The sequence below is a fragment of the Misgurnus anguillicaudatus genome, chromosome 22, assembly GCF_027580225.2.
Source record: "Misgurnus anguillicaudatus chromosome 22, ASM2758022v2, whole genome shotgun sequence".
In the NCBI taxonomy this organism is placed as follows: Eukaryota; Metazoa; Chordata; class Actinopteri; order Cypriniformes; family Cobitidae; genus Misgurnus; species Misgurnus anguillicaudatus.
In genome coordinates, this window is record NC_073358.2 from 3721826 (window position 1) to 3843721 (window position 121896).

The 121896-nt window shown below is 37.2% G+C and overlaps 4 protein-coding genes and 1 long non-coding RNA gene across 8 annotated transcripts; 4 read left to right on the forward strand and 1 right to left on the reverse strand.

The window, feature by feature from the left end:
- Window positions 1-47984: 47984 nt before the first annotated feature.
- btg4 (B-cell translocation gene 4) lies at window positions 47985-49391 on the reverse strand. The gene is made up of 4 exons (XM_055200419.2): window positions 49044-49391; window positions 48832-48969; window positions 48446-48710; window positions 47985-48361 (listed from the first exon to the last, which is right to left on the reverse strand). Exons 1-4 carry the CDS (start codon window positions 49214-49216, stop codon window positions 48158-48160), a joined length of 780 nt encoding a protein of 259 aa, XP_055056394.1. The 5' UTR covers window positions 49217-49391; the 3' UTR covers window positions 47985-48157.
- A 128-nt stretch (window positions 49392-49519) lies between these two features.
- Window positions 49520-51916, forward strand: LOC129440861 (uncharacterized). The gene is made up of 4 exons (XR_008643271.2): window positions 49520-49592; window positions 51360-51521; window positions 51609-51724; window positions 51840-51916. It is a non-coding gene; the product is annotated as an uncharacterized lncRNA (long non-coding RNA).
- A 603-nt stretch (window positions 51917-52519) lies between these two features.
- Window positions 52520-67303, forward strand: hoatz (HOATZ cilia and flagella associated protein). The gene is made up of 6 exons (XM_055200420.2): window positions 52520-52806; window positions 54925-54960; window positions 55051-55121; window positions 64695-64754; window positions 65386-65438; window positions 67027-67303. The coding sequence occupies exons 1-6, from the start codon at window positions 52605-52607 to the stop codon at window positions 67091-67093; spliced, it is 489 nt and encodes a 162-aa protein (XP_055056395.2). The 5' UTR covers window positions 52520-52604; the 3' UTR covers window positions 67094-67303.
- Window positions 67304-67353: 50 nt separating this feature from the next.
- layna (layilin a) lies at window positions 67354-76343 on the forward strand. Of its 3 annotated transcripts, none has more exons than XM_055200416.2 (8): window positions 67354-67576; window positions 67937-67954; window positions 71633-71930; window positions 72082-72239; window positions 72371-72415; window positions 72495-72581; window positions 75316-75418; window positions 75499-76343. In XM_055200416.2, the coding sequence occupies exons 1-8, from the start codon at window positions 67501-67503 to the stop codon at window positions 75854-75856; spliced, it is 1143 nt and encodes a 380-aa protein (XP_055056391.2). In that variant the 5' UTR covers window positions 67354-67500; the 3' UTR covers window positions 75857-76343. The 3 variants fall into 3 exon arrangements, with proteins under 3 accessions (XP_055056391.2, XP_055056392.2, XP_055056393.2); XM_055200417.2 differs by having other exon boundaries at window positions 75502-76343; XM_055200418.2 differs by lacking the exon at window positions 67937-67954.
- Window positions 76344-77059: 716 nt separating this feature from the next.
- On the forward strand, window positions 77060-119847 carry sik2a (salt-inducible kinase 2a). Of its 2 annotated transcripts, XM_055200421.2 has the most exons (15): window positions 77060-77462; window positions 78384-78500; window positions 80241-80304; window positions 89269-89430; window positions 99287-99411; window positions 99670-99793; window positions 102619-102845; window positions 105892-106044; window positions 106400-106558; window positions 113658-113874; window positions 114314-114577; window positions 115038-115198; window positions 115413-115532; window positions 116723-116817; window positions 116916-119847. In XM_055200421.2, the coding sequence occupies exons 1-15, from the start codon at window positions 77325-77327 to the stop codon at window positions 117304-117306; spliced, it is 2517 nt and encodes an 838-aa protein (XP_055056396.2). In that variant the 5' UTR covers window positions 77060-77324; the 3' UTR covers window positions 117307-119847. The 2 variants fall into 2 exon arrangements, with proteins under 2 accessions (XP_055056396.2, XP_055056397.2); XM_055200422.2 differs by lacking the exons at window positions 77060-77462; window positions 78384-78500 and having other exon boundaries at window positions 80254-80304; window positions 89228-89430.
- The last annotated feature ends 2049 nt before the right edge of the window (window positions 119848-121896 follow it).

Here is a 121896-nt window from a genome sequence, read left to right on the forward strand (position 1 = left end):
TTTAAATCTACGGTAAGTTACCGGCAACCCAGCTGCAATAACATTGTAATTTCTAAGGAATTTTTTTACAGTGTGGACTTATTTTCTTGGGTTGTTTTGCTCATCAAGAAAAAGCATCTTAATTTATGAATTTTTCAGATACTGAAAACTACTTTTACTGAAAACAAGACAAAAATACTAAGATTTTTTTTTTTCTTTAAAATCATTTTTTGCAGTGTAGACTCTAAGTCTTCTAAAATGCAAAGTGTCAGGGTTTATTCACAGATAATTATGGATGTACTGATTAAAAAAATAAAATAAAAACATGTATTTAAAAATCAGATATTGTTATTTCTCTTACAAACGTTTATGCATATACTGTACACCTCACAAAATTTGATTCGATTTCATTAAAATCTGTCATTAAGTTTCTTAGTATTTTGTTTCAAGGATGCACAAGCATGCACGCATTAAGAAAATGATTATTTGCTCTGTACCAGCTGTTAACGTCACTTCAAATTGGTGTACAGCAATTATGTCGATATAGGTTGATTGGAAAAGAGCAGTACAGTATTAACAAACGCTGGTCATTTGTGACCCTGTCACCCAGTTCCCTGGGGCGTTCCTGTATTGATTCATTATAAGATCATTAGGTCTTAGTGTAGGTGTTGTCTTCACTTGGTTTTTCACATTGGCTACTAAAAGGTTGTTTACACATGATATTATGATGTGTTTTGGTACAGTAAACGAAGTCTAAAATGATTTGGGCTCGTCCACTTTCGACCACATTCATTGGTAGTCGAAATGCATTCGACGGATTGCTTTTGTGGTGTAGACCCTCATGTGGTCGATTGTGTTCAAGCAGCGACACAAGACCACCCACTCTCCACTTATTAATCTAATGTGATGTACCGAGCACAATGTTTTTTACCTGACTTCTAGAACCCACAGTGTTCATGGTGATCTTCAGGCTTTCATTGATGAAACTGAAGCAGCTGCTTTTCGCCTCTTTCATTTTTGTTTCATTTTGCGAGCGTATACAAGTGGTGCATGCTTTTACAATAACAGGTACAAAATGTTGTGCAACATTTACTAACAACACAAGCAGCAGACTCTGACATAATATTAGTGCTTGTCAATTAAAACCCCTTATTTATCCCGCTTGCCTTTAAGACCACCACAGAGACGTATTAAAACACCAGGTATAAACAGCCCCATAAACAACCTGCAGCACCAAATGGCCATCTCGATGTGCCCTTGGAGTAGGTACAGTAATTCAAACAATTCATTCAAACCTGCAAGACATTTGTAATTGAAACAGGGTGGCACCCTTTATGTGTGTTTTTTTAATATTGGTTTGTGTAGAGCTTTACACAACATATTGTTTCAAAACAGCAGCTTATTATATAAATCATGATATTAATGCTAAGTCTCTGGTGACCGTGGCGATAAAAACGAATAAGTTACAAAAAATCCATCCCCATCACCGTTGTCATGAAGGGCGAAATAAGGTGTATTGACCAAAATCATTTTTTTTTGTATCAGGCTGTAAACATATTTATTTCTGCTATAAAGTTGAGCATTTTAACAGCGGGGTGGTACCCTAAGGGTTCAGTTTCGTACCTCTAGTCCTGCCAAAAATATAACCCCTAAAGTAAGACTGGAGTTACATATCACTACTATTTCCTACCCGCAAGTGGCAGGCAGACGGGTGTTAATGTCAAGTGCTGAGATAAAGGAGATAAAGTCAGGCATGTAGGGGATAAAGTGAAAGCAATAGTTTACATCCATAGAGGCCAAGAGTCAATTGTAATTCTTCTTTGCCTGGATAGACGTGTTTCATCACTTTATCTTAATTTAATGTACATGGCTGCAACTCAAGAAGCCAGAAACTTTTTGGAATGGCCTAAGGAGTATGAAAAACTAAAAAAAGTAAACTTACTAAACTTGCAAAGAGCGATTCTGGGTTTACGGGATGTACTGTATTTGCTGAAAGACATCCAGGTGTGGAACAGCTAGCTCTTTACCCAGAAGGATACCCAATAATTGTTTTATAGTAAAGTTAAATTTGGATAGGGTTCACGCTGGCCATAGACCATAAGGCAGTTTTGATCATTTCTGGGATTTTTATGTTAAAGGAAAACAATATTTTACTATGTTCTTACCTCAACTAAGATGAATTAATAATTACCTACCTTTTTTTAATGTGTGCACTTTTAATCTTTGTACAATGCTTTGTAAATGTGTTAGCATTTAGCCTAGCCCCATTCATTCCTATGGCTCCAAACAAAAGTTTTATTTTGTGACACCATACAGTACTTACTCGTGTAACTACTCATGTAACAGTCTTTAAATAGGAAAAACATGCAGTGTTTGGTGGCTTCTAAATTCATCCCTGTTTGGAGCCATAGAAATTAATGGGGCTAGGCTAAATGCTAACACATTCACGAGGCGCTGTACAAAGATTAAAAGTGCATGCATTGAAAAAAAGATAAGTATGTATTAATTCATCTAAGTTGAGGTAAAGAACATAGTAAAATATTGAAAAACGGTGGTGTTACACTCTGAAAATGCTGGGGTATTTTCAACCCAGCGTTGGGTCAAAAAGGAAGGGCCCCAACAGATGGGTTAAAATTAACCCAGAAAATTTTTAAATTTTGGATTAAAACAACCCAGCTGGATTCAATTACAACTCAGTAGGCTGGGCTCGTCCCTTTTTGACACAACAATGGGTTGAAAATAACCCAGCATTTTTAGAGTGTAATGAGGTCACTCCCATACGCACAACTGGTGCAACGTCACAGAATGTCTCTGAACAGGTTCACACCCACTTTTGGGGGAAATCAGACTAGACGTTCCATTGGCTTCCATTCAAAATTGCGGAACAAAGCAACCTTCGTACACAGCCGACAGGCGTAAATAACTTATGAAATCACTCAGATTAAACATGTTGAGTAATTATCTGTCCACCCTGCCTGCCATAGAGCGCGAAAGATACATTAACATATTTAATTTGGTCAATATAAAAACATGTCCCTTTCATTCTCCCAGCATCAAATTTGTGTAACAACGCTCCCTATTGGCCAGAGGTGTCTTACCCAGACATTTACTCGTACCTCATCAAGTCAACAGGGAAGCAAGTGAATGATTTTACTTCGTATTTGAAAGTTACTTCGTATTTATTTATTATGTCTTTATATTTAGAGTAATGAGTGAACTTTTCCGTCGAGTCATACAACTAACTGGCTTAGCGATATTTCCAGCAATTACTGGATGGCGTTGTTACACAAATTTGACGCTGTGAGAATGAAAGGGACATGTTTTTATATTGACCAAATTAAATGTCTTAATGTATCTTTCGGGCTCTATAGCAGACAGGGTGGACAGATAAATACTCGACATGTTTAATCTGAGTGATTTCATAATTTATTTACGCCTGCCGGCTGTGTAAAAACGTTGCTTTGTTCCGCTATTTTGAATGGAAGCCAATGGAAGGGCTGCTTTTTATTCCCCAAAAAGGGGCGGTGACGAAATTTACAGTCAAGTTCCCGCATGTGCCGGTAGTCTGTATACCGCAAAAATAAATTTCTCTGGCCAAAAATAAATTTTAAATATATGCTAAAAACATTTTGTAGAAAGTAATGCTCAATTAAATATATTTTTGAATTTGGAAATATATTTAGTTTTAACCTTCATATATCAACATACTTTTCAAAATGTACTTCAAGGTCAGACAAATACATTTCTAATTTTACATCCAATATGGCAAAATTTTTTTTATCTAAATATATTTTAAATATATCGTCGCTGTCCGATGAAAATGTAGGCTATTTAATAAACTGAGGGTATTCATCTGTCAATATGAAACCCGACTTGGCCATTCTAATTAATGATCGGAAGAACGCGTATCGACCACCGTTACTGTAAAATATGCACGTATGTCCATTTAAACTCAATTTTGGTCAAATGTGGATTATATCATTAAACTGGCAAGAATATGGTTACGTGTAAAGATGCCGTAGCGCATTGTTACTTTTTGACCCTGTCAGCAGGGATGAAAGTAACACACAGGTGGGTCAAAAGTAACACAACAGAACAAGGTCGATTGTTGTGTTACACTTGTTTTTAGTTAATATACATGACTATGACTTGTTAATATGTAACTGCCAACATGAACAAAATGAAATTACATTTTAAATTTAAAGGAAAACCCCACTGTTTTTCAAAATTTTACTTAAAGGAATTAATACATACCCATCTTTTCACAGAACTGATAATATTGTGCATATTAATTATACAGATAGAAAGCCAAGTAACCGATTAATGGACACTTCTTTCATTTGGAGGTTGCAAGCAAAATCCATTTGAGGGCTTTGAATGGGCATGACGCATCTGTTTGATTTGCTGCTGCTTTCTGGATCATTTGAAGGGGTTTGGTCGCATTGGCTGAAAGACCAGCTAAAAGAGCATTGCAGTAGTCCAGTCTTGGAAAAGGAGCTCCGTAATTGGCAGGAATTATCGGGAGCTCAGTCTTGGCTTGGTTGAGTTGAAGATACTGTTTCTTTATCAGGGAAGAGATGTCTAGAAGGCAAGCAGAGATATTACCAAAAATGGTGGGAACATCTATCTGGCTTGAATGATGGTGACGCTGCACAGTGTTGCCAGATTGGAAATGTCCAAGAATCGTACCAGCAGCTCAAAATGATGATATTTGGAAGACAATTATCATACACAAGCCAAATGTACAAAATAAAGCTATTTATCTAACAAATAACTGACAAGAAATGACTGACCTATGTGGAGCGGGAGAAAGTCATTCGCCACGATGATCGGCAGAGAAGATGTAATGTGAGAAGAGATAGAGTTGTGGCTAAAAAGCTCTGTTTTTATCCTAATCCTACCACCAAATCTAACCCTAAACCCAACATTTCATGGGAATTAGGCTGTGTTCCATCTAGCCAGGACTGCTGTTTTCATCCTAATCCTATCCCCCATATCTAAACATAAACCCAACATCTTGCGAGGTTTAGGCTGTAGCTGTATCTCTTCTAGCCAGAACCAAGAGATGGAAGTCATGCGTAACTCGCATTCAAGTACGGTCCACCCGCCTGATCTCACTAGAAATCGTACATATGAGTTGGCTAATTCGTATCAACTCATACAAAGTTAATCTTGCAAAATCTTACGATTCTCATGAAAAAAAAAACAACGAAACCGAACCCCTAACCCCGCCCCTTACCCCAACGTCACAGCGGTCAAGGTAGGGTGGCCATTTGTGCCAGTTCCGCCGGACACGTACCGAACATGTTTTTCGAGTGGTTTCTCCGGATGTAGCGTTGCTCGACCGCATATGCCATCGAGGTTCTCACTTTTCAGTTAAAATACATTCGAAAATTAAGATGTATTTCTATTAAGACATACAATCATTGTAGTTTCATTCTTACCTTGAACGGTAACGGTTGCTTTTCTGAAATTAAACCCGAAATATTAAACCTAGATGACGTATGCGGTCGACCATCGCGACTTCTGGAGAACGAACCCGAAAACATGTCTGGGACGTGTCCGGCGGAACTGGCACGAATGGCCATCTTAGGTCAAGGCAAATCGTACCAAAACTTACGAATGTTGTTGTATAAATTAATACAAATTAGCCAACTCGTATGTACGAATGCAACGACCATTCGAAGTGTCACAAAATTTAGAAATTATCGGATACATGTGGGATTTTTTCATGTCATCTGTGTAGCAATGGTATGAGAAGCCAAACTCCTCCATGATTTGCGATTGGTCAGTTAAAAGTGCCTTTTGTGTTGCTTTCTAGCAAAATGAGCCCACCAGACATTACATGGACCAGACATTATCAATGTTGGGCCACATCCAGGACAGTCCTGTTTTTTGAAGTCTTGTCCCCGTCTGGAGTTGTCCCCGTTGCACAGCATGTCCGAAACATAGCCTGCTGGTGTAGTGAATATTTTCACCAACAGGGGGCACTGCTGCCTTTGCAAGATGCATTTAGTCATTTAGGAGACGTTTTTGTCCAAAGCGACTTACAAATGAGATGCAGTGGTCGAGCACATCTACTTATGAGTAAAGAACTTCACCTGGACGACGACAGATCTCATTGTGCTCATCATCTATTATTAAAAGAGACATCAAGCTAACTTCTGGTGTTAAATCGACTGTGTACTACTGGTAGAAGACACTATGAATACGTACAGTGGTAATTGAGTATTGGCCCTTCACTTGTATTCCAAAACTTGCAAAAAAGTTTGCCCAAGTTATGCCAACCCAATTTGACATAAAATGCATTCAGTGAAAAATTATTGTGGTAAATATCCAAAGCACGTCCCCAATAATGGGTCATTTCACTGGAACAAGGAAATTAAAGGTGTTCCACTGAGGCAAGGCATTTTTACAAGGACGTCCGAAGCTGTTGTGATATATTACCTCTTGTCCAGAATGCTGCTGCACATGTAAAACAGCAGAATAATGTGCAAGAAAAATATTGCTATTCAATGCATAAAGAACCTGTTAAAAGACCTTATGCCTCAAGCTTGGTTTTATTTAGTGGAAAAGACACACAGTCCCAACCCCGCTCATCTTAACCCCGCGCCATCACTGCCTTAAGGCAAAACTGGCCTCATAACCGCTTTTCACCTTAAAGAACCCGGTGATTTAAATGTTAGTGATTTAAAGACCAGGATGCCTTTATAACAAAGACTTTTTCTTTTCAGTTTGCCACAGCAACATTACATTCAATGTCAAACTGACTCTCTCTTTCAATCAATCGTTGCATTTTAATGTATGCAAGTTCATTCATCTGTAGCAGAGCATTTATTAGATGTTTTAATGATTGAACAAAAGGAGAATCTGCAGAATTTTAAGTGTCAGGAATATTGAGCCGAATAAACTTTGGGTGAAACTATTGCTGTTATAAAACCCAAGGAGATAATTATGTAATTGCATTAATAATTATGTGATCTTTTAAAAGCAGAAGAAAAATAATGAGTTTCTGGTATTTCTGTTACAAGCTGCAATACAAATTCCTTTGCTTATCCTTTGGACTTTACTGTCACTTTCTTCAAATGTTACTGATATATCAGAGTATCAGGAAATCATCATGGCAAACATATCAACATTTACAAGACATACTGTTTAATCCACTGCAAAGACTTACTCTGGAAGAAATGGGATGATGAATGTTTCCACTAGAAATTTAATGTGAATCACTTATTCTTGTTTAAGGGTGAAAATGTATTTAAAGGGCTGCAGTGCCCTCTACTGGTACTGATTATTCTTAACCATTAATGCTTGTATATTTTTGCATATGCACAATAACCAGTTATATTTGATACATTTTCTCAAAGCAATTTATTTGCATTATTTTATTTTGTTAATGATAAGAAAAATATGTTCAATATGCATGAAAAGTTTGATATGGCACTTATATTAGATCTTTGTAATTTTCCAGTAACATTTGGAGAGGGGTTTCCCTACCCGGAACAAGGAGGGGGAAATGGAAAATCTGGGGTTGATCTAAAGACCAGTAATTACAAAACACTTGGATTGGAAACAGATTTCTCTGTGTTGCATTTTTCTTTGTGTAGAGGAGTGCAAGGCACAAGCTAACACATTTTGGTTTCAGCTCAATCATTCAAAAAATGCTCATAGATTGATCATATTTTACACAACTAGTTTGTTTCTGGAACCTACACTGTAAAAATCCCTTGTTGCACTTAAAGGGGACATATCATGAAAATCTGACTTTTACATTTGCACAATAAATCATCTTATATAGCTGCAGACATTGTAGGTCTCTGACTAAATACTGATAATAGCGATCAAAACAATAGAAAAAGTAATAGGTCTGTATTTTAAAGCTACACTGTGTAGGATCTACTCCCATCTTGCGGTGAAATTCTATATGACAACCAACTAAATATTAATTAAATACACACACACATTTGGAGCACGTTTTAACTCCTACCGTGGCCGTTTCATGCCAAGGTTAACATGGCTTCCAGAACAAAGCCAAGAAAAATAACTACAATTTACAGCAGGGGTCCGCAAGTAACTTTTTTTAGCCAGTAGATGGCGGGCCAGCTGCTGTTGCCACACTTATGTGTCTTTTTTGAATCAGCCTAGTATAGGCTATCTGATCTTTTGTCAAGCAACATTGTCTTTATTTCCTATTTAAAGGGATAGTTCGGCCAAAAACGATATTAAACCCATGATTTACTCACCCCCAAGCTGTCCGAGTTGCATATGTCCACACATTTTCGGATATTTTAGAAAATATTTTACATCTTTCAGTTGATTAAATGTAATATTACGGGGTCCAGCCATAGTCCACGACCTTCAAGTCCAAAAAAAGTGCGTCCATCCTTCACAAATTAAATCCAAACGGCTCCAGGATGATAAACAAAGGTCTTCCGAGGGCAATCCGCACTGTGTTGTTGTTGTAGAAATATCCATATTTAAACATTTTATTAACGTAATTAACTACCTTCCGGTAGCGCCGCCATCTTAGTCTCATCCGCATTCAGGATGAGCGCTTACGCACCGTACAGAGGTTTCTCTGCTGCTGCTCTGTCCCCCCGCCCTCCAAATTTGTCATACGTCACTAAAGTGCGTACACTACGCTAATACTCTATCCTGAGTCTAAGATGGCGGCGCTACCGGAAGGTAGTTATTACGTTAATAAAATTTTAAATATGGATATTTCTACAACAACACCGCAGGGATTACCCACAGAAGACCTTTGTTTATCATCATGGAGCCGTTTGGATTTAATTTGTGAAGGATGGACGCACTTTTTTTGGACTTGAAGGTCGTGGACTATTGCTGGACCCCGTAACATTACATTTAATCAACAGAAAGATCTAAAATATTTTCTAAAATATCCGAAAATGTGTTTGTCTGAAAAACGATGGACATATGCAACTTGGACAGCTTGGGGGTGAGTAAATCATGGGTTTAATATCGTTTTTGGCCGAACTATCCCTTTAAGGTCAAGGTCAAGTTTATTTATAGAGCACATTTTCAAGCAGTCATTATCCTGCCCCAAAGTGCTGTACAGACATTAGATAATAATAAACACTTAAAAGCAAAATAAGTAGCCAAAAGAAAAGGGTACAACCCAATAAAAACATAGTTTCCCAAAGACAAGATAAAAAATATAACAAATTTAAAACATGATTACAACAATGTCACTGCTGATCATTTGACCTAAGTGCTCTGACTGGGGTATATAAAATCAACATATCAGATAAATAAGAAGGTGCCAGTCGCTTTAAAGATTTAAAAACAAATAATAAAATCTTAAAATGGATTCTAAGAGCGACAGGTAACCAGTGGAGAGATGACAGTACTGGGGTAATGTGGTCAAAGCGCTTTTTCCATGTCAACAGACGTGCAGCCGCATTTTGAACTAATTGCAATCGGCGAATAGAAGACTGGTCGAGGCCATAGTATAAAGAGTTGCAGTAGTCCAGGCGATTGGTGATCAGGGCATGTACAACTTTTTCTAGTTGACCTTGGGGTAGGTATAATTTCACCTTCCCAAGAAGTCTAAGCTGAAAGAAGCTTGTTTTTACTACTGAGCTAATTTATTTGTCCAGTTTAAATGAACTGTCAATAATGACTCCAAGACTTTTTACATACGAGCTATAGTTGTTGAATAATGGGCCAAGCACACTATTTAAAACTGAAATGTCGGGTTCTCCAAAAGTTATAATTTCAGTTTTTTTTGTCATTTAAGTGTAAGAAATTTAGTGACATCCAATCTTTTATTTCACGTAGACATTTACTCAATACTTCACTAGAATTAAATTTGGTATTTAAAGGTAAATAGATCTGGACGTCATCCGCAAAACAGTGAAATTAAATATTATATTTTTTGAAAATCGATCCCAAGGGTAACATATAAAGTGAAAACAGGACTGGGCCCAGGATTGAGCCTTGGGGCACCCCGCCGTTAATCGGTGCTTTGCGAGAGTGAAAAGGCCCAATATTTACAGAAAAGGATCTATCTGTCAGATATGAACGAAACCACTCCAGAGCTGAGCCTTTAATTCCGGCACAGCACTCGAGTCTTGACAGTAAGATCTTATGGTCGACCGTATCGAACGCAGCAGTCAGATCTAAAAGCACTAACACAGCAGGGCTATCATTATCAGAGATTAAAAGGAGATTTAAAATAAATAAATAATTTTTAAAAACATGGTTGTTCTGGTGTTTCTTTGTCTGTTTGCGCCCGAAATATAGGTCTATAATCGTGGAATATGATGGGTCTGTATCATTTGTTCAATCGTGTTTTTTTTAATTAAAAACAAAAATGAAAAATGCAAAAATGACCTGTTTTTAATTATTTCCTGAACTAAAATAAAAAAGAATAACGACATTCTGATTTTCTGATTGTGTGTGCAGATTAAAAAAAAAGAATAATTACTGGATTAGACAAATTTAAATGTTTAATTTAACACCTTTCTAGGCATATATCAATGAAATCATTTTAAACAGATCAAGTACTATAGACGGTTTCAGCAGTAACAACATAAACACGCGGCTTTCGTGGTCATCACGTAACTTCCGGTAAACTCTGCAAAGAACAAATAACATCAAAGTCCTTTTAAAGTAGTTTATTTATATAACAAGCAAAATAAACAACACGTAGATTACATAGGAAACCAAAACATTTGATATTTTCGACGTTGTATTTGTTTAAGAGTTTCAGAAACTAGTAAACAAACAGAAACCGGAAGTATAGTTCGGACCAGACGTTTATCGCGTCACTGCACGTGCGCCCGATGAAACAGTCTATAGTGGTAACATATTACAGACATTTATGCTCTCATGAAAGTCTCTTACAGTCCGCTTTTGAACTTTATTCCATTTTTTTATTATTATTTATTCAGGATACACACACACTTAAAGCTCCCATTCTGTCTGTGATTTTGAAGCTTTGATTGTGTTTATAGTGGGCAATATAACATGTGTTCATGTTTCACGTGTAAAAAAACGCGGTATTTTTCACACAATTTACTTATCTGTATAGCGCTGTTTTCACTGTCCTCAAAACAGGCTGATGTCTTCCTTGTTATGTGAAGTCCCTCCTTCAGAAATACGTATCGAGTTCTGATTGGGTAGTTTGTTTAGTGTGCTGTGATTCGATAGCAGCTTAGCTTAGCAGAGCCGTTTGAGCCAAAGCTGGTGACTGACGTATTCCTATGGGCGGAGTTTAGTCAACAAACTGTTTTACTGACGTCATTAAAGCAGGAAATAGAGGGCTGTAGTCCAAACCGGCTGTTCGTTGTAGGCTTTTAAAGAGGAATTCTATTGAAGAAAATATATATTGAGCTTTATCATTTTTCAGGTATTATTTATGCTATTATAGCAACATTACACACTAACTAGGGTTTAAAAATGGTATCAGGAAGAACGTGACCTTTAAGGTTTAAGTAGGTAGTTTTTTTTGTCCAGCTCCCACAAGGTTCTATTCAGCAAACGCTTTAAATACACTCTGTGTTCACCCGCTTTATTTCCCGACCTGACGGGTCCACAAAACTTAAATCTTGTTTCCAGAATCTCACATTTAATGTCTCTAACGGGAAGAGAGAGATTAAGTAGCCTATAACAATTATAGTTTTAAATAAAAATTTGTCTAAACCCGTTTCATTAATTTTTTCTATTTTTAATCCGTGCACACAATCGGAAAATCAGAAAACGAGTTGTTAGGCCTATTTGTTTTTTCATTTTAGTTCAGGAAATAAAAAAATAGAAAAACAAGTCACTTTTCTTTATTTTATTTTTGCTTTTAATTTGAAAAAACGAATGAAGGAATGATACACCGGTAAAAAAGGTGCGTCAACAAAATCATTTCGTTATCGTCATCGTTGACGACAACAAAATTGCTAGCGGCGCCATTACACATAATGCACATGGTTCACATGACGCAACAAACACATATTTTGGAATGATGAGCAACATACATGACACATATTTTGAATTCGCATGGATTGAGCTGTGGCTGAAACCTGTTAGGTCCCTGATTGGCTGAATCGTTCTTTCTAGGGATGCACCGATAGGATTTTTTTGGGCCGATACCGATTTAAAAAGACAACTTCTGGCCGATACCGATGCTGATACCGATATTAAACACTTGTGTATATAATACTATACAGTTGGTCTATTAGCTAGTTTATTTCTGCATCAAATTATTTTTACTAAACATGGATTGGATCTAATTAACATTCAACTGACCAACATAATAAGAGAGGCACAAATTAAGCTAAAACAAATATAATAAGACAGCATGACAACCTTCAAAGGTGGTTTTTGCTATTCAGCATTTATTTTATTAACAACATTAAATCATTTTTTACATATAATGGATTTCTTTATGCAGTTAATTAATAAACAATCGGTATCGGCCTTTCTCGTGCTATTCCCGATATGCTGATGGTTTCAAATTCATCAAAAATTGGCCGATAAATATCGGCGGCCGATACATCGGTGCATGACTAGTTCTTTCATAATTCACAGTAGGAACGGGACCCAAGTGCAGGTAATGTTGAACTCAGACGAGGTTTATTGAAAACAATGTGTAGGGAAAATAACATAAACTGATGGGCACAAACTATCACAAAACTATACAGAACTAGCCTAACTTGACTTGACTATGAGTGCGTTTACATGCACAGTCTTACACCGATTATGCTTAATAAACTGATAACACGTGGGGTCATGTAAACGTATAAAGCGGTTTTCTTTATTCGGGGAAAGCCCATAAACAGCGTAAGCAAAAACCGATCAGCACAAGTAGTTTTCAGCTTTCTCATGATTTTGTCCATGTGTGCATGTCTCCGCATGTGAAAGATAAATATCAGACTTGGAAATAAGCACAAAGTAACGCATAAAAGTCTTCGCTGGACTAAAGCAGTTGGCAGAGAAACTGCGAAAATAAAAACTGATGTTATATTTACAGGTTCTGTAGACACGAAAAGAGATAAAGCAATATAGCTTAAAGGTATTGTGGAGGATTTTCTATTTCCAGGTGGATCATCAAGACTATTGGTCCTCCTAGTTGTCAATCAAGAGTGTTGTGCAATTGCATTTTTTAAAAAAGTGGAGAAGGCGGTTCTTTTCTAAAATTCGAGAAAATCATCCGCTATATCTTTAAGACAGATATGCTGTCGGCTTTTTTATCGACTATTATGTACTATAGGCGATGACGTCACTACCTGCGAGAAACCTGACAAATCTCCAAGTCCCACGTAAACCCAATTGTCTGCATAGCCGGTTTATTGATATGCATGTAAACGCATGAAAACTGTTTTTTATAATAAGCAGATTTTTTTATAGTAATCCGCTTATTCTGTGCATGTAAACAGACTCATTAGTCCCTTTCACACATACAGTCTTTACTGGTAATTTACTGGTAAATTGCAGTTAACAGATCATGTGTGAACAGAACCTTTCCGGTAAATGAGTGCTCCCAATTTACCAGTAAGACAGGTTGTAAGATTACCAGTAATTTACCGGTAAGCGCTGTGTGTGAACAAAAATTATAGGATTACCGGCATTTAGAACGGACGACGTCAGGCCGTGCTGACAGCTTCGGGCCAATCATAGCGTTTTAATACAGATTTTCCTGCAGTGTTTACTGACGTTTCCACACACACATGCTGCTTGAAAGTTGAGCACACCTGAAGTTTACGTCCACATTTCTTCACCAAAGTTGTTTAAAACAGCTTACCGCCGAATTGCCGATGTTCTTAGCACGCCCTCTGTGAAGCCTAAAGTGCAAACTGTTGTTAAAAACGCATTTTCGGTTTGACGTCGTCTCATTCAATGTTGTTTGGTCATGAGCAACTTCGCGACTGTTTACCACAGACGTGAAAACAACAAAATACAGACCGTGGTTATGAACGACGTGGATTGTTTACAAATACAACACTGAGCTTGCCGCGTGCTACAGGTACTTCCGCTTTCTCAACGAATTTACCGGTATTTTGATACTGATGTGTGAATGATGTCTTACTGGTAAAATAACGGAACGCCACTGCGTGTGTGAACAGCACATTTTTGTATTTACTGGTAAATTCATTCTGGTAAATTCATGGTAATTTACCAGAATTACTGTGTGAAAGAGGCTATTGACTACTATCAATACACTCAAACATAGCAAACAAGCCAAAATGATTCAGCACAGGACAGAACACACTGGGGCCTGTGCATAAGGAAAACTAAACAAGATAACGAGGGAAGGGAAGGTGACGGGAGTTAACCAATAATAATTAATTAATGAGGAAACAAGGACACACTATCCAAACAAAAAGCCATGTGCTACCACACAGAATATGGGTACCACCACGATCCTGCCACATGAACTATGAATTACTTTGACGGACTGCCAGGATCATGACACACAGTTCTGTCAGACCCATGGCACTATCAGCTCAACACTATCTTTTTGTTACGCAGTATCATTAAGGTGCAGAAAAGAATATTCACACAAGTGAAGTTGAAAGTTGAAAAATGTTGACATTAAACAACAATAGGCTATTACCATTAGATATTGTTTGCATTTATTTCATGATATTACTTTTCAATATTCACTGAGGTTTGCTAGTGCTACAGCTGTAACTGTTTGACACTATCCCTTTACTAATGCACCCTTGTTTAGGAGAGGAAGTCGCTGGAGGCATCAGTTTCAGAGAAAGCACATGAATGTTCACATGTGAGCAATGAAATGAATGTTACAGTTTGGGAAAGAGGTCTATAAAGAAATAGAGGCCATGTGTGTACAATATGTGTGTGTGTGTTTGTGTCATGGGTGGTGCTTATTTCCATCCCAGGTGCATGCGTGTGTCTGGTGTGTTTATATTAAAAATTCTAAATTTCATTAATCCCCCACACTTTTGAAAAGCTTGCTACGCCCCTGAACGATGGAAAATGTTGTTTTAACCAAAGACGTATGGAATGAGCATGTTCACATGTTATCTATTTACTTTTTTATGGTCTCACAAACATGCCTGGAATGCACCATGGGTATACAGCTGCATGCAATATATTACACTGTGCAAGTAGTTTTTATTTTATTACAAAAATCTTGCATATTGTGGCTAACTGGGACACTTTACAATAAGGTTGTATCTGTTAACATTAGTAAATGTATTAGCTAACATGAACTTACAATGAGCAATGCATTTTTCAATTAACTGTCACTCCCCTTTTTGAGTGGAGGGGGGTGGAAAGGTGATGTGCCCTTTAAAGGTGCAGTGTGTAATTTTTAGCGGCATCTAGTGGTGAGGTTGCGAATTGCAACCAACGGCTCAGTCCACTGCTCACCCCTCGTTTTTGAAGCGCATAGAAAAGCTACGGTAGACGCCACCGGAAAAATATGTAATTGTCGGAGACAACTTAGTAAAAAAGTTTGTCCATTAAGGGCTTCTGTACAAACATGGCGGCACAAAATGGCGACTACCACATAAGGGGACCCTCGGTGTATGTAGATAAAAACGTCTGATTCTAAGGTAATAAAAACATAATGGTTATGAAAGGTCTTTATACACCCCTGATAATATGTTTTGTATATTATTTTGCATTTCTGTCAAGAGAGCCTTCTAAAAATTACACACTGCACCTTTAAAATGGTCATTTTAAGGCACTCTTTGGTCTTGAAGCCTAATCTTGGTCTTTTCATAAAGTAGAAACTTTAAAGTTTTTTGTTGAAATGTCTTGAGTTGTTAATATTAAAATAGAGTCTAGCAGTTTATTTTAATAAATAAAATATTGCAATAAAATATATATAAAAATATTTAACACCCAAAATGCAAAAAATCTCAAAATCTAAAGTCTCAACTAGTTTTAATCCAAAATTCAAGTTAAAATCACCAAAAATTTGGTTTTAGGGGTTTTACCAAACGTGGCCACTAGGTGTCATCAGTCTGCTTTTGTCACAAATTAATAAATGACTGTCACTTCATTAATATTATTGCTAAAAGGTTTTATATATATATTGATTTATAGATTGTCAATATTTTTTAGGTTTAGAATAGGATATCAATGCTATACAAAGTTGTTACATATTTATATAAATATGTAAATATATCTAATAACAATAAATATAAAAACTACATTCTTAAAGCTTTCCAACTATATATAGTTAGTCAAGATTATTTTAAAGGGGTGGTTCAATGGTATTTCATGCATTCTGACTTATTAACACAGTTTAAAGGGACAGTAAGTGTGTTTTATTAATCAAATTCAATGTCTTTATTCATAAATATGTCCTCGTTGGTGTCAAATGACCTCTGCCAGTGATCTGACTTTTCTTTGTAAGCTTAGAATTTCTTCTTTTTATTGAACTGTAAGTCCAAGGAGGCTTCCATGTCGTTCCGCCATACCAATAAACTACAATAGCAGAGAGGGACAAAAAGCACTAGCCTACCAACGCGTTTCCACAACGCATTTTTTATTCAGAACACGTTACCAGCTGAAACGGACAAGAAGATCAGTGATTACATAACGCCTACCGTAGTTGCAACACGCATTTGGAAACGCAAGGCACTATGCATTCGTTTGAATGCAAAATACAATTTTACCACTAGATGGGGGTAAATCCTACTTATTGCCCCTTTAAGAGTTGTTTCGTTGTGCTAAATGTAGGCAAAGTGTCAAAAAAGCAGTTGGGCAAGTTACAGAGTATTTTTGTGCTGAATGCACTTCGCCAGGGTTCGTACAAGTTTCTAAAGCTAATCTTTCTTTTATAAATCTGATTAAACTAAAGACTCTTCGGAGATATAAAGGATGTAATACTACTCTATAGGTACTCCAGATTAACATCAGAAATGCAGAAACAGCACGTGTTATGTGAGCTTTAAGTTTAGAATAGGATATAAGTGTTATAAATATGTAATAACTTGGCCCCACCTGTGCCCTCGTGACATTTTACAGATTTACTCTCAGAAAACTTCACTCGTAGTGCTTTCCAACAGTATATAGCTATTTAAGGTTTGGAATAGGCTATAATCAATTTAATAGTTACGGCCCATGACCAAGTTCAATCTTTGCTAATGTAAGTTAATGTCAATACAATTGTTCATGATAGTTCATTGTGCATAATGTTTACAACTTCTGGTTTTATAAATGCCTCAGTAAATCCTATAATTCAGTGGTTCTCAAACTTTTTCCGCGTGTGGCCCCCCCTTGTGTACGGTGCATTTCTTCGCATTTCTTTGACCTGTACCAAGTGATACTAAAGAACACCTGGTCAAAATCCAGTTTGACCTGTGCCAAGTGATACTAAAGAGCACCTGGTCAAACTAGCCAGGAGTATCTTGGCAACTGGTCAAACTAGCCAGAAATATCAAGGCAAAACTTCACCTCTACAAGAAATGCATCTTCTATCCAAAGTTCTAAAACCTTAATCCATCTGATCTTAGACTTATAGAAATGAGACCTTTTTACTCATCGCACCATGACCTTTAAAATAATACTAAACATTAATATAAAATTACAATCTTAGAACCTCATAATATGTATACATTACATCATATATTTCAGCAGATACTCAGTGATATGAGCCTAAAGGTTAACAGTGCCAAAGCCTTTGTGATGAAGAGATTAGGAGAACAGAGAGTTGCATATCTGTAAACAGTTTCACCTAAGAGTCAAATTTGGGTTAGCAACACCACCTGAGGTTTAATTGTTTTATAGGGCCCTACTGTATCTTGCACCCAGCGCAATTGACTTTGTCAGTGACGCATGTATCATTTCGTATTTTGAACCGGCGCACAGCGGGTTTTTCCCTCCACAGACGCACGTAGGCAAACTAGGGAATGAACTTGCGCTCCCTGGGCGGTTCAGTGCAAAAAAGGAGGCGTGTTCCGGCGCAAACCATCCCTGATGCTATTTTGCAGTTTTGAAAAAACAATTGCGCCACTAACCAAAAAAAAACTAGTCTAAAGTCAGTGGCGCATTGCGTGTAGTTCATTATGCCTATGCTATTTTAAGGGCGCATGCTTGACCATAATCTATAGCGTGCACAATATTGCTTATCTAATCTACACAGATGCAACAGTTAATTTTGCAAATCATAAATTGTTACTATAAAAAATATTAACACATGAGATAAGGGAAACCATTGTGGGGAGCATTGTGGTGATAGTTGTTGTGTATTGTGTGGCTGCGTTAAAAAATTCTCATGCAAATAACTATTAAAATATTTTCATAAGTTTGTTGTGTGGCTGTATTACGTTTATTTTATGTAAATAATAATTAAAATGTTTTCATAAGAAACCTTAATGTATATGAACTTGATTTGTAAGTGTACTTTGGGGTTGGACTTTGCTTGCGTTTCTGATTTCAAAGCCCCCAAACCCTTTCAGCGGTGAGGGTGGACGCAGCGATGTCCTCTGCTGGAGTCAGGTCATGTATAGAGGCAGATTCACCTCCCGTTACACGGCGTGCCCGATTTATGCTGGCAAGCTTGGGATTCCCCCGTCTCCTGTAGCGCTTGGGGCAACGATGGCAATGCCAGCTAATGAGACAATTGTGGTTATTTCCTCTCACTCCTGTTTAACCGACGCTGATTCGGGCGGGTTTCTCCTATCCCCATACAAAACAACTTCTCTGTCTTTCACTGTTCTTACAAGAACGTGGGTCTCCTAGGCTGTGAACCGCTCCTGGCGTGCGCCTGGTAAATCCGTCATTATAATAGCAACCCGCCATGGAACTTGCGCCCTTGCGTTTAAAGGGAATGTTGGATAGCGTTCTGATTGGTTTATTTGACGTTACGCCCAAACCACACCTATGAATAATGAACCTACTTCAGACCAACCCCTTATTGATTTGCGCCTGGCGCAAGACTTATTTCTCCCGCCGGGAAAATAGCAACAGCGCCCAAGATCCGCCCACAAAGTCACTTGCGCTTTGCACTTCGCACTTGCGTTTCAGATCGTTAAAATAGGGCCCCTTGTGTCTCTTCATATATAAACTTTTTATTACATTCTTGTTTTAAATTATTATGTCATGAAATCCTAGAAGTGAAGTTGTGTTGTCCTTGTAACCCCAGGGCTTGATAATTCGCATGATGGCCTGGTATCAGCATGAACGATTCACATGAGCAGTAAACCTTTTTCAATAACTTTTTCTTCCTCAAAAAAAAAAAAAAAAACGTATTCAAAAAAGTGGACATGTACTGATAAGTAGCTGATTCAAAGCATCTCTATTGAAATTCATTTGTTTTTTTAGTTTTTTTGTCTCCTTGCCAGCATACTGTTGGTTTAAGGTTTGTTTTTCTAACCTTGGGGTTTTTCTCTAAAGGAGGGCTGCAAGGGAGAGGTCGAATTTCGAAGAGACGGGGCACTGCTGACATGAGGAGGGGCGGGTTATTCTCCTGGCTACATCCAAAATGGTTTCTGCTTGTGTTACATTTTAAAACCTGTGAAAGGTTCGATATTTGTGATAAAAATCACAGTATTTATTCTACTTAACGTAAGATAATTCTTTTTTTGCAATGCTGTGGGAGCATTCCTGCATGTTTTCTTTCAGTGTTTTTAATCAGTCACATCCTGATACAGACCTGTTTTAACATGTTTTTCCTGTAGCATTTAAACAGATTTGTTTTAAAGGAAAGGAAGGAATGGTCTCTTCCCGCTACAACTCCCGCCCAATGGAAAAGTGTTCATCTCCCCCACTCTCTCTTTTCCATAAATCCTTTTTTCAACAAATGCTCTCTTTCACATGATGTTAGATGTTGATGGAGTTGTAAGGCAAAGATCATAAAGAGGGCTGCTGTGACTATGAATCCAAATTCAATTGACTTACTGAAGACAGTGAGACCATTTACCAAAATAATGAATGGGTCACTGTCGAGCATATTAATGGCATTAATATTAAATGCAGTTTATTGGAAACAACATACATATGTGCATATATGTCTCTTATTGTATAAAAATGCAAACAGAATTTCTGTCAAGGTGAATTAATGATTAATGGAGGAACGTGGCACGAAAAGTATCTGAGTGTTTAACAATAAGCTTGCCCCTTACTCCGACCGAGCAAGCTTCAAACATGTCAGGGCATTGGTTTTCACACCCCTCTCGCTTTCGTGAGAAGTCTTTTCGATGCAATCGGCTACTTGTGAAATTCGAGGTGTGCATGTGCAATTCTGCTTTTTGTGAGTTTTGTGTAGATAGGTTTGAAACCTATTAATTCATCTGAAAGTGCATTAATATATCTCTATAACCACAAGCACGAACACAACTAGTATTCAACAATGCACTTCTGAATACAGGAAATTGCAGGAAAGCAACCAGGAAACATTCATCAGATTATTTACAACAACCGACGGAGAGCTGGAAAGAAACTGTGGTATAAATACACACAAGAGACACTGAGAAAACTATATCTAAAAACAGGTGGGGCTATCAGTAACTAAGGAAACAGACAAGGTCTTAATAACAAAATAATTAAATTAACATGGAACACAAAGAACAATAATACCAACTATGGGCCGATGCACCGTTATCAAATAAAAACGGAAACGTCTTGGACATTCGGTTACTGAAAATGCACGTTTTTGTAAATGATACAGCTCTCGTCTCTGCATAAACACCAAAAATGCAATTTTGTGAAAACGTTGTCCACTATGTGTTCAGATGTAATGTGACATCGCAGCTACTGGCATGGCATGCATAAAACAGCATTTTAGTCATTTGATTGTGTATTGGTTTGACAACTTTGTTGTCAGTACACAAACTTTTAAAAAATGTGTTTATGTTGTGTAAACGTACTATAAACTAAACCTAATCCTGGCAAGTGTAGTGTGTGAAGCAAATACAATCATAATATACAGTAAATGGTGCACAAAGCTTCAAATTTCACAACCAAGCCATCATTCCACCCCCATCCAACAGCCCCCTGCAAAATTAGATGGGGCCCCCCGGTACCGCTGGAGCTACGGGGGAGTCCTGTTTTCCTGTGTCTCCTAACCAACCATTCATTGGTTAGTAAGTACTCTAAATCTTATTTTTTTATCAAATAATAGGTGGCTTACTAGGTACCATAGTTCTTGGGACACTTTGCATATTTTTCTTTACATTATTTTACACAACTGTACTATTGCACCCCTCCTTTCTCTTGTGTGTGTGGTTTTTTTTGTCTGTAGACTATCCCGCCCCTCTATTTAAAGCTGTGCCTCTACCCAGCCCACACTAAAAGCTGAATTCAAACTTTGAGAGCTTGGAAGACATATCTGGAACTTGAAAAAATGGATGGGTCCCGCTCTCAAGAACGCACTTTTCTCGCCTGGTCCATCTTCAACACATTATGCTGCTGTCTTCCACTTGGAATTGCTGCAATTGTATATTCGTGCAGGGTAAGTCACCTACTCCACTGAATCTCTTATGTAATATACATTAATAATACACTTAAAAGTAAAAAAAAAATCTTTAATTTATATTATTGCTATTGTAGACAGACACTGCTAATTCACTTGGAGATGGTGCAAAAGCTCGGGAGTCTTCCAGGACAGCCAAGAACCTGAATATTGCTGCAGTGGTGATCGGGATAGTTTTTATCATTATTATGATCGTGTATTCCATGGTTAAAAAGTCACAATAGAGGCAGAGGCAACGTTACCATGTGATTGCAATGAAAAAAATGATTCGACGTTGTTATTCAGCTTTGAACATCTGTTGCTGAACTCGAGGTTAATGAAAACCAGCTGTGCTGCAAGACCAAGCACGCAATCAAGCCACACCATGTTGTTTAGATTTGGGATGTTTAAAGTGGGGGGAGGGAACAAATGTACCATGAAGTATTTTTAAAGAAATTCAACGTTTTTGATACATTTGTATAAACACAAACAACTTGTATTGTTTCTTATAGCCTTGGTTCATTCTTTTTAACTTTTTAACTAAAGTAAGTGCATTGTTCCTATTTCTAAATTTCTTTTTGTTAATGCCGAAATATTGTAATGAAATTCGAATTTGCTTGTTTTAAGATAAACATGTATGATGAAGTACAATGAATGCAAAATACTAATCATATTACCACCACGTTTATGTGTTGGAGGAAAGTTTGTAAAAATGTAGTTTTTTTTATCATATAGTTTTCCATGCCCCATCTATGTTTTGTTCTTTTACAGTTAAATAATTATCTTCATGCTAAAAGAACCAAGTGTGTAACAATATGATTGCTTCATTATATACCTTTGTACTGTATTTTGTTGCGATATACAAGCCTATATTTTTATAACTTTTTACCGATTACATTTCACATTAAAAAAGTCAAATTTTATCCTTTGCTGAAGAAGAGTCATTGGTATTTCTCAAATATGACATCAATCCGATTCTTAGTTTGAGTAAATATTAACTTAGTTAATTATTTTGTAATGAATACTATTGTGAGAGATTAAAAGGGAGTGGCACACAAGAAACTTTTCATGAACTACTTTTATTTATTTTTAAGATATTTTATGCAGTAATGCAGTTTAAGATATTTGTACCGTTTACAGTAATTTACAGTGAAGTTTACAGTAAAAAACTGTATGTTGTAGTTCTACTGAAAAAGCTAAAGACCTCTTGTGACTTTTTACAGATAAGATTTAAGATTTTTTTAAAGGATCCTCTATCACTGCTGTCTCGAAAGTATTTGGTTACATCTTAAAGGGAAAGGTAAGTAATTTCAAACTAGAACATAACTGTAAAAAAATCCTAAAAAACAATCAAATGACTGGCAGCAGCGGCTGACAAACAAAAGCTGTGTCTGAAACCGCTCCCTTGTTCACTCATTTACTGTTCCCTATATGTGTGCTATAAGTATACTTCTTTTAAACTTAAAATAAGAAAGTATACTTTCAGTTTACTTTTTTATCTACTTCTCTAAAATGTACTTTAGGTACTTCTCAGAAATATACTTAAATTGTACCTATACTGACCGAAATGTCTAAGTATATTTGGCCTACTTGTTTACTGACATATACTTAAAAGTATAAAGTAAAAATGCAACAACGAAAGCTACATCAGGAAAGCTGCAAAAGCATGATTAGCCCTGGTGAAAAATAAATATACTTTATTGTATTTAACTTTGCAATAGTACATTACAAATATATACTTAGAAAGAAATGTACCATCTTTGAATATATTGAAAGTTACCGGCAACCCAGCTGCAATAACATTGTAATTTCTACAGATTTTTTTACAGTGTACATAAAATGATATCCCTACCCGAACCCAACTCTAACCCTAACGCCAGGCGACATATAAAAAAATTAATCCGAAAAAATAGTATAAACCAATACATAAAGTGACATTCTAATGCAAGCACCAAATCTAACCCTAAATCGAAGCATCAATGGTTTGAAAATAGGACAAACCAGTTGAGTAACCAATACGTGATAATCACACCAAAACAGAAATTCATTATACGATCACGAAAAGTGAGGAAATTCTTGATAATATCACGAAAAAAGAATCAAAAAATTACGTGACTATAGCACGAAACCTTGTGAGACTGTGTAGCAGCAGCGACACGCGGTCTTTACGTCAGTGTCCTAACATGAAATCACATGAAATCAGGAATTCATTATACGATCACGAAAAAATGCAGAAATTCGTGATAATATCACGAAAAAAGAATAAAAAAATGTACGTGACTATATAACGAAATTTCATGAGACTGGCCGTCATAAACCCTTACACATGTGTGGTTTTATTGATTGTACTTTGAAATGGTAAAGTCTAATTTCTTACTGTTTTTCACATTTGTTATGTTTATTGTATTAGTTCAGTGGTTTTCAAACTGGGGGCCGCGAGATGGTGCCAGGGGGACCCCAGTTTTATGAAATACATTAATTTATCGTGACTTCTGTGTAATTAAACCTAAAAAAATAAGGTTACTAACCAAAAGCACTATTTTTTTATAATTAAATGTTTTTTTATTAAAATGTTGAGTTTTAGAACAGTTTTTTGTCACAAATTTTCTTTGGGGGGCCGAGAAGGAATGCACCGTACACAAGGGGGGCCACACGCTAAAAAAGTTTGGGAACCACTGTATTAGTTGATAAACAAAGAGAATAAAACAACTGCTTATCATATTTATTTATTGCTGTTTATTAATAGTTTAATAAAAATGTGTATTCGATTTTAAATAAAAGATATCACAATTATTTTTTTATTTTCAAAAAGTAGAAAATAACTGACAACAAGAACTAACAAAAGTGTATAAACGTACTATCAGTATCCTTTAGCTGATTACGCGTTACACGCATTTTGAAAATTTGCGGTAAATCCCGTCCAGCCAGAATCAGATTGACGCAGACACGCACACGCAACATAGTTTTTTGCACAAGAAGGCATTTAAGGGATAATGTATTGTATTCATTCACGGTAAACTTATTAGACAGATTTATTTTTTTACCACTTATATTTCAGGGACATGAAATATTTAAATTGTGATTTTCAAAAATAAAACTTTTAAAATGTTTTCAGTGTGTGTAGTTCAGTTCTTTTTTAACATTTCCATCTCATTTGAACAAAACCATGATAAAATTGATAATCGTGATAACTTTGGTCACTATAATCATGAAATTTTCATACCCTCTCATCCCTAGTAGGGAATGAAGTTGTTCACTGGTTTCGGACACCACTACAAAATGGCCGACACCCGATAGTGCACTATGTAGTGGATAGGGAGCAGTTTCAAACACAGCTAAAAAAAACATGAAATGAAAGTAAATTTTCTAATAATCTAATAATCTAATCTCTAATAAAGTCCAAAAACAATTATTTTACAGATTTTTTTCTTTAAAGTTTCTGCAGCCAAATGCTGTAATTTATGGATTTTCCCGCGATTTTTACGATCAAACACCTTCAATAAAGTGACCAATAAAAAGGTGAAAGACATGTCTGCATTTTACTCATCCACTGCCAGTTTAACCACAAACCACACACAGACCAAACACACAGGAAACTTTCATTTTACCACAGAAAAATTTCAGCCACTTCATGGAAATCGGACTCTTGGTAACCAACAAATCTGTAAAAAAAAATTCTGTATAAATTACAATGTTATTGCAGCAGGTTGCCGGTAATTTACCGTAGATTTAAATGTATGTTATTTACTGGCAATATTTTGTTCAAAGTTAAATGAACATTATACATTAACAAGTCTTTGTCTTTACAGAATAAAACTGTACAATAACAGCCTCATGCAAAGCATTCTGGGAACAAGAAATCATCATCAACTTTTTTCTTTTTTTTTTCTTTCAGATTTTGTTTCCCAAAATGCTTTGCTTGATGCTATTATTTTAGTTTTGATATACAAGCCTATATTTTTATAACTTTTTACCTATTACATTTCACATTAAAAATGTAAAATTTTATCCTTTGTATTTCTCAAATGTGACATCAATCCGATTCTTAGTTTGAGTAAATATTAAATTAGTTAAGTATTTTGTAACGAATACTATTGTGAGAGATTAAAAAGGGAGGGCCACACAAGAAGTTCTCTTTTTATAAACTACTTTTATTCATTTTTAAGATATTTTATGCAGTAATCCAAAATCTGTTTAGAGTTTATTTTAGTTTAATTTATAGCGTTTACAGTAATTTATAGTGAAGTTTACAGTAAAACAACTGTATGTTGCAGCTCTCTTTAAAAAGCAAAAGATTTTTATGGGAAACCTCTTGTGACTTTTTACAGATAAGATTTAAGATTTTTTAAAGGATCCTATATCACTGCTGTCTCGAAAGTATTTGGTTACGTCTTAAGGACAGGCAAATAATTTCAAACTAAAACATACACTTTAAAAAATCGCAAAAAAAACAGTCAAATGCGGCTGTGTCTAAAACCGCTCCCTCGTTCACTCACTCACTACTCCCTGTATGAAGAATGACAATTGAGTCCACTACTGTATATGGGGAAGAAGCAAATTAAAATGAGTTAGCAATTTCAGACACTGTGGTAAAAACCGTGTGTCGAGAGCTATCACAGAGGCTCGTCATAAACCCTTACACATGTGTGGCTTTATTGAACGTGTGAAATGGTAAAGTTTACTTTTTTACTGTTCGATTTTAAATAAAAGATGTCACAATTATTTGTTTATTTTCAAAAATTAGAAAATAGCTGACAACAAGAACTAACAAAAGTGTATAAACGTAAAGTTTTGGTGTTTACTGTCAGTATCCTTCAGCTGATTCCAGTTACGCGTTCGTCTTCCGTTGCATCAAGGGAAATATGAGTGAGCGAGTGTACATCGAATTTACCCTCAAAATCAAAGTGCATTGTGGGTAAAAACCACGATAAAATGTCCTGACGGTTAGTATTATCGTTTAAAATTGAATTATTATTACAACCGTGTTTGATTACCGTGATTGTGAAAACTCGCGGTAAACCCTGTCCAGCCAAAATCAGTTTGACACATACCGAGCCCCTAAGGTGACATTGGAGTAAAAAATCGAAAGTTTAGTTACATGTGCTCACGTGAAGCTTTCGTGTGCTAGCGTGAAATGTTCATGTGCTCACGCGAAACGTTCATGTACAGAATTTTTCTATCGCGTGCGCGCCGCAAAAGTTTAATGTGCGCATGCGAAACTAAACGCAATAATTTCACGTGCGCACGCAAAACTAAACTTTATTTAATTTTTCTCCATGTCTCCTTAGGTGCTCCGTAGACGCAGGCGCGCACATACAGCATTGTTTTTTGCGCAAGAAGGCACTTAAGGGATAATGCATTGTATTCATTCATAGTAAACTTATTAGACAGATTTATTTATTTTTTTACCACAGAAATAATTTCAGGAACATGAAATATTTAAATTGTGATTTTCAAAAATAAAACGTTTAAAATGTTTTCAGTGTGTGTATCAGTTCTTTTTGAACATTTCCATCTCATTTTAACAAAACCATGATAATCGTGATAACTTTGTTCACTATAATCATGATATGAAATTTTCATACCGTCCCATCCCTAGTTGGGAATGAAGTTGTTCATTGGTTTTGGACACCACTACAAAATGGCCGACACCCGATATAGTGCACTATGTAGTGGATAGGGAGCGGTTTCAAACACAGCTAAAAAACATAAATGAAAGTAAAATTTCTTAATTTCTAATAAAGTCCAAAAACAATTATTTTACAGATATTTTCTTTAAAGTTTCTGCAGCCAAATACTGTTAATTAACAGATTTTTCCCGCGATTTTTACGATCAAACACCTTCAATAAAGTGACTAATAAAAAGGTGAAAGACGTGATTGTCTGCATGCTACTCATCCACTGCAAGTTTTACCACACAAACACACACAGGAAACTATCTTTTACCACAGAAAACTTTAATCACTTCCTGCCATATGTGGGAATCGGACTCTTTATAACAAATAAGTCTGTTTCTCACTAGGCCATGATGCTTCAAGTCTGTTTGTGAGCTTTCTCAAACCTTCTTGATGCCATGTCTTGACATTTTATATGGTAGAGGTGAGCAGGGCACAAACTAACGCAGGGTTAATTGTAACATGACTACCTATTTATACAGGGCGGAGCAATCTGTGCTTTTGGTCTTTTTTTCTTAAACCCCATTCACACATGTGGCATTGTCAGGGGCGTCATGGAACATTTTTTTAAGGGGCCACAGTGTGCACAGTTCAAAGAAATTTGTGCATACACCGACATCAAACAAAATATTATAGCGCTTTCAGTCTTTTCCATGACACTTACATTACTAACAATCAGAAAACCCCTGCTTTCATGCAAAAACCTCCAAAATAAAGTGTTGACTAACTTTCATATCAAATACTATTCAATCGGAATAATGACATAGTGGCATCATATTTACATCTGAAATGGCATGTTTTGTTTAATTGTGTCATTAATGCATTTTGCACAACAACTGAATTATCCTATAAAATTAGGCTAATTTTATATCCAAAAAGTATATAAACAACGAGAATGACACAAGCTATAGCCACGTGATTGATTTTAATGTTCAATAATGATTTTTAAAAAATTGTTTAGATTAAATTATAATTGGAACGGATTTTTGCATTAAATATTACCTCGTATGTGAGCATGTGTGATTCCGCGCCCCCGTGAACTCTGGTGAACTTTGGCGTTGGACCAAGAAGATGAATCTAGAAATCTACTATTATAACGTTGAGACAGTCACATTTTACACCATACATTTTCTACACCAAGGAGGTGAACTGCACATTACCGTACCGAGGTTTGAAAATGTTGTGACCGTTTCTTACACATTTTAATTCCTCAGATAGCAAAATGCAGCAGCAACAGCAAAGCTCGTGAGCGAGCTCAGATGCTGATGACGTCTGCGACTGCGCTGTCTGCAACACCTGCCGCCAGGATAAAGAAATGTAACACGACCAAAATGGCAAAAATCTCTGAAAAGTGACAAGGATGCAGCACAGAATTGATAATATTTTGCATAATAAACAGATAATTAAAGACAAGTAACAGCTTAATGGACGCTTCTTGATTTTGAGGTTGCATGCAAAATCCATTTGGCTCAAAAAACCGAGGGGGCACGTGCACGTTTACACGAAACCAACCAATGAGCAACTTGGGCTTTATGCCACTTCACTACACACAGCACTCTGGTCCCAGAAAATTTCCATAAAACTGGCAGAGAGGCTTCTGTGTGAACACAAAGTGACGTAAATGTTTTGGGATTGCTATACCTGAAAGAGGACCTAGTAACAGCCGTAACATGCACGGAAAGCATTGTGTGTGAACAAGTGGCAGTGGTAAGGGGCGTGCCGTAGTGAAGAGGCGCGTGTCATAACCACATGAAGTTATGGTTCAGTTCTTTTTTAAAGTTTGTGTCATGTTATTCAGGAACTGACTTGCCACTTACTTGTTTTTCCGCCTAGAACGCAAGTTAATGCTTCTTTAAGCGCTTTTATATTTAAAGAAACACGCAAATTAATTTACTTCAATTACTGACATGGAGCATTCCGACGGGACTACAATCACTGAGAAGCTCTGATAAAAATGGTTTTACCCCACCTCCCTATGTAAAACTAGTCCCGTCCGAATAGTACTTAAATCTAACCGTATATTATTTTAATCACAGTCTTGTTACCTAAAACGTAACACCATTTTGAAACATGTCAGCAACTCTTAGTAAACGATAGCTGGAATTGAAAACATTTTTACACAGCTGGGTTAGTTGTTACACAGTGTTACAATGACGCCTCAGGTATACAATGATAATGAAAAAAATGATAACTGTTAATTATGGGGTGAATAAAAAAATCCAGCATGTTGCCAACAAACTCAATCTGTTTTGCAAAGGGAAAACTTGACTTGCAAACAAACAGAAAATACTGTGTGTTGCAGCAGAGATTCTCTCAGCTTGATTTTCATACAGATGTGACCACGATTTTCTTACAAATGACCATGCATTCCAAAACAGCAGATGGCGCTATCAGGCATAGTCACCCTGAAAAGCCCTGTGCCCGGTTGCATGAAAGTCCTTAAGCTAAGAAATCCCTTAAATATAAGGTTAAGGGTACGCTTAATAAAAAATGGGTTGCAAGAAAAACCCTTAAGTGAACCTTAAGGCTGTCAATAAGTATTTACCCTTAAATGCTAAAGTATTACCTTAAGTTCTGCTATGCGTTGCTACAAAGTCCATAAGTCCCATTTTCCCTTAAAAACTTAAGGGACTATAACAGGTCCCTTAACATCACACACGTTGGCTGATTTTATGGTTATTTAAGAAAATGAAATACAAACGCGCATTTCTAACGATCGAAATAGTCCCTAGAGAAAAGTGATGCGCATTTATTAGGAGAATAGCGGTTTAATCGTCCGTCAATTTAAAGTGCTTCAAGTTTGAATTACTTTGAGGTTTTATACATGCGGTACTTTACAGTCTGTTATTTGCGATGTTTCATTGTACACATATCTGCCATCTGTTGAGCTGATTGCGTTGATTTGTTTACGCTGTGAGATTTTGTAACTATAGCAACCGCTTCTCCACTTCCGTGTTTACCGTAAAATTCCATAAGGGAAACCCTCACTTAAGGAGTTTCATGCAACCGGGCACTGAATTTTATCTTACATACCACCCCTGCCAGTGGCAGCAACTGAAAAAATACATATGTCATTTGTCGGGCTTTATTCTGTTGGTTTCATTTACCCCACCTATAGGGAAAGTTGTAAAGTTTGGCACTCTTAATTGTACAATAACGGCAAGTCCCATAAACAAACTTTAAGTGTTCATTTGTTAAAGAGATGTGTGTGTAAAAATATTATTAATTTTAATATTGTGCACTCAAACCATGAACTCAACATTTTGAATTCACAGTGAGCTTGCATATTACACACAATGTGAGAATCTCACAGTATGAGAATGGTGTGATGTCACTGTGATAGTCGGATGATCTTACGTGTTTACTGGGTTTGGCACCTTTCTGTGATGATTAAGGTTGGTTAGGTGATAGTTAATATCATTATCCAAGAAAATATTTTAAAAGAATGACTATTTCAACAATCATTATAAAAGTTTTGGTCTAAAGTGACCTACAGTTTTTACATTGAATTAATGTATTAATGAACGTTTCATTGTGACTTTCACTTTTTTTGAACATATGCTCATTTTCCAGCTCCCCTAGAGTTCAACATTTGATTTCTTCTGCTTTGGAATCCATTCGGCTGATCTCCAGGCACTGCGTAATATCATTGCTTTTTTAGCGCGATGCTAATGGTCTAATCAGATTCAATGGATTATGCTAAGCTATGCTAAAAGTGGTACCGCCAGACCCGGAGATCAGCTGAATGGATTCCACAAAAAAATCTAATGTTTTACTCTAGAGGAGCTGAAAAATGAGAACATTTTCAAAAAAAAGTGGAGTGTCACTTTAACAGCACCAAGCTTTATGAACAATGATCAAAGTTTAAACTTATATAGTGCCTTTTCCAATCACACAGACTTTGAACAATACAGAAAAAGTACAGCTTTAAAGTAACAACCAAAATGGGCAACTGAAGTGTAAAGAATTTTTTTTTTGAACATATATTTAACAAATGAGGCGATTTTTCACCAAAGTCCTCTAAATTAATGGAAGATGAATTGGATTAACAGTGGCACACGAAATGACCATAGATCACATTTGGGTCCCTTGTGAGTATTTGTACCTGAATACATACAGAATGTTGCAATGACATGCACAGCGCCCCCTAATGTATGGTTCTGTTTTTTTTTTTTTTCATTTTTACATTCTGACTTTCATCATTTCTGGTTGCATCTTTAGTGATATTGCATGCCTTGTCCAAAAAAGTGGATATTTTAGTTTTTAGGATATTTTATATTTTAGAAAATTAAAAGTTTTCGGGCACTGCGTATCACTACGCCTGCCATTTTACAGCAGCAAAGTTCCTTGATTATTACACCGGAATGAGAGTATAGTTCTTAACCATGTCAGTCTAGAAAATCGCAACTTTTAATTTTCCGTCAGTGTTAGTACACGATGTAACTACAGAAGAGTCAAGTTTTAAATTGGAAAAATATTGAAACTCTTTGGTTATTTTTTAGCGCGATGCTAATGGTCTAATCAGATTCAATGAATTATGCTAAGCTATGCTAAAAGTGCTAGCGCCAGACCTGGAGATCAGCTGAATGGATTCCAAAACGGTAAGAATCAAATGTTTAACTCTAGGAGAGCTGGAAAATTAGCTATTTTCAAAAAAAAGTGGTGTGTTACTTTAAAGTTTACAAAAAATAGCTTTCTAAGTGAGCTAGTCCATTTCTGATTACATTTTATAAGTTAAAGTAAAGCAAAGCCTTCTACTGTATCTACTGTAGGGCATCTACTGTTATTTCAGTAATACAAAACCAAGCCCTTACTATTCAAAGGGGGAACAACGAAATCTCTAAAATTACATGCTAGGGTTACAATAACACACATATACACATATCACATACATATCACGTAAACCACATTTTTCCAGGTTGCTTCAGCTACTGTGCCTTTGCAAAGACTGGCAAGTACTTCAAAAGACTTTGTACACAAAGAGTCATTTGAAGATCAGTGCCCTGTTGCATAAAAGTCCTTAAGCTAAGAAATACCTTAGATATAAGGTCATGGGTATCTTTAATAAAAAATGGGCCGCAAGAAGTGTTCACTTGGGGAACCATAAGGCTGTCAATAAGTATTTAGCCTTAAATGCTAAAGTATTATCTTAAAGGATTAGTGCATTTTCTTTAAAAAAAATCCAGATAATTTACTCACCACCATGTCATCCAAAATGTTGATGTCTTTCTTTGTTCAGTCGATTATGTTTTTTGAGGAAAACATTCCAGGAATTTTCTCATTTTAATGGACTTTAATGGACCCCAACACGTAACAGTTTTAATAAATTGCAGTTTCAAAGGAACTGCATTGCTACAGTGTCATTGGATATCACCAGGTCTTCTGAACTTGGCACCACCGAAGGCAAGACCACTGAACATGAAGCACCACGACCTCTGGAGCTCAAAAGGAGAGTGGAAATCCATGCTAGACTAAAAACCCAAGTAGGCCAGTTTTCCTGTTTGTCCTGCCCTCCAAAGTTTAATTATCCCTGGACAATAAGCTGGCCAACATTTAGAGGACATGAAGTATCAAAGCAACCAAAGCAGCTAGCTGAAAAAGTGCTGACAAGTCAGTGTCCACCTGGCATTTTTAGATGTGTTTAAACACTTTGGTATACACGCCCCTAAGTCTAGGGACTGCTACCTTTAGGTTTTCACCGTCCACCATACAATTAGACTGTAGTGCTCCGTGCCGACAGAGACATACCCCGGGGGGGTCTAGACTCATGGGAATGAATTGTGTGTGTACGTTAACACTGATTGGTGCAAGAACTTTGCCCTAATCTCTAGTTCATGCTCATCGCTGGTAAAGTTTATGGTTGTTAGATGCAAACAATTTTATTTACCAAAAGTCATCGCTGTGTTTGTAATCAAAGTGTACATTCCTGCTAGTGCTAATGCTAATGAGGCATTCAGTAAACTGTGGCTATTAGCAAACTACAGATTTCATATACTATCGCATTGTTTAATGTGGTGGGAGAATGTGCTGGATATTGTTTAACAGAAACATTCCTGGTCAGAGTCAGCTACTCAGATCTCCATAAGATAGTTCTTTATGATTGATAGACCACACATTGGCTGTACTTAGGTCAATGTATTGAACAATATGGCCACCTTTAATGGGGACATATCATGAAAATCTGACATTTTTCATGTTTAAGTGCTATAACTTTTATCAACCTATAATGTGAAAAAGATCAACCCAGTAACTTAGTTTTGGTAAACCATTCAAGCATGTGAAAAAATAGGTAATTGAAATTTGTCTCCCCTTGTGATGTCAGAAGGGGATAATACCGCCCCTATATCTGCACTATCCAACCACGGCACTGCCATTTAGTGCAAGATTAGCTCATTTGCATTTAAAGGGATACACCCAAAAACGACACATTTTTGCTCACACCTACAAAGTGGCAATTTTATCTATATGATATTTTGAGCTAAAACTTCACATACGTATACTAGGGACACCAACTATTTATTTTACATAATAAAAGTCTTGTAAAAAACTACAGATGCCTAGTTTATAATTCCATGGGCAATCCAGTCATAAATCAGTTGTTTCGGCATCATAGATGGTGCTTAGGGTAGCTTACAGGCTGTTTTTAATAAAGGCAGGAATGTTTTTTATTATTTTGTCTTCTTATTAAGTCTGGTAAAGTCATTGTGCTCTGCAATCTGCTCAGCAGACACTATTTCATACAGATTCCAAGAAGACAGGATGAAGTGTTACTATCCTTTGTGCAAGCACTTCCAAGAGTTCATGATCAGTGAGCCTGATAACAAAAATAAATTGGGGGGAGCGCATCGTCAGTAGTGTCCCATTCCCAATTAGTCAAAGGAGTTGCCTTGTTGTTGATAGCAAACATCCCATGGGACTATGCATGGCAGGGGCGTCCTCTTCCCTGAGTCAAGCATTGTTGACCGCATAACTCCATACAAAGTAGAGTAAAAACAAATTGAATCTGTTACAGACATGACAGAATCGGATACGAGAGCCAATAGTGTTTTATATTTTTAATCCGTGACCGATTGCATTATGATGGCAGCTTAAAATGTAAATCACTATTGGCTCTTGTAACCGATTGTGTCATGCAGTTATGTTTCGGGTTAATGTTTGATGAGATCTGACCATCTTCTTGTGGTTTTCAGTTTCCAAGGTTTCCAAGGTGAGTTGTTTGTAATTTTTTTTACAGTTGTTTATTGGTCAATTTATGTTGTGTTTTATATAGTTGAGAAGTGGTTGGGTTTAGGCTAAGGGTTGGGGTTAAATGTTCCAAAATATCTTTAAAACCATAAATGCCAAATCTCACGCATTAGGCAAATAACATTCAAATGTAACCACAGGTTGTAATAAGCTGCTTAGCCGCTAGAGGGCGCCTATCCCTACAACGTAACTGTGCGTTGTAATAAGCTGCTTGCACAAACGATCTATGAGGTCGTTATTTTTGGAGGACAGTCTTTAAAACGATGAAAAGTTCAAGTTATGCAATAATAAGTTACCCTCGTTTTTTATATTTATAACATTAGTTACCATATTTGCGCAATATTACACGAGTGTTTTTCTCCCAATTGTTGAGTCATAAAGGCTAGTGGCACAGAAATTGAGCTAGAGGGTTCGAAACACTCGTTGGTGTTTTATGCCCTCAATGGAGCCTTCAAGGCAGCGCTGCCTGGAAGGCACTTGAAGGCCCCCGAGCGTTTCAGCCAATCACAGCACTGGCACTAGATATCGAGCCTTCGGCCAGTGTCTGGCAGTTCGAGCTCAACGTTGATCAGGTGAGTAGTGCAGATATGGTAAGATAGGAATGTGACTGTATTTGAATTCAGCTCGAAAGGTTTTGAGCCTTTGTTACGTGTTTCCCCGTTTTCCCGTGCCCGTGGCACGACTTTCTTTTTCGTGCCAGTTTCACGTATTTGTTACTCAATTGTTTTTACTATTTTCTTACCATTGTCGCTTGGGATTAGGGTTAGAGCCCCTAACCCAAACCCAACTCTAACCCTAACCCCAAGTGAAAACAAAAATCTGACGAATAAACATATAAACCGATGCTTAAAATGACATCCTAACCCAAACCACAAATCTTACCCCAATCCCAAGCGACAATGGTTTGAAAATAGGAAAAAAATTGAGTAACTAACATGTGAAAATGCGGAAACAAGTAACTTATACGCTCAAAAAAATTTCGAGCTGAATTCAAATACAGTCACATTCCTATCTTACCATATCTGCGCTACTCTCACCTAACCAACGGTGAGCTCAAACTGCCAGAAGCTAGCGGAAGGCTCGATATCTAGCGCCAGTGCTGTGATTGGCTGAAACCCTCTGGGCGGGGAGTGCCTTCCAGGCAGCACTGCCTTGAAGGCTCCGTTGAGGGCTTAAAACACCAACAACCGTTCGGCTCACAGGGAAATGGTTTTATGGTAACACTTTATTTTACAGTGTTTTGTTACATGTTACATAATAATAACATTAAATTATTCAACTAACCCTAAACCAAATCGTAACTTGACACTGTATTTGTAGAATACAGTTGCACTTAAATGTTTAAGTTTAAACAACTTGAATGATACCGAGCTCCTTATGTGACATTGGAGTAAAAAAAACTCTAAAGTTTAGTATTATGTGCACACGTGAAACTTTCGCGTGCGCACGTGAAAGTTTTGCGTAAGCACGCGTTAGGTTCACGTGCACACGTGAAGCTAACCTCGATAGTTTCACATCTGCACGCGATAGTTTCACGTGAGCTTGCGATAGTTTCACGTGTGCAAGTGAAACTAAACTTTATTTAATTTTTGCTCCATGACCCCTTAGGGGCTCCGTAGAATGAAGAGTAGTGGGCTTTTTTTGACTATGTGTTAACGTATGTTTCCCCCTTTTGTCTTATATATATATATATATATATATATATATATATATATATATATATATATATATATATATATATATATATATATATATATATAATGAATAAGTCATTTTAACTTTTTTGACTAGTTAGATTTTGCTATAAATTATGAAGTTGTAATTTAAAAAAAAAATTATTTTAATATACCAACTTCTTACTGGTCAAAACAAAATTGAAATTAATTTTTGCACTTAAATGTTTAAATTTAAGCAACTTTAATTAACAAGGATTTTTTTACAGTGTTTATTAAGTAGTTACTGTATGTGGTAAAACATTATTACTCAGTACTTAAATGCAAAATTACATTGTAACAAGGACACCGTAAAATAAAGTGCAACAGATTATAAAGATTAATATTGTTTTGAAAAAAAATATTTCTTAACATTATATGTACAGTAAGCCTATAAGTTAAGTAAACAGTAACCTTAAGTGAAGCTTAAAATAATAGTTGAAAAAGGACATCTCATGGCTACTTTATCTCACTAGGCAATGTGTTTAGTAAAAAATAACTAAATTTTCTCCATTTTTTTATTCTTAATTTTACCTAGTTCAATATATGTGTTTAGCTGGAAACTTTAGATGGTTTAGCTTATAATTATCTAAGCATAACATTTTTCTCTCCTTTTGGTCATTAGTTTTTCTGTTAATAACATCATGTCTGTTTGTTATTATGTAAAAGGTCATTTATTACTCATTGGTCGGACAGAACACCCTATAGCGTCTGTTAAACCAAACATCATGTCAGTGTCTTTAAGATTATGTAGGAAAAATATGCTGCTTACATCTGTGTATAAGATACCAAAGACTGTATTTATTAAACTGTAAACTAAAATCACTTATAGGTCCAGCGATGCATTCATTACTCATATGCTATGTAAAAAACAATTATTTTAAAACATTTACAGGATTAAGCCATCTGCTGTATAACTGTACATGCATTTTAACATCTTCATATTCCTCTTTATTTGCTTCTATTTTTTCCATCTGAAGAGAACCGGAAAGAGCAGAGTCAAAATGAATTGAACTTGTGAATAGGTTTTTTATTTTCCACTTTGTTTTCTTATTGCCTATAAAATGCAATAAACAATGCTTTTTATTGTGCTTTTAGAAACACTTTCAATAGATGAAAGGACATGAGCCCATCATTCCTTTAAAGACTTCTAATAATGGAGGGTTGGGTACAGTTTTTTTTTTTTTTTGGAATCTTTGCCAGTTGGCGTCACACTATAGCACATGTGCCCATTGGTTACTCTTTGTGTTTACAGTAGGTTTGTTTCTTGATGTTGTTTCATTTGATGTTCAAAAGGTTTTTAAAAAGCTTATGAAACACTATTTAGTTTAAACAAATACTATAATATTTCCTTTTATACGTTATTTAAACACTCTACTACACTGTAATGTTTTTTGTAAAGCTGCTATGAAACATTCTTTCATGTACAATGTAAATGTCATACAGCCATTTGACATTACATACATTACTGTTTAATAAACCAAGCTAGATGCTTGCTCGTCATATCATGTAGTTTCAAGCGAATTTTAACATGGGAGTGATTTCCGTGTAATGGAGCTGTGGAATGCGCCCATATACCCCATCCCCCTTGTGAACCTCCATCCGTCCTATAACTTAACCCTTTGCGGTCATGAGCTATGCGTCCCAGCCAGTTCTGCCTGTTTAAGGGTGGGCTTCACACGACAGATGATAACATTACTACAGAGCACTGTTTCCCTTTAACCCATGCAGCACCAAGCACCAACTTTTTATGTTGGTTTAGGATAAATGTATTGTATGGCTTTAGTGTTCGACCTAAAACAAGATGTGTTAAAAACATGATTAATAAGATACCTGGATAAATGAATGTGTTTTTAATCGTGTTTTTCCATTGTGGTCACTGATTTGAGAAAATATAGTTTTATTGTGAGCAGGGCCTTGAACCAGATTTTTTGTTCCCAATTGGTTCGATCCAAAGAGAAACAGTATTTTAACGTTTCCGGTTTTCGGTTCAACCCTAAAATTAATTTTCCTGAACCGGTTAGAACAAAAAAGTACAGTTCCAGAACCGGTACATAACGTTCCATGTCACCTCTGGGACATACAAATAAGTAGACTGATCATTAGGACATTAAACTTAAATTAAATTATTAGTCTACATCATTTTCCTTAAGTTTCTATCTTGTCATCAAACATTAAAAAGGCTACATTATGTAAGCGGCATAACTGTAATTCTGACATGCCTACATCTGTTGAGTGCACTTAAACATGCGCACACACAGAGACGGAGGACGAATTCCGAACGGCGCTTCGGGAAGAAGATGCAGTCACTCCACATAAAGTGAAAATTACGTTGTTTTTCAGTGCTTTATTTGCCAAATGTATTTTAATGGATTACAGTATGAGACACAGTAGCACAACTCTCTCTCAAGTTTATACATCAAGAGTTCTGATCTTTGAAGGGCATAGGGATAATCACGTTTGATTGGAGTTGGACCGGACACATTCAATCGCAAGTGCGTCTGTGCATACAGAAAATTGTTCACTTAAGCGACTTTTTGCGGTTAAATTGTTTAAAATGACTTAAGTGTTAACATTTGCAAGCTTTTGAAACACGTGCAAATGATCAACTTTCACCCTATTTAAATTTACGGATTAATCTGCGAATCGCATCTGTACGGATCAACTGTGACTAATTAGTATTTAAAAAAAACATCTTGAGATACTTGGTAGCCTTCAATATTTACCTCTTATGATTGAGCATTTGAGACTTGGGCTTGAATAGGCGACTTGCTGGTGGCAAGCTTCTCATTTCTCAGAGTCAACGACGACCGTAAGTGAACTTCACTGAGTATTGCACAGAAATCTTGTCATAGAACGAGAAAAAGTAACGCTATTAACCGGTTACCATTATTTTAAATAAACAATTCTGTTCCGGAACTTATATTTTTTGAAAGTTTTTGGTTTCGTTTTTGTTTCTTGCAAAACATCAAAAGTTTCTGGTTTCCATTTTCATTCTGTGAACTGGTTCAAAGCCTTGATTGTGATTGATTGCTATCTCTTTGGAAGAACGGAGAAGTGAGTCATACATTCCTATCTGGTCATTGAACCGGTGGGTCGGATGAACTGGTCTTGTGTGTAGTTTACAACTGTTGTAGATAGCACTGGTAAATATGTCATTTCTATTCAGTTAGCTGTAAAGTTGCAGTATCTTAACAAAAATACATCAAAACTATTTTTATTATGACAGTAAAAAACGCATGTCAAAAAATTAGTTCAGATGCAAAACCCTTTAAGTGCATCTGACGTTTTGTCATAAATGATCATTTTTATCAGGCTCATTATGTGTAAGGGTTTTGACTTGTCTGGTCAATATCTTTTATTTAAAAAATTCTGGTTTCACGTTTCATATTTTTTATTTTGACGGTTCATTGTCTTGATTGTGTCTAGTTTCCCTATTTCCTTGATGTGTCATGTCCTGAACCGCTCCATTGAGGAATATGTTGAGGAGTTATTGGACTTAAGCTACCAGGTGGAATTTAATGATGTGGTGCTCAAGGATCTGTTCTGAAATGGAGTTCATGAGACCTTAAGCCATCGTATGCCACACAATGCCTCAATCTGGACTATGGATAAGGTGGCCATTCGTGCCAGTTCCGCCGGACACGTCCCAAACATGTTTTCGGGTTCGTTCTCCGGAAGTCCCGTTGGTCGACCGCATACGTCATCAAGGTTTAATATTTCGGGTTTCATTTCAGAAAAGCAACCGTTACATTTCAAGGTAAGAATGAAACTACAATGATTGTATGTCTTAAAAGAAATAAATCTTAATTTTCTAATGTATTTTAACTGAAATGTGATGACGTATGTGGTCGAGCAACGCAACTTCTGGAGAACGAACCCGAAAACATGTTCGGGACGTGTCCGGCGGAACTGGCATGAATGGCCACCCTAACTATGTAGAGGTATATAGACTTTACTCTGTTGATAAGTGGCTCTCCCTTTACTGTGGGAGCTGTAGACGAGAGGCACCACAGCCCCACCACGACTATCACACCAGAGCTCACTCAAGTCATGCTTGTTTTGTCATCACCAGCGCAAGTCATGCTTGTTTTGTCACCGCAAGCTCAAGTCATGCCTGTTTTGTCACCGCAAGCTCCACTCATGCCTGTTTTGTCATCGCCAACTCAAGTCATGCCTGTTTCACCAAAACCAGTTAAAGGAGCATTTCACCCGTAGAAACATTAATCTTTATTGAAAGTGCGTCATATTTGTAGTCAAAATTTAACATACATTTCGAATGTGGTGCCTATTTGACCGAGAAAAGGGGTGTTTGTAGTCTCACCCCTCAACAAAAATATTGGACTTCCTTCTTTCAATGATGCAAAATTATGATTTTTACATCATTGAAAGAAGGAAGTGCCTCACTGAAATGAGTATTTCTCCCGTCTCAGGTGAAACTGAGAAAATGATGCACGGCCATTCAAAAACATGACTGGGGTTCTAACGATACAAAGCTTAATGCAAATGGGTGAAGTGTCCCTTTAAAGTCACACCCGTATCTGTTTCTGTGTCTGAGATGGCCACCACCATGTTTGTGTCTGTTCCCAAGATGGCGGCCGCCATGCCTGTATCTGTTTCCAGAGATGGTGCCGCCATGCCTGTATCTGTTCCCAAGATGGCTACCACCATGCCTGCACTTGTTTTTAAAATGGCCGCTGCCATACCTGCACTTGTTCCCAAGATGGCCGCCGCAATGCCTATATCTGTTCCCGAGATGGCCGCTGCCATGTCTGTATCTGTTCTCAAGATGGCCGCCGCCATGCCTGTATCTGTTCCCAAGATGGCTACCACTATGCCTGCACTTGTTTTTAAAATGGCCGCTGCCATGTCTGTATCTGTTCTCAAGATGGCCGCCGCCATGCCTGTATCTGTTCCCAAGATGGCTACTAGGGTGGCCATTCGTGCCAGTTCCGCCGGACACGTCCTGAACATGTTTTCGGGTTCGTTCTCCGGAAGTCGCGTTGCTCGACCGCATACGTCATCACATTTCAGTTAAAATACATTAGAAAATTAAGATTTATTTCTTTTAAGACATACAATCATTGTAGTTTCATTCTTACCTTGAAATGTAACGGTTGCTTTTCTGAAATTAAACCAGAAATATTAAACCTTGATGACGTATGCGGTCGACCAACGCGACTTCCGGAGAACGAACCCGAAAACATGTTCGGGACGTGTCCGGCGGAACTGGCACGAATGGCCACCCTAATGGCTACCACTATGCCTGCACTTGTTTTTAAAATGGCCGCTGCCATACCTGCACTTGTTTTCAAGAGAGCCGTCGCCATGCCCGCACCTGTGCTCAAGACGGCTACCACACCCAAGCCACTTCACAAGAGGACTGCCGCACCTGAGCCATCTTGTGTTCACAAAATAGCCAACGTACCTGAGTCAGTTCACAAGAAGGCCGCTTCTATAATGAAGGTAAACTTTATGACTAGATGCTTTGTTTCTATTCTGTTGTATACCCCAAAGGTGTAAGTGTGGGCGGCTGGTATTCCTAGTCCGGTGATCTCCAGTTCCAGGGTCCCTATGTCCTCTATCCTCTGTGCTTCCTATAATGGCTGCGGCTCTGTGGTGTGTTTGGTCTGTCTTTTGCTCTTTGTCTCCCTCAGAGGATAAATCTGAGTTTCCTGAACTTACTGTCAGGGTTGAAAGGTCCGAACCTGAGTTTTTTTAACTTCCTGTTTCGGCTGAAAGGTCCAAATTCGAGTCCCCTTAGCTCCCTGTCTCGACCAAGTTGGTTGAATCTAAGTCTCCTGGACTTCTTGTCCTGATTATAAGGTCAGCCCACATGGTCACTCCCAAGCTCCGTAGACTTTCTGCCCTTCCCAAAATGGCCATGCACGACTCTTTGCCCTGTCCAAAGTGGCCGACTCTGAACTCTCTGTCCTGCCTAAGATGGCCAATCACGAACTCCCTGAATTCTCTGCCTGTTCCAAGATGGCCATTCCTGAGCTCACTGAATTCTCTGCCTTAATTTACTTGCCTTTTGCTAACCTGGCTAGGCCAGCCTCTCTCTCTCTCTTCTGTCTCTGTTTACAGGTTCAGAGCACCACCAGTGCCACTCTGGTTTCCAGTGCTTCCAACACTTGTTTTCAAGTTAGCCGTTACCCCCTTAAATATTTTTTGCGGGGTAATAAGGGATGAGGCCGAGTGCATCGGCAGAGGCCTTCTGCTTCATGGTCCTGGCCCGCCATTGCTCCACGACTGAAGACCACCTCTGTTTCATGGTCCTGGCCCGCCATTGCTCCATAGACAAGATCCGCCCCTGCTTCATGGTTCTGGCCCGCCATTGCTTCACGGCCGAAAACCACCTCTGTTTTATGGTCCAGGACCACCTTTGCTCCATCACCTAAGCCTGCCATTACTCCACGGTCCAGGGGTCTCATTTATAAAACTGTGCGTAGGATCCTTACTTAAAGTACACACAAATGCTAAAAATGGCATACAGCAAAAAATATTAAGACTTACTAAACAAAGTAATGTTCCCTTTATAAATCACAGATCACCTGCAAGTGTGCGTATATGAATCATCCTCAGATCCCACCCTGCAAGCCCATTCTCTCGTCAAGTTTGTTTTTTATAGATCACAAAATTTGCGTGGGAACTGGCATACGCACATTTTATAAATGACACCCCAAGACCACCATTGCCACTGCTCCATAGCCAAGGCCCACCACTACCCTATTGCCGAGTCCCACCACTGCCTCAAGGTCAAAGGTGATTAGTCAGTGAATGAAATGCCTAATTTACTCAAATGTCAATTGTCATATCATTGGTATTTAACAAATTTGACTGACTGACTTTCATTCCAAAACCCTTTATTGGCAAAAAAACTCCACTTTTTTTGGACAAGACACACCTAAACAGTTAAAAAATTTAAGGTGCTTCACGATTCCATAGAAAAAAAAAAGAGTTTTCTATCTAAAGTGTAATTTATAGTCGTGCGTAAGTTCTATGCTGTAGGCTATGCGTATGACTGTCTTTAGCTCGACGTATGTGCAGGGCCTGCGCACAACTATAATGGGCCCTTTAATTGTTCTTTAAAGCACATTTAACATCTGAGGAACCTTTCTATTTCACAAAAGGTTCTTTAAGGTAACAAAAGGGTATAGAGAAATGATTATTTAAAGAACTGTTAACTAATGGTTCTTTGAGGAACCAAAATGGTTCTTCTATGTAAAGAACCTTTTAAAGGCGACATTTCACAAGACTTTTTTAAGATGTCAAATAAATCGTTGGTGTCCCCAGAGTACATATGTGAAGCTCTAGCTCAAAATATCATATAGATCAATTATTATAACAAGTTAAAATTGTGCCGTTTTTGGGTGTGTCCTTTAAAATGCTAATGAGCTGATCTCTGCACTAAATAGCAGTGCTGTGGTTGGACAGTGCAGGGGGCGGTATTATCCCCTTCTGACATCACAAGGGGAGCCAAATTTCAATGACCTATTTTTTACATGCGTACAGAGAATGGTTTAACAAAACTAAGTTGGGTTGTTCTTTATCACATTTTTTTAGGTTGTTAGAAGCACTGGGGACCCAATTATAGCACTTAAACATGTAAAAAAAACATGTAAAAAGTTATCTTTGGAAGCTAACTGTGATGTCAATCTGAACAATAAATGAATTTAGATGTTTTTGAATGAACCAAAAATGTTGCTTTGAATTGACTCACACTGTTAAATCAGATGGGTTGAGTGCCAAAAAAAACAAGCGGGAAAGTAAAATTAAAGCAGAAAGCACTTGTCTGGAACCGCAAAGATTTGGAAAGTATCGTTGTGAAAACATCCTTAGGGATATAGTATGTAGTAACAGGAATGGGAGGTGAAATATGTAATCACTTGAGCCGGAAATGCCAGAGGGACCAATTGCGTAACATAATGTGTAACACCCACCACATCTTAATTTTTTTTTTTTTTTTTTTTTTTGAGAAAACAAGACCTGTGAGCGAGGAAGGCAAATCTCCTCCTTCCAGCATTAAAAGCATCTTGTTTGGATAAGGGAATACTTCAGACCTCAAATCTTTGGAATGCATTGTGAAAAATGTTTAAAAATTCATTCATCTCTTATGCTCCTCCGATTGCAGACACTTACGGAAAAATGTGTGCACTCGACACGCAGACTGACAGTAACTCCTCCCACTCTTCCCATAAACCTTTCAGCTCCACTGCTTTCCCAAGAGAAATGCTTTCGCATACCATAAAGCAAGACACGCAAAGACTTTGGAACAGCTCCAGCACCACTACAATGTATAGTATAACTGTGCATATATGAAGTTTCTGCTCTGGGTGGGTTCAAAGGAAAACCATACGTGACAATGTGAAAATAATAAAACTTATGACAACGATTGTATGCTACCAAACATTTGAATTCAATTCTTTATTACTTTTTACATTACCAGGTATACATTTTATAATGATATGTGTTCCCTGTGATTGAACCCACAACCTTTGTGCTGCTAATGCAATGCTCTACCACTGAGCTACAAGAACACAAGAATATTTAACACATATTTTACAAGAATAATAGTAAGGTTGAAATAAGAAATAGAAGTATGGGAATATTAAAAAATGTACATATTAAAAATATACACTGTAAAAAATGCTGTAGAAATTACAATGTTATTGCAGCTGGGTTGCCGGTAATTTACCGTAGATTTAAATTAATGTTATTTACTGGCAAGAGTTTGTTCAAAGTTAAATAAATTTTAAATTTTAACAAGTCTTTATCTTTACAGAATAAAACTATACAATAACAGCCTCATGCAAAGCATTCTGGGAACCAGAAATCATCATCAACCTTTTTCTGTTTTTTGCTTCAGATTTTGTTTCCCAGAACGTTTAGCTTGATGCTGTTTTTTTAGTTTTACTCTGTAAAGACAAAGACTTGTAAATGTTAAATGTTCATTTAATTTTGAACAAAATGTTGCCCGTAAATAACATACATTTAAAACTATGGTAAATTACCGGCAACCCAGCTGCAATTTCTACATATTTTTTACAGTGTATTTTTTAAATATTTTAAACATATTTAAATATATTTTTAACAATTAGCCACCCTGTTTCTAGACCATTATCTCAGCCATGCAACTTTCTGAGAAAAAACACATGGAATGCGTTTCTTCAATTACTGGTCTGAGTTGTAGAGACTGAAAAACCTTGATTTATTATGTAATCGTGATCACAATCATACAAAGAAAACGCCTACTTATAATTTTGATATTACTGTTTAATATAGCTATAGATTACAGTATGCACACTCATGCGGAAAAAAAAAGATTTCAACTAGTGCAAGGCGTGGTTGTGTCCATGGTCACACATCTAATCAGGAAAAGATTATAAGTGCTTTTTATATATATTTAGCTTCACCTATTTTAGGCATCAAACCGATAACCTCTTGAGAGGACTGAGATGCGTTTATCTAAACTGTTATGGCCTTCCACACGGCACAGCAGAAGACTGATCGACTACATTACTGTAACAGCTGCAGTCACAATATGACTCACATAAAGAGTGGCCCTCAATGTCTGTTCTTCACAGGGTGCTCTCTATATATTTATTACTGAAATAAAATGATCTACAGAAATTATTTTGTGATTGACATCAGGGGCTAAACCTGATTACATTGGACTAAGGTCTTTTCTACATACTGTAGGTGGAGCTTGCCAGGGGGTTGCCCCCATTGGCTAAGAGGACTTTTACAAAATAAATTATATTCCACAACAACTATACATAATTTAACTTCTTATATATTTTAAAATGTTACTTTGTAACATACTTTGTAAAACAATTGTGTATCTGTTAAACATATCTGTATTTATGAGAATGCTGCACTCTGTAAAGACTTAGGATGCTTCAATATGAGATCACTGCATAAAAAATGGTTACAGCAAGAGAAACGGGTTCACGGATTATAGTATTGTTATTGAAAAATATATAATGGTCCACATTTTTTACTTTTTTTGTGTTATAGTTACAAAAAAAGTATAGAGTATTATGTTTTATTTTTACATTGAGGCTGATATTTTAATGTAGTCAACAAGTATACACTTTTATTCAATAAAAATCTAAATTAATCACTTGTTTCAGTATACCCACTAAACAGGACGTCGGATAGACGTGCAGATCATGTCTATGTTGGGTCCGTCGGTCCATGACCAATTCTGGACATCTATTCGACATCCAAACTTGGTCCACTATTTGGACGTCCAACCATGACCCTACTTGGACGTGATATTTATGGGCAACATTTGACGTTTGACCTGGGTAATTTTTTGGACGTCGTATTTACGGGCAACATTTGACGTTTGAACTGGGTAATTTTTGGGACGTCATTTGGACGTCATATTTACGGGCAACATTTGACATTTTAACTGGGTAATTTTTTGGACGTCATATTTACGGGCAACATTTGACGTTTTAACTGGGTAATTTTTTGGATGTCATTTGGACGTCATATTTACGGGCAACATTTGACGTTTTAACTGGGTAATTTTTTGGACGTCATATTTACAGGGAACATTTGACGTTTGAATTGGGTAATTTTTTTGGACGTCATTTGGACGTCATATTTACGGGCAACATTTGACGTTTGAATTGGGTAATTTTTTTGGACTTCATTTGGACGTCATATTTACGGGCAACATTTGACGTTTTAACTGGGTAATTTTTTTGGACGTCATTTGGACGTCATATATACGGGCAACATTTGACGTTTGAACTGGGTTATTTTTTGGATGTCATTTGGACGTCATATTTACGGCAACATTTGACGTTTGAATCGGGTAATTTTTTTGGACGTCATTTGGACGTCATATTTATGGGCAACATTTAACGTTTGAACTGGGTAATTTTTTGAACGTCATTTGGACGTCATATTTACGGGCAACATTTGACGTTTTAACTGGGTAATTTTTTTGGACGTCATTTGGACGTCATATTTACGGGCAACATTTGACGTTTGAACTGGGTAATTTTTTGGACGTCATATTTACGGGCAATATTTGACGTTTGAAAGGGGTAATTTTTTGGATGTCATTTCCGCGTCTATGACAGGCCGATGTCTATTACATGATTAGGCCTATAAAAATGTCTTTACAAATATCAGCATTATTGTACCAACATGATTAATACACGAATAGTCTAGATTAGTCTATATGGATGGGTGAAGTGCAGACTCAATCATGTCTTTTCACTTTTTTCATGTCTCTTTTCCTTACACGGAGGTTCTACGGATGTCAACATTTAGACGTGCAGAAGACGTCGGAAAAACGACGTCACCGTTACAAAACAACCCCTTTTATGGACCAGATTCGGACATCCAAAAATTATGAAAAAGACGTCATTCCGACGTCACTTTGAGCAGTGGGCAGATTCTACGATAGACCAGTCTGCCCCCTAAACTCAACATTGGGTCAAAAAAGGGAGTCCAACCTGTTGGGTTGCTTTTAACACACTATCAATTTAAACCTTTTCTGGGTTAATAACATCAGGGTTTGTCCCTTTTGGACCCCGAGTGCGTCGCAAGGCCATAATGTTCACAGAGAGGAATAAGCATTTACTTTTAACTTAACAAGTTGTAGATAAGTGCATTTTTAAACAGAAAACCAATCATGTCCGTGCCTAAAAAGTCAATTGAATGAAATCTGCACAGATTTCCCACATGCTGGTGGGTCAAAATAGCACAAAGTATCAACACAATGGGACTTCCTGACAAAGCACATATGGCCTATAATGTACTATTAATAAAGTTCCCACAAGAGCAAACACAAATAGAGCAATCGGCTCTCATTCTCATTCTGAAATCAACTCCGTCATGCACTGAAGTGGTCAAAGACTGTAAACAAACACCTCTGCAATAAAAGCCTGAAGAAGAATTAACCATCACTTGCTGCCATCTTGTGGCATAAACACACATCCAATTGAAAGAATCCCCAAGCAATTTTTATTAAAATCGATTCTTTTATTTAGAATGTCTCTTTCACACCACAAATAAATCATTAAAACAAACCTTTAAAAGTGCCTTTATGGCATCACATTTATTACTTTATAAGTTAATTTATATTAAATGACACCTACAGATGCCTGCACGGCACATGGTTTTAAAATAAAAGTCTAAGAGCGGTTCTTGCTGATCCAGTGATATCTGTCCACCCTTGGACCAGAGAAGGCATAGGAGGGCCTGTAGCCCTTAAAACTTTTATGAGGTGGGTACTGACCACCTGAAGAATGCTGCTGGTAGCCCTCATTGGCAAAAGGCTTTCTTTTAGGGTAGGGCGCCCAGTTTTGCGAGGGTTGGGGTGCTCCAAACTCACTGAACTGAAAGCAGCAGATAAGTGTGCAGTTTTTAAAAAAGCAGAATATTAAGAAAAAGCCTAGCCAGAACCCATTTCTGGGCCTTACCTGATAGACACTGTTGGGGTTGGAAACGGTGGGGATGCATTTGGGTTCTGGAACTGAAAGACTGCTGCTGTTGGTGCTGACGCTGGTGCTGATACTGATGCTGCTACTCATGCTCGTGTTGCTTCCTTCCTCATCGGAGGACGTTCCAGAGTGATAGTCTGATGAAGCCCGTTCCACTGCATTATTTATCCTACGAGAGAATTCCCCATCCCTTTTCTGACCCTCCAAAAGGGTCACACAAAATGGAGTTGACTTCTCACCATATCTTAAAGAAAAAAGCAATCAAATTAGCATTACTAGTAGACATAACATCCACTATAATGGCTCACTACCTATATAACGGTTTATTACATTAAAGCTTAAGCAAAGCCCAGCTACAGATTTACCGGCATGACACTTCTCCAGGATCAACCCAAATGGTCATCTCCTTCGGTAGGCCAAGATCATCATAACTAACACCACTCTGGGAGCAGGCACGCTCGATAACCAGATCCTTCGGTTGAGATCTGTTCATCCTTAGACACCTGAAATAAATAAAAAAAATTTATCACATTAGTAAGGCCACAATTTCTCAGGAAATAAAATTAAGGCTGCTCACCGAAAAGCTTGTCCTTTGGATGGGTTATCTGGGTACCAATGGCTTTTGTAATTTTCAAAGAGTACTGCAGTTAGTTCCACAGCAAATTTCTCCCTACTAACACGATCCAGTTTGCCATGTTTTTTTGCCAACCTCGCAATGAAAAACACAGTGGCTGCAATCTCTTCTTTCATTTTCAAACACTGAAATAAAGACTCAGTGGGGCAAGAATAATTAATAAAAAAAAAATTAAAAGTGCTATAAAACTACAACAGCTATAAACAGACTCTTGACCCTTAAATATCACTGTGCTGTTATCTGTTTTAGCTGTGCCAACTCAAGCCCCACACTAAAATTTGGATTCACACCCAAAACCAGTCAGGGTCTTTTTAATGCCTCAGCACATGCTAATTGGTAATTGGCTTAAACAGGTGTTTCCAATTTTAAGACCAGTGTGTGACAATTGCACAAAATTACGTCTATAATCACTTGACAATGTGTAATGACTTTCTGTTTTATCCAATGTGATATGGTGAGATACCCCAAACATAAAGGCCATACGCTATATTGGTAAGCATCATTAATATGAATTTGTTTGCAGATCTTTTATTTTAGACATGTTGCATTGTTTAAGCAACAATAACACATACAATAGACATAAAGTAATACTTTATTAGAGATTGAGTTCAGGTAGATTGACAGTCATCTCAATGTTCAGGTAAACTTCTGTAAATAAAAAGTCTACATACAAATTAACCAAACTTACAGTCATAAACCCAACAAATGACAAATGTATCCTTTCAATTTCTTGTGTGATACATTTACAACAAAGCATTTTTTTGGGCAACATATTAAGAGAAATAAAGATTGTTTACTTAAATTGCACTGATGTTACTTATTAAAAAATAAATTTAAGAACGTGATGAAATTAAAACTGTGTTTTTGCCTACGCTGTGAGGGCAAGCCTAGACCTGTCTGTAAATGAATAAAATGGTTTCTCGGGAAACTTAGTCCAGAGAACCATTGTTAAACACTGTGTATGTAGCATTATTGCCTACCAACAGTTAACAACATAACCCTGTGTTGACATAGGCGCTTAAGTATTTTGCTATCTGCTAGGCTAGGTGCACATGACTTTTGTTACTTTTAACCTAAGGAATAATAACAGTATCGTCTGACTATTAAATCCCTGTTTCTCGGACAGGGATTAGACTAGTCCTAGACTAATGTAAATGTGAGAGCTGTCCAAACTGAAAACAACTTGCACTGACATAGCCTATCTTAAAATACATCAGTGCTCTTCCCTTAAAATGTACAAAAGTTGCCTAATGTTTTAGTAACCTGTGTTTGTTAAAACTTGTTATATTTCCTAATTAAACTAATCCCTTTCGGAAAACCTCCCCTATATGTAACTATCATTGATAATTCCAACTTCATATTCTGATTGGCTCTTTTTATATCTTTAGGTTTGTTCGACTTCATGCGGCGCTGCAAGAACCGAAACCCAGATTACGTCAAAGTACCGCGAGAACCATTCGAGAAATCATACGAAATGCCATTTCGTCTCGCTCTCGCTGCACTTTGACGTCATCCGCCTGTCAGTAGCGGCGCCGCATGAAGCCTATTAACTGCACGTTCTGTATGAATGCGTCAGTGTTGCTTGGCGACCATAAACTGCCTTAAAGGTAGAATAATGAACTGGCTTACTTGACGGAAGAATCGTTTGTTTTGATCATTAAGAGTTTTTAATAAACAAAATTAATTATTAAACATTTGTGCACTTTTTTATGCTGTTTTGTTATTGTTTATTTAAAATCAATAAGTAGTTGTAAGTTAATATTTGCTAACTGCACAGTCAAGTGCTTTAAAACACACTAAATGCATTAAACGGATAATTCTTTCATCATTGACTTACTCTCATGTGGTTACAAACCTGAATAAATATCATCAGCCCCATTCACTTAGTATTATTTTGTATCAGCCTACTATGGAACTGAATGGGGCTCATGATCAGTTTGGTTACAAACATTCATCAAAATATCTTCTTCCGTGTTCATTAGAACAAAGTAATTTATAAAGTTTTGGCACAACATGAAAGTGAGAAAATAATGACAGAATTTTAATGTTTGGGTGAATTAGGCCTATCCAAAAATGTACTACATATAAGATTATTCAAAATGTACTAGCTCAATTAAACTGCAAATAAATAACGTTTACTTATTCATTGATACGCTGTTTATACTTTAGAAGTACTTGTCATCAGGTTCATTAACCTAACCTAACGCCTCTATAGGCTATTTATCATCTTTTACCGCGCTCATCACTGTGTCTCCTAAGAAATAGCGCCAGGTTCTGGTGCTGTGAGCGCCGCAATTCGCGCTCGTGGGCATCCCGCCTCAAACGGCGCTGAATTTAAACATGCCCCTATAAATACTGATGGGGTGTGCTGGAATCCGAGGCAGAGGGAAACATGAGAACACACAGAACTGCTGTCTTCAGGTGAGAGCCACAATATATTTGCTTGTTTATTTATCAGCCTGTAAATTACTTTGTTTTACTAAGAAAGTTATCTAAACTTTATGAAAGTGTATTAAACCCCACCTGGAAATGTGACGTCAGCAGGGTCATAACAACTAGAAATGAACACAAACTTCACAGTGTTGACGCATTTCTCAGATTCTGCGACTTGTTTAAAGATGATGGTCACTTATTTTATTTATTTATGTATTTATTTATTTACCTATTTTAAGGCGGTCTTCACTGTTGGTATGTAAATGATACATTTTTAAATAATATTATTTTATGCGTCTTTTTTAGGTTCCATTGCTCACTGAACTGTGAATATTAAAACATCAGCATTATGTGATAATATAATAAACTGTTGGGGTTGGTTTGTAGGCAGTGTTGTTAGCTGATTGTTTTATGTAAGCTACAATCACTAACCATACTGCCAACACAACGACCTGCAAGCAAACACAATAGGTATATAAAAACATTTACTGTAGCACCTGCTGTTCTGATTATGTAAAACTGACAGCTAAATCTGCAACTAGTATGTTTATGAGATCTTCAATCAATAATTCACGTAGTTTCTTCTGGTAAAACTGATGGAATTGATTCTGACAGAAAATGCTGTGTGGTCACCAGGCAGTGTAGTTAGTTGATTACAATGTTTTTAGTAATCACTAACCTCACTACCAGGTGAAGGCCAGTTTAAAACAACAATGTCTTTGGTTTTATTTATTTTTGCTGTGTTTTAATAAAGTAATAAAGTTAAATGCGTATTTGTCTGTTGGTATTTATGTTAGCACATATTTTTCCAGTATGTTAATTTGGTAAAAAAAAATGCTTCTGAGTTATGAAAATTAGGTTGCTTCTATGCCTTAACTAAAAATGACTTGTAAAGATATAAGCAAACGTTTTGCAAACGATGATCTGGTTTGTTTAAGGGGACTGAAATTACTTTTACATCTTTTTGCAGTAGGCTGCGCACTTCCGTTTATCGGGGAGCGTTTGGTCGCCTTGACAACCGTAACACGTCCCACAGCGGCTGTTTAGCTTTAGGTAAGACATCTAGCTAATATGGCTGAAGAAGTAGATGAAAACGCTTTAGACTCTCTTTCAGAAATCGAAAAATATTATACATTTTTTGATGGAGCGTCAGAAGAAGATGTGGCATATGCAAAGGTTTTCTGGAACTCTCTCTCCTTACAGCCACCAATAGAGTCTCGTCTCGTTTCTGCTGATGTAAGGCAACGCTTGAAAGTCGCCAAAGCTCCGGGCTGTAAGTCTGACATGAGCAGCAATTATATTAAAAAAAGGGGGTAACACTTTACACTATGGTTGTATTTATACCGATGCATTAATGTTAACAGTCGCCACTTGTGATTTTAAAAAATGTATTAGTAAATGCTGAAATTAACTTAAAGTAAGATTATTAATTAATGCTAGATCATTGTTAGTTCATGCCAGAGTCGTATAAAGAGATACACTTTGATCTTGCCGCCGCGCGGTCACGTGATTCATTTAAAGTTCTACAGTTCCAAACCAAGCCGAGCTGTCAATCTGTTTGCATAGGTTTTCAGCTATTTTAGGTAAATATTAGCTTGTAATGTGAATTGATTACTATACTTACTATGTGTTTAATGTTTTTTTACTAGGGAGTGATACAGTAAATCAGTTAATAGAGATAAACAGTATGGTGACCCAAAGATAACCGTGATTATCTATACCAACTACAGCAACACAGTTTATCTTTTATTTTTGTAGCAAAAATATGGCTATATAAATGGCTATCAATCTACTAAAAACATAATTCCTACACTTTTACTGTATTAAAATCACAAAAAAGATCGCCAACGCGGTTTGTAAAAGTGAAATATAACAGAAACACACTAAATTCATATTTAATTATATTTATAGTACACATTAAACGTTAATATAATTATACATGATTTTTAAGGATACATCACTCGTATTAACACAATGAAACACATAGCAGCATTGTGAAGCAGTGACTTTCTGAGGCATTAGCTACTCGCTATTACCTCCTAGTGTTACTCGTAATAGATAAAAAAGATATGATATATTAAAGGAGATGGCCACCAGTAATAATATAGTAAATCATTAAATCTATATTATTCACACATTATACACAACTCATTAAAATATAAAAATTTTAGTTATTATTAACGATAATCATTACCTACAGAGTTCATAAAATATCACTGTTGACTATATTCATGAAATGTCCGAAAATGTAAAGAGAAACAGTAATTTCAGTAATAATTGAAATGAATGGGCTTCGAAACTGCGTTTGGAACTATGGGTCACATGACACGCTGTTACTTCCGCATTCCATTCTTCCAACGGACGTCTATGTGAGTGTCGTAACTCTTATTATACGACTCTGGTTCATGCTAATGCATTAAAGCGTAACTAAACCCCTGGTCAGAGCCTGACTCCACCCACTGCCAATATTTTAAAAATGCAAGAAAAGTAGGCAGATCCCAACAGAGATAGAGGGGACGAACTAAGCTCGTACCAAGTGTGTGGTGAGATCGTAACAAGGGCGTGGTAAGCTTGAACCTGCTTACGTCACGAGTCATTTTTTGGACCCAACATCCAATAGGAAAATTCAACTGCAGTAGCCACCGTTCAACCTGAAGAGGGCAGCACTCAGACGTTTTTACACCATATATTGTAGTATTGAAACACTTTATATCCACATGTCAACAAACTTACTTAAATCAATGAACAGCACTAATAAACCGTCATTCTTACAGATCAGTAACTAAAAAAAGTTGGATTAGGGTTTAGTTACTCTTTAAAGTCACAGTGAAATTGAAATTAAAAACTTACTTTTATTTTGGAATATTGTGGTATTTTTTACATATGACTATTCTGTCAGCTTCATTAATTTTATAAAATATACCATTTTGGTCAAAAACGCAAATCTCCTCATCTTCTCAAAACGATATTACTTCCAGTCACAGTTATGCAGGTCCCAGGAAAAAAATCACAGCGATTAGCAAATAGCAACATGACCAATTTCTAATGATCCAATAAATTCTCGATGGAGAATTCAAGCAAGGTGCACGTTTAAGTTCAAAGCGGTGTGCAAGTTTTGCTACGGTTTTCGGGTTGATCGACATGTTTCCTGGAAACGGTGTGCACCGGTGTGCAACAGGGTTGTGCCCCAGGCCCTACCTTTTTTAATTTCAGAAGCCATTTCCCTCGGTTAGAAGAACAGATGGCTTTATGAGTTGAAATCGATTAGCACTTGCTTGTAGAAACTAGGATTATAATTTTTTTAAATATGTTGCCAAATTTGTGGTGAAGAATAAATAAATTTTTTTCTAAATAACCAAAATCTAACGATCTTTTATTACATGTCTTTTAGCAACAAATGCACCATATAAACTGGCTTCTTGGCCAGGTAAGTAGACTATTATGTGTTGGGTTTTATTGTAGGCTACTTAAGCAGATATTATTACAATTTGCATCAGCCTGTATGTTTGCTTGACAGAGACAGATGATATTCAACAGAATGCTTACTTGAAGCAAAAGCAAGAGGAGAAGCAGAAATACATGGAGATGGTGAGGTCCCATTCGTTTAAAATGCAAACAAATTCACAAGTTCAATGATGGCACATTTAAAGCTATACAGTTCATGATTCTACAAGGCAAATAAAAATTGTTACATTATACTAGAGCAGTGGTTCCCAAACTTTTTCAGCGTGCGGCCCCCCTTGTGTCAGTGCAGTTTTTTGCACCTAGTAGTGCTGTTGGTTAGTTGGCTTATTATTTTTTAGGTTTAATTACACAGAATTCATGATAAATTAATGTATTTTATAAAATGTCATAAAACTGCGACCCCCCTGGCACCATCTCGCGGCCCCCAGTTTGAAAACCACTGTACTAGAGTACTAAATTACATTATACAAGATCTTCCAAATAGATATTATTTGAATACATCAGGAATATTCTGGATTTGTGTTTGTGTTGTAGAGCAAAATTGTTACAGCAAAACTCTAATATATTGAGCTGGAGGTTTTCCAATTTCTGCAAAGTGGAAAAATGCAGCCATACCTTATTAGTTACTGAAAAAAAATTATTAATATAAATCTGTCCTATTGCACACCTCAAAGTGAACAACTATTACATTTGAGTATGCCACACCGGACAAATACAGAATGCTTTACAGAAAATCCTGTAGTGTTGATTGGAGAAGCCCCAGCTTCTGTCACTACTGTCCTTTAAATGTGGTCTTCAGTTTAAAGGGGGCATATCATGAAAATCTGACTTATTCCATGTTTAAGTGCTATCATTGCGTCCCCAGTGCTTCTATCAACCTAGAAAATGTGAAAAAGATCAACCCAGTAACTTAGTTTTGGTAAACCATTCTCTGCAAGCATGTGAAAAAATAACTCATTGAAATTTGTCTCCCCTTGTGATGTCAGAAGGGGATAATACTGCCCCTTAATCTGCACTATCCAACCACGACACTGACATTTAGTGCAGAGATTAACTCATTTGCATTTTAAAGGACACACCCAAAACTGCACATTTTTGCTCGTACTTACAAAGTGTCAATTTTAACAAGAAATAATAAATGATTTTAGCTAAAACTTCACATACATACTCTGGGGACACCAAAGATAAATTTTACATCTGCAAAAAGTCTTGTCCCCTTTAAGCAGAGGCGGACACTACTTAAGTATTTTTACTTTCTACATAAAAGTAAATTTTCAAGTATTTGTATTTTATCAGTTTTTCTTTGTAAAACATTCATTCCAAAGCATATTGTCATAATTTTTACTCCACTACATTTTCATAATTTCAAGTTTTTGGTTTATATTTAATATTTAAGTACATTAAACATCTAGTATTTTTTTACTTTTACTTAAGTAAAAAGTACTTTTGTACACAAGTAAACAATTTTTATGTAATTAGGTATTAAATCTATTTTAATATGCAATATAAAATGAATACACAGTATCTATGCTTTAGAATATAGTGAACATTTTTTAGTAAAGTAAAATTTTTTCCAAGAAAAACTCTCTGATAAAGAACAGATGCTTGGAAAATTTACTTAAAATACTCAAGTATCCACCTCTGCCTTTAAGGCAGTGCAGTGCAGCATAAACATAATGAATTAACTTGTGGTGGGGAGTTATAGATTGCTTATGAAAGATGACTTGAGATGGGGGAGTGTTCAGCATGCTGCGTTAGCAAAAGAAGTCTCCAAGGACCATCACAGATATGAAATGAAATGAAACTCTGCCATATACTGTCATTGGATGACTCGACTGTTTAAAAATCTCACACTTAGAACAAACCCTAACCCAAATTCTTTAAGTTTGGTGCATAGCTTTATCTCTGTAACAATTATTATGCAACATTTTAAGGAGATGTAAATAATCAGACTTCTATCTATTTGGCAGATTCTTATACAGTAAGCGTGCATTGAAGCACTACAAAACTGATGCTGTACTAACTGAGCTACAAGAATAAGACTTACAAATGTGACAGACCAATAAATGGGTGGAAAAATACTGATTTAATGCGTTTGAAAGGGTGGTCTTTTTACATGTGTCAGTGTCCCACCATTACCGCAAATAAATGCCATGTCTTTATGGCAGCAAGTTTTGCACAGACAGGCACGACTCACTTTTTCTTCCGAACAAAAATCATGTAAAACAATAGGTTGTCATTGCATAGCTATACATAATAGTTAAAAAAAATGACAACAGTAGATGTCACTCAGTCACATTCCATATTTCCAACCATCAGTTAAAGGGATTGTTCACCCAAAAATATATTACTCACTCCCATGTTGTTCTAAACCTGTATGAGTTCTTTTATTTTGATGAACACAGAATAAGATATTTTGATAAATGATGGTAAGCACACAGCCGCCAGAACCATTGACTTCAATAGAAGGAACACAAATATTATAGAACTATTGTGATAAATGATGAAGATATTTTGATAAACTATGGTAAGCACACAGTTGACGGTACCCTTGAATTCCATTGTGTTTGTTTTTCAAATGAAAATCAGCTGTGTGCTTACCATTATTTATTTGATGCAGAATATCTTCTTTTGTGTTCATCAAAAAAATAAATTCATACAGGTTTAAAACAACATGAGGATGAGAAAGTGATGTTAGAGATCACATTCAGATATGATCAAAACCAAGCGTGCGGCACAAGCCCTGAAAAGTGAAGCCAAAACATCTCGATTGCCCGCCAGTGATTGATCCCAGTATAGGTCATAAACCCCGCCTCCCCCATGTTATTCAATGGGACTTACACTTCAATTATCTTTTTTCCGAAGCTGGTTTCTGTCATTTACTGTAGTTTTTATCACGCAGATGTAAATTCAAGTGTTTGCTTTCAAAATAAGATTGTTTTAGTTAGTTATTTAATGCTATAAAAACGGTGGTGTCATGTCATGATTGACAGCTGTGATATCGTGTGATATGTGCATTCTGCGAGAGCGAGGGCATGGGCTTGATTTTGCGGCTTTACTTCCTGCTCACTACTGCGCAGGACCAGGGCCAGCGTCAAGGGGGGGCATTCGTGGGCCGTGCCCCCCAAACAGGTTGTTGTGCCCCCTACACAGTTTTTTATTAATTTAATATATATCAAGAATAATTCAAATAAATTAAACATTGAATGTTTCATGACTTTTAATGTAATCAAATAAGGAAAATATAGTTGATATATGTTTTCTTTAATTAAAATAGACCATTTTCTCTGATTATTTGTATTGCAGCGTCTCATGCGTCTTTACGTCTTTAGCATATTTGTGACTTGATACTAGCAACGTGTTTTTTCGTGTTTTTGTAAAATATGGATATTAGAACATTTAGAACCAACCAGCACCGCCTGCTTCATCTGACTTCATGCAAACACCGATTGGCTCGGAGATTAGAGGTCGAGGTAGAAATTTCAAATCTACAGGACACTGTTTAAGGAAGTTTATTAATTATATAATGCTAGTGTGCGAAAAGGGAAAACCCCAAAGAAGCTACTGAAAGCTTTTAGTAGGGGACCCAAAAGTATCATACAACATATAACATACAGTAACAAATAAATACATCAAAACACATTCACTACAACAACAAACGACAGACGATCCCAGCACAAATATAACACTTATAAATGATCAAGAAGTATACGTAAACAACAGTTTTCCCTTGAGTTTTTCCTTAAAAACGGAGACAGGATGTAACATTTTAAGGTTTTCCTCAAGCTCGTTCCAAATCTGCGGGCCTCTACACACTACACTCAGGCTCGTACATTTTAATCGTCTTATTTTACCAGTAATTAAATGTTTATCCCTTGTGTGATAAATGTGCTGGGGTCGGCTGATTGAAACAAGTTCACACAATCTATAATTTAGCTTATGTACAACCTGGAAAATCATACAGGCATTCTGAAAAATATTGTATTCGGCAAGTCTTAATAGACCAAGGCGATAAAACAATGGACGCGAAGGGGTATTTGGCTCAGACCACGTTAATATTCGTATAATTTTTTTCTGTAAAGACTGTATTTTATTCAGATAACTCGTAAAAGTGTTACACCATATGACATTACAATAGTTTATATGGGACTCAAACAAGGTTTTATATAATATAACAAGTGCTGACTGTGGAAGAAAATTTCTTATTTTGATAAATAGTCCAACATATTTTGATAATTTTTTTATTAACTGATCAATATGAGATTTGAATTGTAGACATTCATCAATAAAAATTCCAAGAAATTTAGTGGTGTTTACTCTTTCAATAATTTTCCCATTTATTTTAAGACAGATATGTTTTTTTGCCAATTGATTTTGTTTGGAATAAAATACGATATAATTTGTCTTATTTATGTTAAGAGATAATTTATTGCAGCGAAACCAAACAGCAACATTTCCTAGTTCTCTATTTAATGTTCCTTCCATTTCATCTAGACACTTATGTGACAAAAATAAGTTTGTATCATCAGCAAATAAAACCTTGTGTAAAGCCAGTGTGGAATTTTCAAAATCATTTATATATTTTAAAAAAAGAAGAGGGCCCAAAATAGATCCCAGAGGGACTCCACAATTAATAGGTTTTCTAACTGAGATTTGTTCATTGACACTTACATACTGCTGTCTACCATATAAATAATTTCTAAACCAGCTAAGGGCTAATCCTCTAACTCCACAATGGTGTAATTTTTTCAGCAAAATGTCGAAATCAATTGTATCAAACGCCTTAGATAAATCTAAAAAAATGCAGATACCGCTATCTCCTTTATCAATAGCGTCATTTATCTTTTCAATCAAATCAAGTACCGCCATACATGTGGTTCTTTTTTTTCTAAAGCCATACTGAGAAGAAACAATAATATTTAATTTATCAAGGTAGCCATTTAACCTATTGTACACTACTCTCTCTAAAACCTTTGAAATTGTGGGCAAGATTGATATCGGACGGTAATTGCACATATCATTTTTATCACCAGACTTAAAAACTGGTATAATTCTAGCTATTTTTGTCCTTTTTGGTACAATTCCAGTTATCAAAGAGAGATTATTGTTCGTACATGCCGGCTTTAGCTATTTTAAAGGTAAGTTAGCGTTGTTCTAATTTACGTAAGCTTAAATGTGAAGTGTGGCTATAGACCGTTAACAGCGTTACGACCTGATTATTGCAAAACGGCTTTTAGGATGCGGTGTGCGCTGCACTATGAAACCCATTCATTTCAATGGCTTGCGCCGCGTGAGGGCAGTTTGTTGTTGCGTTGAGTCTGTATCAGTTCTATGAGTGTGTGCTTGCACACTGTATTTGTTGTTTTAATGCCTTGTTTTTGCAAGTTATTGTTGCTAATTGCGTGCCCCCCCCGTTGGAAGCCGCATGCCCCCCCGTTAGTTATGGTCTGGCGCCGGCTCTGCGCAGGACTGGTCCCGAAATCACTACTGCGCAGACTCAAGACCCAAGATGTCAGGGCCGTTTTGGGACACTGGCAGCTTCACTTTTCACCAATGGAAGAGACCGAACAGGCATCGTCCATCTTTTTTTACAGTCTATGATCAAAACATACACAGAGTTTAACTTTTTTTGGCCTTAGTGGATGCTTCTGTGTTTTATTTATTTTTTTTGAAAATGAAGTTTTTTTATTATTGGTTTTCTTTTATATATTACAAAACATACTCGTATACAATTACAGAAATAAAATACCCTTTACAAAATAACACAACCACAAGTGAGTACAATAACATTTAACAATAGCAGTACATTTAAAAGCACAGCAGGATAACCAAATTCACACTTCATGAAGTGACAGCCTGAATAAAATTCTCAAACATGTCAAAATCCTTCTGATTCCGATTCATTCTGGCTAGCATTTTTTCATACGACACATTCTCTATCATGGATTCAGTCCACATTTTAAGTGAAGGACATTGCGTATCTTTCCAGAATCTTAGTATCTGACGTAATGCCGTAGTTACACCTACTGTGACAAGGGAAAACTCTTTATTTTTAATTTGAGGAATCTCAGATTTATCTCCTAAAAGACATATTCTTGGTGAAAATGGAAGGTCAAATCCTAAACATTTACCAATATATTTTAACACATATTTCCAAAATTGTTGAATCTTTGAACATTGCCAGAGAGCATGAAAGTATGTGCCAGTTTCTTGTTTACATTTCCAACATTTATTATCCGTCAGACAACCCATTCTAAAAAGTCGCACTGGTGTAAAATAATATCTATGTAATACCTTATACTGTATAAATTTGCCTCTTGCTTCCTTTATATACCTTCCACTGTGGGACAAAATTCTGTTCCAAGTGTGCTTCTGTGTTTTATAAGTTGTGTAAGAACACCACCTGGTGGATATTAGTGGGAAAATGGATTGCCATAAAAACCCGACATTGGCAGGAAAGCATTTTTTTCTTAATTGACGAGTTACCTTCTCAATGGCGGGGAAAGATTTGAGCTCAAATTGTGCTGCGCAGCCACTGGTGTAGTTGGAAGTGCTCTGAGACGTAGTGCAGACAGCTTTCGAAGACCCGAGTTCGAGTCCTGGTTTGGCGTCCTTTGCCGGTCATGTTCCCATCTTTTCACCCTGTATGTTCCTGTTTTCTGCTTACAATACTGTTTGTTAATTAAAGATTAAAAAAGAAGCTTACGTTGCTCAAAAGCACCTTTTTCAAAGTAATTTCAGCTAAAGCAACATGCACACAGGTTGGCAAACACTTCACATGACTCTGTATAGAGCAGACAATCTTCAGTCTTTATTGACTGATGAATGGTTCTTTAAACCGGAAGGCAGGACTTCCGTCACCTGATCGAACATATTGAACATTGCATTGTCCCCTATACAGTAGTAATAGCAGTGCTCAGTCTGGTTATATCCAACATCTTTGGCACAAATGACAAGATCTGGATTCCGTGTAAACACATCTGAAATGTTTATGCTTGGCATAACCAGATGATAAAATTATGCCGATTGATTGTCCACTTTCAGTGCGCACTTCAATGCTTTCAAACAGAGCCCTCGGATGAGTCTGTAGATTTAATTTAAAGCCTTTCGTTGCTGTCTGACTCGTGTAAATTTTCTCACAGTGGAGCCAGATGAAATGCTATCTTGCTGGCCGGCACACTTAAGGGCCTTTACCCTTTCCAAAGCCCTGCATTTGTGCGGCGATGAATCTTTCCGATGAGCCGCTTTCTCTCCCAACACTGCACTAACCACAACTACTAATCAGATTAGAAGGAAATCACTGGACTCGCAGATCAATTCATCTCAGTATGAGAATAAGGGACTATTGATTTACCTTTTTGCAAGGCACTGCTATAAAGCAAAAAAGTGCTTAAGAAGAAGCAGCTTTTGTCACCCAGCTTGATGGTTGAGCACATGAAATTATTTCATATTCTTTTCTCTGTGCTTAAATTAAATTATTGTTTAAATGCAAGGTCATTGTTATGACACAATGCTTACACTGAGACACAAAATGTTTTTTTAGTTTGATCAGCAACTCATTCTTCAATACAGTAATGCATCTTTCATGTGCTCCGTCCTACATCATACACAAACCGAGTTTGTGTTCTGTCCAATTATTTGTCTTCTTAAGATATAATGTAAAGTGGTATAGAGCAGTGGGCAGTGCCCTTTCTGTAATGTTTCGGCATTCCCACTCTGAGTAATCAACCTGGAAAGCCCAAGATGTACGGCTCTCTGGAGGACAGATCCATTTTATGAGATTACTCTCAGTTAATTAACCTCCTTCTCAAATCTTCTTAATCAGACAGTTGATAGCGTAAAGCTATTTTTCTTAGGAAAACCTACAAAGGAGCATTTAAAGATTGAATACAAAAACATTGTTTAGTGTGTTAAATTGCATAGTTCACAGTGTAAAATGTAATCATATGTACTTGCCATATTCAATTAGAATTTTATGAGTTTTAGCAGATTGCAATGTGACAGATGTTTACATATAGTCATAATAATCAACAGAGCCATTACATTACACTATTATAAATGATTAACATGCCTTAAAATGACATTGGCTTGAAATATGGTTACTGTGTACAAGCATGTAATGGATTTAATGAAATGCCATTAAGTGAAGCCAGCGCGGCAGCCAGAAACTATGGGTGCTAAATCAAAATGATGAGGTTTGTTTAGTAAGCGCAGGCGTCCCGCTATTCAGCAGTACTTTTTCCCTTTGAAAGAAGTGTAGGTTTATATGTTTTCATTCTATTATGTATACTTTATTATATACTTTATTTCCAGTGGCGGCTCATCCGAGGGGCACAAATTCAAAATATGTGTTTGTTGCGTCATGTGAACCATGTGCATCAGGTGTTTTGTCAAAATAAGTGCCTGCTGCACACGCGTCGAAACCATTTTTGATAAAAGAGACGCTCACGTTCACAAAATACACACAACCTTAACACTAAACTCTGATTACGCATGACATTATGCGAGTATCTGGCAAACGCGAGCGTCTCTTTTATTATAAACCCTTTAGACGCGTCTGCAGCAGGCACTTATTTTGACAAGAGACGTGATGCACAAAGGATCACTCGACGCACAGAACACATATTTTGAAATTACGAACCAGACACACACACGACGGGCTACATTCATGTTGTGACAAACTTTGCAATTGAGTGCCCTCGAAAAAAGAAGTGACTGGCCGCCACTGAGGCCGCCTTGTTTTTTTGTAGGTTTTTTCTTGTAAAGCAATAAAACCTTTAAAAAAGCACTTTAGAAATAAATGCGACTAAAGGAATAGTTCACCGAAAAATGAAAATTCTGTCATCATTTATTTACCTTCATGTTGTTCCAGACCTGTATACATTTTATCTCTGTTCTGAACACAAATTATGATATTTTAAAAACCGCTACAACCAAACAGATCTGGGGCACCATTCACTTCCATAGTATTATTTTTTCTTATATGGAAGTCAATGGTGCCCCAGATCTGCTTGGTTACATTCTTCATTCTTTGTATTCAGCAAAACAAAGAAATTCATTCAAGTTCACAATTTGTAGGGATGACAGAATTTTTGAACAATCCCTTTAAAGGTGCAGTGTGTAATTTTTGAAAGGATCTCTTGACAGACATGCTAAATAATAATTATCAGGGGTGTATAAAGACCTTTTTATAATGAACCATTATGATTTTATTACATTAGAATGAGACATTTTTATCTACATACATGAGGGTCCCCTTACGTGGAAGTCACCATTTTGTGCCGCCATGTTCCTACAGAAGCCCTTAACGGACAAACGTTTTACTAAATTGTCTCCGTTGATGACATGTTTTTCCGGTGGCGGGTACCATAGTTTCTCTATGCGTTTCAAAAGCGAGGGGTGAGCAGTGGACTGAGCCAATGGTTGCAATTCACAACCTCACCACTAGATGCCACTAAAATTTACACACTGCACCTTTAAATGCTGATCTGACAAATTGTAACAAACACAGACAATTTAATTTTGAATTAACAGGTTTGTTTGCATTTTTTTATTAGTGTGAATTAGTCTTAAGTGTATGAAATCTTTTACAGATGGGCATTGCTATCAGTGCCAACAGAGCTGTCCAGCTATCCACTTCAATAACTGTTATGCAATACCCTGATGGTGCATTTACTTATATTTGTTTTTATTTAGGCCAAGAAACGAGACCAGATTATTGACCTACTGAGACGGCAAAGGAACGAGAGAGTCAAGGTATGAATAATAAAGTATATACCAGATTTGACACCGTTGCGGTAAGTTGCTTTCAGGACTCGGTTTGTATTACCCTAATTCTCATCTGAGGACTTTTGCTAACACAGCCTTTGCAAATTTGGATGCTTCAGGACTGGTTTTCTCCGACAGCCAAGTGTTTTATCTCTCTCTTATTCATTAGAGTGCCCTCGCTCGCTCTCTCTCTCCCTTCCTCAGCACTTTTTCCCCAGAGCCTCAGCGTTTCTTAGGGCATCCTCCTCTTTGGAGATGGAGAGTAAATGAATGGGTGGGCTTCCTCCACACTTTAATGTCTCTCTGGGGAGCAGTTTGATGATTACGGGTGGTGGTGCTTTATCCTGCTCCTATTGAGAGCCTTACAAACCTAGTTTATTAATACAGGTTCCACCGAAGTCAATTGTTTTTAGTAATTGCTATATATTGGTCATCATAATCGTGAGTCTATTTATTTTGTGGAATGAGGTGGATGTTGTCATGGGCTCTTCACGTTTTGATCTGTGTCTATTTCAAATTGTAGTCAAATTTGGTAAAAGTTCGTAGTATATTTTGTTGGTTGTGGTTTTTAAGATAGGAGAATAAATGAAGGTTTGCTTTATATTTAATGTTTTAACAGAAGGAGATGATTTCTCTCCAACACAAACCAAGAAAAAGTAACCCAGCCGAAAGGTATGTACTTGTAAAATATGTAAAATATGTATAAAATGTATAATTATATGTAATAAACAGGGTTCCCACGGGTCCTTGAAATCCTTGAAAGTTTGTGAATCTGGGGGAAAAATTCAAGACCCTGAAATATACATACATAGATACAGTCATTAATAGTGCTTGAATCTATTTTATGCAAGAAGTTTTTTGGGGGAAAAAATCCATATTATTCCCTGTGTAGTGTAGGATAATATCATAAAAATTCTAGACTTTTTAAGCACACGTGCTAAACTGTTCACTTTAAATGCTTATGTCTTCTGTATGCAAATGTTGATTCATACCAAAATGCTTTTGAAAACGTCTCGGGTTATGTATGTAACTGTTGTTCCCTGAGAAGGGAACGAGACGCTGCGTCTTTGGCAATATTTCAGATAGCGATACACTTCCTGGCTCCCGCTTCACCCTGTCTTTGTCGTTAAGCCTCACCATTGGTTGAATTTGATATACACATTCAGACACACTTACCCCTGGAGGCGTCCCCAAAGTGTCACCACAGTGACGCAGCGCGAGTTCCCTTGAAAGGGAACTGTAACAATGTATCTTTAAAGGTAACGCGATGTAATCTTGCTCTTACTTGAAATGTGTCCCCACATTTAGTCCTTGAATTTGAGGGTATTGCACCTGGAAAGTCCTTGAAAGGTCCTTGAATTTGAAGTTAACTAAGATGTGGGAACCCTGAATAAATATATTAAATACCTAAAAAATAAAAACAAATCTTCATCTTGTTGGTTACCGCATAAAGCATGTAAAGCATCTATAAAATTGTCAATTCTATAATTTAATGCATTATTCTAGTTAGTAAAGTAGTAATTAGTTTCCTAATAGTAATTTATTGCCACAGACTATATAAGGGGAACTAGTTTGCTGATGTTGCAACAGTACAGTAAATCACTTCTGCTTATAAAAGGAAAAACACATACAGTAAGGACTCAAACACAATATTATTTACTCATTACAGTCAATCAACTGTGAAGAAAATGTTTTTGCATAACGATTTCATATTTACTTAACCTACAAAAAAAATGAAGCCAATAATGATGGCTTGGTGGATAATCAACTGATGCAGATATTGATCTGAAATGTCTGATCTTTACCGTGCTGTACTTACAGTTCAAACCTAAATCGATTAGCTATCCTATTATCCAAAACAATCCCTTTACAGACAAATGCATCATTGCAAAATCCTTTAATTAATGTCATGTATCAGACTTTCATTAGCCTGTGTGGTGCATTGGTTTCTCGCAAGTTAAATCTGCACTTATTACATTTATGTCAAGTATTTCCAACATTATTATCTTCACAGTAGATCAAAATGTTTGACTGAATTTTTACTGCATACATGCACAATAAAATGATTTTATATGCATAGATTTGGTTTGAACATGGGCGGGTTAAAATGTCACCTCCATGTTACACGAATCATTGTATAAATATTGTTGGGGTTGCATTTGCTAGTTTTGATGGAAACTATACACCATCAAACACTTTGTATTAAACAAGATTATACCCATTCTAAAAAATGTAATATTTTTATGTTTGTTGTATATAGACATGCTCCAAAGACCCTTTCGTCATCTGTGGATGAAGACCAGAAAGAAGTTCAAAAGCTCCAGTAATATTAAAGATCATTTATAAGCAGTCCAACAAAATGTTATAATGACGAATAAGTGCTCAAGACTGACCTACAGTGCATGTGGATTAAATATATAAAATCCTTATTAAACTTTTAACACATTTACAACTGTTGGCTATGTATACAGTAACATTGTGTAATTGTATGGGATTTGTTCATATGTGCAAAAATAAAGAGCTGATGGTGTGTTGGATGCTGGCAGCTGATGACGTGTTATGATCACCCGCCCGTGTCTCTTTCTAACCTCACTGGATGCTCACAAAGATCGCAGTGGATAACGGGATAAGTAAGCGGTTTGTGGACTCTTAGCCTTTCTGCCATCCTGGGATCTTTCTGTTGAGTCGGTCTGCCCGAAATTGTTGTGTCCAGAAGTTTGAGTAAAGCGTTACGATGGATTTGATGAAGATATCTGGATGCGCTTTGGTGTTCTTCAGCGTCTCCGTTTGCGCGTCAAGGCTTCTGGGTGGTGAGAACGCGCTGCATTTTACTGCGACAAAATATTACACAAGATATGATGCTTAAAATAACACAATAAGTACGTGAGAAATGCTAATGTTACTCATTTTCTAATGACAGCCTGGTTGCTTTCAATTAATATTTGAAATATGGAAACGAGTCTTTTTAGAAATGTTATTTAAAAAAAGTTTTATCGTGCGTGTCCAGTAACTTTTTCTCATGCAATTTTCGTTTCGTCTGTTTCATGTTTAAATCATTTTAATCTTTTTCTTGAATTTCTTTAGATCATTTCTTTATTTATTTTTTAATATAGGCTTAACAATGCTTTTTCTTCTTTCTTCATTGCGCGTAAACCCTCTGTCTGGTGCAGACATTTACGAGCCCAGAGGTATGTTCATTCACAGACATGTCATGCTTTTCTCTCAAATAAATAATAGCACTGCCTTTCAGATATTAAATGCAAACACTGGAAATCAAACAGTTCGGTTTAAAAGCAGCAAAATTCAAACACTTTGCTTTGCTTTTGAAATGTGTTTGCCATGTGTCTTCTCACTACTGACACTGAAATGGGACAAACTTTTCCATATTTAGGGAAACAAGTAATAGGTCTAACATTTGTGTAAAGCATTTGTTGCCATGGGCCATAATGTGTCATTTAGTTGATGCTAGTACATTTATGGGCACGGTCTCACCGGAAACAAGTTGAATTTAAAGGACCCAGCATTTCAACGTTGAATCAACATCAAAAACAAGGATAAGCCAATGCTGAATTTATCTTTTGAATCAACGTTGTTTCAACATTAAAACAAACAACTGAAATGATTTCTACCAAATTTAAACATTGGTTTTTAAGCATTTTATTAACCTTTAGCAACTGTTTAGCATTAACTGTTGAATCAACGTTGTTTCAACGTTAAAACTAACAACTGACATGATTTCAACCAAATTTCAACGTTTGTTTTTAAGCATTTTATTAACCGTTAGCAACCATTTAGAATTAACTGTTGAATCAACGTTGTTTCAAGTTGAAACAGAAACTGACATGATTTCAACCATATTTCAACGTTTAAGGTCAGGCATATGCCTGCTGGGATGTTCACCAAAAATGAACATCATTTACTCACCCTCATGTTGTTGATGGTACAACCACACGTTTCAGCTCCAGTCTATGCTGCATTTATGCATAATATCTATAACTCGAACTGAACCACACAGTCAACTGTGTTGATTTGATTGGTTACATGTTTGGTCTTTAGGTGCTTTTAAAGAAATCAAAGATTTGCTGTCATTGTGTCTGTTCATCTTTAAGACTAAACCACTGCACCATCTAAAAAAACAATTCATTTGCTGAACAACCATTACATACATAGTAATTAGATTAAACACGAAAAACTTAGTATTCATAACTTTTCAACCTCTACTTAACAGATTTAGTGTGTGACACAAAACTTTTAGATGCAGGTGAACTTAAATGTATGCAAAAAATAAAATGAAAAAGCATAAGTAATGACTACTATAACAATTGCATCAAAATTAAGTAAATCTAGCATAACATTTTAAGTAACTATAGAGCCACGTGATATACAAAATTTCCCATGATGCCTTTCAGCCAAAAATTCGGACATCTGTCGTAGCCATTTTGTGAAGCACATGCACTGTAAAAAATCCAACTTCAAAATGTTCTTTCAATAAAGATAATTAAGTACCTTGAACAAAGATTTTTTTGTTGAAGGGCATCAATTCATTTTTTGTTTTCACTGAATGAAACAATCATAATCATCGTGCTAACAAATATTTTTTTGTTGACTTGACGTAGATATATAAGTTTTTGTCCAATTCGTTTACCCAAGTTGCCAAAATGAGTAATCTGAACAAGCAATTAAAAAAACAATGGACTGAATGCACTGAAAAAAACAACTTGTAAAATTTACTTAAAAAATTCCTCGTAACAATTTGCACGAACTTTTTTTAAGTAAAATTTACTGCTTTTTTATAAGTAAAACTTACCTACTAAAAGCAAATAAAATTTACTTAAAATTGCATGATAAAACATATGTTAAATAATTAGTTAAATGTTACTTAATTATTTTATTTAGAAGATAGATTTATTTTAATTGTTTAGGTAAAGTCTATTAGGTTTTTTTTTTTTTAAATTGAAGCATTGCTGTCCTAATAATATTAAATAAATCGTATTTTCTGTTTGTTATTTTCTTTAACATATTCCTATGGACCTAGTTATTTTTAGTGTTATAAATGGCATTATAACACAAAATTCATGACTGACAACAAGTCAGTCATTGAATAAACTTGATTCGGAACAGAAACTAACACAAACTGTGTTTCTGACATGCGTTATCAGCAATGTGGAGATAATTACAATACAATGTTCTGAACAGGGTTCATGTAAAGAAACACTGATCATCTGAACGGTGACTTTACAAAATTATTATTTACAACAAAACAACATCAATAATATAAGAGCTTAAACCTTTATGACATTTTGCTAACAAATACTTAAGTAGTTAAAGTTCTTATTAGTTCTTATTCTGTGATAAAGCTTAAAAAATAAAAAATATTCAGGTGCAAAGAATTGTGGGTATTCCTTACAAATAAATGTGCAAATAAATGTAAGTAAATTTTACTTAGATTTTTTAGTTTAATGGATTTAATATTTTTAAGTCAAATGAACTAAGATTTTTTACTTGAATCTGCTAAAGTTTTTGATTAAAATTTACTTAATTATTTTAGGACTATGTGCAGTGACTATAAAACAGTTAAATAATACAAGAAAATATCTAATAAGACTTACTATTCCCACACAGTTCGTTTTTTACATGAATTAATTGTGTATTTATCATCATTTAACTTAGGAAAATCTAGTTCTCAATAAATGTTAATATTATTATGTAGAAATTATGAGAGTTAATCTAATAAATATTACTACACCAAAAAGTTCGTTTTTTCAGTGTGGTTCCCAGCATGCATCGCGACATCTTCATTTCTTTGCTTAATATTTACTAAACAAGATGACTGCTTTAATGTTTGCTGGCTTTATTTATGTTGATAATGTTAGTTATATGTTGTATTTGGAGTTATTTTGAAAAAATTATGTTTGTTCATTGTTACCATGATTGAGAACTGCGTGTTCAGTGTTAAGGACGGCACAGTGGGTTAGCGCGCTTCATTATTACCTCACAGCAAAAAGGTCTCTGGTTCAAGTCAGACAAAGACTTTGTTCAGGAGACTTTTCTGTGTACACTCCCACAGTCCAAAACATGCCGGTTAGCTGAATTGGATATACTATATTGCCCTTTACCCAACTTCACTCTAAAAAATGATATGTTGGATTTACTTAAAATATATATGCACCATTTTTGCATCACACTTTTTAAGTAATCCCAACTTGGAATAATTTTACTTAAAATTAACAAGAAAATATGTGTTATATGAACTTAAATATTTGAGTTCATGTAACATTCTTTCCATAAAAAAATTAAGTACATAAAACACAGGATTTCTTGAAAAGTGTGATGCAAAAATGGTGCATATATATATATTTTGAGTGAATCCAACACATAATTTTTTAGAGTGTTGGCTTAAGGGGGTCACACACCAGACGCGCAGTGTCGAGTCGCGTCTAGGACAACTCGGACATGCACATTAAATAGCGTGAGCTTAGTCAGATAGCGTCTACTTCAAAATGCAAAATATACGTTAGCAGCCAATGTTAATCCTTAATGATTTGGGACAAATATTATGTTATTAAACTATGTGAGTGGCGCTCTGTGGCGCGACAGGGATTTGAGCAACTTCCTGAGTCAAAGCTGGGCGTCGCGGACAGGCTTCATGTAAATCTTTGCATCAGTACCGTAATGTACATCCAATGTCTCCAGAATTAGTTTTTTCATTTACTTGTTCTTTAAATACAACATTTGTGTCCTTATGTTTCTTTGTGCAAAGATTTTAATAGTTCTTAATAGAGGAAATGAATTTAATCCATCAATAACTTCATGTTTAATCTGTCTTTCACTATCTTGAATCAAACACCTGTAATGTTTCTCTGAAGGCCAACAGATATGCAAGCGGGGCACAGAGAAGCCGTGCTATAAAATCGCATACTTTCAAGATAGCCGACGCAAACTCAACTTCGAAGACGCCAGCCGTGCCTGCAGGAGTGACGGTGGAGACCTCCTCAGTATTGAGTCTAAGGCAGAGCAGAAGCTTATAGAGACTTTCATTGAAGAACTAAAAGCATCCGATGGAGACTTTTGGATTGGCCTACGTAGGGATCAAAGTTACGAGGAAGAAATAGGAGATTGTCCATCCGAGTACTATTGGCTAGATGGAAGCCATGCAACTTTCAGGTGAGAATAAAGGATGCCATTAGATTCATTTTCCCATCAGTGTTTTGCTTGGGCCTCACTTTACTCATTCCCATGTGCACACGGATTTACTTTAGATCCGGTATAATATTTAATACCTTAAAGCTTTTCTGAGTATGTGTTTGTGTGATAGGAACTGGCATTGGGATGAACCTTCTTGCGGGTTTGAGGTGTGTGTGGTGATGTACCATCAGCCATCAGCTCCTCCTGGCCAGGGTGGTCCTTATATGTTTCAGTGGAACGATGACAATTGTGAAACCAAGAACAACTTTATCTGCAAGTACACCAAAGGTTGAAAAGCATAATTTTTACACAATCCTATTCATTTATATTAGGCATGGCAGACAATAAATTAGATTAAAAACATCATCCTGTTGTTTAACAGCAAGCAATGATAACATGGCCATAATGTAATGTTTCAGATAAACCCAAGGCACCAATTCCTGCAGAAAATCGAACATTTGAAGGTAGTCTGCTATATTTTTATAGTGCTGTAATACTACAGTATCATTAGATAATGCTTAACTGAATTTCCATTCATTACAGATGCTCTTCCAACACCCAGAACAGCCAGAAATCCCTCTGTCACCGTAAAGGATGATGGCATGAGGGGGGTTGTTACTGAACCTGCAGGTGAATATTTTAAGCTTTTGAAGATTTTTTGCTTTGGATAAAGGCGTCTGTCAAATGAGTAAAATGTGAATATACTGTACATGAAACTGTTCGACAGGGCTAAAGATTGTATTGACATTGATAATAAATAACTTATGCAGTGAAATTGAAAAAGTGGAGACCACACAGAATATCTGGTCATATTTTATGATATAAAATGAAGAATTATCAGATTATTAGAGTCACAAACTGAGCTTTGATTTAGCAAGTTTTTTTATATTAACTTAAAGGTGACAAATAATGGATTAATACAAAGTGTTATATTGTTTTCTGATATGTATGATAGTGCAAAAATGATCCAGAAACGGTTTTACATGTCCATTTACAACCCTGGGATTTGTCCACATAATCAAATGGGCTGTTATACCTTATTTGGAAGGGTCATGAATAATAATGTTGAGCTCTGCTTTGATTGGCTGTCTGACAGCGAGGCTCATGTCAGTAGTTCACATTATGTAAACAGACTTAATGAGGCAGTTTCCCGAACAGGACTTATCCTAGTCCCAGACTAAAATGCATGTTTAAGCTGCCTTAAAGGGACACTCCACTTTAAAAAAAAATATGCTAATTTTCTAGCTCCCCTAGAGTTGAACATTTGATTTTTGCCGTTTTGGAGTCCGTTGGGTTGGTCTCCGGGTCTGGTGCTAGCACTTTTGGCTTGGCTTAGCATAATCCATTGAATCTGATTAGACCACTAGCATCGTGCTAAAAATTACCAAAGAGTTTTGTTTTTTTTTCCTATTTAAAACTTGATTCTTCTGTAGTTACATCGTGTATTAAGACTGATGGAAAATTAAAAGTTGCAATTTTCCAGGCAGACATGGCTAGGACTCTCATTCTGGTGTAATAATCAAGACTTTGCTGATGGCTGCAACAGGCGTAGTGATATTACTCACTGCCCGAAAATAGTCCCCTTGGTTACTTTCAATAGCAGGGGACTATTTTCGGGCGGTGTGTAATATACTTTACCCTATATACCCGAATATAAGACAACCCTGAATATAAGATGACCCCCCATTTTCCAGACTTTTTTTGGGGGAAATTTTATGGAAAAATCTGGTTTTCAACAGAAAATAATTTTATTTGAAAATTCTAGTGATACCTCATTGGAAAAACATTTTAACACCATTCATTAAATATTTTGATTAATTTGTCACAAAATAAAGTGAAATAATGAGTGACAAAAATGAATAACTTTCCACAAAAATGCAATAATAATGTAGGCCCATGTATGTATGTAACTGTGGTACAGTGAAGATAGATAAAAAATAACCATCTGCTTTAAATCAAACACATCTAACCTATCGTGTTGGCGCCCTTTACTTTTTCCCCTGCTTTTTTCCCTTTCCCCCGTGAATTAGTTTATATCGCGAATATAAGACGACACTCCATTTTTCAGCCTATTTTTAGGACAAAAACCTTGTCTTATATTCGGGTATATACGATATTAACTCCCTGGAGCTGTGTGGATCACTTTTGTGAAGGACGAATAGACTTTTGGGGACTTCTTATCAGAAGCACCATTTACTACCATTATAAAGCTTGGAACAGCCAGGACATTTTTTAATATAACTCAGATTGTGTTCATCTAAAAAAGCTAATATACATCGATACATAATATATATTTCCTTTTAGGGGAGTTAATCATGGGGTAATTTTTTTTTGGGGGGGGGTGAACTATCCCTTAAAAGTCGCCATAAAACGGAAGTAGTGATTGTCTTATTTTACCCGCCGAGTGAACTGATTGGATTGTTTGAATTTGGATCATGTTGCTATTTGCTGGGATCTTTTTTCGGACCCCGCCCACCTGCCATATGATCGTTTCAAAGATCGTTTCAAAGAGGGCAGGACAAGATTCGCAATTTTAATTTAAGTTTATGAGGGCATATGACTAAAAAAATATCAAGCTCACAGTCATTTAAAGAAAAAAAAACTATATTCCAAAATAAATTACAGTTTTTCATTTCAATTTCATTGCGACTTTAAGTTAATATTGAAATAATGAATAATATAAACTTTTGATCGCAGACTTGGCAAATCTGAGCACAGTTTGTGACTCTTCTGAAAAATATAGTAATCTCTTCTGAAACTCTAATAGAGACATTTGAGATTTCTGGGGATCTCATGAGAAATACAGTATCTGAGACACGGCAGACTTTGACAAAACTTTCAGTTTGCTTTCCATTTAATCTCGATGTCTATGAGAAATAATTGACTGTATGTTTTTTTTTCTTTATTGAGAATTACCTTTGTATATAATGTCCAGAAAACAATGTAAATTTAAACGCTTTGTTTAAAAATGTTTAATGAAAAGTCTCTTCTGACTTTAGAGTACTGGACCACATGGCTGCAAAAAATCGATTCCTTACAGATCCTTAAGAATAGCATCCTTCACTTCCCTAAATTTGGAATTGTTTTGGAAATGTAGGTTTCATAATGCTTATCAAAGTTTTGCAGCATTTCTTTAAATACTGTTTTCCACTGTATTAAATGGTTTTACAATGTAACACTTTCAGTCAAGGAGTGCCATTAGATACTGTCTCGTTTATACAGGCGCTGCAGCTCCCCCTTGTGTTTTTAGAGAAAATTGCAATAATTGCGGTGATCTGAAATCATCGCGATGAGATGATTATTTAATCATTGTGACAGCCCTATTCTGATTATATTAACCATTTTTCTTTATCATGTCTTTCAGACAATGCAGTTAACATTCTTTACATTGTACTTCCCACAATCCCTCTTCTCCTGCTATTGATTGTGGCAACAGGAGTTTTCTGCTTCAAGCTTTTCACAAAAAGGTATAATCACTGATCAAAGTCCACATTTTTTAAATGATAAATCAGATACCACTTAATTTACCTTCATTTTTATATGCAAGCAGGAAGAAAGAAGAGACTGAGGTCAGTTCAAAGGAACCAGGCTACTGGGCAGCCGGAGAGAGATGCAACAGCCCCAGCCCTGACGTCTATAACGTCATCCGAAGGCAGCGTGAGTCGGACCTCGCAGACACACGGCCTGATATCAAGAACACTTCCTTTCTTGGTTCTTCTCCAGACACTCCACCAGGAGATTATGACAACCTGCATGCAGGCAGGGACACGGAAAGTGGTTTTGTGACACTGGCCAGCACAGAAAGCGGCTTCGTGACCACTGAAATGTATGACACAATGCAAAGCCATGGAAGTAGGAGATACTTCAGAGACCATGCATGGATGGATGAATTATATGACTATTAATTGTATGCAAGAGGAACATTGGTTTGATTCTGCATTTTCTCGGTGAGACAGAGCCAACAATAACTGTTGTTTTTTATAAAGTCACAAATCTTTCCAAACGATACCAGTAACATCTGTGTACTGTATAACACGATTATCAGGTGTAGCTTTACCTTTTTGCAATTCACATTTAGGCTGCCATGACACACAATGAAAGTTGTCTTCGCTGGCTTCAACTGTATCTGTAAGCAAATTTTGTAAGAATGAATTACGAAACGATTAAGTAGTACAAGTGTTATATGGATTTGGATGGTTTGCATGACTCTTGTTATGCTGCTTTTACTGGATGTGCTGTATCAGGCTCAGTGTTTACAATGCGACAATCTCTTGCAGACTATTTTCCTATGAAATATTGAATGACCAAAAAACTGAGATTTCTTATATGCAAACTATTGGAATGTGTATGCCGTGATGTTAATGAAGCCTTAATAAACAAAATGAATGAGAACTACATTTAAAGAATGATAACTTACAGTAAATACAGTAGCATTATACAGAAGGTTACGCGCGTGAGTGCACAGTAGGGGTCGCTGTTTAACAGCATGTTTGAGCGCACCCTTAACGTTTATATAAATGTTAAAATGTTTTAATGAAACACGAAATAATGGTTTTTGAGAACAAAAAGGTTTTATATGCAAATATCTGAAAGCCTCCATGCGCAGGGTTCATTCTGAGAAATAAAAGGCTGCTCTTTATTAACTGATACCCGAATTTTCTGAGCTCTGTGTTGGTTCATCATAATAAATATACAAATAAATCTAAAAATAAGAATCCTTGGGATGATGTCACTGGGACGTGCCTTTCAAAAACAGGCAGAGCTTTTGCAATTATTTTGCACACAGCAGGCAAAATATGTGTGCATGCATTGATATCACTGCTTTCATCAAAGCAACTTGCAATGCATTCTTATCAGTATGACGTTCCCCCTGGGAATCGAACCACAAACTGTGCGTTACAAACGCAAATGCTTCCACACACATATCTCCCTCCTGAGTCCTGTGTGCAAAATAATATACCACAATGCCTATTTAGAGGTCAAACCTGTCTTTGTCGTGTACCAGTCCAACAGCGGATTGCAATAGCAGCTGATTGACGTATACGCGCTGGATAAGGTTGTCTTGGTGACACATTCAAGCCGCTTTGTGGGATCCGCCCCCTTTATAAAAATCGCTTCTGCACTGACGTCAATGCATGTCGAGCGCCAGCACATCATTCCTCGTGCGGAGCATCAGAGCGGAATGCGCTCGCCTTTTATACTCATGTAGAGAGAGACCTTATCTGGAAAAGGAGAGATGTGCACGAGCCATTGGCACCCACGTGCCCCTTTTGCAAGTCACATTTGGCATTAGACACAAAATTACACCCCGCCACTTGAATTGCACGTAACGAACAGGTGAAGTTGTCCAAATCATTCCCACACTAGAAAACTATGGTCATGGCCGCCCAAGAGCAAACGGCGTCGCAGCGCGCTCCGGTTCGCGTCGGATTTTATGATATCGAGCGCACGCTGGGCAAAGGCAATTTTGCAGTTGTGAAGCTGGCGAGACATCGCATCACCAAATCAGAGGTGAGTAAACAAACACTTAAAGTCTGCAAAGAAACCAACTTATATTTTAGTTAGATTTTTGATGAAGGAATAAAGAAAAGATTTGGTAATGCCTTAGTTGTATCTTTTACGCGCAAGGTGCATGTGCATAAGATACTCACCTTTGATCTCTAGTGCATACAGTAGTTGCAACTGCATCATAGCTAAACTAAACACATGCATGAATTGTTGTTGAGATGGATTACGCATTTCCAAATTTTGCATTGCGTAATGTGGTGTATTTTGTTCAGATCTGTCCTTTCTGTCCTTGCCACCTGTATTAGTTCAATTATTGACAGTCAACTTAGTCAGCAAACTGTTAGGTTTTGCGCATGGACTAAATATCTGGACAGATAAAAGCAAACAAGTTTTGCAGCTTGATTTCACATATAGATGTGAAAGTGTAACTTTTTAATATATTTTGTTGCAATTGCGCATTTACACGAAATCATTTTGTATAGAGAGTTGTCATTTTATGCTGTTTTGCTGACAGCCCACTTACTGTAAAATACTGTTGTGTACTTTTGTATTTCATATAGTAAATTGTAATACACTGTGGTATATTATAGTAATTACTTCAAAGCTGTTCCTAGGGTGGTTACTATTTATAAAGTACACCTTTGTACCTAAATGCTACATATTAGGACCTTTTTAAAGGGTACTGTCCTGGTGACAGCTTTTGTGCTTTTTCTGACGGTGTAGTATTAACTAGTGAACTGATTAACTTGTCGTGTTAAATAGAAAAAGCAACATTTAAGGTCTTTTGAATGCTCAAGAAGAATAACATTTGGATTAGACTGTCTAATGCAAAAAAAAAAAATTCTGTTAGTGCATCTCAGTGCATAACTGAATTAAATCTTTATTTTACTGGTGATTGAGAAAAGTATTGCATCCATATTGCAGGTGGCCATTAAGATCATAGACAAAACCCAGCTGGATGCTGTGAACCTGGAGAAGATCTACAGAGAGGTAGAAATCATGAAGTTGTTGGACCATCCACACATCATCAAGCTTTACCAGGTACTGCTGGGTGATCATTATTGCATATGTGCTTCCTAATTTTTTTTTAATTGTCAAACCTTTTGTAGATTCTGAGATGAAGGTCTTTTAAACCCGACCCCAATTCGGTGGATGTTAAAGCTGAATGCTTTATAGGGTTAGCCTTATATGTTATGTAAGATTTTTAGGTCACTTTGGGCCTTAATGCTGGAAGTATCAACAGCTGCCTGCGCTGTTACACAACACGGCAGCGGTGGTCAAATCATGACGTCTACTAACAGCAGTAGTCATACTGTGACAGAGCTGGCTTTCAGGAATATCACTAATAACTCATAGACATCTAAACAATGACAGCGGACCACACAAGCTGGCAAAAATAACATTTCACTGTGAAAGTAATGTGGTGGTAACTAATAGAAATATAATTTGGTATACCGGTCCATAATTATTCTTTGTTATGAATGTTTTATACCATTTAAAGTAATAATAATAACATTTTAGAATAAACGTGAATAAAACTATGATATAACAATTTGGGATATTGAGTGGCCAAAATAATTGAATAAATTCAATTGTATTTAATATTTTTGATTACTTCACGAGTTTGCATTAACATGTAATCAATAAGTTAATGCGATAAAGGGGGAGGGCTCTTAGCCTAAACCCAGAGTACTCCCCCCTTCTTTAACTTGGATAGATGTACAAGTATGACCCCATACTTGTACATCTACAAGTATGTACATCTACAAGTACAAGGAGGAGGGATGCTGCAAAATCTCCGTCATGGGACTGAGGTGAGGGACGGCTATATAGAGAGACCCCTTTGCGCTGATTGGTTGGATTGCATGACCATGCTCCTCCCGAACTTAGTTAAATAAACTTCATTTAAAGCTGTCATCCGTTGCAAACTCTTAGCTGGATAAGTGTGTCCAAACTTTTTGGTCATGCTCAGAACCCCTTTGCAATGTGTCAGGGTCTTGTTTAATTCTGAATGGGTGTGTTTTGGTTTAATGATAAAGTGCCTGTACATCATCCTGCTCATTTTGCGGCAGGTTGAACATTTTCCAGAGTATTCCCGAAAGCTAATTTCCAGAAACATGGTATTGCAATTAGGGCTGGGTATTGGCAAGGGCCTCATGATACGATACATGGTCATGCTGTGGTGTGTCGCGATACGGTACAATATGCTGCACGTTGTGATACATTGCAATACTTTTGCTTTTTTAAAATTTTTCTGCCATTTTCTCACTTCCGCTAACTTCTGAGACATTGTCCAAATGGCGGCATGTAACAGACAACTGGACAGCGACAACTACAGCAGCGGCGAATGAGCTCGAAGCACACAGAGAATTTTTTTTCATTTTTTTTCACGATAGTTAGCTGTATCAATATTTTTGCACAGCCCTAATTGCAACGGTAAAAAACATAGTAGTACTATAGTACGCTTTTGTTAGTCTGCTTATGAAACTTACTTAGAGCTAGGACAGCTGTTGAGAGATGGGTTACTGAAAAATTATGTATATAAAATAATATAATTGACATAGTATTACTGATATTGACTGTGAATCATCTGTCACAGTCGTGATGGCACTTTATTGTGAAAAAATAAGATAAAGAAATTATGAACGCATGTAAGTGCCAAGGTGTTGTGCTTTTACGTGTGTAGGTTTTTTGCTGATATTTTGTGATTTTAATTGCATCGTTATCCTCAAACGAATCTCAGGTTTTATTGTGACACTTGCATCTCCTCTCTTTCAATAGGTCATGGAGACCAAAAACATGCTTTATCTGGTCACAGAATATGCCAGGAACGGTGAGATATTTGGTGAGTGTGTCTGTTTTCCTATATTTGCAGATTGATCATTGCAAAATCGTTTTTTCTTATTCGTACTCATTTGGGGGCTGTTTTCACCCGTGTTTTGGGAAATCAAACCCATTACCTTGGCATTGCTGGTGCTGGTTGTGCCAGTTGAGCTATATAGGTTGAATGCTTTAAAGGAGACATATCATGAAAATCTGACTTTTTCCATGTTTAAGTGCTATAATTGGGTCCCCAGTGCTTCTATCAACCTAGAAAATGTGAAAAAGATAAACCCAGTAAGTTTTGGTAAACCATTCTCTGCAAGCATATGAAAAAATAGGGCATTGAAATTTAGCTCCCCTTGTGATGTCAGAAGGGGATAATACCGCCCCTTAATCTGCACAATCCAACCACAGCACTGCCAATTAATGCAGAGATCAGCTCATTTGCATTTATAAGGACACCCAAAAATGGCACATTATTTAACATGCAATAATAATAATAAATGATCTATATGATATTTTCAGGTAAAACTTCACCTATGTATTCTGGGGACACCTAAATGTACTTTACTTTTTAAAAAATCTTGTGAAATGTCCCCTTTAACATTACAATATCATATTACAGTATATCACAGTATGATGCTTCATCTGTACACCAATTCAATTGCTTAAAAATTGATGCGCTGAGCAGCAGAGCAGATGTATTTTTAATATATGATGATTAGCTGTGTCACCTGTAATGGAAAAAGGTCTTAGTATTTCACATGAAACCTACGTGACCAAGGAAACCATCATCTCACACATAACAGACCCATGCAGTTACGCTAGAGTCATACTTGAAAGACAGTAAATGAGATTTATAGCCTTATTATGGGGCAAAAGGTAAAGACAAAGCAAGAGGGAGAATATGATCTGACAACTGCTGGCAAAAAAAAACTGTGTGACTTGTGAGTCACTTTATTCTGCATTTCCTGGACATTTTTGATGCACATATCACATAAGCGTCATGCAGCAATAAAACATTAGGACTCTACTTCTGCATAGAATGAGATAAAATGGTTAAAAATTATCCCTTTCTAAAAGTACACCTTTGCATCTAAAGAGGTCATATTAGTACTACAGATGTACACTCCCCTAAAGGATTATTAGGAACACCTGTTCAATTTCTCATTAATGCAATTATCTAATCAACTAATCACACATGGCAGTTGCTTGAATGCATTTAGGGGTGTAGTCCTGGTAAAGACAATCTCCTGAACTCCAAACTGAATGTCACAATTGGAAAGAAAGATGATTTAAGCAATTTTGAACGTGGCATGGTTGTTGATGCCAGACGAGCCGGTCTGAGTAATTCACAATCTGCTCAGTTACTGGGATTTTCTCGCACAACCATTTCTAGGGTTTACAAAGAATGGTGTGAAAAGGGAAAAACATCCAGTATGCGGCAGTCCTGTGGGCGAAAATGCCTTGTTGATGCTAGAGGTCAGAGGAGAATGGGTCGACTGATTCAACTTTGACTGAAATAACCACTCGTTACAACCGAGGTATGCAGCAAAGCATTTGTGAAGCCACAACACAGACAACCTTTAGGCGGATGGTCTACAACAGCTGAAGACCCCAACGGGTACCACTCATCTCCACTACAAATAAGAAAAAGGGCTACAATTTGCATGAGCTCACCAAAATTAGCAAGTTGAATACTGGAAAAATGTTGCCTGGTCTGATGAGTCTCGATTTCTGTTGACACATTCAGATGGTAGAGTCAGAATTTGGCGTAAACAGAATGAGAACATGGATCCATCATGCCTTCTTACCAATGTGCAGGCTGCTGGTGGTGTTGTAATGGTGTGGGGGATGTTTTCTTAGCATGCTTTAGTCCCCTTAGTGCCAATTGGGCATCGTTTAAATGCCACGGCCTACCTGAGCATTGTTTCTGACCATGTCCATCCCTTTATGACCACCATGTACTCATCCTCTGATGGCTACTTCCAGCAGGATAATGCACCATTTCACAAAGCTCGAATCATTTCAAATTGGTTTTTTGAACTTGACAATGAGTTCACTGTACTAAAATGGCCCCCACAGTCACCAGATCAGCCCAATAGAGCATCTTTGGGATGTGGTGGAACGGGTGCTTTGTGCCCTGGATGTGCATCCCACAAATCTCCATCAACTGCAAGATGCTATCCTATCAATATGGGCCAACATTTCTAAAGAATGCTTTCAGCATCTTGTTGAATCAATGCCACGTAGAGTTGGTCTCCCCAGAGTGTGTATGTGAAGTTTTAGCTCAAAATACCATATAGATAATTTATTATAACATGTTAAAATTGCCTCTTTGTAGGTGTGAGCAAAAATGCGACGTTTTTGGGTGTGTCCCTTAAAATACAAATGAGCTGATCTCTGCACTAAATGGCAGTGCTGTGGTTGGATAGTGCAGATTAAGGGGCGGTATTATTCCCTTCTGACATCACAAGGCGAGCCAAATTTTTATGAGCTATTTTTTCTCATGCTTGCAGAGAATGGTTTTCCAAAACTAAGTTACTGGGTTGATCTCTTTCACATTTTTTTGGTTGAAAGAAGCACTGGGGACCCAATTATAGCACTTAAACATGAAACAAGTCAGATTGTCATGATATGTCCTCTTTAAAGGAATACGCCACTTTAATTTAAAAAAATCACGATAATTTAGTCATCCCCCTGTCATCCAAGATGTTTTGTCTTTCTTTGTTCAGTTGAGAAGAAATTAAGGGCCAGATTCACTAAACAAGGCAAATAAGCGTGAGAGCGCATTTCCAAAAAAGCGCAGATGGGAGAGGTAATATCTGCGGGTTATTTACTAAAAAAGTGCTAATTAAATAACACAGGTGCAACAGCTGATTTCCATAAAGACCAACGCAATTTACTATGAGCAGCGCAAATTAGTTCAGGGTCGCAAATAAGCAGAGCTGATGAGGTGCGGGTGATCGACTAACACCTGATGCGCTTGAGTTCAGCACCACGGACATTTCAGCGGAAAATCGGGGGGTGTAATCCCAGCTAACGAAGCCATAGTACACTGAAGGACAAAAAATGAAGGTTTACAAGAAGTTTTGAAACGTCTGGTATTGTGTGGCTTCTCCTAGTGACTTCTATTGTATTTACTTCAGCAAATAAAAAATAACATGGCTTGGCAAACAATATTTTTGAATAATATGTTCCTCTGGCATTCCAAATAAACTGTTACGTGTTAAAACAAACATTCTCTGCTCTCTGTGATGCCTCTTTTTTTAGCAATAATTGCAGCCAATGATTTAAATGATTTAAAGGAACAGTATGTAAGAAATGTATATCAATTAATCATAAAATGGCCCTGATATGTCACTAGACATTAAGAAATCATTTTCATTTCAAATACTTACATCACTGACAACAGTGGTCTGGCCAGGATATTGTCATTTAAAAAGTGGAGTTGTAGCCCTCAACTGATGTTTAGGTTCAATTCAATTCAATTCAATTTTATTTATATAGCGCTTTTCACAAGTGTTAATTGTTGCAAAGCAGCTTTACATGAGAAGATGTAGAGGAGAACACAGAAAATCAATAGATAATATAAGAAGTAGAGAAAGCGGTTAAACCGTACAAGCGAGCATATTAATAAAGTAACGTATACTGTAAAGTGCTAAGTTAAGCCAAAGTTGTCTGACTCTCCCTGGGATTAAAAACCCTCTAGGAAAAAAAACCCAATGGGAAAAAGTCCTAGAAGGACAAAAACCCTTGGGAGGAATTAATATATATATTTTTGAGATATTTCTAAGATGGAAGAATGCTGTGCGGCAGATGTTGGCGATATGACTATCAAAAGATAGATTGCTGTCGAACATTACGCCTAAATTCTTAACCGTGGAAGATGGCACCACCGTGCAGCCATCTATGGGCAACTTGTAATCTGACATATTATGTTTGTAGCGATTCGGTTCAATAATAAGTATCTCTGTTTTATTGGAGTTTAGCATAAGAAAGTTTTGTGCCATCCAGTCCATAATATCACTAATGCAGTCTGTTAGCTTAGAAAACTGGTGGGTTTCGCTAGGATGCGACGAGATGTAAAGCTGGGTATCATCCGCATAGCAGTGAAAACTTATGTTATGTTTCCTGATAATGTCTCCTAGAGGTAACATATATAACGAGAATAGGATAGGGCCTAGAACTGATCCCTGAGGTATGCCGTATTTAACGGGGGAGTGATATGACTCTTCCTCATTTACATAAACAAAGTGATATCGATTGGTTAGATACGATCTGAACCAGGCTAACGCCTGACCACTGATACCAACATAGTTTTCTAGTCTATTGAGTAAGATTGTGTGATCTATTGTGTCAAAGGCTGCACTAAGGTCTAGTAATATAAGGATTGAGATTTCACCACGATCGGATGTTAATAGGAGGTCATTTGTAACTCTAAGCAGCGCTGTCTTTGTGCTATGGTGGGGCCTGAATCCTGATTGGAACTTTTCATATGTATTATTATTTTCTACGAATGTGCGTAGCTGGCTTGCCACTACTTTTTCTAATATTTTAGAAAGAAAAAGTAGATTTGAGATTGGTCTAAAGTTATTAAGATCTCCCTGGTCAAGGTTTTGCTTTTTAATGAGCGGTCTAATAACTGCTAGTTTGAAAGCTGTTGGAACGTATCCTAATTCTAGAGATGAGTTAAAGATATTAAGTACAGTGTCTGACACTACATGAAATACCTCTTTTAGTAATTTTGTGGGAACGGGGTCTAGTATACAGGACGATGATTTGGATGACGTTACTAGTTTAGAGAGCTCTTCTATTGTAGTAGGATTAAATGACTCAAGATGTTCGTTTGGTAATCTAGTGGAAAATGTACTATTGGGTAGAGTAATGGCTGCTTGCATAGTTTCTATGTTTTCCCTAATAAACATAATTTTGTTAGTAAAGAAGTTCATGAAGTCGTCACTATTGTGTTGGAGTTTACTATTGGTTTCTGTTTGTTCTTTGTTTCTAGTCAGTTTCGCAACTGTGCTAAATAGAAAACGAGGGTTGTTATGGTTTTCTTTAATAAGCGTACTGAGATAGGTAGATCTGGCAGTTTTAATAGCCTGTCTGTAGTGTTGAACACTCTCTTTCCATGCTGAACGCCATACCTCTAACTTTGTGCTTTGGTAGTTTCTTTCCATTTTTCTAGCTACTTTTTTAAGGGCTGCAGTATGATGGTCATACCATGGAGCTGGCGGTTTTTCTTTGATTCTCTTTTTTCGAATGGGAGCAACGGCATCCAACGTGCTAGAGCAGACGTTGTTCAGGTTTTCTATTATAATATCTAGATCTTCACGATTATCTGCTACATGTTTCATTTGGGACAGGTCTGGAAGAGTGCTAATAAAGCTATCTTTAGTGGTGGAAATTATTGTTCTGGCTAATCTGTAGCATGTTGTAGACTGAGCGGTCCTATCTAGAAGTATTGTGCATGACACAAGGTAATGGTCTGAAACGGCATCGCTCTGGGGTGATATTTCGATGTCATTAATATTGAGTCCGAGTGACAGAATTAAGTCTAGTGTGTTGTCATGTTGTGTATTGGCTACCAGTTGGGTGATTGCAGTACCAGTTTTAGCCACAAGTTTTGTTATTGCAATACCAGTTTTGGCCACAATCCTACATACTGTTCCTTTAAGACATGCCTTTTTTTGGTGTTAAAAAATGGCGCAATTACCAGTCATAACACACGCAAATCTTAGTAAATCGCGGTGTCTGAATCATTTAAATAATCTCCTTCCAAAAAATGTTGCATCTGAAAGGGAAACTCCTAGAAATGCTTATGCAAAAAGGTCAGTCGCAAAAATAACTAGACCACACCTTTTCAGCTGAAAAAATTGAAATACGTACTTTTAAACCAAAACTTCTCGTTATGCACTAGCCTTGTGATGCACCAGTGCGACCTAACGTATTGCGTAATCACGTCGAAAGGTCATGCGTCACATATGTGAAACCCACACTTGCAATTTTAAACAATAAACTGACAACGTCTGAACGCTCCTCTTACTCCACATTTGTAAACACTGGAGTGGTAGTTTTCCATATGTCACACGTGACCTTTCGATGTGATTAGGTAATACATAAGGTCACACTGGCACGTCACATGGCTAGTGCAAGACGAGAAGTTGTAGTTAAAAAGTACTTTTTAGGGGGGGTGAAAATGACAATTGTTTTGCTAGATAAAACCCTTACTTTGGGTTCGCACCAGATGCGGTAAAGGTGGTAAAAACGCGCTATTCGTGCATAGTCGGACTTGAAATTCTAATCATTTGAGACATTCGAGCGGAAATTTGCGTCATGGGAGAGGCTTCTGCGACTCCGCTCGCTTCCTGTATTCACGTCACTACTACTAAAGCAAGCTCCTGATTGGTTAACGCGGTGCGTTTTCGGCCAAAGTTCAGATTTTTCAAATCACGCATTCCCCATGGCAATGCTCAATTAGGGTCATTCTCAAGAACTAGACGCGCACCCGCGCATCTTTACATTGACTTAAAGGAATAGTCTACTCATTTTCAATATTAAAATATGTTATTACCTTAACTAAGAATTGTTCTCTGCGTGCATGTAAGCGCTGGAGCGCGCTGCGACGCTTCGATAGCATTTAGCTTAGCCCCATTCATTCAATGGTACCACTTAGAGATAAAGTTAGAAGTGACCAAACACATCAACGTTTTTCCTATTTAAGACGAGTAGTTATACGAGCAAGTTTGGTGGTACAAAATAAAACGTAGCGCTTTTCTAAGCGGATTTAAAAGAGGAACTATATTGTATGGCGTAATAGCGCTTTTGGGAGTACTTCGACTCGCCTGAAAAGTCCGCTCCCCTTCTCCCTCTCATAATGGGAGAGGGAAGGTGTTACTGCGCCGAGTCGAGGTGCTCCCAGGAGTGCTATTGCGCCATGGAGTGTAGTTCCTCTTTTGAATCCGCTTGGAGGGGCGCTGCGTTTTGTTTTGTACCACCAAACTTGCTCGTGTGGCTGCTCGTCTTGAATGGGAGGGGCGTTGGTGTGTTTGGTCACTTCTGGCTTTGTCTCTGGGTGGTGCCGTTGAATGGGTGGGGCTGGGCTGGGTGCTGTCGGGGCGTCGCGGCGCGCTCCGGCGCTTGCGTGCGCGCACACAGATGATGGAGGGATGATTCAACAGTTCTTAGTTAAGGTAATAACATATTTTAATGTTGAAAATGAGTAGACTATTCCTTTAACATTGAAATCACTTACACTTGACGCCTCTACCACGGCTGGTGTGAACACCGCATAATGCCTCGGTTTGGGTTATTTAGGGGTTGTGCACACCAAAGCGTTTACACCAGCGGTCGGTATATTGTTTCCAATGGAAGCACGGTGCTTTAAAAAAAGGGAAGCAGTTGGCAGGTTTTGTCTGCGCTAAGTGCCAGCGCTTGGCTGTTTTTCAGCGCTGAGTGCCAAAAAATAATAATTTTTCAACTTTGAACTCGGCCGTCCAATACAGTAGTCTATCTACCTTTTAGAAATGTTTAAAAGCTTACACACAACCTTGGAGCTCTTTGAAGCTGCATTAAAACTGTATGTGAGAAAAAAACCTGGAATGTTTTCCTCAAAAAAACATAATTCTTCTCGACTGAACAAAGAAAGACATAAACATCTTGGGAGTGACTAAATTTTCCGATTTTTTTATGAAAGTGGAGTAATCCTTTAAGCTTCCATTTTAAATAGATAACTATAGATTACATAATTTCCGTAATACCTCCAGTATACAAATGATGCTTCGTGATGTACTTTATCTATGGGGAGTTGGGGACGTCAAGCCATCTGTCAATTCAGTATCGTACCGTCCTATTTATGCATGCACCTCACGACCTCACAGAGCGTCTGTATGAACAGTCAGCACATCCCTTGAGATCTCCAACATGTCTCTTACACATGGGCTGCGTGACGCATACATGCATACGCATGCAGCTGCCATCTCCGTGTCGTGTCAGCTGATTAAATCAGTGGACTGCTGTTTTATCAGCACTCCACTCACATCTGAACCGGGCATCACTGACAGTCAGCTTCCTTTTTGAATGCATGGCCGGCTGAGGATGACAGGTTGGCCTTTTCGTGGCATGTATCGAGGGGGATGAATATATTCTGCTTGCTTAGGTTGTTTTGGTTGGATTTTAGATTTAATGAAATGCTGGTGGTTGCATATTCACTGCAATATGCCATAGTAATGAATAGAAAGCAAACACAGTGAAATGATCGTATCATGATCTTTTGAGGAAAATAGTAAAGCTTTATAAACTTCTTCCCTAGTTTAAAGAGTGCCAGAAATTTAAGTTAGTATAGTTTAGGCGTCCCTTTAACATCTAGATAAGGAATGAAAAGTACACTGTAAAACCTAAAAGTCAACTCAACTCAAACCATTTAAGTAAACCGGCTGCACCAGTTTCATAACACATACATTTGAGCACTGTGAACTTAAACAAATTGAGTCATATGCAGTTATGCACTTATATATTTAAGTTCACACTACTTAAATACAAGTGCATAATTGCACATGATTCAAGTTCACAGTACATAAAATTCATGTGTTTTGAAACTTAAATGGTCTAATGCAACCGGTTTACTTAAATGGTTTGAGTTAAGTTAACTGTTTTTCTTAAAAAATCATTGAGTAAAAGTATTTAGTTACTTCGCTGAAAATTCCTCCAAATAATGTTCAAATATCATTCAGTACAGTTACTTAAGTGTACAACTCCAAAAAATCTTTGTTGGCGCACATTTTTTACTAAAGAAACCTCAGATATCCTTGGAAGTTGAAAAAGCACTGACTCAGGACTTGAATGAAAGTTACTATGAAAGATGATTTTCCTTCCTGCTCCCTCCTCGTACTCACAATCTGCAAACCACTAAAAATCCTATGACATGTCGCCTGGATGTGCAGATGACGACCCAATAACACCTGATCCCTGTCTGGCAACACAGACTACCTGGCCAGCCGCGGGCGGCTCAGCGAGATGGACGCGAGGAGGAAGTTCTGGCAGATCCTCTCAGCGGTGGAGTTCTGCCACGAGCGCAACATTGTTCACAGGGACCTGAAGGCCGAAAACTTGCTACTGGATGCGCACATGAATATCAAGATAGCAGGTAAGAAAAGGTCCATCTTTCATTTTAGCTCTGGGCGGGCATTCTGTGCCATGAAGGATTACTCTTAACTCTTTCCCCACCAGTGTTTTTTTAATTTGCCAGCCAGCGCCAGCATTTTCTATGTTTTTCACCAAAGTTTAATGCCTTCCAGAAAATCAGATTCAGAGCGATGATCAAAACATACATGGGGTTTAAACTGTTTGCTCTAAGGGAATACTTCCGGGTTTTATAAGTACGGATTGCCAGAAAAACTCGTCATTGGCAGGAAAGCGTTTTTTTCTTATTGACGAGATAACTCGTCAATGGCGGGGAAAGAGTTGGTGCTACGTGATGCCATAGAAGAGCCATTTTAAAGCACTCCATATGGTAAGATTATATGAATAATATCCTGTATATGCCATGATTTTAAAATCTTGTAGTTTGAACATGTTTAAGATTTAAGAAAAGAATATCAGACAAGATTCTCCTTACGTGTGTGCTGCAACCAGATTTCAGAATCGGCCCGAATTTTAAAAATCCTGTAGTGTGAGCCCGGCATTAGACTTTACAAAGGTAAGAAAGTAATGACTCTATTAAAGGAGGAACTATATTTTATGGCGTGATGGCACTTTTGGGAGTACTTCGACTCACCTGAAAAGTCCGCTCCCCTTCTCACTCCCATAATGGGAGAGGGAGGGTGTTACTGCGCCGAGTCGAAGTACTCCCATAAGTGCTATTATGCCATACAATATAGTTCCTCTTTTAAATCCGCTTAGAAAAGCGCTACGTTTTATTTTGTACCACCAAACTTGCTCGTATAACTACTCGTCTTAAATAGGAAAAACGTTGATGTGTTTGGTCACTTCTAACTTTATCTCTAAATGGTACCATTGAATGAATGGGGCTAAGCTAAATGCTATCGAAGCGTCGCAGCGCGCTCCAGCGCTTACGTGCACGCACACAGATGATAGAGGGATGTATCAACAATTCTTAGTTTAAGTAATAACATATTTTAATATTGAAAATGAGTAGACTATTCCTTTAAGAACCTTTGACTGAATTGTTCTTTGAGGAACCAAAATTGTTCTTTTATGGCATCACAGTGAAAAACCTTTTGTAGCACCTTTATTTTATTAAAGTGAAGTTAATATGTCACCTGCATGCTTTTAAAATGATATGTATACATTTGTTTAAATGCCTTTTCCTATCCTGGAGACTTTTAAGCGAAACTAAAGTTCCTGTATGACAGAGCATTTCTCTGTGTATTTGACTGGTTTATGTTGACTTCTGGTTAATGGTGTTTGGGGCTGGGCTTGCTTTATAGAGCTTCTGTCACGATCGGTTTTAACCGGATTAATCCGGGTATTTTCACGTGTCCTCTGTACTTGCGTTCTTGAGAATTGGGCTGTTTCTCAATATGCGTTCTTCAGCGATCTTGCGTCCTCGTGTCCTCGCTCTACGTCATCATTAACGGTCGAATTTCATTCCAATTCTCAAGAACGCAAGGACAGAGGACGCATGAAAATACCCGGATGTGTTCTTGATATCGAGGATGCATCGAGTGCAGACTTGCTGAAATCGCTTAACGCCCCAGAAGTCATTGCGGCAAAACTTCCGAGTTCGTTCTTCCAAGGTCGCCTGGCAAGACCGATCTCCACGAGGACGCAAGTCCGTTCTTTGCGTTCTTGGAATTGAGAAACAGCCTTGGAATTGAACTTCGACTGTTAATGATGACGTAGAGCATGGGCGAGGCTAGCCCCTTTTTAGGGGTGCTTCAGCACCCCTAAAAAGGAGCTCAGCACCCCTAAAACTTGGGGCAAGAAATTTAATTATTCTAAAATGTTTGTTCGTCTTTGACCAGGTTAAATAATGTCCAAAACATACTCCGTAGTTTGTGATTTAAAATGTGTAATAAGGTAGAAAATGAAAACCTCCCCGCTTAGCAAATGGTGTCATCCTCTTCTTCTACTTCTCTGTACCTGCATCGCCGCCCGTCCGTCATTCAGCGTGAAACACACGCAGAGTGAGAATCAGTTAAGTGTTGTGATGTAACTTTTTTGTTCAAATCTTACAAAATGTTATGTTTATAATGAGCGAGTGAATCACGAATCAATCTTTCAAGCTGTGTTTTTGTCTTATAATGAATCACCATGGTACACGTATAATAAGTGTTTATTTTCGGATTATTTTAGTCCGGCGGGTACCCGCGCGCTGCGGAGTAGCAAAGTACCTGGGTGACTCGTCCATAGACTTAAACGGAGAGAAGTAGCGCCGGTTACAATGTTCTTCCGCAAGACGCATGCAGTGCGTCTCAGTGGGTAGTTGCATACCTGTGTCTCCGTTGTTAAAGTTTATTGTATGATTTATCGTTAATTTGAGACTTATTTTAACAATCGGGAGTTATGTAAACATGACATCACGTGCGTCTTTTTTGGTCAGTCGTCATGGAAACGTGGCGTTTGGACCAGGGTGAAAACAAACGACATATTACTGTATACCACCACCAGTACCGGTAAGTTATGTGTGAAATCACTAACTGTCTGACTATCAAACTAGACAATAAATTTTTTTAGCTTGTCACACGTAGATTAATATGAAGGAGATAACGTTTTTAACCCTTAGTGCAGGAGTCACAAGTGTTTTGTTTTAGACATATAGTAAAGGTAATGGTTCAATTAAAGGACTGTTAAAAGAAAAGCTGCAAATTAACAAACTATTAATAAACCTACCATATATTGTAGGCATAAAAGTTATAAACTAGGAGATCTGTCATTTTGACAAAGGCTTGAAACGATACACTGTATATTCACATAAAACCATACCCACACTGCTGGTGTAGCCCACCTTTTGTCCTGAGACTTTAATATGGCATTAATGGCAAAAATGTGCTAGCTCACCATTAATTAGAAATAAAAAGGTTGGCAAAAAAAAATGCATCTGAAAACTCATCAGATTGATGCTTTAATATGTTATTTAAAAAAATAACATATTTTTAAAAAATAAGCAAAATAAGCATGCTCCCTGACCCTAGAGGGGTAATATTCTTCTCATCTTTTTCATCCCTGACCCATTTTCATGCCTGAAAGGTCTCCAAAAAAATCTTTATTTTGGAGTTAGTTGAACCAATGTTAAAATGAAAGCTATTTTACAATAGACATATTATTGGTTTCTGTAGGAAAAAAGAGCGGGTGGTGGCAGCGGAGCTCATTGGGTGCTCAGCACCCCTAAAGCTCTAACCCTAGAATCGCCTCTGACGTAGAGCGAGGACACAAGGACGCAAGAATACTGAAGAACGCATATTGAGAAACAGCCAAAGAGCTGGCTGAAGTTCAGGAAGTAGTGCAGCCTGGCATAAAGCCTATTGACTAGTTTGTCGTTTGCAGACACTATTCGAGACACTTTTGGCATTTGCATAGTGACTTGTATGATGCATTCAGGACTTACATTTTATCAGCATAAGCATTCAATCTTAACTCATTCCCCCCAGCCTTTTTTTTTTAAGTTGCCCCCCAGCATTTTTTGTGATTTTCACAAAAGTTTTACAAAATGCCTTCCAGGAATATTTTTCTATAAATATATAAACATACAAATATATCAAATGAAGGAACAGACCATCTGCTTTCAAACAAACAACAAACAAACAAACAAAACGTAAAAGAAATGTTCTTCATATTTATATATTTTTTTTCTCTGCTTATAAACTGGGTATTTTTCTTCAAAAATATATATTTTTAGCAAAAAGCTGAAATAATTTTTTTTAAAGGAATTTTGTTATAGATCAGATTCAGAACAATGAGCAGAACATACACGGAGTGTAAAATTAATTCATAATTTTTTGCTTCAGTTTTTTTATAAATTGGGGAAGTGCACCATCTAGTGGATAATTGGGGTATTACCGATAACCATAAAAACTCACCATGAACATGTTTTTTTTTTCATGCAAATGTTCTCTCTTAATTGACAAGATAAATCGTCTATGGCGGGGAAAGAGTTAAAAATATAGGCGCTACATGATCCCATTAAAGAACCATTTTGGTTCCATAAAGAGTTTTTAACATTAGAGGAACCTTCGTGTTTCACAAAAGGTCCAATATTTATTCGATAATTGAGAAGTTCAGATGCAAAACCCTCAAGGTGCGTCTGATTATTAGTCTATAATTTATTATTAGGTAATTAGTCAGTAATTGAAATGTTTACAAATGTCACTTTCAAAATTTTAAACAAATTTTACTGACTTTCACTGCAAAACCCTTTAAGTGCATGCAAGCTTTTTTGGCCAAGACATAATAAACACTTGCAAAATCATTAAAGATGCAAACAATGAGTCAGAATGTAAAAATGAGAAACTGAACCACATTATTGAGAGCAGTGATGCTTGTGGCTGCAACATTTGTGTTGTATTCAGGTCCTAGTACTTACAGGGACCATAGTTTGAATGTGATCCCCAGTTGTACATATTATTTATCGTCAATGCACGCAGAGGACTTTGCAAAAACATTTACCGGATTCTGCCAACAAAGCGATATTTCTGAATGGCCTAAAATATAGTTACGTATATTATATTGCATTTTTGTCAAGAGATCCTTCTAAAAGTTACACAATGCACCTTTAACTCTTTTAACTTTTTTTTATGTTACCAGCTACCACCAGCATTTTTTATGATTTTCACAAAAGTTTAATCCCTTCCAGAAAATGTTCTTTTTTAAAAATATAAACGGTCACCACCTGGTGGATAATAGCGGAATTACGGATTGCCGGAAAAACTCTTCATTGGCAGGGAAGCGTTTTCTCTTAATTGACAGGTTAACTCATCAATGGCGAGAAAAGATTTAAGAACTCTTGACTAAATGGTTTGAGAAACAAAAATGGTTCTTCTATGGCATCTCTGTAAATAATACATTGTGATCACATTCATGTATCAAATCATGTAATCCTCTTGGTACACTACATACTTGGGTGATTCTCACGAAAACTTGGTTTTAAAAATGTCAAGCATGAAAATGTAAAATTTGCTTAAATTAACTTTTTTCCCACCAGACATTGAAAAACAAAGTCTGGAGTAAATGGGAACATTAATTTAAAAACTTTTACTTATCATTTAACACTTTTTGTAACATAATTTAAAAAATTAGTCCTAAAAATCTCATTACCGCAACAGTCAGAAAACATCAACACTGACATATTTTCAAAATGACATGACAAACCTGAAAGAACATAATTTGGAGATTCTGCACATCCATTTAAAATCAAAGTATTATGCTTCTATTAATTAAATTAACATTTAATAAGCATCTGTTGCGGTAATGATAATCAAAATGTCGTGTAAGCATTCTGACAAGACAATATTTCAAATTAACTGTAAAAAAATTATCTTACCTGGTAGCCATCTTGAAGTAACTGGTCCATGTGCTTGGTCACTCAAAATCAAACTTTATTAAAATTCTGTACGTGTGCTTTAACTGTTCTCAAAAAGTGTTGCGGAGGATGAGAACATCAGGCATGGACACATCATTTTCCAAATTTTTCTTCATTATTATTATACATGAATATTCAGTAAATATTTTTTCTGTCATCTAAAGTAGTCTAGCAAAACATCCATTTATTTTTTTAAAAATATTTTTGTGTTAATTTGATTAAATTACAACATAACGCATGTTCAAACACAGCCGGACACATTGCGGTAATGAGAATTTCAGCAGAAAATGAGATAAAATTTTCAATTATAAATTCTTATGTTGAAATCACACATTGTGCAAGGTAGAACACAGTATTGTGTTAATTCTGATGCTTTTTAATGTTACTATATTACACATTTTAAAGCTAAAATCATTAGTGAGAATCACCCACTTATAGTATAACCATTACAAGTTTATATCATTTTAGTATTTCATTTTTAGTGGTACCGTGCCTCATATTGAATGTAAATTTCAACAGATTTCCAATATCCCTAGCCAATTTTGAGTTAAAATGGTTTCATTAAAAATAATTAACTCAGACCTGGAGCCCCTCTTTCAAAGACTGCAAGCTAAATTTGTTTACCATTATGTCTATTAAGTCTGGATGAGCAGGTAAATTCATTTGCTCTAATTTAATTCACACATCAGTCGACCATTAATGCACACGTAACGGAATTCATTAAGGCGGATGCGTAACGGAGCGACAAAATATCGTACTGAAATACCAGCAACTGATCTGACCTAAATTCACAGATGTTATCTGTATCTGTGCAGAAAACAATCCGTTATTGTTTGTTGCCTTTGCAAGAATGTTAATGGATTGTGTTCATGTAAAATAATGACAGTGGTACAAAGACACTAGCTGGAATGGCGGGTGACAGAGAGACTTACATGCTGTGTTTCATAAGTACCAGTCACTGAGCGGAGACTGAAGCCTTGTGCCAGACAGTTTGTCTGTATTTATGTCATAGCAAAGCTGCAGAGAGACACTGAAGCTGCATTGTAGGGCGTCGACATTGTGCCACTCATGCACACAGATAACAGATGTGAAGTGCTTGCTATCACAGCACTGCTTTTACAAAGTATATCTCATAGGTTTTTCTAGAAAAAATCTTTGATGCTTTTATTAAAGTACACTTTATGATAAAATTTTAGAAACGAAAACAGAAACGAATTTGTCAATAATGGCCAACAGGAGTAAAATAATACTAAAATTAAGTAGATTAGGCTAATAAGGATAAGCTACTTTTGGTGTAGTTTAATAGTAAAACAATAACCACATATTTTATTCTATGATACCATGTAGTCTATGTATGCAAAAAAGTGCTATAGAAATATATCTTTATATATTTTTTTTAAAAACATCTAAAACAGCTAAGACGTCAAGGCCAAAAAGGCATAATTTTGGCTGCTGGTGAAAATTTAATAGATGTCTAATCATAGCCCATAAATTATAAAATAAATGAAACCAAATACCTTGTAATCAATTTTGACTTTGCTTACATGATGGATTATCAGTTATTTTGACATGTTACCAAACTGAAGTTTATTTTGGCCTTAAGTGGATTACTCATCAGGTCTGTATTATATCAAGTGGTCTGTAGTTAACCTAGACTGTGAAATGACGGCCGTCGCTTGCTGGGAAATTTGACTTAATTTAAGACTTTGTTATCTTGGCAAACTTGAAGAAAGTTTAAGATCAGGGGTCTCCAACATTTTTGTAAGCAAGGGATAAAATAACAGTGGATAAAATAATCTGAAGTTTTTTATATAGTCTACTCATAACTTTTGATTTTATCATCATACATGTTTATGATCATTGTTTAAAATGTTAACATGCATAAAGGAAGCCAAGTTTTTAGGTAAAAAAAACCCTAATAAATAAATATTAAAATTGAGGCTATTAATAGAATGTGCTTTGGCAGGCGACTCACAGACTCTGTGCGGGCAACCTGGTGCCCGCGGGCACCATGTTGGAGACCACTGGATAAGATCTTACTGAAACTCCAAGGGGTGGTTTATCTTAAGCCAGGAGTAGGCCTTAGTTTAATTAGGAAATACAACTAGTTTTAAAAAACATGCCTTCATAAAAACATTACCTGTGTGCATTTTAAGGCAAAACAAAAGGCACTGATGTATTTTAAAATATGCTAATTGTTTTCAGTTTGAACAGCTCTTACATTTACTTAAGTCTAATCCCTCTCCGGGAAACCGCCCCCAAAAGTAACATATTTACTTGCAAGTCCACACCCATATGGCAAAAAAGATATATTTTCAAATATAATTTTAAATATATTTCAAAATATACAAAAAATTGCCAAAAAATATGTGCTGAAATATTTTTGAAATATGTTTATAAAAATGTTAATATTTATTTTTCACCAAAAAATTTTTTTGCAAATATATATTTTCTTTTTAATTTTATATATATATATAAAAGCTTTTATATTTACATCACATTGGGAACAAACCTGTAAACATAAAAGGTTTAAAAGATTAAAACATTTTAACTGCAAAAATATACTTATAATTTTCTATTTTATAAAAACTTATACATTTTATACTTATACTTTATAAATTTTATACAAAATCTTATATTTTGTAAAATTATAAATATATTTGTTGCCCCTGAAATACATTTTGAAATATATGTTAATATATGAGGGTTAAAACTAATTATATTTTCAAATATATTAAAAAATAAATTTAATTAAGCTTTATTTTCTACAAAATGTATTTAGCATATATTTAAAACATATTTTTGACCAGACAAATGTATTTTTTGCCATATTGGCAAGTACAGGGGTATTTTTCATAGACTGTAAAAAAAGTTGGATGAAGCGACGTCGCCTCCCTCCAGTGTAATGAATTGAAGCCAAAAATGTCCGCCGTCATGTTATGTAAAAACTTCAGTTAGAAGCCAAGGCATGCGCAGAAGTAATCGTCTTTTGAGCCATCCGCCCAAACCCTTGCGCGCCAAATTCAACCACGATAATTATAAGACACGCCCTTGTTTCTATAGCAATAAATTACTAGCTAAAATGAAACTTATCACAAAAATGAACACTTGAACATATATCAGCGTGATAACAACTACCTGAAAGGACCAAAACCATCTTTCGGAAACTTTTATTGGATGTGTAAATATTTTTTTTTACTTGTACTGCAGCCAGCCACCAGGGGGCGATCAAAGAGCCAGAGGCTTCACTTTTCAAGACTTATGAGGCACACTCAAGCCGTTTCTCAATATGCGTTCCTGTCTATACTTGCGTTCTTGTGGACTTGTGAAACTTCATCAGTCGCGGCCGAAGTACTGTTCCAATTCAAAGTTTGCATCAAGCCCAAGTTCACATAAAATCCCCGGATGTGTTCTTGATCCGCCCATTTTATCGAGGATGCATCGGAGGAGACTTGTGTGGACTTATGACAGCGAAGTTTCCCATAATGCATTTCGCGTCAGGAGTTCGTTCTTCCGAGTCTGAACTTGCAAGTTCGAACTACGAAGGACACAAGTCCGAGTTTGGCATACTTGGTATTGAGAAACGGCTTCAGTATTTTTTCCCTCCGTTAAAAAAATCTCAGCGTCCACAGGAACACGCAAAAACGTTCATGAATGGCAATATATCCCTAACCATAAAGTCATCTTGGCCAATCAGAAGCCATTGCAGGCTCACCTCGGCACAAACAATGACGTCACAAGCTAAAAACTCTGGTTTCACCGCCTACACCGGGATTTCTGAAAATCTTCACCCTAGCAGGAGTCTTCATAAAAGTTTGGGTTCAGTCACCTGATACTGTGTGTGGACAAACAGAATTGAAAAAGCTACGGTGTACTTGTGGACAGGGCCTGAGATATTCAAGATGAGCTAAGCTTGATCTTTTCAGCTTAGATCATCTACACGGTTATATTAATGTGATTGATAACTAAATGCGGGTTAATCAGCGCGGCCCAATCACATCAGCCTGTGAGTTCAGTTCACATTCCAGCTCACAAACAATCATTAATCTGCGTCAGCGGTGACGTAGATCCATTAATCCACAAATGATATGGTTCATGTTACACAATTCCACCTACGTGATTGCCACTGCTGGTCTGTGAGTACAGACCCTGCATACAGTGAGCCAGTGAAAAACTACCTGTTTGAAAACACCCAGCACTGTCTCACTCACGTCCCACAGCTGAGACACAGCCAGGATTTATTTAACCATCTGGACGGTTTATATGTATAATTGCTTGTTTGCACCAGTTAGCCGTAATTACTTTTCATATTGGATGCATAGCGTTGAATACGATAGTAATGGCACTGTTGCATTGGTCATATTAGGGTAAGGGACATTAACAGAAAACATGAACACTTTTGTGGCAGAATAATATGCTAAATTGTTTCAGCTGACATGGACATTATTTAAATCTGGTGCAGATTTTGGCTTTGGTAATTTCTTCCGTCCCGGTGAGCCTTTGACCACGTGGTGCGGCAGCCCCCCATATGCGGCGCCAGAAGTGTTTGAGGGACAGCAATACGAGGGTCCGCAACTCGACATCTGGGTAAGAGCTTCTAAAAATATATATAGACTGCTTTTAGTGGACATGGATGATGTGATTCTTACAAAAGAGGGTACCATTTTTGGTAATGGCATTGAATCGTTAGGAAACGTAGACTGCTTACCAAATTGGTCCATTTGTTGATTTGTCCTCAGAGGATTGCGTCAACAACTCCTTATCAATATTTCTTGGTTTATGAGGGGGTTGTCCTGAATGCTAGAGTTTTATATATTGTTATTGATTTTTTTCTGTGTGATACAGAGCATGGGGGTGGTTTTGTATGTGTTAGTGTGTGGCGCTCTTCCATTCGACGGCCCCAGTCTTCCTGTCCTCAGACAGAGGGTCTTGGAAGGCCGTTTCCGCATCCCCTACTTCATGAGCGAAGGTGAGCATTAATATTTAAAATGACAGTTATATATACTAGTGGAGTTTAATTGTATTAAAGTGATACTCCAGCCAAATATCAAAATTACTCCATGATTTACTCACCCTTAAGCAATCGGAGATACGTGTGTTTTAGATGAGCACATTTGGCTTTATAATGCAAGACAAGCTTTATAATGGTAGAAAACAGAGATCGGTGAACAACTTATGACTTTAAACTAGGGCTGGGTATTGGCAAGGGCCTCACGATACGATACGTATCACGATGCATGGGTCATGATTCGATACAATACATTGCATGTTGCAATACATTGCATTACTTTTTCTTTTTTAAATAAAAAATGTAAAAATAGAGATGAATTTTTTAACTTTTTTTAAGCTAAAATGCCTTCCACACGTCGGCTTTGAAAGCTGCAGGTGTTTTTACATTTTCTGCAATTTTATCACTCCCACTAACTGGCCGTACATGACAGGCAACTGGACAGCGACAACTACAGCAGCGGAGGAGGTCGTTTGACGCACACAGAGGGATTTGATGGGTTTTTAAAAATATCGATAGTAGGGATTGAAAAATCGATACATTATCGTGTAAAATTTTATCACGATAGTTAGCTGCATCTGTATTTTTGCACAGCCCTACTTTAAACCCCCAAAAAGTGCATTCATCCTTCACAGAAGTAATCCACATGGCTCCAATGGGTTAAAAGAGGTTTTCTGGGGATGATCGATGCGATATTGTAAGAAAAATCCAGATTTCTTATAAACTGTAATATGGTCAGTGACAAAAACGGTTTGGGAAGATGAGAAATTCAAAAATCTTTAAAAAAAACTTGTTTTAAAAGCATGCATCAGGTTTATTTCAATGCACATAATGTATTTATGTTAATTGTATGCAACAAAAAATACGTTTGCACCATTTTTATGGAAGTTAAGACTGAATGGACCTGAAAATGTCAAATGGTGTTACCCGCCAATTGTGCCAAAAAATGAGAAATATATATTTTTTTATATTTGATGGCTTTTATATACCTTGATGGCATGTAAATGTAATTGTCAAAAACTATAATTTTATTAGTTATTTCTAAATGTAAATTTTAATGCATTTTTGTAATATTTGGCCTGACATATGCTGAAAACAGCTCTGTTTTCTGAATAATCTTTGACAAATGATGTAAAAATGTACGTAAAAAATCATATTACACTAAACTTGATAATTATATTTTATTCCACATCTTTTAATGGATATATTTATATTTTAATAAAAAAAAATACTAGTTACACCACATTGACATTTTTGCAATTATCCCCCAAATATTCTTTCAAAATGAAATAAAAACAGAAATGTCAGACTTGGTCCTCAAAAAAGAGAATGTATGCAAGTAATCTGCAAATTTATTTTGAAATTTTAACCCTTTTACATTTAATTGAACCATACGGACACAAAATAATTAACGGCATTTCATTCACCCAATAACTAGCTTCCAGTAATGGCGCCATCTTGGACTCACGCTATTAACTCATTCACCGCCAGCCTTTTTGAGAAAAGTTGCCCACCTGCATTTTTGTGATTTTAACAAAATTTTCACAAAATTCCTTGCAGGAAAAAATATTTTCTATAAATATATAAACATACAAATTATATAAAATTAAAGAACACACCCTCTGCTTTCAAAGAAACAATAAACAAACAAACAAACAAACAAAATGGGGAAAAAACGTTTCATTATATATTTACTTTTTCTACTTAATTTAACCACTGAAATATGGATATTTCTCTTCAAAAATACAACATTTTGAGCAAAAAGCTTAAAAAATTGCATTTTTGTAAAGGAATTTGTGTCAGAGATCAGACTCAGAAAGACTATTAAACATAAAGGCAGTTAAAATAAATCAGTAAATCTTTTTAACTTCCGTTTTTGATAAATTCGTTTGGCGCCATTTCACTTTGAAATTCATCCAGAAAGGCATTTTTTTTAGTTAAATATGAACTCATAAATGACGAGATAACTCATCAATGGCGGTGAATGAGTTAAGAAGAGAGTTTTAGCGTAGTGAGCATTTCGTTGCAATGGGTACACAGTGACTCTTGTGAATCGCGTAAGTCGATATGGTGTCGTTACCGGAAGCTATTTATTACAGTTAAAAAAAGTTATCAAATTTAAACAATAGATATTTTTCTTACAATATCGCATTGATCACCCGCAAAAGACCTTTATTAACCCCTTGGAGCCATATGGATTACTTCTATGAAGGATGAATGCACTTTTTTGGGGTTTTAAAGTCAGAGGTTGTTCCCTGATCCCTGTTTTTTAGCCATTAAAAGAATGGAAAAGCAAGAACATTTTCTAAAATAACTCCTAATGTGTTCGTCTGAAAGATGATGGACATGTGTATCTTGGATTGCTTTTGAAAAATTCAGCATAAGCTGGTAGCTGGTTTTAGCTGGTATAAGGTGGCAGTATCTGGTTTAAGCTGGTCCTCCCAGCCTGGCAAACCTGGTCAAGCTGGTGGGTCAGCTGGTCTAGCTAAATCCAGCTAGATCAGCTTAAAAAGTGACCAAAACACAGCTAGACCAGCTCAACAGCTTTGCTGGTCTTAGCTGGATTTTTTAATAGGGTTCATCATGTGTGTTTTGAAATTTGGCTGGAGTATTGCTTTAAGAAAACGAGCCTGTCAAATGGCTTCAGAAAATCATTCGTCTGTGACTTTTAACTGGTGGCACACCAAATATTTTCGGTCATTAGTTATGCAACTCTCTGATATTAGACCTGCCCATGCTGAAGGTTCATCACACATCCAAAAGCCCTCTTTCTAACCCAATTTCAGACTGTGAGCACCTGATCAGAAAGATGTTAGTTTTGGATCCAGCCAAGCGCTTGTCCCTGAGTCAGATCAAAGAGCACCGCTGGATGGTGCAGGAGGTCCCGTCTCAGAGACCTGTGCTGTACAGACAAGGCCTGCCCAGCGATAGTAAAACTGGCTTGGGTGAACACAGCGAGCAGGTGCTCAGACTCATGCACAGCCTCGGCATTGACCAGCAGAAGACCATTGAGGTCAGTTTATTGTTTTAAAAGGGGGATTGTTATTATATTTACCCGGGGTTTAGAATAACCAGGGGTTAAAGGATTACTCCACTTTCATATAAAAAATCCAGATAATTTACTCACCCCCATGTAATCCAAGATGTTTATGTCTTTCTTTAGTCAAAATAAATTAAGTTTCAGGAAAAAATTCCAGGATTTTTCTCCATATAGTGGACCTCAGCAGTTTAAAGTTTTAATGCAACTTAAAACGATCCCAACCGAGGCATAAGGTTCATAAGGCTAGATAACATAACGATTTTAATTTTCTACAAAAACGAAAAAATATGTACTTTTAAATCACAACTTCTTGTCTTGCACTAGCCGCGTGATGCTCTAGCGCGACCTTACGTATTACATAATCACGTTGAAAAGTCACGCATTGCATATGTAAAACAGACACTTGCGGACCATTTAAACAATAAACTAATGCAAAGACATTAATTAGTATTATTACACATACAACAACGTCTGAACGCTCCTCTTTCTCCACACTTATGTTATGAGTGACCTTTCGACGTGATTACATAACATACAACTTTATTGTATGAATTAAGTATAATTATTATTTCTTTGAGCTACAGAAGTGATTTTCTCTTTGTCTTGGGTTGTTTAACATTAACATTAATGACACAGACCTAAGTAGGTTAATTGAGGTTATTTGAGTTGGTTAATTGAGGTTAGGCTTTAAGACCAAATAAGCACAGACTGGTTTCTGACTGTAAGCTATACATACACTTAAGATATAAACAAATGTTTTTATTAGAAAAAGAATACTGTGGAGATAATTTTGTTTGTATGTACCCTGTCATGAACAGAAAGATTATGTTCGCTTGCTTTTGGAAACCCGTCTCTCTTGTGTGTGCACTATTGAGTGCACTTAAATGCGTGTGCACACACAGGCGGAGGGCGAATTCCAAACGGCACAGCATAAACAGTCACTCCACATAAAAACGTTACGTTGTTTATCATTGCTTTGTTCGCCAAATGTATGTTAATGGACTACAGTATGAGAAAGATTAGTGCACCACTCTCTATAGTTTACACATGAAGAGTTCTGATCTTTATTTAAAGGGATTATCTAGTCTGACATGTGCATCTGTGCGTACAGAAAGCTGCTCACTTTAGCGCAGGGGTGTCAAGCATACGGCCCGCGGGCCGCATACGGCCCACAAAGGTGTCCAATCCGGCCCGCATGATGATTTATTAAATATAAAATACATAATTTAAAAACCCTTTCAGGCGGGTGTCTAGTTCGTTTTTAATATGAGAGACTTGCGGAAAGCAGCAAAACGCGGAACATAGACTAAACACGGTGCCCAAAAATCTTGCTGTTGTATTGTTACTGCTCCGCTAAAGATCCACTAATTCCGGTGATCCACTTCGTGTTTTCCCGACCGCTCCGCAGCATCTCTGTGTCCACTCTCTGACTGGAAAGCGAAGACGACAGTTTCTGAAGTTCGTTGCATTAACAGGTAGATTAATTACATTAAATCAATTGTTTAACAACAGAATTAGTAATTTGGAAGTTTGTTTATGTATTTCTTCCGGTAATGATTTGCTGTCGGTGTTCTAAAAGTGCTAACAAGTGCTAGCAAGGAAACAACAACAAAATAGCCACATTCTTATTAACGTTACAATACATGTCTAATCAATTTAATGTTCCCGATCAGATCTAAGTTAATATAAACACTAAATTTGCTGTTGTTGGCAGACTTTGTAGACAAAAAATACAAAAAACACCAATGCCTTCACAAAATAACGACAGAGAACGGAAAGAGAGGCTGCTAAAGGCAGTTCAACATTGCAAACATGGATTCAAAGCTCCATCAAGCCAGCAGGTAAATCATATTGAATATTTAGCAGATTGTCACACTTTAATTCTTGTTATTATATTTCCCATTATAATCACATGCTAGTAATACAACACATCATAATATTTTATTTAAACCATAATAATAGTACCAACCCCCTTAGTGCCCTTTTTGGTTTGGGCCACTGCCCCATCCAGCATTTTCATTTTCTAAATGACTGTTCTCATTACAAATATATTCCGAAGAAAAGTGAATGATTTATAAATAATTTTGGCATTAAGGAATACTGCAAAAGAAGTTAAATTAAGGCTTTTCAACCTAAGGCCAGTGGATTTTGTACAGATGTAAATTTGTGTGTATATTATGTACAGTATGAGTGTGACCTTATGAAATGTAGTTTTCACAGAGCTGTGTGTTTCTCTAGTTTTCTTGCTGAACAAACGAATTAATTGGTTTGTTTAGTTAATATTAACACAATTATCAGCACACTAAAGTTTAAAAAAAATATCCGGCCCTCACATCATGGCGTTATTTACCATCCGGCCCTCAGCCTAAAATGAGTTTGACACCCCTGCTTTAGCGCCTTTTTTGGGTTAAATTGTTTAAAATTACTTGAATGTTAACATTTGCAAGCCTTTGAAACACGTGCAAATGATAAACTTTCACTATTTAAATTTGTGTATTAATCCGCGAATCGCATGCGAGCTGAACCGTGGGGATCCGTACAGATCACGGATCAACTGCCATCTGTCACAGCACTAACCAAGAAGTTGTGCTTAAAAGTACTTTTATTATTATATAATTTTTTTTTGCCAATTGTTTCGCTAGATAAGACCCTTATGCCTCGCTTGGGATCGTTTAGAGCCTTTGAAACTGCATTAAAACTGTAAGCTGTTGAGGTTTACTAAAAGTCCACTATTTGAAGAAAAATCCTGTAATGTTTTCCTCAAAAACTGAACTTTTCCTCGACTGAACAAAGAAAGACATCAAGATTTTGAATGACATGGTGGTGAGTAAATTATCTGAAATTTTTTATGAAAGTGGAGTAATCCTTTAACTATTTCAAAGCCCTTCTGTGGTGGAATGAATATTTTATTTGACTTCAGTAGTCATACATTGAATTGTAAATGTGATTTTCTAAAAAAAAAAACATAATTCTTGTAAAATTTTACATAGTGTTCCCGTTCTGACTTCTCCTGACACAGTCTCTCCAGAACAAAAGCTATAACCACTTTGCTGCTATCTACTACCTGCTTGTGGAGCGCTTGAAAGCACATCGCAGCAGTTTCCCTGTGGAACAGCGTTTGCACGCCAGCCAGCGCCGCCCTAGCACCGTCGCTGAGCAGACTGTTGTCAAGGTAACCCCATCTGTGAAGTCTACCCAGACATATTGAAATGGCAATGGTATAAAAATGTAAATACTGGAATCACGAGGAACAAAACTGGAATCTGATTCTTCTTCAATGAAACCGCTGTGAATATGTCGATGTGACATCATGGGTATCGATTATTATGAATGCAACATTTACTGTGACACTTTGACATGAAAACCCAAAGTGTTTTTTGCATGTTTTCTACATAAAATCATCTTTTAACATTGACTAAGGCCATGTTAAAAATCGAAATGAATGATTTAGATCAAACTTTGATGCTCCTAATCTCAAAAGGGTCACAGATAGTCTGGTTTACAAACGTCTTATCTTTTTCTTACAGACAAATGCAGTTCAAACTCAAGTAGGCACCCCTTCACAGACAGCACATCAACTGCGTTCTCCTGTCCTGCTGCAGACCACCACAGATACGTTTACTTTCCCACAAACCCCTGCTTTACCAGACCAGGCCCTCATGGAGGAAGATGTGGGCATTCCCAAGGTCAAATATATTTTACTTAAAGTATATTGTGATCGCACAGACAGCAATGCCTCTCTCTTTACGACTCGAGGCTATATTTTATAAGCTCGGGCTGCATGTTTTAAATAGCAGCGTTACTCATTGGCGCTGCTGTATGACGACAGTGGGAGCTTTTGTTTGTAGCGTGTGAAGTTCCTCAGCCTGCGTGTCAGCCTGATCTCTTCTTCATTACTCACCACCAATATCTCGGCAGAGCTGCGGTATCCTAAAATATCACCTGCGTAGATATGAAAAAATCAAACATCCCTTTATGATTTCAGCGCACACCATTGGGGTTTTGCGTCAGTGTAGGTATATCTTACGCATTTAATGCTACCCGTGACCCAGACAGCACCAAGGGAATGTACAGCTGGGATGTATGACGATATATACTGTGTGGCTGTGAATATGTGCGAAAGGACAAAGATTTATTTATGAGGTATTAGTGGGATGTACAGCTTACCGTATCTGACTTACACAATCAGAATTATTCTAATATTAGTTTTAATCCTCTGTTTTGAACTCGTGTTGCATAATGCAATGCCTTTTGGACTCATTCCAGATTTATACCAATCTTTTCTTTTGGTCTGTCTCCGCTTTCAAATATTGTAGAGAAAATAATTTATCAAATATTAAAGTCGCCATGAAACATAAGTACAAATTGTCTTATTTTCCCCTTGGTGACGTATATCCAAGTGAAACGACTTCTGAAATGAAAAAAGGCAGGGCTGGACTTCGTCCATACGGACTACCGGCACATCCGGGAACTTGACTGTAAATTTCGTCACCGCCCCTTTTTGGGGGATAAAAAAGCAGCCCTTCCATTGGCCTCCATTCAAAACAGCGGAACAAAGCAACGTCTCCACACAGCCGGCAGGCGTAAATAACCCACGAAATCACTCAGACCAAACACGTCGAGTATTTATCTGTCCACCCTGCCTGCCATAGAGCCCGAAAGATACATTAACACATTTATTACACATTGGTCAATATAAAAACATGTCCCTTTCATTCTCACAGCGTCTAATTTGTGTAACAACGCCATCCAGTGATTGCTGGAAAATCACTAAGCCAGTTAGTTGTATGGCTGGACGGAAAAGTTCACTCATTACTCTAAATATAAAGACATAATAAATAAATACGAAGTAACTTTCAAATACGAAGTAAAATCATTCACTTGCTTCCCTGTTGACTTGATGAGGTACGAGTAAATGTCCGGGTAAGACACCTCTGGCCAATAGGGAGCGTTGTTACACAAATTTGATGCTGGGAGAATGAAGGAGATATGTTTTTGTATTGACCAAATTAAATATGTTAATGTATCTTTCGCGCTCTGTGGCGGGCAGGGTGGACGGATAGTTGCTCAACATGTTTGATCTGAGTGATTTCATGGGTTGTTTGCCCCTGCTGGCTGTGTGTGAAGGTTGCTTTGTTCCGCTGTTTTGATTGGAAGCCAATAGAAGGCCTAGTCTGATTTCCCCCAAAAGTGGGCGTGAACCTGTTCAGAGACATTCTATGACGTTGCGCCGGTTGTGTGTATTGAGAAATTATTTCAACTTGCTTTAAGTTGGGTCATGTTTCTATTTGCTGCGATCTTTTCACGGACCACGCCCACCTACCATACCATATCGTTTCGAGGAGGGGGGAGATATGCATTTTTGATTAAAGATTATGAGGGAACTTTAATTTTTTTACATAATGACGCTCACAGATAAGTCATTTGTAAAAAGAAAACAAAACACAACATTCCAAAACATTTCAATTTCATTGCGACTTTAACTCATTCCCTGCCAGCCATTTTTTGAAAAGTTGCCCGCCAGCATTTTTTTGTGATTTTCACAAAAACAAACAATAAACAAACAATCAAAATGTTTCATCCTATCTATATTTTTTTCTCTGCTTATAAGCTCTTAAATATGGGTATTTTTCTTTAAAAATATTTTTTTGCAAAAAGCTGAAATAATTGCATTTTTGTAAAGGAATTTTTTTAGAGATCAGATTCAGAACGATTATCAAAACATACATAGAGTTTAAAATGAGTAAATAACATTTTGGCTTTAGTTATTTCATAAATTGGGTAAGTGTGCCGTCTAGTAATCGCGGTATTGCAGATTAACATAAAACACGTTTTTTATGCAAATGTTTTTTTTCTTAATTGACGAGATAACTCATAAATGGCGGGGAAAGAGTTAAAAATACAGACTTATTTTTCCAGGAAGAAAAATATTTTATCCTAAAGGGATGGTTCAGCCAAAAATGACAATTCGGTCATCATTTATCCACCCTCAAGTTGTTCCAAACCTTTATAAATATTTTTCTTCTGTTGTACACAATAAATAATTGGAATCAAGCTGTTTTGGACCACCATTGACTTCCATAGTAGGAAAAAATACTATGGACGTCAATGGTGTTCCAAAACGGTTTGGTTACAAATATCTTTGTGTTCAGCACATCAAAGAAATAAGGCCGATCAGAGGCCCCGTTGAGTTCCATAGTAGAAAAAAGTATAATATGTAAGTGAATGGTTCAGAACAATGGGACAGAACTAATTCATTTTTGAGTGAACCATCCATTTAATTTATACACCAACTGTGATGTTACTCATACCATGATCTATAATATATTCAAAATATGTGTTCGTTGCGTCATGTGAACCTATCTGCATCATGCAGCATGCCAAAATACATGCCTGCGGCACATGCATTGAAAGGGTTTATACCATATTTTCCGGACTATAAGCCGCACCGGAGTATAAGCCGCATCATTCAAAAATGCGTCATTAAGACGAAATAACATATATAAGTCACAGTGGACTATTTGTCGCGTTTATTTAGAAAATTATTTCACAAAATCCAAGCCGAAGAACAGACATTTAATCTGAAAAGGCAAGTTATTCAACTAAACAATAGCAGACAGAACAGCAGACTGAATAGATGTCTGTACTTTAAGGGTAATATTATCAGTTATTTAAACGATAAACCATAGCATACAGAACTTACCTGGAAGGCTGAATAGTCTAAATTAACCGAACAAGCCAACTAGCGTGAAGTTCAGACTCGTCATTCCGCATCACTGAATCCATTGAATTACATAAGTACAGGAGCAAGCATATAGCGGACTCTTGCGGCTGTAAACGGTAATGTCTCTTGCCTCATAAATGTCAATTTATTCATATCGACTTACAAGGCGCACCTGACTATAAGACGCAGCACCAGCCAAGTTATGAATAAAAACTGCGGCTTGTAGTCGGAAAAATACGGTAATAAAAATTGACAAAATACTCGCAAGACACTAACTTAACACTAAATTCTGATTACACAACATGAGATTACGCGAGTACCTGGCCGACGAGAGCGTCTCTTTTATCATAAACCCCTTCAAAGTGTCTGCAGCAGGCACGTATTTTGACATGCACCGCATGAAGTCCAACCCATCTATATTTTGACATGACGAGCCACACACATAACGGGGCTAAATACATGTTTTCTTTTTTTTTTTTTTTTTTTTTTTTTTTTTTTTTGTAATTAAATTGAAAATTAAACCAATGGCAATATAAAAATGTAATAAAAATACCTCAATTGCATCTTGTCATTGCCATTGAACATTTTTTTTTTTTTTTTTTTTTTTTATTGGGCATATACAAAATATACAATTTTCAACCAACAATATGAGAAAAGCTCATGTATTTTTATATAAATAAACAAAAACAAAACAACCGACGGGTAAAAAAAAAAAAAAAAAAGAAAAAAAAGATATAAACGACAGGACAACCACGCGGAAGATAAAGACAGTTTTGTAGTATAAAGTGCAATAAGAATTTATACAAAATAAATAAAAGAAATTATACAGATATTGATTGTAAGAAATCTATGAAGGGTTGCCAAATACTATAGAAGCCTGAGAGATTATCCTTCAACAGATATCTGATTCTTTCTAAATGTAAAGTATTGGACAAGTCTCGAAGCCACATTTTATCAGTGGGTATCGCTGGTCCTTTCCATGACATCAAAAGTAACTTTTTTGCAATAATAAGAGAATAGGAAATGAATCGTTGTTGAGTTGGAGTCAATTTTCTAAATACCTGTGATGTGCCAAGGATAATCAACAATGGGTCCAATGATAATGTAATCTTAAGAATTCTTGACAGTACGTTGAATACATCAGACCAATAACTAGTAACTTTCGGGCAAGAAAAAAAAGCATGAAAAAGTGTTGCATTGAGGGACTGACATTTATCACAGTTTGCTAAGGTGTTCGGAAAAATACTGTGAATCTTTGCTTTTGAAAAATAAAGCCTATGTATAGTTTTAAACTGTATAAGACAATGTCTCGTGTTATTAGAACAGAAGTGTATGTATTCTAGAGATTCTTCCCAGATGTCATCAGGAATATGAATACCCATATCTTTCTCCCAACTGTCTTTATATTTATTGGACGAGGGGGAAGACATTGTTTGTAATTTATTATATATGATAGAAATAAATTTATCTTTATATGGAGATATAGTAAAACATTCATCTAGCATAGATTGTGGTTGTGTCTCAAAACCTGGCATAAATTTTCGAATATAGTCTTTAACCTGTAGGTATCTAAAGAAATTATTGTTATGTAGTTTGAACTTTTTTTGAAGTTGTGCAAATGAAGCAAATTTATTTTCAATATACATATCGCGGATATAACATAATCCTAATTGCCTCCAGTCTGAAAAGGTCAAATCTAAGTTAGAAGGAGTAAAGGATGGATTTTTAGCAATTGGTAAAGAAAGGGGTAGCGTTTTATGGGTAAAGTGCAATTTGATTTGTTTCCATATACGAGACAAATTATGTATAATTGGGTTTTGAACGCCCTTTGCTTTGTCAGGTAGTGTTGGTGAGAGTATTAGGGCTGTAGGTAAATATGGATCACAGTCTTCCATTTCAATAATTAACCAAGTGGGGAGTGTGTTAGAAGTGATGTTGAAGGAGTTTATTTTTTTAAAAGCACACGCCCAATAATACATCATAAAATTTGGAAGGGATAGGCCTCCATTCGTTTTAGATTTGGTTAGATGTTTTTTATTAATTCTTGGCGTTTTGTAGTCCCACAAAAATGGATTTATAATTGAATCAATTTTTTTGAAGAATGATTTTGTTAAAAAAACAGGGAAATTATGAAACAGGTATAATATTTGTGGTAAAAAGATAATCTTAATGGCGTTTATCCTCCCAAGTAGTGATATTGGCAAGGTTTTCCAAAATTTTATTTTATTTTTGAGTTTTTCTAATAAAGGTAAAAAGTTAGACTGCATGAGGGAGGAGAGTTGCTTTGTAATCTCTATACCCAAGTATGTGAATTTATCAGTAGTAACCTTAAAGGGAAACCTTGCCAACGTTATTTGAGGGATATCATGAATTGGCATTAATATACTCTTGGTCCAATTTATTCGATATCCTGAAAATTTCCCAAACATTTCAATTTTTTCAAGAATATATGGTATGGAGAGGAGAGGTTTGGTCACATATAACAAAATATCATCTGCATATAGCGATATTTTATTTGTAGTGGTCTTAGTCTGATAGCCGTATATTTGGGGGTCTAAACGGATACTTTGTGCAAGTGGTTCAATAGCAAGAGCAAAGATTAGTGCTGACAGGGGGCATCCTTGTCGTGTTCCTCTGAACAAATGAAATGACGAAGATAGGTTGCGATTAGTATGAATTTGTGCTCTAGAATTTGTATACAAAAGTCTTATCCATTTTATAAACCTCTCACCTAAATTAAATCGTTTTAGTACTTCGAACAGATATTCCCACTCTATCTGGTCAAACGCCTTTTCGGCGTCGAGAGTCAATATGGCTAGGTCGTTGTGGGTTTTCCTGTCAGTGTATAAAATATCAAACAGACGGCGTAAATTAGACGTTGAGGATCTATTTAATATAAAGCCAGTTTGATCATTATGAATTATTGTATTCATTAAAGGAGTTAATCTATTGGCGAGTATTTTTGCGTATATTTTATAATCTAAGTTTAATAGAGAAATTGGGCGATATGAGCCTACATTTAATTCATCTTTACCTTTTTTATGAATAACAGTGATTGTAGCCTGAGTTAATGTTAGTGGCAAGGCGCCATCTAATTGAGCTTGATTGTACATTCTATGGAGAAATGGTATAAGAATTAATACATGTTTTCAAGAGATTCGCCTCATGCGCCCCGGAAAAAAGTCACCGCCCGCCACTGGTGGTCAACTTGCCCACCCCTAACGATTTTGTTATTTAATGTTCATATTGCCCTGCATGGATTTGGAGTCTGGATTTTTTTTTGCAGTCTGATGTTACTGTAACAGCAGCACGTCAGATTTACTGAATGTGATTACACAACACCACAGCCACTGCCTTTGTAAAAACCAATGACGTGTCAGCGCCGGGTGCAATCTTACTATCCGTGTGAAGTGCGACTACGATATTTGCCACCTTGACTGTGGCGAGGCAATCTCCATAGATACTGTTTTTATTGACATCCAGCTTTAACACATCTTTTGGATCTCCTGTTTGCCCTTCAACAAGTCTTGTTCTGTTTGCTTCATGTGCTTCTACTTGTAGACACTTGCAACATCAGGGTCAAGGGTTGAGCTACTAGTAAAAACACAAACTAATCAAATGTATACGCTGAAGTCACTTTGAAAAGAATTTGCCAGATGCATAAAAGTCAATCTTACAACAGATGGCGAGATAGGGACCTTTTCAAACAAGCTGAGGTCACAGTGTTACAAAAGCATTTCAGCTGGCTTATTGTAATTCATGTAAGCTGATGGTAGCCTGTGGGCATTTGATTTGACAGAGCAGCATTACATAATTCAGAAAAAATGATGACAGATTCATGGACCTGCAGTCATACAGACAAAAAGAAAAGCAGGGATGATGTAAATACCAGCCTAGAGGTAATTCTCATAAAGCTTATAGCTAACAAGCAGCATGGTTTTTAAGGTTAAGCTAGTCAAAAACCCAGCTTTCATTTCAAGTTTCAGTTCACTTGCAAGTTGCTGAGCTGTTTCATCCCAAAATAATTCATTTTGCTAACAGTGTGCGTATTTATATCTCAGGTGAACGGGTACCTACTAGACCCGCTCCCGCCGGTCATCGCCCGCAAAGTCAGCAGCTCTCTGCCTGGTAACGTTATGGAGACGTCCATCGATGAGGGTATCGAGGCAGAGGAGGTGCACGCTGCGCCTCTCACCGCCTTCAATGCTGCTCGCTTTAGTCAGCGAAGGCATACTCTGTCTGAGGTCACCAACCAACCGCCCGTGCTGCCCATCACAGGTTAGTATTGCAGTCCTGGACCTCAGACTATACACAATAAATAAACAATAAAGGTAGTGGGACGCACATATGAAGTATCCGTTAGAATACACATTTAAACAGATTTTTTATCTAAACTTGTCCAGTGAAACTATTGCAATGTCGAGTTACATATGCAACTCTTGTTCCCTGCTGCATCTCCCTTGCCATACTTCCTGCGTCCCTGTTACGCCTTCCTAGGCATATATTTCAGATCGCCCTTTATACTTCTGGCTCAATGTTACACCCCACCATTGGTTGAATTTGATGTGCACATTCAGACGCACTCATTTCTGGAGGCGTTCCCATAGCGTCACTACGTGTGACACAGCACAAGTTCCCTCCAAAGGAAACCATATTGCAATTACTAAAAGAGTTATCAGTCATGTAAAAGACATTTTAATTTGTTTGCTCACCTCAGGTCTTAACCCATCTCTGGGCAGTATGGACTCAGAATACAGCATGGGTTCAACTCAAAGTGACTTCAGCTTGCCTGAGGAGAATTCAGCTGTAAAAGATCCATTAAACACTACACCTGCCAGCTCCACCGCTCCGGACTTCCTCAACATGAAGCCACCTGACCCAACCCTACAGATGACCAACCCAGAAGGGCAGGATGCTCATAATCCTTCACTAGTCAGTTTCAGAGAGGGACGCCGGGCATCTGATACATCCCTTACGCAAGGTCAGACAGCGTCTTAACTAATATACAGCAAATGACATTCTTTGAAACCGATTTGGAACTGTCTAAGGTTGATCTCGATTCTTTATAAGCCAAACGTCTTTTCACTGCACAAATCTGTAGCAAGCAATAAAGCAAGCACATTCATTTACCCACGTTTGTATTCCTATGAATGGATCAAAATATCTAGTGTGACCGCCTCTATCCTGGTCGCTGTAGGCATCTATTTGCATCAGTATTTTTAGTAGATCCATTGGTACCACACAAAACACTCATCGCGACTGAAATCTGACCTTTCGTGAATAACGTCTACTTTTAAACCTGAAAATAATCTCAGTGATTCAGTTCGCGGCTAATTATAGCCGTAGTCCAAACTATGAGTCAGACCACCTCTGCAGCAAACACAGAAATGATTCCTCTGGTGTATCTGAATCTTTGTATTAACGCGCTCGTTGTTATACAGGTTTAGGGGCATTTAGGCAACACCTCCAGAACCTGGCCAGAACCAAGGGCATCCTGGAGTTAAACAAAGCCCAGATAGTGTTAGGAGATGCTGGAGGAAATACAAATGTCATCATTAACACGCAGGAGCTATTAGACCCTCATCATCCATACAGTCACCAGGTATCCTGCGGTTTGAATCTTAAGTGTCAGTGTTTAAAAATGGTTTCTCTCTAGTTGATTATGTCCCAATCCCATTTTTCTGTCTTACCCCTTACTCCTACCCCTTAGTTTTACACATTCACGTGAACATGCAAAACTAAGGGGTAGGGGGAAGGGGGAAGACAGAGAAATGGGATTGGGCCTATGTTTATGTTGATCTTTTCAATAATTTCAGGGTGACGGACGCCAATGTCCAAGTGGAAAAGATACAACAGTGTTCGCTGGTAAGATGCACCCTTATATGCTGTCCAGAAGGCAGAGTTTGGAGACACAGTACCTCGCTCAGAGACTACAGGTATGACGGCTGAATAAGACCTTACCTTAAAATGCCAGTAGACCTAACATTGGTGCCAAAAAAACATTGCATTCTATCTCCAACCTTACACTCTGAAAATGGTTGGGTTATTTTTTACCCGTGCTGGGTAAATATTGGACAAAACACATACTGGGTTAAAAATTACCCAGTGCTAGGTTAAAAATGACCCAATGTTGGGTTGAAGTGAGTTGAGTTGAGCCGACCTAAACCGCAGGGAACTATGCAATAGAAAAACGGCAATAGTAACCCAGCAGTTGGGTTAAAACAACCTGGCATTGGGTCATTTTTGAGGTGTGTTCTGTCCAATATTTACAGAGCATGAAAAATGACCCAGCCATTTTTAGACTGTAGTTTGTGGTGAACTGAAGAGTAGGTCAGTGCTGGTTTATTGGTGAACAACCTTAGCCACACTTTAAAAATTGTGGGATGTTGCCATCTATGGCTAGGTCAAAAATCAATTGCTGGTTTAAATTAGCCTAGATGTCCATATTTGACCCAACCATGAGTTGAAACAACCCAGCATTTTTACAGTGTATGCTTAGCCGTTCTTCCATTTTTTGGAAGAAGTTCTGCTTCAATGGTTGACCAAGAATGGTTGTTCTGTTGAAGCTAGTTGACCAAGGAACTCTTGTTAGTTAAGCTATTTAATCAACCTGGTGGAGACATGTATAGACCAGCATATGCTGATGGTCAACTTTGTAAGAGATCAACTAAGGGGGCGTGTACACAAAAACGTTTAAATACTGCTGAAAACGCCAGGCAGGCGTCAACTGTGGGTTCTTGCCAGCGTTTCTTCAGCTAAGCGTTTTGGTTTGCTATGATACTTTTGTTCTGTTTATCAGTCCTTAAACGACGCACAGGTTGGATGTTGTGGTATTTGTCCCACCCCTCCTCCACTGTGATTGGATTGCTGAACAAAAAGTGACATTGACAAGCTGAGCGTTTCACCCAAAGTTGAACATTTTTCAACTCTGAGACCTGAACGCTGAAAAACAGAGCGGTGGACAAAACCCACCACCTGTTGTCGTTTTTGAAAAGCACAGCGCTTCCACAGGAAGCAATTGAAAACATACCCAAGCGTAAACGCCTTGGTGTACATGTCCCCAAAGAGAAGTGCAAAGAAGGTCAAGAACTTCGGACCATTCTTATTTTTATGCCTTGTTTTATAGAGGGCCAGTCAGTTGTCTAGTGGTCTTGGAAGTGGTCAGGCATTTTGTAAAGAGGCTGCACCACGCACTTTGGAGCAACAACTACAAGAGCACAGGTCAGAAACGACTGCTTTTGCAATCTTATGGAACGTCCCCAGAACCGCTGATGGTTTTAAGTTCTGACATTCATGTTTATTTCTGACCCCACGAGCAGACTACAGCAGAAACGGCTCTATCTCCAGAAGCAGTCTCAGGTCCAGGCCTATTTCCACCAGATGCAGCTGGCAGAGGATCCTTTCACCCCTTCTCAAGATCCCCCTTCTTTCACAAGGACCCAGACCCTAACCCCCTTTCTGGAGCCCAGCACCAAGTCAGCCCCCTACTCGGACTGGTCTCCAGCACCTCCACCCAAATCTTCAGACGGCCATACACACTATACACCGTCCCTCCCTCCCGAGCCTCTTTATGCGTGGAGTCCCACCCATCCTGGACTCCCACCAGGTAAAGCGGAGTCTCCATCACCACAGCCCGCTCCCGAAGTTCCCTTGTTGGACTGTGAGATGGAGACCGCAGAGGCCCCGCAAGGCTGTGTACTCGTCAACTAGATGTTTATTGGTTAAACAAGCCACTCTGAGGCTGGATCTCAGGCACGACTCATTTTAGGGAAGTACTGATGGAAGAAAACCTTCAGGGTCAATAAGGATGCCATGGTTTGTGTCCAGCTACATATAAACCTACAGACCATACCATCTCGTGCACTTGGTCCTGTGGTAGACCATTACAGACCTTCTGTTTAAAAAGTTATTTGAGATGTGTTAGTGTCTTGAAAATGCGTTCGGTAAGCACAAATTAAACAGTGCAGCTACCTTAGAGTTTCGATCAGTATTAAAGCAATATTCCTTTTTTCCTGTAATACTTTCAAGCTCAACGAGTTTCAGTGTTTTTATAAGTATTTCATCCTTAAATTATCAGTAGCTACTCAAGTTTTGTTGTTTGTATTGTGGAATTTTTAATAATAGATTATTAACAGAGAAAATGTGTAAATATTAGTACTTAAACTAATTAAAGAAATAACATTAACATAAATGCCATTTCCACCCAGTTGTACTTCTGCAATGTGACAAACTTCCAGACCAGGAAACATGTATTAAGTAAACTGACTTTGTTGTCATGTTGACTTGAGGCCGAAGTATGGTCCATTTTGGGCATGATGCAATGTTAGTCATCAGAAGAAATGACTAACCAGATTTTTGAAACCCTATGTACATTATGCGCCTACAGGAGAATGTAGTATGAGGTCTTCATGGGTCCAAAGAAATGTACCTGACCCGAAATGGCCCAAATCACTTTTAACCGCACCTGATTATCGCAAAAATCATTCTTAATGATCCAATCCCTTTTTTAACCGATTGGACCCAAATGTAAACACCATTGACGTGTGTGCAGTTTGCATCCCTGCATGCACCAGTTAGACAGAAAGTAACCCTGTTGGCCTTGCAACCAATTTGGCCAGCCGCTCCATTAATTTTCATTTATTATCTCCCCGGATTTCCACCAACTGCGGAGTGGCTGCAGATCGGCTCCGCCGTCCGCCAATACCCACCAGTTCCGTATTTGTTGCAGAGCGGCTGCGTGCTGAAGTGATGAGGTCTCGCAAATTCTCGTGATCACGCGATATCTAGTTCTGTCTCCACCCATTATGACGTTAAATTATGACGTTTTGCGGGACCAGCCCAGATCACAACACGAGATCTCGCGAATTCAGGTATGATCACGCGATATAGTCATGGCTTCGCCCTGCGGAGCTGTCCGGCATCCGTCAAAAATAGAAGCTCTGCGTATTTGTTCCGGAAGCTGCGGATGGCCGGAGCTGTGACAGATTCGGAACGCAGTAAGTGGAAATACACACATTGACTTGAATGGAAACCGATTGACAGCCGTTCCGCAGTCGGTGGAAATCCAGGGTCTGACGACAACACCAAGGTGTTGTAAAATGTGCATTCAAAATTGATTGACAGGCCTTGTTCAACAAAATTTATTAATTAGGTGCTCTCTGGTCCGTTCGGGAAAAACATTCATTTTAAATTACCCGATGGCGCGCTAATATTATACCCGACCCGTGCCCAAGGCACACGTGAAACTTTTAGACCCGAACCTGCTCGGACCTCAGGTTTTTCAGATCTAAGTGGACCCATGAAGACCTCTATTATGTGGCCCTGGTGATGCATTGCATTTTGTCACAATGCATAGCGTCGAAGTCAATAAACTATACTGTGCAAGTACTTTTGAAAGTTTGTGACTATACTCCGGGCTTTAAAATAACTACTTTAGAAACTTACATTACAGTACCTACAGTACAGTGTTTTTGAGTTTTATTCTCAAAAAGTCTGCAATGGTACTCTAAAGCCCGGAGTATAGTTTTTTTACGTGTTCCCCTCAGTAAAGAATAGTTTATTTTATTTGACTTGTACATGTACACAGATGTTTGACGCATGCACATTGTGACAAAATGCAATGCACCTCCTGGGCTGCATACTACATTCTCCGGTAGGCGCATGTGCGACCTTTCCAAAAATTTGGCGGTGCGCAAACAGAACGAATGCACTCTTCTAATGACGAAAATTGCGTCAGAGTACCCAGACCCTTGCAAACGCACTAAAATGGACCATACTTCGGCCTTAATTGGTTGAACAGTGTTTATAGGAAAATGGCTCAGATTTAAAATGAAAACTTCCAGTTTGGAAATACAGTATGAAGCACCCACATTGAAAGACATCTTAAACCAAAGTCTCTATAGGTTCGGTTTCAAAGTCCACTATGTGGATTTTTATAGTTATCATGCCCCAGCAGTTTATGTCATTCACAACATAGCAATATCTAGATTAATAGAGTTCTGATGGTTCTTGGTAGTGAACGTGTCTTATGCATATAAAAAAGATATTATCGTAACAATTTAACATTTGTAGACAGGACTTTCTTGACTATTGGTATTTCTTTAAATATTAAAAAGTAAACGGTTTTGTTATGGTTGTTTTTCAGTGCTACTTCTCAAAATGTAACCACATTATCAATTTTGTTACATTCAGGTAAAAATGCTGAAATCCTTGCACAAACGGGGAAATAAAAGTGACGTTTCTTGAGTGAAATGTTTTGCACGAGAGTTATATTTCTATGAACATATAACTTTGATATCTTTAATGTTTACTGAGTAAGGCCATGTCAAAGATTGAGATCAAAGTGAAATCAATAATGTTGATGCTCCAAATTATTAGTTTATGAGACTTTTAGGAGTTACAATTATGAAATTATTTTCAGATTTGGATATGATAGCAGGTATTACATGATTTTTACATGACTCCGTACATTACTAATCATCAGTTGTTAGTTTTGCAACATGTTTGTAAATATATTTACAAACATTATAAAAAATTTATTTTAGACCAGATTTACAATGCCTGGTCTCGGAAAGTGCCCCTAAAAATGTCATTTTAGACCAGATATACAATGCAACACTTTATTTAATAGGTTAGTAACTTTCCCTGTTTACTGTAAGTAAATTTTGCACAAACAACAATAGACAACAATAGCATAAGCAGAGCTATTAAAGAGTTGATGCATGCCAATATAAGAACCACTCATTTATCTCTGATGATTAAAGCACCAACATACTCGAAAGGTGAGTCGTGATGTTTCAGGCACGACAGCAGCAGCGATAATTCAGACTCCACATTTGACAGCTTTGTCAGAACAAACGCTTAAAGTGTTGACGGCGCTCTCACAGGCTATTAGACCTTGCTATTGTTGTAAATATAGCGCACTAAAAATAACAGCATTACAAGATTAAAGCCTTTTGTGATTCATTCAGTTCAGAAGAACACAAACAATATAACAAAAAAATCAGTATTAATTGAAATCACAAAATGATTAATGCCCCACACAGCTGTGAGATGGATGGATTATCTTGACAAACGAGAAGTGCTCACTAACACAGATTTAGACAAATTTGTGAACATATTTGGGAGAAATGGGCCTTTTGTGTACATAGAAAAAGTATTGGATCTTTGAGTTCAGCTGCTGAAAAATGGGGCAAAAACAAAAGTGTTACGTTAATAATTTTGTTTGTATATGCCTAATATTGTGTAGGTCCCTCTTTTGCCAACAAAACAGCCCTGACCCGTCAAGGCATGGACTCCAAAAGACCTTTCTATCAGAACCAGCATTCACCTATTCAGCCATTATAGCTACAGTAGCTCGTCTGTTGGATCGGACCACACGGGCCACCCACGTGCATCAAAGTCGTTCAGATCCTTACTTTGGGGACAAGTGTAGTTGATGTGTTAAAAGCAGGAAAAATGGATCTGAGCGACTTTGACAATGGCCAAATTGTGATGGCTAGACGAATGGGTCAGAGCAGTTCTAGGTGTTCCCGGTGTGCAGTGGTCAGCACCCATCAATAGTGGTCCAAGGAAGAAAAAGCAGTGAACCGGTGACAAGGTCATTGGCGGCCAAGACTCATTGATGCCTGTGTGGTCTGATCCAACAGACGAGCTACTGTAGCGGAAAAGTGAATGCTGGTTCTGATAGTAAGGTCTAGTGGAGTCCATGCCTCGACGAGTCAGGGCTGTTTAAGTGGCAAAAAGGTGGACCTACACAATATTAGGCAGGTGGTCTTAATGTTTAAGCTGATCTGTGTATATATAGGGCATTGGGGGGCATTTGTGGCCTAATGGTTGAAGAGGGGCTTGTAACCTAAAGGTCGCAAGTTTGATTCTCTGGCAGGAAGTGACTGCGATGCCCTTGAGCAAGGCACCTTTTCCCCAGGAGCTCCCTAGATACTGCAGTGAATGGCGACCCACTGCGCTGGGTGTGTGTGTGTGGCTAAATTTGCATGAGGTCACCAAAATTGGACAGTTGAAGACTGAAAAAAATGTTGCCTGGTCTGATGAGTCTCGATTTCTGTTGAGACATTCAGATGGTAGAGTCAGAATTTGGCGTAAACAGAATGAGAACATGGATCCATCATGCCTTGTTACGACTGTGCAGGCTGGTGGTGGTGGTGTAATGGTGTGGGGGATGTTTTCTTGGCACACTTTAGGCCCCTTAGTGCCAATTGGGCATCATTTAAATGCCACGGCCTACCTGAGCATTGTTTCTGACCATGTCCATCCCTTTATGACTACCACGTACCCATCCAC

What these genes read in the sequence shown, in the direction of transcription:
- hoatz (XM_055200420.2), top strand. Translation starts at nt 52,605, where the DNA reads ATGGCTGAAGAAGTAGATGAAAACGCTTTAGACTCTCTTTCAGAAATC. An exon ending in AGCAGAAATACATGGAGATG is followed by an intron (nt 55,122 to 64,694) that starts GTGAGGTCCCAT and finishes GTTTTTATTTAG; the next exon opens with GCCAAGAAACGAGACCAGAT. An exon ending in AAAGGAACGAGAGAGTCAAG is followed by an intron (nt 64,755 to 65,385) that starts GTATGAATAATA and finishes ATGTTTTAACAG; the next exon opens with AAGGAGATGATTTCTCTCCA.
- layna (XM_055200416.2), top strand. Translation starts at nt 67,501, where the DNA reads ATGGATTTGATGAAGATATCTGGATGCGCTTTGGTGTTCTTCAGCGTC. An exon ending in GGAAGCCATGCAACTTTCAG is followed by an intron (nt 71,931 to 72,081) that starts GTGAGAATAAAG and finishes TTTGTGTGATAG; the next exon opens with GAACTGGCATTGGGATGAAC. An exon ending in TTCAAGCTTTTCACAAAAAG is followed by an intron (nt 75,419 to 75,498) that starts GTATAATCACTG and finishes TTTATATGCAAG; the next exon opens with CAGGAAGAAAGAAGAGACTG.
- sik2a (XM_055200421.2), top strand. Translation starts at nt 77,325, where the DNA reads ATGGTCATGGCCGCCCAAGAGCAAACGGCGTCGCAGCGCGCTCCGGTT. An exon ending in CAGGAACGGTGAGATATTTG is followed by an intron (nt 80,305 to 89,268) that starts GTGAGTGTGTCT and finishes CTGGCAACACAG; the next exon opens with ACTACCTGGCCAGCCGCGGG. An exon ending in ACCAGCAGAAGACCATTGAG is followed by an intron (nt 102,846 to 105,891) that starts GTCAGTTTATTG and finishes CTCCTGACACAG; the next exon opens with TCTCTCCAGAACAAAAGCTA.
- btg4 (XM_055200419.2), bottom strand. Translation starts at nt 49,216, where the DNA reads ATGAAAGAAGAGATTGCAGCCACTGTGTTTTTCATTGCGAGGTTGGCA. An exon ending in TCCAAAGGACAAGCTTTTCG is followed by an intron (nt 48,970 to 49,043) that starts GTGAGCAGCCTT and finishes TATTTATTTCAG; the next exon opens with GTGTCTAAGGATGAACAGAT. An exon ending in CCTGGAGAAGTGTCATGCCG is followed by an intron (nt 48,711 to 48,831) that starts GTAAATCTGTAG and finishes TTTTTCTTTAAG; the next exon opens with ATATGGTGAGAAGTCAACTC.